This window comes from Glycine soja, chromosome 11 (assembly GCF_004193775.1).
Source record: "Glycine soja cultivar W05 chromosome 11, ASM419377v2, whole genome shotgun sequence".
Classification (NCBI taxonomy): domain Eukaryota; kingdom Viridiplantae; phylum Streptophyta; class Magnoliopsida; order Fabales; family Fabaceae; genus Glycine; species Glycine soja.
Window position 1 is genome coordinate 989812 of NC_041012.1, and position 107949 is coordinate 1097760.

General features: G+C 33.1%; 17 protein-coding genes and 2 pseudogenes across 26 annotated transcripts; 11 read left to right on the forward strand and 8 right to left on the reverse strand.

The window, feature by feature from the left end:
* The first annotated feature begins 2992 nt into the window (after nt 1-2992).
* On the forward strand, nt 2993-4600 carry LOC114375982 (ethylene-responsive transcription factor ERF021-like). Its single transcript, XM_028333870.1, has 2 exons — nt 2993-3772; nt 3967-4600. Exon 1 carries the CDS (start codon nt 3180-3182, stop codon nt 3735-3737), a length of 558 nt encoding a protein of 185 aa, XP_028189671.1. The 5' UTR covers nt 2993-3179; the 3' UTR covers nt 3738-3772; nt 3967-4600.
* A 153-nt stretch (nt 4601-4753) lies between these two features.
* LOC114375981 lies at nt 4754-7352 on the forward strand. 2 transcript variants are annotated; one of them, XM_028333868.1, is made up of 5 exons: nt 4754-5211; nt 6056-6116; nt 6218-6299; nt 6405-6456; nt 7014-7352. In XM_028333868.1, exons 1-5 carry the CDS (start codon nt 4840-4842, stop codon nt 7074-7076), a joined length of 630 nt encoding a protein of 209 aa, XP_028189669.1. In that variant the 5' UTR covers nt 4754-4839; the 3' UTR covers nt 7077-7352. The 2 variants fall into 2 exon arrangements, with proteins under 2 accessions (XP_028189669.1, XP_028189668.1); XM_028333867.1 differs by having other exon boundaries at nt 4757-5211; nt 6002-6116.
* Nucleotides 7353-8007: 655 nt separating this feature from the next.
* On the forward strand, nt 8008-12354 carry LOC114375977 (peptidyl-prolyl cis-trans isomerase FKBP53-like). The gene is made up of 11 exons (XM_028333863.1): nt 8008-8161; nt 8361-8434; nt 8841-9076; nt 9220-9359; nt 9796-10147; nt 10314-10505; nt 10963-11206; nt 11325-11412; nt 11494-11535; nt 11621-11669; nt 11985-12354. The coding sequence occupies exons 1-11, from the start codon at nt 8149-8151 to the stop codon at nt 12064-12066; spliced, it is 1512 nt and encodes a 503-aa protein (XP_028189664.1). The 5' UTR covers nt 8008-8148; the 3' UTR covers nt 12067-12354.
* Nucleotides 12355-14214: 1860 nt separating this feature from the next.
* On the forward strand, nt 14215-20281 carry LOC114375978 (protein ABHD11-like). The gene is made up of 13 exons (XM_028333864.1): nt 14215-14490; nt 14608-14733; nt 15044-15070; nt 15143-15233; nt 15540-15583; nt 15915-16013; nt 16533-16590; nt 16674-16726; nt 17077-17178; nt 18096-18161; nt 18944-19065; nt 19328-19499; nt 19964-20281. The coding sequence occupies exons 1-13, from the start codon at nt 14356-14358 to the stop codon at nt 20036-20038; spliced, it is 1170 nt and encodes a 389-aa protein (XP_028189665.1). The 5' UTR covers nt 14215-14355; the 3' UTR covers nt 20039-20281.
* Nucleotides 20282-21871: 1590 nt separating this feature from the next.
* Nucleotides 21872-29163, forward strand: LOC114375976 (light-mediated development protein DET1-like). 5 transcript variants are annotated; one of them, XM_028333858.1, is made up of 12 exons: nt 21872-22100; nt 22976-23079; nt 23548-23975; nt 24105-24333; nt 25017-25190; nt 26147-26215; nt 26374-26430; nt 27099-27185; nt 27275-27439; nt 27575-27670; nt 28428-28527; nt 28769-29163. In XM_028333858.1, exons 2-12 carry the CDS (start codon nt 23008-23010, stop codon nt 28906-28908), a joined length of 1617 nt encoding a protein of 538 aa, XP_028189659.1. In that variant the 5' UTR covers nt 21872-22100; nt 22976-23007; the 3' UTR covers nt 28909-29163. The 5 variants fall into 5 exon arrangements, with proteins under 5 accessions (XP_028189659.1, XP_028189662.1, XP_028189663.1 ...); XM_028333861.1 differs by having other exon boundaries at nt 27105-27185; XM_028333862.1 differs by having other exon boundaries at nt 25047-25190.
* A 664-nt stretch (nt 29164-29827) lies between these two features.
* LOC114375980 lies at nt 29828-32286 on the reverse strand. 2 transcript variants are annotated; one of them, XM_028333865.1, is made up of 3 exons: nt 31873-32286; nt 30596-30818; nt 29828-30476 (listed from the first exon to the last, which is right to left on the reverse strand). In XM_028333865.1, exons 1-3 carry the CDS (start codon nt 32074-32076, stop codon nt 30076-30078), a joined length of 828 nt encoding a protein of 275 aa, XP_028189666.1. In that variant the 5' UTR covers nt 32077-32286; the 3' UTR covers nt 29828-30075. The 2 variants fall into 2 exon arrangements, with proteins under 2 accessions (XP_028189666.1, XP_028189667.1); XM_028333866.1 differs by having other exon boundaries at nt 30596-30726; nt 31873-32285.
* Nucleotides 32287-38204: 5918 nt separating this feature from the next.
* LOC114375983 (ethylene-responsive transcription factor ERF020-like) lies at nt 38205-39217 on the forward strand. The gene has a single exon (XM_028333871.1). The coding sequence runs from the start codon at nt 38437-38439 to the stop codon at nt 38974-38976; it is 540 nt and encodes a 179-aa protein (XP_028189672.1). The 5' UTR covers nt 38205-38436; the 3' UTR covers nt 38977-39217.
* A 1538-nt stretch (nt 39218-40755) lies between these two features.
* Nucleotides 40756-43106, reverse strand: LOC114375975 (probable acyl-activating enzyme 1, peroxisomal). 2 transcript variants are annotated; one of them, XM_028333856.1, is made up of 2 exons: nt 42551-43106; nt 40756-42406 (listed from the first exon to the last, which is right to left on the reverse strand). In XM_028333856.1, the coding sequence occupies exons 1-2, from the start codon at nt 42752-42754 to the stop codon at nt 40949-40951; spliced, it is 1662 nt and encodes a 553-aa protein (XP_028189657.1). In that variant the 5' UTR covers nt 42755-43106; the 3' UTR covers nt 40756-40948. The 2 variants fall into 2 exon arrangements, with proteins under 2 accessions (XP_028189657.1, XP_028189658.1); XM_028333857.1 differs by having other exon boundaries at nt 42508-42636.
* A 2496-nt stretch (nt 43107-45602) lies between these two features.
* Nucleotides 45603-47280, reverse strand: LOC114375938 (annotated as a pseudogene).
* Nucleotides 47281-48112: 832 nt separating this feature from the next.
* On the reverse strand, nt 48113-50595 carry LOC114375281 (11-beta-hydroxysteroid dehydrogenase-like 5). Its single transcript, XM_028333060.1, has 6 exons — nt 50331-50595; nt 49985-50177; nt 49682-49767; nt 49410-49541; nt 48903-49067; nt 48113-48612 (listed from the first exon to the last, which is right to left on the reverse strand). Exons 1-6 carry the CDS (start codon nt 50511-50513, stop codon nt 48280-48282), a joined length of 1092 nt encoding a protein of 363 aa, XP_028188861.1. The 5' UTR covers nt 50514-50595; the 3' UTR covers nt 48113-48279.
* Nucleotides 50596-54003: 3408 nt separating this feature from the next.
* On the forward strand, nt 54004-59210 carry LOC114375543 (probable serine/threonine-protein kinase At1g54610). The gene is made up of 8 exons (XM_028333335.1): nt 54004-55332; nt 55431-55715; nt 55984-56301; nt 56771-56998; nt 57573-57673; nt 58004-58118; nt 58208-58450; nt 58584-59210. Exons 1-8 carry the CDS (start codon nt 54880-54882, stop codon nt 58710-58712), a joined length of 1872 nt encoding a protein of 623 aa, XP_028189136.1. The 5' UTR covers nt 54004-54879; the 3' UTR covers nt 58713-59210.
* Nucleotides 59211-59808: 598 nt separating this feature from the next.
* LOC114377289 (exosome complex component RRP45A-like) lies at nt 59809-63025 on the forward strand. Its single transcript, XM_028335735.1, has 5 exons — nt 59809-60540; nt 60631-60819; nt 60907-61136; nt 61920-61978; nt 62486-63025. The coding sequence occupies exons 1-5, from the start codon at nt 59902-59904 to the stop codon at nt 62683-62685; spliced, it is 1317 nt and encodes a 438-aa protein (XP_028191536.1). The 5' UTR covers nt 59809-59901; the 3' UTR covers nt 62686-63025.
* Nucleotides 63026-66049: 3024 nt separating this feature from the next.
* Nucleotides 66050-67116, reverse strand: LOC114375963. The gene is made up of 3 exons (XM_028333841.1): nt 66727-67116; nt 66556-66621; nt 66050-66187 (listed from the first exon to the last, which is right to left on the reverse strand). The coding sequence occupies exons 1-3, from the start codon at nt 67087-67089 to the stop codon at nt 66071-66073; spliced, it is 546 nt and encodes a 181-aa protein (XP_028189642.1). The 5' UTR covers nt 67090-67116; the 3' UTR covers nt 66050-66070.
* Nucleotides 66579-69430, reverse strand: LOC114376380. The gene is made up of 4 exons (XM_028334476.1): nt 69407-69430; nt 68796-68988; nt 67580-68418; nt 66579-67338 (listed from the first exon to the last, which is right to left on the reverse strand). The coding sequence occupies exons 1-4, from the start codon at nt 69428-69430 to the stop codon at nt 67315-67317; spliced, it is 1080 nt and encodes a 359-aa protein (XP_028190277.1). The 3' UTR covers nt 66579-67314.
* A 4723-nt stretch (nt 69431-74153) lies between these two features.
* Nucleotides 74154-77246, reverse strand: LOC114376385 (annotated as a pseudogene).
* Nucleotides 77147-80004, forward strand: LOC114377433 (RNA-binding protein Y14-like). Its single transcript, XM_028335931.1, has 4 exons — nt 77147-77634; nt 77728-77864; nt 78930-79081; nt 79548-80004. The coding sequence occupies exons 1-4, from the start codon at nt 77355-77357 to the stop codon at nt 79591-79593; spliced, it is 615 nt and encodes a 204-aa protein (XP_028191732.1). The 5' UTR covers nt 77147-77354; the 3' UTR covers nt 79594-80004.
* Nucleotides 80005-82326: 2322 nt separating this feature from the next.
* LOC114376863 (zinc finger CCCH domain-containing protein 55-like) lies at nt 82327-87876 on the forward strand. Its single transcript, XM_028335171.1, has 9 exons — nt 82327-83456; nt 83581-83760; nt 85251-85430; nt 85505-85605; nt 86407-86661; nt 86744-86897; nt 87056-87251; nt 87351-87407; nt 87539-87876. Exons 1-7 carry the CDS (start codon nt 82531-82533, stop codon nt 87231-87233), a joined length of 1974 nt encoding a protein of 657 aa, XP_028190972.1. The 5' UTR covers nt 82327-82530; the 3' UTR covers nt 87234-87251; nt 87351-87407; nt 87539-87876.
* A 4053-nt stretch (nt 87877-91929) lies between these two features.
* On the forward strand, nt 91930-94644 carry LOC114375622. 3 transcript variants are annotated; one of them, XM_028333453.1, is made up of 6 exons: nt 91930-92515; nt 93493-93599; nt 93703-93855; nt 93985-94229; nt 94351-94500; nt 94584-94644. In XM_028333453.1, exons 1-5 carry the CDS (start codon nt 92443-92445, stop codon nt 94397-94399), a joined length of 627 nt encoding a protein of 208 aa, XP_028189254.1. In that variant the 5' UTR covers nt 91930-92442; the 3' UTR covers nt 94400-94500; nt 94584-94644. The 3 variants fall into 3 exon arrangements, 2 of the variants coding, with proteins under 2 accessions (XP_028189254.1, XP_028189253.1); XM_028333452.1 differs by having other exon boundaries at nt 94371-94500; XR_003658793.1 differs by having other exon boundaries at nt 93470-93599; nt 93703-94500.
* A 1935-nt stretch (nt 94645-96579) lies between these two features.
* Nucleotides 96580-104058, reverse strand: LOC114375542 (beta-adaptin-like protein C). The gene is made up of 15 exons (XM_028333334.1): nt 103821-104058; nt 102510-102707; nt 102133-102246; nt 101739-101989; nt 101422-101557; nt 101014-101193; nt 100798-100890; nt 100167-100378; nt 99989-100052; nt 99724-99903; nt 98818-98910; nt 98090-98484; nt 97621-97810; nt 97338-97541; nt 96580-97134 (listed from the first exon to the last, which is right to left on the reverse strand). The coding sequence occupies exons 1-15, from the start codon at nt 103905-103907 to the stop codon at nt 96835-96837; spliced, it is 2697 nt and encodes an 898-aa protein (XP_028189135.1). The 5' UTR covers nt 103908-104058; the 3' UTR covers nt 96580-96834.
* Nucleotides 104059-107949: the final 3891 nt, after the last annotated feature.

The window sequence follows — 107949 nt, forward strand, 5'->3', positions numbered from 1 at the left end:
GTGCAGATTAATAACTCAACGAGTTGATCAATTTTTCAGCCAAAGCAGCCGGTTCGACTCAATTCCTTAACTTATGGTATGTGAACATCGTTTTGGTTTGAATAAGGGTGATGATGGAGTTTTGGTCGTGTAAAGAGTTGGCTCAATCCGGTTTGTAATTGGGTAACAATTTGATATTTATTTAAATATAGTTATAACTTTTTTAGCTTAAGTTAATATGTTATGTAACGTTTAATATTTTATATCTTGTGTTTTTGTTTTAAAGTATAATTATAAACAGAGAGACGGATCCAGAAATCCATGAGAGGGGCTATTTTTTTTCATTATTTAAATATTTAATTTCTGACAAATAATAATTTCTACAAAAATATCTACTAGTTTATGTAACTTTTGTTTTAAATAATAAAAATAAGAAACGTAATAAAAATTTCCCACCACAAAAAAAAAAAACTATTTCAAAAGATAAAAATTTCTATAATACATGCGATATCGATTATTTTAAAAAACTAAGCAAATGGAGTAATTATTTCTTAAAATTATTGTTGAATAATGAAATAATCATCTAATATAGATCGATTAGATTGTTAAGTGGTTTGTGTGGATTTTCTATCTACTTGTCAATTCCATTTTTTATTTTCCCAATCTATTGAGAGAGTAAATCAAATGAAAGAGGTGAACAATATTTCTATAGCTTCAATTAACAAAAGTACACCTGGTATTACCATGCACTAAAATATATTAATTACCTTCCTTTTGCCACTAAAATGGAAAGAAAAAAATTTGTCTCATAAAGATCATTGTTAAGGACTTCACATATTACCGTTCATATTATATATATTTTTTTATTATTTTAAGTTTTGGTAAACTCTCTGGTCTCACATATACAATAATAATCGAATAAGACTTATGACAACATTCACACAATTTAAAAGATGAACAAGGTTATTAGATATATTAATATTTTAAAGCTATCAAATTATATAACAATAATATAATAGATATGTGTCTATAATATAATACAGTGTTTATATAATAATTTTGACACAAACCTTAATACAAACTTTAGTATTATTATAATATATATCTTATATTTTAATTGATTGGAACAATATATATAACAACACTCACCTAAAAATTATTCTCCTTACTAGTTAATGATTGGCGAAGTCCTTAAAAATATTATTATCAAAGCTCCCGAGCTTGTATCAGCTATTTGCCTATTTCATACTATTCGATTATTACCATATACATTTAATTTACATTATAGTTTTTTGGGCTTTTATACACAGTATGTGAAGTTCAGAAGGAGGGGGAACTAGGATCCCTGTCTGCCCCCTTGGGCCCATCTCTGATTATAAAATATCTTGTACTATTAGATTGTTGTTTTTAAAATTATATAATTTAACTATGCATAATATCTAAAATTATACCTTTTTTTTTCTTCTAAATAATGAGTCGGTTCGTCCTGAACTAATCTTTAGCAAACCATGACCTGGTGAAGTTTAGAGATAAAAATCTCGTTTAATAAAAATTAAATCAGCTTCATATATGTCTCATTATAGTTGGTCAAGTTATTTATCGAGTGGTTTGCAATACGAGGATCCATGTTACGGTCTAGCTGCCAAGCATAAAAGCACAACGGAGAAGTAGAAAATAAAAAAGGTTCAAAATAGTAACTTCCACCTTTTCATCCACACTCCAATGGTTAATGGTTACTTTTAATATATATATGTTGACTATCTTAAAAAAAAATACATCTATGTTGACATAATTTATCAACATACATTTACGTACACAGCGTCGCAGCTATAACTTTTAATTTACTTGAAACGAAAAGCAGAACTCTATGCTTTTCTTAAGGGGTGGCAAATTTTAGATTTACCCCCTCTTTCAAAAGAGCTTTTTTTTTTTTTTTTTTTTTACGCATGGGACCAAAAAAGTATAAACCAGAGAAATAATCCCACTAATATAAATAGAGTTTAATGATAATATATAATTATGTAAAATAATTTTATAATATTATCAAATTAAAAGTCATATTATATATATATATGACTTTTAAGATAATTTTATAAAACTTAATAAATAAATTGTGATTGAATGATTATATAAATATATAATCTTTTTTTTTCATGAAAATAATAAAACTTACATTATCCATATAATAATATTATATTTTACTATCTCTCTTCATCATATTAACCATTTTATGTGACATTGCTCTATATTATACAATTCTCGTAACAATACTTGGTTCTGTCTATGTCATAAATCATAAAAGCTTGTTATTTTAATTTTTTGCAATGATCTCAAAATTAATTTTACTGCGTTACGTCACCTGTAAAGTTTTTATCTGCGAGAATTAGACCACCATGGACATATGAGACACTGCCGGAATAAACTAAACGCAGCTGATCCCATTGTGTGCATAACTTAAACTATAAATAATATATACACACACAAAAGTATAAATATATATGTCCATGGCCATGCTGATCTCAGATTTCCAAAACCTTGTATTAGGTTCTACGAATTTGGATTTGTGGTTGGAAAAGAAAAACCCTTGCCACCTAAGTTCCCAAAACGCGTTCTAAACAGTTACTCTTTGTCACTTAATCCATTTCTTTATTTCGTCTCCATCAATTCTGCGCCAATCCAATCCCCAAATTTTCGAGTTCAAAAGTTGACACAGAAACACATGGCACCCCCTCGTTAATTCCCATCTCTCCAATTTCACTTTTGAAACTTCACACAAACAAAAAAAGGTAAAATATGTATATAAACAAAAAAATCTTCCCCACTCCAGTACAGAAATTTTCCCATTTCCTTAATTTAAGTAGCACATCACAAACAGAGATTCATTATTCATAAAGTAAAAAGTTGCAGCAGCGTACATCCATCCAATCAAAATAAAAATAAAATAAAATGTAGACATAGATTTTGTTGGAAAACAAAGGGCATAGTGAAGCAGCTACGAGGAAGGTCACCAACATGATGAATGTAATGAATTGAAATCGAGCCACGTTTCAATTGACATCCATCCACATCTATAAATACCAACGACAATGTTCCGCACATTATAACTTACCAGCTAGCTATTACAATTTACAACATTGACAAAAACATTTTAATTAAACTATAGTAGACTATAACATTCAAATTTCAAAGTTTTGAATTGCATGGACATGCCTTCTTCAAGTTCAAGCCATGTTGTTGGCGCTGCTTCTTCTGCATACCGTGGCGTCCGTAAGAGGAAATGGGGGAAGTGGGTGTCCGAAATCCGCGAGCCAGGAACCAAGACAAGAATCTGGCTCGGGAGTTTCGAGACTCCCGAGATGGCCGCCGCAGCGTACGACGTCGCCGCCTTGCATTTCAGGGGCCGCGACGCCAGGCTCAACTTCCCTGAGCTTGCCAGCACCCTGCCGCGCCCCGTCAGCAACAATGCCGACCACATACGCATGGCGGCCCACGAGGCCGCTCTCAGGCTCCGGACAAACCCCGCCGCGCCCAACACCGTTGGCTCCGCCGGCTCCGTCTCCGCCGCGCCGCTAACCGTGAGGCTCTCCCCCACTCAGATTCAGGCCATCAATGACTCGCCCATGGACTCACCACAGACTTGGATGCAAATGCCAGACACTTTCATGATGCATGATCAGTCCATGATGTTCGCAAACGGGTATTCCTTTGAGGACAACGAGTGGGAGGATATGCACAATGATTCTCTCTGGGATCCTTAGATACATAAATACACATACATACATACGTACCTACGGTATTATACCATACTAGTATTATTTAATATTAGTATTTGAATTAATTAATTGTGGTTACGCTACATCACATTACATTAATTACGTATATCATGTGATTAATCAATTATTTAAAGTAAGATGACAAAAAAAATTGATGTTTGAGTAGATGGGTGGGATGGTGACGCTAACTCTCTCTCCATTTGACTTGTCCTAGATTTTGAAAGAAAGAAAGAAAAAAAAAACAAGAGCTGGTAACGAAACAGGTCACTGTTTCCTTTTTCTTTTATTTCTTTCTTCCAGGAATGAAAGAGGTAAATTGTGGAAACAGTGGGATTTTGATTATTTCTGGAGATGGATTATGAAAGCAATGGCGGATTGAGAAGGGCGACTACTAACTGTTTCATGGAATAGCAATAGCAATGAAATTCGATTTGTACGAGGAGATGCCATTTGTTTTCTCAGATAAGGGAGTAGTATACTATGGAGGGTCCCATTAGTGATTAGTGTGACTATCAAATAAGTATATGGTTTATTCATATTCATATAGCGAGTGGGTGGGATTTGTTTTGTGTACCAGATGGGCCACGAACTCTGTTTTATTGGCTGTGTTTTATAGGCTGTGGAAGAGTGTGGTGTGGTTTTATTCTTATTAAATAAACTAAGATGATGTATTGGAAGTCCATTTGTCAAGCAGATGAAGGAGTTTAACCATGTTTTCTTTTTTCTGATATGATGATTTCTTGTAAGATTATTAATGGAACTTGGTGATCTTCATTGCTTTTAATATTGTATTGTACACTAGTAGTACCCTCCAAAAGATATTGCAATCAATGCTATCGCTTGAGACTTGAGAGGTTTTGCCCTTTCGCCTTTTTTTTTTCTTGCTTCCACGGGCTTTTATTATTATTGGGCTTGTAATGGGTTGACCCAAATCAAAAAAGAAAAGAGAGAAAAGGTTTGTGTTGTGGTACTTGGATAATGTATCTATAAATTAAAATCCGTGGTTCTGGTGTCGTGGTAAGGAGGTAGTTGGTGTTGTTAGTTAATAGATGATAGCAGGAGATTTGAAGCAAAAATTGAGCATAAAATGTTTATAATTGTTTCCACAACTTCCACTTGCTTGCTTTTGAATAACTCAGCTTCTTCACCTTTGCTTCTGTCTTGTTGTATCGATTCAGTTAAATATGGCTCGTTTGCTCTTCCCAAGTTTGAAAGAAGAAGAAGAAGCAAATGGAGAGTCGTTGATGGGAGTGGCGAGAAGCAATCAGCTGTTACCGTAGCAGCAACTACCACAAGTACTTTTGATGATGATAACGACGTTGTTGACTCAGCTTCAGCTGTGTTGAAGAATTTCTATGGAGGAATCAATGCGCATGACGTGGATTCTGTAGAGTACCTTATCGCTGAGAATTGTGTGTATGAAGATCTTGTCTTTCCCCGACCCTTTGTTGGTCGTAAGGTAATTTACACTCTCTCCCTCTTCCAAACCCCCCCCACAAATCTGTTAATGCATGGTGCAGTCAAGACTAATTAATTTTCCTGTCGAATAATTATCTTTCTATTAATCATTCTAATAAATTATTAAGTATTAAATAAAAAATAAATGTGTATTTTATGTTTAAAAAATACATTTAAATTATTTAATTAGTAAATAAGAGGATAGATGTAGAATGATAAAGATTTCAGACTTTTAGTTTGTTTTCCCTTGCTGCTGAGATTGGGAAGTCAGTGATCATAGGAATAGGATTCATGATAGATTAATTATAATTTTTTTAAAGACTCAGAAAATGTAAAATGTAAATGGAGAAATGATTGTTCTCTCTGTTACGTGGAATTGTGGATCAACTTTCTACTCATTTGTAAATCTATTTTTAAATTTTAATCATCTGTCATATAATGAATTAATGGTCTACAACTATAAGTATAATGCTTATTATCTACACTCAATTCTATCTATGATTTCATAAGGTTACTTGTTATGCTAAGCGTTTCCATGAGGTGATCTCGTCCTATTTCAAGGAATTATTTTTGAGAAATTCTTTTACATTTTTGTACAATTTTGTTTACAGCCCAGAGAAAAATTTAATGAAATAATAATTACGATACCGTGCATTGCATAGGTCCAAATCTAGTTTTGTTTACAACCAAGAGAAAAATAAGAAAAAATAGAGAGAGAAAAATGTATTGTAAAAAGTATATGCTTATAAGAATAATATAACTCATTAGTTTTAGCTTTAATTATTGTTCAGGAAATTCTAGAGTTCTTCAAAAAATTCACTAATTCTACCAGCAAAGATCTGCAGTTTGTTATTGATGATTTGTCTACTGAGGACTCCTCATCTGTTGGGGTGATATGGCATTTAGGTGCATTACAAATTCTGTTGTTCTTTATTTCTTCATTACTTTTTAAAGTGCTTTCAGATTAAAAAAGCGTATTATTAATTAACATTTGGAAATGGATGCAGAATGGAAGGGAAAACCTTTTCCCTTTAGCAAAGGGTGCAGTTTTTATCGTCTAGAGGTGATCAATGGCAAAAGGCAAATAACGTGAGTAATAGTGTGTTGGATGCTTGTTTAGCTAATGCTTATCTCATTACTTTTCTCTTTTTACAGTAGAAACTTACAGATAAATCTTAAATTTTGTGAGAACAGATATGGGCGCGACTGTGTTGAACCTGCAATCAAGCCTGGGGATGCGACTTTGGTATGTGAATTGTTCATTTCATACAATGTTTCTACTTTCTATCATGGGGATTAGGGATAAAGAAAAGAAAGTGTGTATAAAGATAATAGGGAAAAACCGAAAAGTAAAAAACAAGATGAAAGACTAGTGCTGCTACAGATTAAGAAGTACATGACTTTTTTCTCTCTTTCTTCACACTAGAATCAAATTGATTTATTCTTGTCACATGTGGTGCAGGGATAAGAGACGAAGGAAAAGCCAAACTCTAAAAAAAATCATTTAACTACCAAAAGTTAATAATCTAGCAGGAGCCAGATTAATTGCTCAATATCAATCCAAATCTTGTCTCAAAACCTTTGCTTGCTCTTAATTATAAACCAAAATTATGTACTGTAGTCTGTAGGCATTTAGTCTTAAATTTCCCATTTAGTCTTGGTGTGTAGTTATTGGATAAGAGCAAGGAAATACTGATGGTGAATAAAAACATATATGTTGTCAAGGCATGTGCGTAGGTGTGGATGAGTGTGTTTTTGGCCATTGACTGAGTTGAATTTTCTTGGAAAACTATTTATATGCAGGCAGCGATCAGGAGTGTAACATGGCTACTGCAGCAATTTCCTCAGTTGGCAAACTGGTTATAGTGAAAGATTCTACATTATTTTGGAAGCGCATAATGTGCCTCCTTTTGCCCTTACAAAATTAGTCTTTAAAATTTGATCGTAGTTGGATTGTATAACATAAAACTATTGCACGGCAGGTGAAAGTGTTGTGTGTGTATATACAAGATATGGGACATATGTGTCAGGATGAATTGACATTATAGCTGTCAAATTTTTACACTTATATAATAGCTTTTTGTTTGAAGAAGAAGTTCTTACAATTATAAATAAGAGGAATTATTTTCTTTCCTCCTCATATATTGTGAAATTGATTTTTCTACGTGAGAAGTCATAGCATGTTTGTAACAAAAGAAATAAGTAATTAAAGAGTATGCATTTAGGGTTTACAGTAGGATCTTAACTTGATTTTTCCCCACATAAAACAGAGAATATGTGCTCAATAATCACATTTATGGTCATTGCAATATGTGTTTACAATAATTCTCCAACAACGAAATCCTAGCAATTTTAAAGATAATTTTGAAAAGAAAAGTTACCCTTATATAAGTTTTAAAAAAATGTAGTTTACCTTTGTCAAATATAAAATGTAGTTTATGACGTAATTTTTTTTTATTTTTATAAATTTTCAGAAATATATTTAATCATATAAATCTTTTACATGATATAATTTTTATACAGCGAATTTACATAATTTAATTAAATCTATTTAAAAGTAAAGTAAATCAAACCTAAAATAGATAGAGACTAAAAGAAACAAGTTTAAATTTGAAAAATCAAAATAAGTGTTACCTAATTTAAGAGACAAAAGCATATTTAAGAAAGAAAAAAACTGCAAAAAATGCGTTAAAATGGACAAAGTGCAGTTCATTTTTATAATAAATTCAGGTACGAGGAAGCAAAAACAAGTCTGGGCGGTGAGCGTTTGGGTTCAAAGCCCATTTAAAGGATACGATAATGCAATTGGACCACTACAGCTGTCTCGTGCTAGCTAGGGTTAGTCTGTAAACGGCAGGTCATTACCCAAAACGGCATTCACGTTTAGGGTTTATAGAAACGTTGAAACCCTGACGAGTGACGTGGATTTCATTTCGCAATGGGATTCTGGGGTTAGTCTTCTTCATCCTCCATTTCTCTGCATTCTCCTTCCAGTTAGTTTTAAATGCGTTCTGTTCTATATAGCTTTAGAAGCATTGAAGTGATTAAGTTGTTTCTTTAATACCTGCTACTATATCATTCTGAAATTCGCGTTGCGTTTTAGCTATACTGAATCTACTTATTTGTGTTTCTTCATCTTGTTTCGCTCAGGGATTGAAGTGAAACCTGGCAGGCCATGTCCTTATCACGCTGACAATGTGCGAGGGAAGCTTCATGTTACTCAGGTTCTTCATTCATATACTCAACTCCTCTTCCTTTTTTTTATTCATAGAACCCGAGGTTCTTGGATTTCTGTTGTGCAAGAAACACTTTCTTTCTGGTCTTGTAAATTTCTCAGTGTTGGAGTTCCCAACAATTGTTGCTGCTGCTTTTCTTTGATAATTTGTATGAAGGTTTGAAATGTAATTTCCACGTGTGTTTTAATTTGGACTCTTGATAAATTTGCTTGACGTTATTATACTAGTATTTAAAAGGCTTAATTAGTCTAGATTTATCTGTCAATATAACATTTGTATTCGTGTGTAATTAATAATTATATGCGTTTGTATGCAATGGCACTCAAGGGTTCTGAAGTCTGTTGATATTTTTTGGTAAGTTTCTGTTTTGTTTCTTCTTTCCCTAAAAATTCAGGCTACTCTAGGCATTGGCTCATCATCGGAGAAAAGCATTCTTCAGTGCTCTTCTGGACACAAAAGTCCAGTTTTCTTGTGTTCATTGCTACCAGATAAGGTTGAGTCATGCCCTTTGAATCTTGAGTTTGACGCAGATGACTTAGTGGCATTCTCAGTTATTGGTTCACGAAGCATCCACCTTTCTGGTTATTTTGCGGCCGACGATGGGGATGATCTTAGGGATGACTATGAATAGTATCCTTCTGAATAATTTCCATTTGTTGACTTATTTGCATTTCAATTTAAGTTTTGTTCATATAGTTGTGATTAAGACACAGTGCATGGTGTAACATTTGATTTTACAATTAGCTTCTTTATTTCCTACTACATTGTGAAAGTGATTCATGGGGGGAGGATATTGAAGGAACTGAGTCAGAGGAGTCATCTGAATATGATAGTGAAGATGGATATGCTGATGACTTTATTGTTGATAGTGATACCGACATGTACCCATCTTCGCCAGTCCCAAATAGTGGAGGTATTTTCACTCTATTATCAACTTTTCTCGAGGCCATGAAATGATTATATGTATTTTCTGCCCTTTTCTTATGTTTCTTTTTATTATTTTAAAGTGGATTTCTAACTGATGTTCTCATGTTTTTTATATATTTAAAGATACTTGAATATTTATTAAAATAAAATACAAAATATTATCAAATACTCAAATTCTTTGGCTATGTTTTTCCTGTACAAATTCAAGAACGATCCAAGAAAAATTGCATCTGATAGTAGACATGCAGATACATTATTATTTAATGATAGATAATAGATATGCTATAGCATCCTATCATACAATTCTCACTTTCATTATAATAAGTTTTATCATTACATTTTCTTCATACAGAGTAATAGCAATCATTTTCTTCATACAAAGTAACATGAATGACATGGTATTTTTTTCTTTTTTCTTTCAGTTGTAATTGAGGAGATAGTGGATGATGATAAACCTGAAAATGGATATGATCCAACTAAGAAATTAAAGAAAAAGAAACAGGTAGCTCAATTGAAAGAGAAAGACAACAAAAGTTCTGAGCTTCCAATTGTCGCTAAGGGTGATACTGACCTTGTGGAAAGTGAAGACGAAGACGGCTTTCCAATTCCCACTGCAGAGAAAGGGGTGTCTGTCTCTCAGAAGGCAGAAGCAGAAATGAAAGGAGAACAAGCATGTAAGAAAACAGAGAAAGCCAAGAAGGAAAAAGATGTTGATCATTCTGCTAGCGTAAAACGAAAAGTTGATACTGCTGATGAAGATGAGTCACAGGATGGGTGAGAAAGATTTACCAGTTTAATTACTCCCGAGAATAGATGTCTATCTGACATTTGCCCTGGCCACTGGCCCACCTATTCTTTTTAAGAAAAAAAAATATTTTTAATCTCTATTTGTGCTGGCTGTTTTATACTGAATGCTTCTGATAATGGTAAATGGTTTCAGGAAAAAAAAGAAGAAAAGAAACAAGTTGAAAGAGCATATTAAAGGGGAAAGTGATCATGCAACTGGCAATAGCAATGAGACAAAAATTACTGAACCAGATGAAAAGCATCCTGAGGAGATTAAAACTACAATCAACCTGAGTGATGTTTCTCATGCAAAGGATGAAGATGATGGAAAGCTATCCAATAACGAGTAAGAAATTTCATCGAACAAGAATATTAGTTACATTTCACCGGGCTTTTGGTGTTACTTGTGTGGACAGTTGGTTTAAATATTACTTCTATATTTAAATCCCTATTCTTGATATTGATATGCAAAGCCAAATTTCTTGTGTTGACTAAATCCTCGGAACACCTGGTCAACTGAACGATAAATTCTATTAGAAACAGCACATTGGAAATTGAGTTTGCCTTCTCATTTGGCATCTTTACCTTCAGTAAATTGGAGTTCAGCTCTATATGTCAAATTGTGAGGTCTTGCTTGGTTTTGTGGTGAATTTTGTACCTGTGGAGTCATTTCCAATTACCTTTCTTTTCTTTGCATGAGATATTGAAGCTTGGAAATTTGGGAGGCTGGGTTTCCTTCCCTCTCTGTTGCACTCTTGTTATTTACTGTTGTGCTAACTATTTGTTTGTGGTATTTGTTGCAGGGTCCTTGCCGAGAAGAAAAACAAGAAGAAAAAGAAGAAAAAGACCAAAGAGTCTGAAGGGGAAGTTGCTGCAAATCAAATTACTACAACTCCTGAAAAGCAGAATTTGTCCACCTCAGAGAAAAAGGGGCAGAAACAAACTGAAACCAAGCCATCCCAAGTGAGAACTTTTCCAAATGGATTGATTATAGAGGAGGTATTTATGGGTAAACCCGATGGCAAAAAAGCTGCTCCTGGAAAGAAGGTTACACATCATCTACGGATTTATGATAGAATTGACATAGTTCACTTGAAGAATAATTCTGTTTAACCTATGTTTTTAATGTAATTTCTTTTAATTGAAATTTATTGTTTGATTTCAGGTCAGTGTTAAATATATTGGCAAACTGCAAAAAGATGGGAAAATATTTGACTCAAATGTGGGAAGGGCACCCTTTAAATTTCGCCTGGGTATGTGCTGCATTGATGTGTTGAATTTGCTGGGACTTTCCTTTCTATATATGCTTCACCTATTTCATTTTGTATTTGCAGGTGTAGGACAAGTCATCAAAGGGTGGGAGGTTGGGATCAATGGTAAATATATATAGTTACAAGATTTTATGCTGTCTTAATATTATATTCTTTATACTTATTGTAGTTTTCTTTTGTTTCTTGTCAGGGATGAGAATTGGGGACAAACGAAGGATCACAATTCCACCGTCTATGGGGTATGAAATTATTCCCAATTTCATCTTTTATTTGTTGGATTTTATTTCTCTAAACTTTTCATGTTTACTTCGATGATTTGAAATTAAAGTAATTCGTAAACTTAACTAACTTAGAGCATCAGTATGAACCTTTTGCTTTCTTACTCTATAAGTATAAAGTACCAAAATGTCTTGGTGTAATTAAATTACATTTACTATCTGAATTTTCTCGTATTGGATGTCATGTTCTTCGATGTGTGGAGGACTCTCATTGGTTTAATTGCTGAAAAATGCCTCTTTTGTTTATGCCAAAGCTTTTTTTTTTTTGTCACGCAGATACGCAGACAAACGCGTTGGGAGTATACCACCAAATTCGTGGCTTGTATTTGATGTCGAGTTGGTTGATGTTGATCGCTGATTTCTATCCCTCATTGTTTCGGTTTCGAAATGGTCTGGTCCCTTCGGGCTGAGAGAACGTTAAACTCACATATACCATTTTTGGTCCCAAGTGTGGATCTTGAGACCAAATTAGAGCTCAAGTTTTGTAGGAAATTTTGGATTGAATTAGGGAATTCACAGTATTACGAGCTTAAATATGCAACAAATATAGTGTTTGCTTTCCTTATCAATAGTGTTGATCATTAAATGTGGGTTTCATTTGGATTGTACAATAAATTATCATGTCTCATTTCTCATTTTTATTTTTTATCCTTCTATTTTAGATTGTGTTATTTTGGTATTTTAAATTTTTTAGCTAATTTTTATTTTAAAATTTTTCATTTATCTAAAATTTTAAATTCATAATTTTCATTCAAAAAAATTATTTGTTGAATTTAGTTTCTTTTAGAAACTCAACAATTAGTGCATCGAATTTTATTTAAAAATAAAATAATACAAAGTTTCTTCTTTTCAAATTCCTAAGTTTTCATTAAATTTCCTGTTTTTGAAATTTAAATTATTTTATATTTCAATTTCATAAATTTCTAAATATTTGGATGAAGAAATAATAACGAAAATTTTAGACAAAAATAACAGGGATTAAATTTGTTTGATTTAAAATGTAAGGAACTTGATAATTTTTTTTAAAATGGAGATGTTAAAATTGTATAATATTCAAATTAAATGAACTAAAAAGTGTAAATAAATGTAAGGAACTTGATAATTTTATTTTATTTTTAAAATGGAGATGTTAAAATTGTATATTATTCAAATTCAAATTAAAGGAACTATAAAGTGTAAATAATTTTATTTTCAGAGAAAAGTAGGAAGTGTGTATTTTACACTTGATTTCTTGGGAGTTAAAATATTATTGCACATATGTCGTACAGGGACAATTATTAATTAGTGTCTTTTGTATGGAGACAATTATTAATTAGATTTAATTTTGATAATTAAAAATTAACTAAACAAGTAATTATTATAGAAGTCAATAGTAATTTATATTTATTCAATTTTAATTTTTGATAAAAATAATTCTATATCAGATTTTATTTAGTTTTCGGTTGAATTTCGGATTAGTGAAAATATTTTTTTTTATGGATGAGAGGATTAAGAAAAAAAATATCTATATTTAGTTACATAGCAATGAATCAATTTTGTTAACAACGAGAACCTGATTGCCATAAAATGTTGACTCGTCATTTTATCTCAAACAATGCAAAAGGGTAGCTGGTAAATGAAATGGCTGACACAAGGGAATAGAACAGTGAAATCCCTTGTGCTAAAGAAGTAAAATGGCCATTCAAAAACAACTCATGATAATTTTAGTGTGCAGAGTTCAATTTTTCTGCTTGATCTGGCAACTGTAGCAAGTTTATGCTTTTTAGGCCACAAACAAGGGATTGTAATAACAAACTACAATAGACACTTATAAATTAAAAGAAATATTTTAACTTGTATCAGTATACATTCCCTACGATATACATTTCCTCAAAATATTCCTCCAATGAAACTAACTCCTTACTACGTACATAACCAACATCTTTCATTAGCTCATCTGATCCATCCATCAAGGGGTAAATCTCAGAGGCATGAGGATTCACTGCCAACATCAACCCAAGCACAACCAAGAGCCTGCCAGTTTGCTCCAACAACCAGCAGCTGCATACATATTGGCAATCAACACATAATAGCCAAAATGATCAGCCTTCATTTCCAGCAATTTCCTTGCTTCCCATTCCACCATCACTGTATTTCCATGGATTAATTCTACACGCTCGTATAAGACTAGCCCCACGCCACGCCGCGCGTTCTTTGTCACCTCCAACCTTGCCCCAGAGATCCATGGCCTTACAGATTCCGAATCCGTAATGACCTTACGAATTGACAATTCACATACGTTATATATATAAGGGTGTTTTTGGTTTTTCATACTAAATGTTGGGTGTACAAGAAAAAAAAAGCCACCCATTTGTTGATACTACCCGATCCATTTGGTGGCGTCGCAATGGACGGCGCTGGTGGTCTTTTTCATTTTAAATTAAAAAAAAATTCACACATCAGCTACCCTAAGTATTTTTCTTTCTCCTCAATTAAAAAATAAATATATTTTAAGAAAGAGCGCGTGTATGTACTCCTTTGTTTAGTAACCGACCGCGAGAGAGAGAGAGACAGAGAGGAGTCTATATTCGCGCCTCGCTCTCTTTATTTCTCCGCCAACGACACCACCGCATCTTTCTCTCCGTTCTGCATTTTCCATTCTCTTCCGATGCCGCTACTCTCCAATTCCTCGCCCTGCTGCACCGCCGCCGCAGTGGTTAACTCCTCGGACCGGAAGCCCAGATTCGTCTCTCCTTCATGGAGGAACTGCAAGGTCACATCTCCAATTCTTCGCCTCTCTCAGGTGCATTTCTTAGCTTCATAGTTACTTCGATAATTTCTATGCATTGCAAATTTAGCACACATAATTGTCGCATTTAAGCTTGTCCTCGGATATTTATTTATTTATTTATTGATGTAGAATGACAAATTCAATGTGTCTCGGTTAGCTCTTAGCCACTCTAGGCGGACCATATCAATGGCATTGGTGGGAGAAACTGTTGGAGTTGGACAGAAGGGGCAGGTGGCCAGCTCCTCTGGCATCTTGGTAATTTTACTGCTCATTGCTCGCATTCTTATGCTTAATTAATTAATTTGCTTATATTGCGTCGCGTGTTTACACTTGGCGCTGAAAACAGATAAACACCAGTTTGTTGTAACTTTTTAGTTGCTTAGTAAGCCAACCATCAATTTTGTTTTATGTGTTTTAGTCGGCAGATAATAAAAATGACAAGTTCTAAATTACTAATGACAACATATATACTTCTTTCCACCGCAAAAAATTAGTATCTTATTTATCCTTGTTTATTATAACTGATTTTTTTTTGTTTGTTTGTTTTTTTTTTGTGTGTCTGCAGGCATATGATTTGATTCAGGGGGCACTTGTAAGTATTATTAATATGCTTTTTATGTAATGCTACAAAAGACTAATGCACAGAAATAATTTCCTTATACAGGTAAGGTGGAGTTCTGTTATGGACAGATCTTTACCTGAGCCACCAACGGCTGTTTTTCTGCATGGGATCCTAGGTTGCAGGAAAAACTGGGGTTCGTGCTACTGTGTACATGTTCTTTTTCACAAGCCTTTTGTGATATGAAACTTATGCGTGACATGAATTGTTTCTGTATAATGTGCATGATTATCATGTGGCTACAATGTATTCCACCCAATCAAACTACTTTTCTGCTTACTCTCAAAACTCATCAAGAATTTTAGAGTAGCTTTGGTCTTGGTCAGAGATCTGGATATTTGGGTTAGATGTTTTTGTATTTGCAAGAAAGTATGTGTAGTTCTCAGGAAAATATAAATGAGAAAGTATGCATTGTTAGTTCATAATTAGAATGTTATTGCAGGAACTTTTGCTAGGAGATTGGCTCAAGAGTTTCCTACATGGCAGGTATTTTACTTTACATTTTTGTGCTAAGCTTTGTTAGGTACTACTAGCCATCTAAATATGTATTAGTTATACTAGGCATCATACTTATGGGTTTAATTTTGATCCTCTAATAGTATAGAAATATTTTCACTATCAACAAACCATTTATTGCCATGAATTTAAAACATTGTTTATTGATTGTGTACTGAGTTAGGATCAAATTATTAGACTCTGATAAGATAATGCTCTGTTTACTGGGTATCTTAAATTTTGATTGTAGGGGTCCAATGCAAGAACATTTTGGATTTACATAAATCTGAATCCTGTTTGTTTATTTTGTTTGCATTGACAGTTTCTTTTAGTAGACCTGCGATGTCATGGCGATTCAGCATCAATCAAGAAGAGAGATCCCCATACTGTTGCATCTGCTGCTATGGATGTTTTGAAACTGGTGTGCTTTCTTTAACATGTTTCCCAAATCATTATCTTATGTGGTGGGTGTGCTAAAGAATGAGGCGGGGTTCTATATCAATTCCACTCCACCCACTCCTAATGGGATTTAATCCTTGGTTCTGCAACATGGAGTACCGAGTGTTCAACCACTTGGGTTTCCTCTTAGGGACTCTCTAGTTTGGGTGAATTCCTCAAATAGTTATTGGCTTTACCACTGTAGTTTCCTTAATTTCAACTTCAATTTATTTTCCTTCTTTAACGTTAAAATGCTAAATGATACCAATTGTGGGAATTAAAATCCCTTGTGATTTTTTTTTTAAATCGAAATAATTTTTCTGTTCATGGAATATTTTACTATTGATAGAAAACCTTGAAATGTTTAAAATTTAAGCCAAATTTGCTTGTTATATTGAAAATGTTTTTTTTTAAGAGAACTGATTAGATAGATACTGTTTCTGTATACATGTAATTTGTATTCCCTTACTTGTAATGATGTCCTCTTTGTTCTTCTGGATAGGTTCGAGAGCTAAGAATAACACCTCGTGTGTTAGTTGGTCATAGTTTTGGGGGGAAAGGTTAGTTATTGAATGTTATAAGTTTATTTTTATGTACCTATTTTCATGTAGCTATTTTTGGTTACTTTGTTCCATTTTTTCAGTTGTTTTGAGCATGGTGGACCAAGCTGCAAAGCCACTTGCTCGGCCAGTGAGAGTAAGTTCAAATTCAGTTTCTGTTTGCTTGAGATAGACGAAGGTGCCAGAAGTCACCCTCATTACAGTGTATCATGTATAGAAATTAAGATGTTCTCAGAAAATAACATTGGCTCATAAGTGGTATCTATTTTCAGATTGGATCCTTGAAAGTCCTAGAATTCTAGAAAATGAATACGCATACACACACACACTACATACTACATAACAAATTATGACTGTTAAAAACTCAGCAGGGAGGAAAAGTTGAAGTTGACAAGGATTGTAAATATAGTTTCTGTCTTCTTGTTTCACTGTATTATATGTGAGTGCTTCTTAATTGTTTCATACTTGCTTCTACGCTATTTGAAGGCTTGGGTTCTGGATGCAACCCCTGGAAAAGTTCGAGCAGGTGGAGATGGAGAAGATCATCCAGCAGAACTCATATCCTTTCTAAGTACACTGCCAAATGAGGTAGATCTTTAATTGAATCTTCTTGTCTTTTTGAGAAAATGAATGCATAGTGATGTTAATTTGATGCAATGTGTTGCTTTTGTTTTGGTTCCTTAACTTAAAGGTTTGGTTGTTGGGTTTGATCTAAATCCCTGTTTTGATAATTATCGAGTTTTCTACTTGTTTGTTAAATTCAAAGTTAAAATTGTAATTAATATCAAAATATGTGAGTTATATGGAATATTTGCTTCTAACAGGGAACTAGGTAAGTCATAAGGAGTGGATAAAGGTGGCTTCTTGTCAATCAAATTCTAGTGGTATATATATATATCATATTTGTATTAGGGTTTAGGGATTATTAGAGATATGAGAATGAGGATGAGTGTGAGAAACATTGTCTTGTGAGGTCACCGGCCCCTCCCAGGGTTTAGTTGATTTGTAGCGAAAGTGGTGAGCTAGTTATGGGATGGAGGACATTGTGTGGTCCCCCGTGACCTTGTTTTGGTATTAGATTCAGTCTCTTCTTATCGTGGTAAACTGTGTGTGATTTTGTTTGTGATGCTTTTATTTAATGCCCACTATTCATTGAAAGTTGAATCCATTTAAAGAAGGGGATGTGGTGTGCTCAACATTGGTTGCTTTGACATATCAATATCAAATGAAAGAGAACTCGGGATAGGTAACAAATGAAACTCTAGAAGTATAAAGACGGGAAAAGAATAAAAAATAGAGGGAACTATGGGAATAAAACAGGCCACTATTATGTGCATGCCTACCAATTAACATTTGATGCTCTTTTGATTGTCATCTCAGTAACATAATAACTGTCTTTCTATACTCTTTAGCTTCTTTTATATGTATAAATTGACAGAATGGTTTTACTTTTGGTTCTATATTGAGCAATTTTTTATTTTTCTATGATCATTTCCTCAAGGAAGGTTCCTTCAAAATGGGATGTTCTCAGAGCTCTTATTCAACAAGGATTTTCCAATGATGTGGCACAGGTACATAACTGTGGCATACTTTTATATTGACCGCTGTTCAATTTCTGCGTGTATTCTTGCTTGCTTTAAAGTGTTAGAACTTAGAAATTTCATGTTTATTGATAGTTTGGGTACTGTATACTTTCCCTTGGTTCAATGATTATATAAATAAAGCCACGACTAGTAAAGCTGATGTCATGGAAAATATTTGTTTATTATCCCATTTACTCCTCGACCCTTCACTGACATTTTATGTTAGAATGCTATCACCATATAGAATGCATGATTCATGGTAAATTATAGCAACCCTTAAGGCATTCATTAAATTCTAATATGAAAAGTTAAAAAAAAGTATCACACTTTTGCAGCCAGATCCAGGACGAACTAGTAGAGCAAGAAGTCAAAATTGGCATCAAGTAATGGAAGATGCTTATAAAATTGCAACAAAATTAAGAGTTTACAGATAGCCTGTACATGTAAATTGGGTTTGAAAAATCTGTCCAACTCTAGGACTAATCAGTAAATGATGAACATATCTATGTTAAATATTCATAGATGAACATCTGGGTTACTCCTTTGGGAAAATTCAGTTTTTTTGTCTATCTGAATTGTCACACATCTATGATTTTTCATCAGATGATTGATTAAACAAATTTTAAAGTGCTTTGTTGGTTTGATGAATAAGTTGGATGTTACAAAAAAAACAACAAAATTCACGTTAAAATTAATGAAGATAAAAGAAATAGATATTTTGGCAATTTTTATCCCTCTATTATTGATTTTTTTTTCTATTATCCATGTAGTGGGTTGTGACTAACCTGCGACCTTCCAGCTCTCCTGGTTCACAATCATCAAGCTTCTCATGGGTGTTTGACCTAAGGGGGATTGCAGAAATGTATCAATCCTATGAAGAAACAAATTTGTGGTACTTACTGTGATATCTATGATAACAAAGCTAGCTGTAATATATTGATTATTATTGGCCTTAATTCTTTGGTTGAGATGGGTTCCTTCCTGCATGATTGTTAATTTTATATTTAGTTTGTATTGTTGAAGAAATTACATTGTTAGTGTATTTACTGATGCCAGGTTCAATGATATGTGCTATCACATTTAATTTTGAAATGAATCTTTCCATACAGAAGATTGTGCTTGAAACCAATAATGGTTTATGCTTCTGTTCATAGGAAAATTGTTGAAGATGTACCTCGTGGGGTGCATGTGAACTTTTTGAAAGCAGAAAGAAGCTTACATAGATGGGCTCTTGAAGATCTTCAGCGGATCCATGCAGCTGAAGAGCTTGCTGTTGAGGAAGGAGGTGGAGTTGAAATGCATGTCCTTGAAGATGCTGGCCACTGGGTATGTACTATAATGTCATACAGTTATTATTTTAGAGCATGATCTCCTCCAATACGTGTGTTTCAGCTTAGGACGTCTATGCTCATGATATCTAAAATACTTTCAAGTTTCAAATAATGCAAGTAGCCATAGTGTCCTAGATTTTAGGGAATAGTTTTGGCTAGTGATAGCTTAATTACACTTTTGTCCCAAAGTTTCACAATGTTGTGAATTTTGTCCTCAAAAAGTTTTTTTCACGAATTTTGCCCTCTAATTTACAGAACATCGCAAATTTTGCCCCCAAGTAAAAAAAAAAACGCCAGTTAGTGAAAAAACTTCCACAAAATTGTCTTTGACATAAGCCTTACTAAGTTTTGGAATTATTTCACGTGGTTACATATTAACGATGAAATGAGGATGAATTGTGTCTTTTGGAGTTTGATTGTCACATAATTTAAAAGAGGATTTACTTTGTCGATCAACAGGTGCATACTGATAACCCGGATGGACTCTTCAGGATACTGTCATCATCTTTCCAATTCCAGGGAGGCAAGATCTGAGTTTACAAATGTGCTCTCTTGTAATTTCGATTTATACGGGGATGGGATTGGCTTCACAGTTTGATGCCATTCCTTCTTCCCATTTTTTGTCTAGTTATCCCTTTCGTATATGCTATTATTTTTTTTAATCTTCTTGTACAACACCCTTTTATATATATATAAATGTGATTCTTACTCTAAGACCTAACAATAATATTTAATGTCCATAATTCATGGAAGTATGGGACTTGCATTCAAGAAAAAGTTTTCCCCGATTCATTATAGCCTGATTCATTTATAAGCTCCAATGCCATGATTGTCGGGTCGTCTTGTATTATGACCGGTTATGGTATTCATCCCTGTTAATACCGTACGTGAACTTGACCACATTTTTATGTGCGATCAATATTAGAAATAATGGGTGGATAAATATGTGTTTTGTAAAATTATGAGATAAACTAAAAGAATTAAAAAAGTATTAGAAAGATGAAAAATTAGTTGAAAGTTAGAGGTAAAGTAGTTGAAATTTGATAAATTAACTATTGAGTTAAAAGTATTTGTCAAAACTAGCTATTGAATTAACTAATAAGTATGGAATGTTATAAAATGACATTGAAATTTGGTAACTCAAACAATTATTACTTTTAATGTTTTAATTTAATGAAATTAATATCCAAAAAATTAAGACAATATTTTTAATTTTAAAAAAAATATTAAATGAAATGAGATAGTATAAATTATTTTTATATTATAATTTTGATGGTGCTATATTATAAAGAATTGATAGTTGATTAAAAACATGTTAGCATTTATTTTATAGAATAAGGATATTAGATTTCCAATAAGACTGATGATAAAACTAGGAAAAAACTTAAGAGCTTGTAAACTCAAATGCTACATGAATAATTTTTTTAAGTAATTAATAATGTATTTAATATTTTCATATCATGTGTGGATGAGCATGTAAAGACAACTCTTGAAGATTTCCTACTTTCTCATGGTTTTTAAATTTTCTTTTATGTATTTTAAAATTTCACATATGTTTGATATATGGTTTATTATTGAACAACATAAAGAAAAATAAATGTATAACTAGAGAACAAGATAAGCATGCGGCAGGGCAAGTTTTCCCAGTTCAACCAATAAGGAAGGAGCAAATTTACGAATGACACCTGAGAAGTAGGAAAAATAAGATTCATCTTAATACGTCCTGCTTGTCATCTTTTTTATTTTTTTGAGGAATTCATCCATTGTTGTAATATATGAAAATGTTTTTTTTATTATTTTTAAAAATGAGTAAAAAATTAAATATACATTAATTTATATTTTTTTAAATGACTAATTTTAGCTTTTGAATAAGATACTAACAATTGTTTTAAGTATCTTTTATATAAAAAATCAAATTATTATAAAAAATTAAACATAATTATTTTATTATTAATATTTTTAATGCAAACAAACAGTGACAAAGTTATTTAGTTATCAAAAGAAAAAGTGACAAAGTTATTTATGACCATGGTACTATATTGAAGATTTTTCTTTTCTTTTAGAACACGATTCTATTTTTTAATTTCCATTATTATTAATTTAAATATCGTTAAAAAAATTTAAAACACTTCTTGAACTGCAATTTTTTTCTCTCCATAAAATCCTTTAAATATTTGTAATTACATTTGACTTATTACTATGATATCTATTTTAATGCCAAACACAAATAAAAGGAAAAAGGTTGATCTATCCATATTTGATAAAAATCATATATAATTTGTCACGGGAAATCTTATGGATAGTAATATAAATAGATTCTTGGTAGTATTATTAATATTATTAAGTGATATGAATTTGTGGTGTCACCTTATCCTAAAAAAAGAGAAAAAAGAAAAGAAAGGATTGTTGTGGTGCTTAATGCATTTTTTTGCAAGTTGCGAAAGGGAAATAGAGTTGAACGCATGCAGGTGACGTGGCATCTCCAAACTCACTTCGATTTACTTACCCAAACACAGACACAACACAACACAAATTCCTTACTCTCGATTCGACGCTTCTCTCCTTCCTTCAACGGCGCTTTCCACTGTGGCCACCGGTAAAGCTCTCTCCTCTCCGCTTTAGGTTTGATTTTCTTCAACGGTGATTTATCTCTCTTTCTCTGCTCAACTTCACTCTTCAATGTGTGAAAATGAAATTGTATTGTGATATTACCGAATTGTGAACTAGGATGCGTTAACTGCTGAATCTGAATTCTGAACTGCAGTCTGCAGCTAGGTTTCATCTTGTTAAGATCCATGTGATGTTGTAAATAGTGTATAATAATGTTACGATTTAGTTGAATATAGTGTTAGCGGAAGAATGACAGTATTAGTGGTGATGTACACACTCTAGGGTTTGGTTTGAGGTTTCTCGACCTGAAAGAGAAACTATCCTGTAAAAATTATTAGCACTCTTAAACATTGGCCTTGTCTAATCCTGTTGTTTTGAGTTCCCATTTCTATGGATTATTTCAGATAAGCTTCTCAACAAACACTTGTAGTTGTAGGAGAAGGAAATAAGGAGGGAGAACAAATCAGACTTTTCTCATAAGTTGAAATCAACTTATTCAGAAACTCTCATCTATTTTCCAAAAGTTGAAGTGAATAACTTGATTATAACTTATTGGAGAAGTTTGATTTTACCTCCCTATTTCTTCTTTTACAAGTGTTTGTTGAGAAGTTTATCCTAACTGAGCCTATGTTTGTGGGGAATACCACTATTTTTGCACACCGAGTTTTAATATTTTATATGGTCTATTCTGTTGTGTAGATCAATGTGCCATGCTCAGGTTATTGATGGGATGTATCAATTTATGGATAGGTCATTTTGTTACATAGCTGTCAATTTTTGTTCACACCAAAAAAATCCTGAGTCTTATTTTTTTTACTTAGTTCAGTCCTCATTTTCTAATTCCTTATTCATTGTTTTCAGGGTGAACCTTTCAAGTTTGTGGACACGCTTTCATGTACAGAAGCAGCAATATTGTGGCTAGGATTTTTGACCGTCAAATTTGCACTCCTGCTCCTGGCACTAGTGTAATTTCGTACTACCAATTATATTTGAGATTTTTTTTATGGGGATTCTTACAAGTGTGATGTTCTTTAACCTCTTTTTAGTTTATTATCTTATTTGGTGCAATAATTTATTTTTAAATGCCGAGGTGTAGAAACATGAATTGTTCTTTCTAGTTTAATTTTGGTGGAGGGGGATGGGGTGCGGGGGTGGTAACCTCTAACAAGAAATTGCACAATGATTGGGTTGTAATTTTAGAAAATGTGAATATCCTTGGTGAAGTATCAAGAACATGAGTGAGGGAAGATAAATAAGGTTTTGCTTTGTCAAGTATAACCTGATGTTTTTAATGTGGAAACTTGAAATGCAGAAGGTATATATGATGTGACAAACTAACTTAAGTGGGAAATTTGTAAATTTGTTGTCTTGTTCCTCTGTTGAAGGAACCTGAATTGAATTTAATTTTTGCAGGTGTAATTTAATTCTTGCAGGTTCATCATGCTCGGCGATTCTATGAAAATTTGGTACCAAGTTACACAGTATATGAGGTTGAGTGCCCAGACCATTCATTTCGTAAATTCACTGATGATGGCCAATACCTTATAAGTTTCAGCAGAAATCATCAGGAGTTGATTGTTTATAGGCCTAGATGGCTTTCTTTTTCATGCAAAGATGAAGATTGTGATAAACATGATTTGCCATCAAGAGCAAAGAGATTTGACAGTTTTTTCACCCAATTATATTGTGTACCACTTGCTTCTTGCAATGAACTTATATGTAAAGATTTCTTTCTTTACATGGAGAGTAATCAATTTGGACTGTTTGCTACTTCAACGGCTCAAATTCATGATGCTCCTGCTGTTGGAGGAGCTGTCCATGGTGTTCCTTCAATTGAGAAGATAACTTTCCACCTCTTGAGGTGCTTATTCATCTTTCTTTATATTTGATTTTTTTTTTTAAATCTTCAAAGTAACCAGACAAATCATATTCTGATCACTCTGGATTTATGTATTTTCCCCATTTCTCACATATTAAATTACTAAATTAGACTGGAAGATGGAGAGATCTTGGACAAGAAGGTCTTCAGTAATGACTTCGTTAATTTAGCCCATAATATGGGTGTCTTCTTGTATGATGACCTATTGGCAATTGTATCACTTCGCTATCAAACTATACACATTCTTCAAATTAGAGACTCTGGGAACCTTGTTGATGTACGTGCTATTGGGGAATTCTGCCGCGAAGATGATGAGCTTTTTCTCAATTCAAATGCTCAGGTCAGTAAGCCTTTGGTATTGACTTTATTGTAATGTGTTTTGTGGAGCATACCATTACATATATTGTGGTTTTTTTTGAGAAAAAGATGTAACATTTTTTTTCTAATTAAATATTCTTCCAAGATCTCGTGTCAGCTTAGTTGGTGGAACTGGGACATGCAACAATGGTGCATGGGTTCAAACTTCATAATTCACTCCACCCCGTTTCCCATTCTCTTACTCTCTCCCTCCCCTTGGGGCTTCCCCTGGGGTTTGCCTCAATAGTGGGTCCTCCCTTTAACTAAAAAAAATCTCTTAATGATGTTTTTACAATTCGCAGGCAAGCCTTGGTGCGACATTAGGTTGCTGCCTTGTGACTTAGAGCTCATTGGGTCAAATCCTAGAGTGTACATTTACCGTCCCTAGAACCCAGTAGGAGAGAGCCCTTGTGGACTGGGTCATCCTATAATGCTTTTACAATTCATTTTTGAAATCACTGCGATGCACCTTAGGAATGCTTTTCAATTCTGTTTCAGTGTTTCATGCTAATAATTTTGTGCTCATCTTTGATTGTCACTACTTCCCAATTATCCTCTATCAATTATGAAGCCATCCAAGCTCAATATTGATAATTCTGATGGTTTTGTGGCATACTTAAAGCACTAAACTCACAAATAAAGGCCAGTCACCAATCATTCTGACAGGGCATGGCATTGTCTGACAAAAATAAACAGCTTCAATTGCCTGGGAACCACATTGAAAATCACCTGCATCAAGGCCAGCCTAATCTGGGGAATTCTTTTCTAAGTGGTATAAAACAGCGATTGCTTTCATTCATATTCCAGGGACTATGGAATGAAGAAAGAGATGATACCTTGGTTGGTCTTCTAAATTAACTTCTTATTGTTGCACAATATTTTCTTTCCATATTTTATATGGCTCTTCTATGCTGAACGTGTACAGTTCTTATGTTATCTTGGAAGGTTATAGCCTTATAGGGACATAGCGTATTTCATGATCCTGGTTCCTTTTTCCTTTTTTTCTCTTTTATGCTGAAAACTTTAGTTTCTTTCCTTCTGTTATTCACAGCAAATTATTTTAAGATTTTGTGTCTTATATGCTGTCACTACCCATGGACATTATTTCTTGCTGTACATCTATATTTCTGTGTCTTCACAGGCTGTACATGTGTGGGAAATGGAAATGCACTGGGTTTGTTGTCCAAAACAGTCATTGTCACACACACACACTTTTGCAATAAATTAAAAGAAATTACAGTGAAGGAATTATTGGTAAAAATATCTCCAATTTAAGAATGATTAACCACACAACCAGTTAATCATGTTCAAAGAGTGGTTACTGAATAATAACCTATTGACTTAATTGACCACTTGTATGCGTAATGATTCCTGAACTAGAAACATTTTTGCTATTCCTTCTCTGTAATTTTCCTTTGTTTGCATTTCCACATATCCCATCATTATTAGGAAATTGCCAAGCATGAGTATGTATATGGAAAATGAAATATTCTAAAATCTGAAATGGCAGGCCTATAGTTTGCAGCTATGCAGTTTGTTATGACAAAAGAAATGGTTCTTTGTGTATGAGCGTGCAGACAAGCATATATGTACCTTGTTAAATGCTTAACCCTACCCTGCCATTTTTCCTAATTACTGTTTTGTAATTTTTGCTGTCTTGATTTTCTGTGATTCTAAGTTGTGGGTGTACAAGTTTTTGGCTGTTATGTATATGGCTTAAGCTCTGTATCTTTCCAATTCAAAATTTTTTAATATGTAAAAATTAATTGTTTTGATGATTTTGCTTCATCTGTCAGAGGATCCAAAGGCTCAGGAAGAAATTTTACTTCCACTTTCAAGATTATGTTGATTTGATTATCTGGAAGGTAGGGTCTGACACTTTTTTATGCATCTTAAATGACTTTGTCACAGCTTTATCATCTCAAGAACATTTCACTAATGGTTTAAACCTTCTTTATGTTTTTCCCCTTTGTATACAATAATAAGGAATATAACAAGTTACATCTATTCAACTCATGGACAGGTGCAATTCTTGGACCGACAACATTTGCTAATCAAGTTTGGTAGTGTAGATGGAGGGGTGAGTTCTCTGTGTGTGTCTTTTTCCTTTTAACTCTTTATTCTCATTGTACCATTCACATCCCCTAAGTGAAAAATTAAAATTACTTACAAGAACCTGAGTAGGCTAAAGCCCAAATATAAAATAAAAAATGCTATAGCATTGTTGTTTCCTTTAGCTTAAGCATGTGGCAGCCCTCCTTGAAGTAGAGTCCTAGCTTCTCTGTAGGAGACTCCTCACTATACAGAGAGCCTTGGTTGAAACCAGGGTTGTCCTGTCTTGTTGAAACATCTAGTGTCTAGGATTAACGCTTAAACCTTGAAGTTTATAACTAGAATGGTAATTTTCTTATAATTCCCCCCTCAGTGCTTAAACCTATTGCTGAAATTTATTTTAGTTATCAGACTGGGACAATAAGGATTGAATTCTTGATCACTAGGTCATGGAAATCTCATGCAGTCATACCATGTTAAGTACTAACTTTTAAAGTCTTACAATTTTTAAGTAGGCCCATGAGTATTTTTGATATCTTGCAATTTTGTCCAACTAGTTAAAATGGGTCATGGCTCATGTTTTGGTCTATATCTAATTAAACATTCCAGAAAATTTCAACCTGGAGACTTGAGTGGAATCATTATGTTTTGTATTGAAGTAATATGACAAATGTGTTAATATTTCATGCTTTCAAGCCTCAGGTGTCCCGAAATGCTGATCACCACCCAGCTTTTGTTGCTGTATATAACATGGATACAACTGAAATTGTATCATTTTATCAGGTAAATGTTTTTCATCATGTTTTATTTTCTTGGGTTTTCTGTGTTAGTAGTGTCTTGGTGTTTTCTGACTCATTTTTACATCTTATCAGAATTCACCAGACGAGCTTTATCTGTTGTTTGAGCAGTTCTGTGACCACTTCCATGCAACATCAAGGAATTCAATGTATATGAATTTCATATCTTCTCATTCAAATAATATCCATGCACTGGAACAGCTCCGGAGCATTAAAGATAAGGCAAGCAGCTCTGCACAGGTAGTGTTGTTGGTTGTATCCTTCTAATCACTTGCCTCCTCTGTCCCTCCCTTCCTAGATAAAAGAAAAAACAAAAGACAATGTACGTGATGTGCTAATGTGTTCTGTGTATAAATTTTGTTTGTTGTTTTGCAGTTTGTGAAGAAGATGCTTGCCTCTTTGCCCTTCAGCTGTCAGTCACAGAGTCCTTCTCCTTACTTCGACCAATCTCTTTTCCGGTTTGATGATAAGGTTTACTATTGATGTTTGTTTGCTTGTCTAGTTTCCATGCAGTGACCTGAGTTTTTTAATTAAATTATATATATTTGGGACAAAGTTGGGGATATTCTGGTGAAAGTGGAATTCCAGCTGTTAGATGAGCATTAATAAATAAGTTAGCTGGAATCTGGAATCAAATTGGGGTCCTCCCTTTGGAGACAGGTCATAATATCAGTTTGACTTATTACTTAAGGCCTGTCTTTTTATCCTGTTGGGAGGGTATCATGTCGATCTGAATGTCCATTTTGTGACTTTTATATATCTGGAAAGAAATTTGAAGCTGAGTTTCTTTGCTGGTGGTGGCAATCTTTCCAACACTAATATTGACAACTGGTGTATTAGAAAGGATATAGTAATTGGAATATAGATTCTAGAGGCTGATTACTGTTTGAGATTCCAATTTTATTGAAAAAAGAGGGGTGATTGGAGGCATAGAATTTTACGTTGAATTACTTTGGGAAGAAAGATTTTCTATGGTTATTCATGTGAAAAAAAGGGATTGGAGGGGGTGGAGGGGGAAAAAATTGGCATGCAAGTTGATGTGCCATGTAAAAAGCGTTTGTCTTGTATACATACATTAAACATACACGCACATGCACAAATATCTGCAAGATTTACTAAACAATGAATGAAAGTTCTCAGTCGTTTAATTTACTTTTGTCTCCTTTATAATCCACAAAAATTGTGATTCTTCACTTTAGTACTTTTTAATTCTTCCCCGTCGTTGCAGCTGATTTCTGCAACTGATCGACATAGGCAATCAACTGACCATCCAATCAAGTTTATTTTAAGGAGGCATCCGTATTCTCTCAAATTTAAGATCAAACCAGGTGCGCTTTTTCTCTTGTTCAAGCCTATTGTTTTCTAAATAAACATCAAAATGCCAAGGTTCCTTCCTTCACTTTCGAGGGTCAAATGATGGATGGGATCTGGGTTTTTTATAATAAGGAGGATGCGTGATGGAGTGAAATGCATGCGGTAACTTTTTAAGAGAAAAAATCAACAACTTGAACTGCATTTTGAACATGAACTTAACAGAATTTATTTTATGCTTCAAAATTAATTATTTAGGTCCTGAAGCTGGTAGTATGGATGGTCGTGCAAAAAAGATCTCGTCGTTTCTTTTTCATCCAATTTTGCCCCTTGCTCTCTCTGTTCAACAGACTTTGTTCTTGCAGCCTTCAGTTGTAAATATTCACTTTCGAAGATGAGCGTAGATTTATAGATTACAAATGAGAGTAGATTTACATTTACTTGTCTTCCACTGTTACCGTCTTTACTGAATCAAGAGGATGTATATTCAGTCGGTACTTGCAAGCCAAAATGTATGTCAATCAGATTCTAACGATTGCTGTGACAATCGACGCTCTTCTAAATTTTGGTCATTTTATTTTATTTTAAAATTTTAAACTAATCACCGAAATTTTTATCATTTAAAAAATATTGGAAAAGTATTATTTGCAACAGCATTCTAATTAATATTTCTTTTATCACATGTTTTTAGCATTTGCTTTTACAATCAAATTCGTTGGAATTCCCTTGGGTAATCGTCCGCTAGTTTAATTTTTCGTGTAACACATGATTTAACGATTACATTGCCTTAATAAGAAATTTTAAAGTGAAATGTCTGATAGTCATAGTCATTTAAATTATATCACAAATATTAAATGTACAGTTCTGATTTTGTTATTTGTATTTTGGTGTATGTAGTATAATTATTAAAGTATAAATTTTATATGAATGTTCACATATAAAAAAATGGGTGGCACAAATGTCCACTCGAATTAAAATCAAATTCTCATTTACTTGTAGTATAAGATATTACCGAGTATAATTACTTATAAGATTAATTGATGATTTATCATTGAACATTTTTTTACTGTTTAAGTCACACGATTTATGTAACTTTAGATTAAAGTAGGTGACTGATTACAATTTTAGAAACTTTTTTTGAGTTTCATTAATTTTAGGAACTAAAGCGACACAAATCATAATCAATGGTTTATAGAATAAATTTAACGTGAATGTTTTGCATAATTAACATTTGACCTTCAATAAATTCATGATTCAATAAATCACTACAGTCTGTCTACCGGTGGAGGTTGAGATATATCATGCATGAGATTATAATAAGCTCGAATCTCAGTACGTTCCTTTATATATATATATATATATATATATTCAACAAGGACATTTACAATTTAAAAATTACTGCAAACAATATATGATATACTCTAATGCTGGGCAAATATATTACATCATAACCTTGGACCTAAAGTAAAGGACACTGAATTTCGAATTCTGATATATTGCTCATCAACTCCTACTACTAAATAGGCCTAAGTTCAAAATTTAGTGTTGAAATTTTCTGGTCATTTTCAGGTGACTACCAAAGGTGTAGGAGCTCCTGAAATTCTGAAGTAAGATTCACTTGCTTGTGCATGGGGATATGTTGCAACTGAACCCAAGGATTTATTAGAATTGCATATTTGATTGAATCCTGACCATTTCATTTGCATGAAGCTGCTCTTCCTCCACGGACCCACGTGCATTTTCTTTTCCTTCATTGATTTCTTTGCAGCATTGCACATTACTCGAACAATGGCAGTTAAGTACTCCAGTTTTCCAATATAAAATTCGGGCAAACAGGACACTAGTTTCCGGTAATTTTCACTTGCTTTTGCAATCTGAAACTGCTCCCTCAACTCCAATTCCACCAGAAAATGAATCTTCTTCCTAGTTGATGTGTTTGCAATCACCTCAATGTATTCGTGACAGCCTAAAACATATATAATATATGAAATTAGCTAGGCTTTGTTTCAAAACAACATTATTAAGTTTTGGTACATTTATATAATGTTAGGCTTGTTGGTGAATATAAATGTGTGTGCATCGCACCTCCAGGAAATTTTTTAGTTGTTCTCCATTTTGAAATGCAAAGGTTGGTACTGAATCCTCTTTCGCAGAGCCCGTCAACCACTCGTCTTCTCAAACAGGTGATGCAATCCGAAGAGTTAGCCTTCAAGCAGCTGCAAAAATCAGAAGCTTTGACCTCTTTAATGATTCGACCAACCTCAAGTCTCAATTTTGACCCACTTAAATGGTACCGCTCCAAAATTTCCTTTACACAAATAGAATAAAAATTATTTTTGGTTACCAAAAATCCTTTTACTTTTCATGATATTGGAATTATAACATCATCCTAATTCCAATACTTAAGAGATGAATCAAGTCTGGATCATGATTGCATGTGAAAACATGTTTGGTAAAGAAAAATTCATTTCAATATAATTGTTATTGGACAAATATATTGCGAATCTTTTTATGTGGTTCAATTCCCCTTGGCCCCCTTTTTTGTTTTGTAGTTTGAATTTTTAAATAATGTATACAAAAGCACGTTGATCACATATGTTGATTTGATCTAGTAAACAATCTTTTCAAAAAGCCAAAGGTAGAATAAAAATATCTATAACTCATGTGGTATACATTATTTTTAGGGAAGTAATCCCTTAGCTTTTAGAAATATCTTTCATAAAATTGGTAAAAATGTTCTCGACACGTAATATGATTTTATGGGGAGGTTCCGTGAATCACCACACTTAAGATGTGGTGCAACTTTTGTAAGTTGTCACCGATCACCACCAGAAAATAATATATATATTCTACCAATTAGTTTTTGGTAAATATATTATTCTGGCTACCAATTAATTAACACTTCAATTCAAATACAAGGATATATAGAAATCAAGACCAAACTTCTTGATTAGATATATGATTCGGAACTACTCTACTAAACAGATAGATAATTTCTCTTACTTTTAAGAATTGTATGTAGCAAACATTTTAAAACTATTCAGCTGAAATCAGACCAATTAATCAAAGAAATTAATGAAATCTATATGTAGATTGAAAACAAATTCATACGAGATATATATCATATCTGGATTGAAATATGTTGTATCCTTAAATCAATCTTGTGTTGATAAGAAGAAATTAAGCATTGTGAAATAATAATTGACAAGTTTGTGAATTAATGAAATAATCAAATCAATCAGATACATTTTTGTCCAATATATATAAGAATTGGCCAGAGTCGATCGTATTTGGTTCTATTTCATCAAATTAACAAGTTTGTGAAATAATGAATAATGAAATGATTTCGAGTACGTATATACCTGAAGCAGTGAGATCTGAGATTCCCAATACAAAATTCGCTCGGCTGAGTCATCGGAGTCGGTGTTGTTTTCCCACCATAGGTTTAGATTCTCCACAGACACAGAGCGATGATGATGCATATGCAGCTGATCTGATACATTGGAATTGGAATAATAATATTGTTCATTCATCAACATAAACACTCTTTCTTCCAGGCTCTCCATATTTATATATATACTTACTAGAGATTAATTAATTAATTGCCCCTCCAGTACCCTTTCTATCTCATTCGATCCTCTGGAAGGACAAATTAATTAAGCAATTTTTTACTAATTAACCAAAGAAAACTCCGAAAGTTTGGTGGAAGAAGAGATGACAATATATATATATATATATATGCTCTTCTTACAACAAAAATGAACATCTCATTGACGTATATATAGGGATAGGCTAGGGTTTGCCATGCTAGTGTGGTGTGGATCATCAAATAATATTGGGCATGTATATATGACGTTAACTATGTGGCTTACTGTATTTCTTATTAATGCTTTACTTCCTATCATGATTTTTTAGACTGATTCCAGCGATTGAAGAGTTAGATTATCCACATGTTAGCAAATCCCTCTCTTTAAATAAATCTTTTTTCAAAAGCACAATTAATATTTTTGTCAATATATATTTAAAATATTAAATGATTTGTCAATTATTGTACACCGGACTTTAATTTGTTGGTGTTAAGTTTGTATTTAATTTAGAGGAAAAAATACATGACAATTGAAATAAAAGTTTGTTAAATTTTAATATAAGCAACTCGATCTTAGCCAAAAATATGCATGTATAATTTCCCCACCTAAAATAATAAGTTGAACTAGTTCAGTGATTCTCAGTTGTTTCTTCCGCTATATAAATTAAACTATTCTATTTTCTTGCTTTGCTTCCCTCTAAAATCGCTAAAAGAATTTGATTAGCGAAGAAAATATCTTCTACATTTGCGTGTTTTCTTAAAATAATATCCATTTATATAATTATCAAATGGTGGCTTTTATTGAGGGCGATATGTATCAATATCAAACTACCACAATTTAACGTGTGGTGTAGCTATAGGAAGTCATAATCAACCACCCATAATAAACGAAAATATCTGCTCTACACTTCAAGGAGAAGGGAATAAAAATAAAAGACCACTCTTCTGTTTCGGAACTCCAAAATCAGGTTAACATAATAATTTTTTTGGTATTTTCGTTGTCATTTCAAGTTTTTGAGCCCCTATTTCTATTTTATCCCTTGATTGAAAATAGAAAACAAAATTCTCAGCCACCGAATATAACTACCACTTGTCTTGATCACTGCAGTGGTAAACTTTGTAGGATAGTGTTATTAGCCACGAAGGACACCTGAGCAACTAAAATGCTACGCAAAATGGAATCTAGAGTCGGCCAAAGGTAAAATAACTCAAATTTAAATTTTATGTTCATTAATAAAAAAAATTATTATTAGTATTTGTAAAACAAAAAGATCATATATATTTATAAAAAAAAGTCACACATATTAAAAAAATATGTAAATACCTTAATTATCAAAGTATATGTAATGCGACAATTTTTTGTTTATTTTTTTTAGTGAGGATATTAGTCTAGTCTTATGTATTGATAGTGATGTGTCTATTATTTATTGATCTATCATCTACGTAAGGAAAATAAATAAAAAAAGTTACGTTACTTATATTTTGACAATTAAAAAATTATGTTAAACATTTTAGTAACAGATGGATAAAAAGAAAAAAGTTGGTGGTGGGAATGGGATGGTTTAATTTAGAAATTAGAATGGAGATGTGGCTAAACTGAGTTCATTATCCTGTTATGTTGTTGTGTTTGTGTGGTATTGGGTTAAATGGTTAATGATTTAGTTAGCATATTTGAAAATCCCATTCTGAGACTTCTCACTCCCGCTTTGAGGAAACTCTTTAATTTGTCTATCCTCAAGAGGGAGAGCCCCTCACTAATGCTTTCAATTAATTAGCTATCACAATATTCCTCTGATCCTCTTAGTAATCACATTTCCTTTTTCTCTTCTCTATCTAATATTGTATATCTTGCCAAATGCACAACTTTTTGTATTTTAAAGTTCACATTTTACCGTGACATTCCAAAATTTGCTCTTCTCTCTTCTTTTTTTACTGGCTTTTCACTTAGGACTCTCAACCACATACATTTCTTCTCACGGGATAGCTCATCATCTGGTGTTTGTTTGGTTTGTGATATAAAGTCATGGTTAAATTACTTTTTTTTTTTTTGTCGTTTGCCTATGTGTAATAAAATCAACTGTAATAATATTAATTAATTGAAAACAATAGTTAATGAGTATATTTAAAATAGTTAATAAAGTCAACCTTCAATACAATTTCAAAATGAATAAAAAAGGTTAATTGAAAATTTTATAACTTTAAAATTAATTTTGTACAATTAATTTATTTTTTTAAAAAATGTTCATCCAAACACACTTTTCTTTTATGAATCCCAAACACACTTTAGTGCCTGTTTAATAACACGGTGAGTTGAACTTATTGTGATCTTCTAAAGCAATTTTCTTTTATAATTTTTTTTAAAAATATAAGAAAAACTTAATTACTTTTATTTTATTTAATGAGATTATATTTAAAATATTCTTCGTTTAATTTAGGATTTGTGCTTATTATCAAATTCCAATAAAAAATAATTTATAAAATATTTATTTTTTAATTAGAAATGATAGAATTTAATGAAGGAAACTAACTTTTAATATGAAATCATTTTTTTTTCTTATAAAAGAGAATGGAGGGAGTAAATAGTTACTTTTGTGTTGACTTCACTATCGTTTTATTTTCAATGTGGATGTATACTGCTAATCCAAGTGCTTCAAGTGCATTCAATTCTACCACAAAAAACCATTTTTTTTTAAAAGTGCATTCAATTCTACTCAACAAAATGGTAGCCAAAAAATGCATTTAATTGAAGTGTGGGTAATGAAAAAAAGTGTTTTCAAAGAATAAGTACTTCATGCTTTCCTTAGCAATTCCACACCCCTTACACCTCATTTCATTACTACCAATAATATTTCAGAAAGCCTGATTATGGACAGTGGGTATCCTATCTAGAGCTACTTTCTACACACCAAAAATAAACTTTTGGAGGCACACATTTCATCCACTTTTTTTTTTATATATAGAAAAAAACCCTCCCCTGCCACCCTTTTATGCTTTGCCTTGATTACTTTGTAGGTGGATTTGGTCGAATGTTGGCCATTTTGCTCAGTCTTCTAAACCCATCTATCTTGTTCATTAGCTATATGGTAATGCTCCTCATGAATGCCTCCATCTCTTTCAGTAGTTTTTTCTTCTACTGAGATAAGTTCCTTCTCAATGTCCAGCAGCCCGTCCAAATCAGTTTATTTGAAGTTAATAAGTAGTTTATGACCTCCCTATAGATTCTTACTTTTATAATAAATTTTACTATTATTTTTTTATCAAAATAATATCTTTGAACTCATTTTGATAAATTTCTTGTGAATAAACTCTTATTTTGTAAGAATTTATTAAAAAATATTTAATTAGATTATTTATCTAAATAAAATAATAAATCTTGATTGAATATTTAGTCTTGTCTTTTCAGATTATGCTTGGTGAATATTGTGGGAGAGAGAGCCCTTGTTACTTGAATAAAAAAGCGCAAACGCGTAATCAACTCTGCTTAATTGTTTCCAATTCCTGGGTTGTTGTTGTTGCTGGGTAGGCCTGAAATGAAAGATCATTAATATTGGCATGTGAAAGCAAACAGAAAAAGAACAAATTTGCACTTTATGCGTCCTCTAAGTTCCCATTGCCACTGGAACGTATAATGTACGTGCTTTAGATATTTGTTGTTAGATGTGGTTTTCTCATCAAGGATTGAACTCGTCAACCATTCTTTTAACACATGCATGCAAGTTGCTCTAGTGGGAGGAAGGGAACATCACTCTCTTAACTTCTTCTGAAAAGTTAAGGAGATGGTAGCTAGTGGATGTGGGAGTGATCCACCATCATAATCATTCACTTAATTACTTTTAGTTTCTATGATTTTGAATGAAAGCCAACGCGATACTATTACCATCCTTATTGTTTTCGAAAACAAAAAAGAGAGAGGATCGATAATATTGGTAAACATAGATGAAACAAATCAAAGAGGTCATTTGTTTTGTTGAATCTTTAGATGAGAATGGATCGCTCTGTGTCAAAACTTCTATTAATCCTTAAAATAGTGTCTGAATTATGATGCTAGACCAACACATAGGAGTATACTGTACGCCAAAGTACATATATATCATATATGGACTTGTAAACGTGCCTTTGGTAAGGCAAATTACGTTTTCCAAATCACAATTGAATCTGAATTATCTAAAGTCATGCATTTATGCTAATTTCCAATAGACTTTTCAATTAGAATAAATAAATATTTACAAAAATATTTTTTATGGATAAAGATAATTTTCAAGTAATAACCAATTAGAATCACTTGACTCACTTTATAAATTATTTTTAACACTTGTAAAATTAAATATTAACATGCTTATTAAATTTAAATTAACTTACTAATTCTTACGAATTTATGAGTCCACTTATATTTTGTAAGTTAATTTATGTATAGACAGATTATAGGTAAACTCGATCAACTCCTCTAAGGTAGATTCTCTAGTTTTTATCACTGAATTAACGAATCATCAAATAAAAAGAATAGACCAAAGTATAAGTTATTTTAGATTATTTTTTATTTATTTAGTATTCAACATACTTTCATTTAGTGTGTTATTTCTGAATAATTTTTTTTTCTTTAATAACATTAAACCCTTATTCTCTAATAACATCTCCAAATCTTCAATGTGAATAATATATAACTATTATAACATCGACAAATTATTATATATTATTGATATATTATTAGACTTTATTATTTATGTATCGTAAAATTTATGATGTATTATTTTATTTAATTATATTGTTAAAATATTTAATTAGTATGTTATTTATAAATATTTTACTATTATTTTTTTATAAAATAAATTCTTTACTAATATAAGATTTGTACACAAACTCTCATAAGTCGGTCTAGACACTCTTGATAAACTTGAATATTAGTATTATGAACTGTGAACACGTGCTTATTCTATATCCAGTCACAGTACCACGAAAGAACAAGAAGAGGTCTGGTGAAGGGTTGAACACTTCAAAATGTGAATATTCAGCACTAGAGCAACAGCCAAGATCTCCATCACATTTAAAAAAAAAAAACATTTTTTAATCTCTCTCTAACGACATTCCGAGGGAACCAGTGAACAGATCAACAATAAGGGTGAAGAACAGAGAAGGAAGAACAACAACAGGTAGGCACGGTGGCTCTCGCCGGCGATGGCTCAATCGGAGAGGGAAGAGTAGGAGGGTGGGGCCAACAGAGGAGGAAGAAGAAGCAGAGTGATTTGGGTTGGAAGAAGGAGAGTGTGATTTGGGAGAAAAATGAGAGAAAATTAAAGGTATGTGGTGAGTGGTGAGTGGTGAGTGGTGCGTGAATTTCATCCCCTGGAAGGGCGTGTGGCTTTACAAAAACCTGAAAGCAAGGTGTGTAAATTGAAATTCCTCCTCTCATCATGTTTTCAGCTAGTGGAAGACTCCTTTCCAATAAAATAAATAAATAAATAAATGATAACGAGCTTTATTAAAATATTATCAGGGTCATCCCTCAAAAAAGATTAACAGGGTGGTCAAAATAAATAAGTTTTTATTTTATTAAAGTAAGCTAATTATGATCAAAATACATTAATAATTACGGCCTCCAGACTTAAAATAAAAAAATAACTAACTTTATGTTGATTGAGAAAGTTAATTAATATTATTTAATTTTACTAATCACATTGGAAAAACATTTTTTCCTAAAGTGTTTTTTATTAAAATTTAATATAAAAATAAAATGAATCATTGAAATTAATTGAAAGGTATACGAATATTCTTAAAGTGATATCATTAAATATGATCAAATAATTAAAATTTAATTATATTTGACTTCAAAATGTTTTTTTTATTTTTTATATTTAGGTCCAAAAAGTAGTACTTTTTATACAAATTTGTTAAATTTTCCATATTAATTAAGAAGAAAAAAACTTAAAACAACTGTGTTTAATAAAAAAAGAATTTATTAAATCAACAACTAAAAAACTACTATATGCAATAGTATTATAATAAAAAAAATCTGAACTAAAGGATGCATTTAGAATCTAGTTGGTGGCCTTGGTATTGGTTGTCCCTCCAACTTGGTAAGACTTAAATGCAAGGACAGACTTTTTTATATTATTGATTCGTGCGGTGCATACTAAAGCTCTTCCTTAAATTTTACTTTGATCTTTGAGAAATTTGACTTTACTTTCTTCCCAGTTCCCACCTACCCGTTCGGTTTTGCTTTTTTCAATCTTCGAAAACCCTTTCCTTTGGCTCTAAAAATCTTCAAACCTATATAAGCACATCCTCTTCATCTTCTTCTCTCAGAATACACAACACAAAGTCAATATAATTATAGTATATCCCTATGAGTAGGAGTTCGGCGATGCATGGAATTACAAGCACAAACAACAAGTTGAAGGGAGTTCGGCGTCGAAAATGGGGCAAATGGGTGTCGGAGATTCGTGTTCCGGGCACGCAAGAGCGTTTGTGGTTGGGAACCTACGCCACGCCGGAGGCTGCCGCGGTGGCTCACGACGTTGCCGTCTACTGTCTAAGTAGGCCTTCTTCGTTGGACAAACTTAACTTCCCCGAAACCTTGTCTTCGTACAGTGTTCAGCTCAGGGACATGTCTCCGAGGTCTGTGCAGAAGGTGGCTTCCGATGTTGGCATGGATGTTGATGCAAGAAACATTGTTGCGGGCAAAACTTCAACGGTGGGGGCAGAAACTAATTGCGAGAGTGATGAGAGGACTAGTACTGCGTCTGTGTGTAATGTTGTTGGAGAAGGTGGTGCTGATCATTCGGATGTGTTTTGGTGGGATGATGATGGTGGGTCTTGGCATGGAAGTGGTGGAGATTCTACGGAAAGGGATGCCTTGAGCATTTCCATTGAAGATTATCTTTAGCTGTTCTAGGTTTCAACTTTAGTTATCTTTTTTTTTTTTTTTTTATGATCGATGCGCATAGTTAGTAGTTACAGATAATTACTGCTAGTGTTGGTGTTTAAACGGTCAGAGATGATGATATATAATTTGATGTGCGCTAGCTGCCTTTTGAAGAAACTAAAAAAAGGTAAAACAAGAAAGATTGTACCCCCAAAATGAACTTGGTCAATTTCACACTTTCACGCCATTTGCATTTTGTGCACGTTGTTAGTTTTCAAATTGTTAATTCCCTTGCTAAACCCACTCAAACTTGAGTGCGTTCACCTTTTATTACCACGTAGTAACTGAGAGTTAACGAAAATATTTCTTTATAAAAATTATTTACCATTTAGTGTCTTTCGTTTACTTGTAATTATTCAACTTGTCAATAAGATGAAAGTTCTAATTTTAGATATAATAAAATTCAGCTAGTATTTGTGAATTACTCACTTAGAAACCACTTACATATAAAAGTTAAACTAAACCAGTACTAGCTAATTATGAGAAACGAAACTGATTGCCTATTTAAGGGATGTAAAGTTGTTTTCATTGCTTGGAATTTTTGTCGAATAGCAGGAGGGCACACAAGAGACTAGCAACTATAACTAGGGAGTACGGAGAAAGAATCATACGTGTCATGTATGCACAACAAAATCAAATAAAAAAAAGTCAAAGTAAGCTCATAATTTTTTTAATCAGACCACCGTGATCAGCGGAATAGCTCAACTCTTCGTTAATCAATCAGTTATGAACATATAAAAAGTCAAATTAGCATTGGATTTAAGATACCTATATCGATAAAATCCTTTGCAAGTGAGCAGGCCAACCATTAAAGGGTACATCAATAATGAATTATGATATTTGGAAAAGCAACCAAGTGACACCCTTTATTTTTTTTCTATTTCTCTTTTTCTTTATCACATATCAGTCACTTATTTTTCTTCCCTTCCTATCTCTTTTTAGATGTCTATACCCCAAAAGTGCCCAACAATCTTTTTCCCAATGAAACAGAGTAAACAGACTTGATATGGAATTTTCTTCCACAAGCCTACGTCACTCTTAGCCACAATTTACAAGAAGCCAGCCAGGAGAAGGAATACATGATGGCTCCTATTCCTGTTCCTGCTGATCTCATCACTACTTCAGTCCGGCTCACTTTTCTTGTGCCTGTTAATTACTAATTGCTAGTTCTAGTTATCTTACTTTCATAGTTCATCCACAAAGACAAAACATGTTCCCCTGCCTTTGGAGTCCATTCCCATCAAAAGTTTGTGTCCTTGCTTGGCCCTCTCTGTCGACCACATTTTGCATTTGTCTCAAAGACTTTACCTTTTTGTTATAGAAATAACTGGGGCCCTTTTGATGATACGGGGCTTGCTTTCACTGTTTCTTGCATTTTGCATTTCTTTGCCGCAGCGATCAAGAAAGATGCATACATGCCAATTTACCAATTACCAGTAACAGAGACCTATCATTGTCATAAAAGATTGCATTCTTTTACAGGCTTCTTGATGATAGGCTCTTGAATGCAATCACAATCGCAGCCGACATGGAGTCCAGAGGTTCTTTCAAAGATTACAGTGTTCACACTTCACATCTTAAACCTCTGAACATTTTTGTAACACAAGAAAATGAATTTTAGTGTTTTTTTTTTCTTATCTATTGTTGAGAAACTAATTTAATGACAAAAACTGAAGGATCAATTTTGGAGTTTACACTAATTCTTTTTAGTTTTCTTATAAATCTATGCAAACTTCTAGATGAGAAAAAAAGATACAATGGTTGAATTGACTTTGCACAAGTGTCTCTTTTTTTTTTTTTTTCTTGTTACAACTATGCATAATTGTCTATTCATACAAATGGACAGATTTTATTTTATAAATAAACGAAAATAAAAACCTTAAAGCACATAACATCAACAAACATTCCATTAAAATTTCAGAATAAATGTGCCTTATAACCGGCTAGCGTTCTTCTTAGTCAAGCTTCCCATGGCCTTTGCTTTCTCCCTAAGAACAAATTTCTGAGTCTTACCAGTTGATGTCTTTGGCAGATCAGTAAACACCACAGTTCGAGGGGCCATAAAACGAGGCAAACGATTCTGACAAAATTGGATTATCTCATCTGATGTGGCACTGCATCCCTCCTTGAGCTTCACAAATGCACAAGGTGTCTCTCCCCAATAATCATCAGGTCTCCCAACAACAGCTGCCTCAAAAACTGCTGGATGACTAAAAATGACTCCTTCCAACTCAATTGTGCTAATATTTTCTCCACCAGAGATGATGATGTCCTTCGAGCGATCCTTAAGCTCTATGTATCCATCAGGATGCTTTACTCCCAAATCACCAGTCCAAAACCATCCACCTTTAAATGCCTCTTGTGTTGCTTTCAAGTCCTTCAGATATCCATTCATCACAGTGTTGCCCCTGAACATCACCTCACCCATGGTTTTTGCATCAGCCGGTACACTCTTCATTGTGTGAGGATCTTTCACATCTAGGTCTTCCATCCCAACATGGGCCACTCCTTGACGTGCCTTGAGTTTTGCTTGTGCATCTCGAGACAGATTGTCCCATTCTGGTTTCCATGTGCAAATTGATCCTGGACCATAGGTTTCTGTCAAACCATATGAATGAGTCACATTGAATCCCAGTTCTTCCATCCTGATAATCACATCCGGAGGCGGTGGTGCACCACCTGTCATCACTTCGACCTTTCCCGGAAGCGGCTTCCGGACTTTGGGTGGTGAATTGATTATCATGTTTAAAACTGTCGGTGCACCCCCCATGTGAGTAACCTTGTGCCTAAAAATATTGTGAAATATCCCTTCAGCGGTGACACTTCTTTGGCAGACGTTAGTGCCACCCTGAGCAGCAATGGCCCAAGGGAGGCACCAACCATTGCAGTGAAACATGGGAACACACCATAAATATACCGGCATAGACCTCATCTCGTTAAGAAGAACCGTAGCCAGAGAATTAAGATAGGCACCTCTGTGGCTATAGATCACACCCTTGGGGTTTGATGTAGTTCCAGAAGTGTAATTAAGGGAGATTGGATCCCACTCATCCTTTGGCCTCCTCACCTCAAATTGAAGGCTCCCTTTAGCTATAAGATCCTCGTATGTCAAGGTTCCTTTAGCATGGGGAGGTGATGGATGTCCAGACTCCAAAATTAAGACCAAATGGGGAAGCTTGGTGGTGATTTTTGACAGGATTTGAAGTGCTCCTTTAGCAATATCAAGTAATTGATAATCAACAAAAACAAGTTTGGCCTCAGAATGTTTTAGCAACAAGGAAACCATTGCAGAATCATGACGTGTATTTAGCGTGCAGAGAACAGCCCCTGACATGGGAACAGCAAAATGCAGCTCATACATAGCTGGAACATTAGGGGCCAATACAGCAACCTGATTAAATTCATCAGAAACCATAAGTATGAATAGATAAGATAAAAAAAAAAAAAAAAAAGTGTTAGACTTTCGATTCAATCCAAAGCAAAGATCAGTACATCATTAATTGGGTTGCAGAATGATGAAGAGAGAGAAACAAACCACATCGAGGGGAGAAAGACCGACACCAAGTTGAGAAATGGAAGAAGCAAGTTTGATGCAGCGTTGGTGTGTCTGGGTCCACGTGTAGGTAACGTCACCGGAGACAAGAGAAAGTCTGTCGCGGTAAACGACGGCGGCGCGGTCCAAGAAGCTGATTGGAGTGAGAGAAACGTAGTTGGCAGAGCACCGGATACTTCCCTCCATCTCTCAACCTGGCTTGTGCTCAAACTCAAACTATATATTCATATTAATGCATGTGACTGTTATTACATAATATGATAATCATAAGTACTTTACTAAATTTTGGTAATGGATTCGATTTCCATCTACTACTATTAACGAATCTGGACCCTTGGATTAAATCTGATTTATTGAAACATGTCGATTTTCATCTACCGTCGTTATCTCCGCCAGACAAATACTTGTCGATTTTCATCTCATCCATCCATAAGTTTTAAATAATTAGTAATATCTCAAGCAGAGAAAACGTCACTGCAACTGCAACTGAATCCGGTATGAGTACCACTCACACTACCTTCTTTTTCTTTGCCAGTTTCCAATGGAATACTTTGTAAACATTTCTTTACCCAGATGTCAATGAAATTTCTTAAGTTATGGATAATTAATAATTGAAATTTTTCAAAAAAATAAATAACGACAGACATGATTTAAAAAGTTAAAATTAAAATATATCTATATCATTGTTTTATAATATTATTTACTTGTGAAATAATCTTTTTAAGAAAAATGTTCTTTTTATGCTTATGCAATATCATAATTAATCATTTTACTACATAATTGTTTTTACTATTTCTAATATTTAAGTTTTTGTACTTATATAATATAATAATTCAGGTAAAAGGGATTTAAAAAGTAAAAACACTGTTCCGCATCGTGTCATTCATGATTCATGTGATAGAAAAATGATTATTAAAGAGGATAGCCTTCGCTACCTTATCACCATTACGATAATAAAATAGTAGATTATCACAAAGCAGTCGTGGATGGATGTGCCACGTCCAATGGCTTGTCCTTATTTATTTTGGAGGGATGTAAGTGGGTCACTTTAAGTTAGGTTTAGGTTGATTTGGATTAGTTTTTTAAGAAGAAAAAAAAAAGAAATATAACTTATTGGTAAAGGGTTTAGGTTGGATTGGATTAATAGGATAAAATATTTAATTGTGTCTATTATTTTTTTTTAGGTAATATTTTTTATAAGTTATAATTTTTATTAAATGAATTAGATATAATTTTTTGTATAGATTTTTTTATTAAAAAGAAATTTTAATGATGATATCACATCTCATTTTAATTCACCAACTCCTGTTTATTTATCTATTCACGAAGGATGAAAAATTAAATATATTATATAAGGATGAATTTTAAATATTTTTTTCTACCAAAATCAATGAGTCATTATGAGATTTACTCTTTGTAAATAAATCCAAAAAAATTTTAAAAGCCCATTTGAAGTGACTTGAATCAACAAAATCCTTATCGCTTTCATTAAGGATGTGTTGATGTTTATTCCATTCAAGTCAACAAGTCTCTAATCAATAGTCAATAATATTTGATTTTTTAAAATTTTAAAAATATATATTATATATTACATATATTAATAATAATAATAATAACAATAATAATAATAATAATTTAATACAAATTAGCAGATCAACGAGTCAAATCAATGATTCAGATATTAAAATTTATGACCCAATTCAAAATTCAATAGATTTAATTAATTGAATTTAAATTTGATAAAAAAATAAAAATTATCTAACTCAAACCGTTTGAGTACATTTGGATTAATTCAAATTTATCGGTGACCCGCACCTACTTATCTTCCTACTTTTTTTATTTTCCCATCGTTATGGCCTCCTTATCTTTGTCTTCGGATCCATTTTCTGTGGGAAAAAAAAAAAAAAACCAGACAGGGCACTTATGAAATGTTTAATTTAAAAAAAAAAGAAACGAAAGAAACAACAAATAGAAAAGGAGATAGTTTTATGTAACAAAAAAAATGAAATAATTTAGTAGGTTATTCAGTAATTTTTGTTTCTTTTCCTCGTTTTATTGTATAAAAACTTGAAGGAAATAAATTTAGGTATGTATATTATTGGTAAGTATATTTAATTAGTTTAAAGTTTTTAAAGCTGAATTTCTTTACCTCATTAATTACATTAAATAAATAAACTTATTTTAATAATCTGTAGTGTTTTCTTAATACTAACTTTTAATTTCTTATATTTTATTTCTTTAGTATTTTAAAAATATTTATTAAATTTATCTATTATCTTTCTTTACATAGGATTTCATTATTCTTTTTGTTTGGTTCTTCCACTTGTTACCAGTAAGATTTTGTTTTATTTTTTAATATTTTTTGTTAAGAATATTTTAAGATACAATAGAAGATTAAACGTACATATAGTACATTATATTAAAAAACATATAATAATCGAAACTAAACATTGTAATTAAAATAATTGATCTATAAATTAAAAATGATCAGAGTTTAAAATTATTTTAAATATTGTAAAAAGAATTATTTTGAAATCAACTTCTTGTACATATATATAATCTCTTAAAAAGTGTTAAAAATTATACTTATTTTTTCTCTTGATATATATTTTTATAATAGAATCGATGCCTTCACACAGTGAAATAGGCCTTATGCCAACAACAACAAAAAATCATGTAGATAAGTGACAGCCGATATAAACCTTATCATAGGTTTGACAAACTCATTTATATCCCTTCAAATGTTTCCCAACCATCTCCTTCCAATATTTTTCAAAATCAGGACGGGGTTAAGGCCCAAGCAATCAAATAAGGGCTTTAGGCCCTCCAAAAAAAGCCCTAACTTTTTTTAGTATTAATATATCTCAAAAAAAATTATTATAAAATTATATTTAAAAATAAATTTTAATTAAAATATTATAAGTAACTGTTAATTTTAAGTGTTAAATAAAATTAATTATGTTAATTTAATCGATAATTTTATAAGTAAATAAAAGATTTCTTCTTAAATTTAGATCTTAAGCCGCTCGGTTCAAAATTTGAAGTAAAACTACTATGCGTTGCTTTTTCAAAACTCACTAAAAAATTTAGAATTCTTCATGTTATGACTAGACAACTCCATTTTCCCACATTTCGAGTACACATTAATAAGGCTACTGGCAACATAGACATCATCATAAAATCCAAGTTTTTGAGATGCTGCATGAACCTCCTATCCAGCCTCAAGAAGTCCCGATTCAGCACATGAACTGAGAATAATGGCCAAAGTAGTCCGATGAGGATGTTGGCATTGAAATTGCATTTTTCTAAACAGTTAAACTTCCTCTCTATGATCCGCTTTCTGATTATAGCCTGAGAGTAAAGCATTCCACAAAGTCAAACTAGGGCATGGCATGCAGTCAAATATTTGACGCCCGGTTCTAACATCCCCGGACTTGACACACGCAGTCAGCATGTTAACATAAGTAACATCATCTGGTTCATATCCATCACACTGCATTCTCTGAAGATACTCTGCAGCTTTCTCACTGTTACATCTGTTCCCATACCCAGCTATCATTATATTCCAAGAAACTACACTGTGAAGATTCAAATTAACAAAAACCTTCTCAGCACTATCCATGTCCCATATTTTCGCATACATATCAAGCAACGAGTTGCATAAATGGAGGTCTCTCTCAAATCCCAGTTTAACTGATAGTGTGTGCATTAGTTGAGATCCCGTGACAGAGACCAACATCCCTTTCCCCTTTAGCACAGACACCCAATATGCTGGACAAGGGCACAGAATCGACACGAATCCCTTTTCTCAACATGAGTCTAAACAATTCTGGAGCTTCCTTGACTTGATTTGTCTGTGCCAATCCACCCATCATGGTAGTAAAAGTAACCTCATTAGGCTCAGGAATGTCCCTAAAAACACGAAGCGCATCCGCATTAAGCATGCACTTAGCATACATGTACAAAAGAGCATTAACGACATATATATTACTTTGAAGACCAACCTTGACCACAACCCCATGATTTCTCCTGCCACAGTCTGCATCACACAAAGAACCACAAGCACTAAAAACGGTAGCGAATGTTATATGAGAGGGTTTAACTCCATCCAGCATCACTGAATCGTAGGTATCCAATGCCTGGCGTCCATAACCACATCGCACCATGGTGCTGATCAAGGTGTTGAGTGAGTTGGTGTTCCTTTGAGGCATTTGCAGGAAAAGACAGCACGCGTGTTGGAAACTGCGGGCTTTGCAATAAGCGGCCAAAATGGCGTTCCAGGAAAAGATGTTTTTGTGAGGAATGTTGTCGAACACGTGGCGAGCAGAGGCAATGTGGTCGCATTGGGAATAGAGTTCGATGAAATGGTTGGAGAGAAAGGTGTCGGAGAAAAGGGCGAGACGGAAGAGTCGAGTGTGAACAACCTTGCCGGATAAATGAGCTTTGTCGGTGATGCAGAGTTGAACTAGATTTGCCAAATTCAGACTCTTGATTTTTTCCATCAAAAACGCCACGTCGGAAGTGGCGGCTGTGTTTCTGTTCGGTTACAAATACAAAATTACGCAGCCTCAAATCAAAGGAAGAGCATCCCTGTCTGTGGATAGGAACAACCTTGCTGGTTAAGTAGTGCAGTGAGTGAGTATGGCTCTACTGTCCTCGTCGTTAAGTTCCAAAAAAATTATTTTTTATTAATGGAAATTAAAGATATTATTGAAAGTTTACAATAATTCATTATCTTACTCAAACAATTCAGCCACTTAAACTTTCTTACTCAAAAATTATTTGGAGTAAGTAATTTTTCAATTTTCCCTTTTTTATATAAGGTTTCTTTTTTTTTTAATCCAATTTTAATGTTCTATTTTTAAAAGCTTTTCAAAATAAGTTTTTTCATAAATAAATTGTTACTATTTAACATATAAAACATTTTTTAAATAGTCCTTACACCCATCGTCATAACTTATAATATCATAAATGAAAAGGATTATCAACACCCATTTACATATTTAGAAAAGGATTTAGTAAAAACAATCACTTTTCCATTCATTGGAGACATATTTAAATTACACTTAGACATTTCCTTATGTTTTGTTGAATTACACAAAATATTTTTTTTTTACTCTTACAATGACTTCTCTTATAGATGGATACATGTGTAATATTTTTTAAACCTTAAAGAGAGAGAGTGTATAACGCAAAAAGAAAAGTCAATATACTGTTTTTAAAACAATTATACGAAATTTGTGTAAGGGTAAAAAAGACAAGAGTGTTGTAATTTGTATATAATTTGACAAAATACAAGGAGTGTCGGTATAATTTGCTATTTGCTCGGTTTATAAATGTTGGATGAATATTGAATGATTGAGATTTTGAAAGTGTGTTTTAAATGATTAACCGAAATAAAATAAGTCACCTAATCTTCGTTTGGTGATTCTAAGTTGTTGAATGCATTGGAAAGTGAATGCAACTCATTTTTCTTTTTACAAAGTGTCAAGGTATATATGGCCAAATGAAGAATTTTGATCACATGCAACGCAAGAGACAGGATTTGGCAATCAAGACAAGTTTATTTTCATTTTTGACAACAAAGTCCAACAACATGACATAGTTTCACGAAGCATGGTGATAGCAAGAATGCAATAAATGATAAAGGCATATATGTATATAGAAAAAGTAGATGGCTTCATAATTTTCTGGAGGATATGATGTTGGAATTAATCGAGCTTGTGCTGGCTGATCAGCTGGCCAGAGAAGGTAAGAGGACCAATGGCATTGTGTGTAGGTGAGGTTCCCTCCAGCATAGCCATAGGTCTCACCATACCCACAGCTTCGATGTGTTTGCCAGTCCCTACATAAGAAGAAGCTCTTCTTGTCCCTTGTGGCGAAATAAGAAGCCTGAATGCCCAGTTAAGAACTCTTGGAGCAAACACCCTGTATAGTAGGAATACATCATACCAGCTAGGAAACTTCACATATGCATCTCCTCTACATGCCCCTGATACTATCAACCTTGCGAACTCCTCTACTGGTCCTCCCGTCACGTGCACCTAATTCATCAATAATCAAAATCTATATTCAGTATTAACAATTCAAGACCATGGATAACTTGCTTCATAATTGTATTACATTGTAGTAGTACATTTCAAATACATCAAACCAACTTTGTTTATGCACATAGCAAAGATGGTAAGTTGTTACTGCCATTTGGAAGTATCAACATGGGTAATTAAAAAGACCATGCATTTTTCTAATAGTAATACTATCCAAGTCCTCTTGATTATAAATAACTACCATGGGCAAATGAAACAGAAAGCACCATCTAGTATGGACTACTTACTTCTCTTTCTTCCTTCCATTGCATCTCCGCACCCTCCTCCAGCATGAACTTGCCCCTCGTCATTTCGCTTCCAATCCAACCATGTGTGGCTATTGTTATTCCAACCTCATCTTTCAACTCAAATCTCAGTGTCTCATAAAAGTTCACTAATGCTGCCTTTGCAGCCTTGCATACAGAGAATAGAGAATTAGATTCAAAGACTAAATGCAAGTTGTCAAGAGCATATAAGGTTGACCAAGTAAGCCAACCTTCTTGACGTTTTCAAAATGCCATACAATAGACAAAAATTTGGTTTATTGAGCATAAGTTTCATTAAACTTGTCAATGGTATCATTAGCGTCAAATGCTTTCTTCTTAGAATCCACTAAACAAACTAAACATATTCTTTTGTTATAAAGAAGACAGAATGTTAATGCTAATTATGCTGCAAAAAGAGCCCGATATCTCAAACTTCTGAACTATATTATTGTCATCATGAACACAGAATGTTAATGCATATATACTTACAGCATATAAACTCATCCTTGGCATAGGCAACCAACTTTCAACTGATGCATTGATAATAATACGACCATTGCTTTGATGAAGGTAAGGAAGAGCCACAAATGTTGGATAAACATTCCCCCAAAAATTAATATCCTGAGAATGAAAAGTTTTAAAGACCATACTATCACGGAATACCAACCTCCTTAAATTTTTTTAAAAAAGAATTATGAATAATTGGCAAATTAGAGTTCTATGCCAATTGAAATTCGGATCTGGCATATTGGAATCCTTACCAGGAGAACAGGGAAAACTGATGTGTCTGTAGCTTCTTCAAAGCAGAATGTATGTCCCAAACTCACTGTATTTACAAGATGATCTACTGCACTCACAAAAGACAAATGCAAGAGCACGGAAAAATAAATGAGTAATAAGAATGTAAAGGTGCAAATGTCCTTTCTTTCACAACAAAATTGTCTTTGTTGGAAAAGTTACCATGATAGACAATCAAATATATACAACATGAAAAATAGACAATGATGCATGTGAAAGGTGGCGTGGTAGATCTTAGTGAAATTAAAGTGCACAACAAAGCATACCACGGCCAAAGACATTTATGGTTTCGTTAACAAATCTCCTACAATCATCTTCCTTCACAACATCTGCTGCCATAATCATCACATGTCTTGCACCCAATCTCTTTGCATTCTCAGCGATCCCTCTTAGCCTGTGCTCTCTGCGGGCCACCAACGTTAAATTTGCTCTCCTCAAAGCATACTCATATGCAATTTGCTGCAATTCCAAACTAAACCACATGAGTTTTTGCCAGTATGTTACTATTATTTTTTCAAACATAGAGGCACAATCTATTTGGGCTTTATTTAAGGTTGAAGAAACATGAATAGGTGAAAAATGAGAAACATGCATAATACAAAGAGAACTTGCCTCTCCAATGCCTGAAGATGCCCCGGTGATTATGACCACTTTATTATCCATATCCTCACCATATATACTATTATAAAGCCACTCACAAAAATTGAGGAAGCAAAGTGCAGGCCATGAGAAAGCCAAGGTGATCATACTGCCTGGAGGGACCAACAAGTTAAGCAAGAAGTTTAGAAAGTCCATAGCTTCTTCAATGAAGAGCTGGGAAGGAATTGAAAGAGAGAAGAGAGGGTGTGTGAGTTGGACATGTAAATGTAATGGTTTGAAGAGTGTTATTATAACATGCAAATAGAAAAAGAGCTGAGAGCACACGTGGATGTGGAGAGACATCATGTTGTGACGGATGGAACTTTGCTGCAGACCGAATGAGTGAATTTATCTTTGCTGCCTATGGAATCTTCAGGTACGAGACACCTGCACTGCCCCATGGCCTAGGACACCCTTTTATTAATTAACCTCTTGTGCTAATAATTTTAGAAATGAAACACGCAATTCGTCTCTTCTAGGATACCTATTTAATGACACTCCAAAACAAACATTTTCATGTGAATTATACTAGCTATCTACTTATTCTCGTGGTTTTAAGCAACACATAATCCATCTCTAGTCTTTTTTAACTACCAACCTCTATGATAAAAGACTTCAATCAAATGGAAGGAAAAAAATGTTACATAGTTGTTAAGAAAATTAAATGTCGGTCTAAATCTAAATTGCGTGAGACAGGTACGAATGTTGCACGTTAATTTCTCTCTATTGCGGGTTCTTATTAATTTGTACAAATTCGGTGATTCCTAAAAATCAAATCTATCTTCCTCAAAAAAAAAAAAAAACTATCCAATTAAACCGATTCAGTGTAGTCTTTTCAGGAAGATATTTTTTATTTATTTTTTTTTACCGCAAAACATGCTCACGAAGATACCTATAGTACTTTTTTTTTTTTCAAAATAGGTTAGATTTTTTCTTTTTTCAAATTAGGTTAGATTTTTTCTTTTGTTGGTAGAGCTTGCTGAAACTTTAAAAATGATACATCAGACCTTAAAAGAACCTGGGTCAAACTAAAGTAATTAAATTCAAGAATAAGTTAATTTTCAGGTCTATTTCTATTATGCATAATATTTTAAAGATTAAAAATGAATAAAAAAATTATTTTTTTAAAAAAGTTATATTTTTATTAAGATAAAAATATATTTAAGTCTTATTAAAAATTAATTACTGATTTTAATAATTATGATGTTACAGTAAAAAAAAAGTGATGATATAGTTTGTTTACTGACAACAAGAATTATTATTTATTATTTAATATAAATTATGTAAAAAAATTCATAATAATAATTATCTTAAAACTAGTGTAATAACCTGTTACCTACATAAATCTTAATTTTACAATTTGCAAATTCTTATATTATTATAGCTTTTAATATATTTTATAGAAACAAATAATACAAGAACAAGATTGAATCGTGTTTTTTTAAAAAATTTAAAAGCCTTTCTTAAGACTATATAACACTTTTTATTGTAGGATGAATATAAAAGATCAAATGATGAGAAAATTGGATTTCTTTAAAATATCTAAAAACAAATTCAAAGTCCTATGTCAATTAAATAAGAAAGTACACTGATTCATCTCAACCACAGGATTATCTTCAATTTTTGGCAACTATCAAGTTTTTACTAACTTATCAAAATTATAAGTATTGTTCATTGTCACGAGTGATTCTTATGCTTGCAAGTTCTACTCCAAACTTGACTTAAGACTAGTAATATTCTTTATTTTACCAAGTTACTATTGACTCTAAACAAATCAACAAGATTTTGCACACTGACTAAAATCAGTAATCGTCTTACAGACGGATATAATACTTAGCACTTTTAGTTTTTTCTCTCAAGGTATACTAGGTGCTTTGAGAGCCTAGTAATTTTATAAGAATTTACGTAAAGCTTTACAAGAAAGAATGAAAGAATGATTCGCATGGATTGTTCGTGTCTTATTTCTTCAAAGCTTCTTCTATATATAGATTTTATTTCCAAATATTCGTTGTCTCTCTATAATTGGATTCTTCATTCTGTTCTTCGTTTGAGTTCTTAAATTTGTTGGAGCATTTAATACTTGCATTAAATGCATATTCATTCTTCATGCAAAGTTCATGCTGATAGGATAAGATGTCTTGTACTCTAGTAGGAAAGTCACTTCTATAACAACAGAGCGCATATTTTGATAAGGATCAACGTCTTTTTAGACTATGGACTTCATTTATTTTTCATAGATTTTTGACATATCCTAGAAGAATATTTTCTGCATAAGATAACGATAATTAAATGAATGTCTTAAATGCATTACCTAAATGTTATATCAGATCATTTTATAAGTGTGTTGTCTTCAGACAAAAAACAAATCATGATTTCATAGCATATCATACATAACTTTTATTATTTGTATTTATTTGCATATAATCAAAATAATTAGGAGTTTTGATTTGTCTTTAAAACATAAATATTTTTTGACTTACATATTTGTAATGTATTTTTATTTTAAATATATATATGTCTCTATGTGTGTATAGGTGTGTGTATGCTTGCAAGTATAATGATAAGTATCCGTTAAAAAATTAAAACAAAAAATACATTAAATTAAAAACAAACAAATTTAAAGCATATTATTATACTAAAATAAATACTTAAAAATTAAATAATTTGAATTTTTATATTTATACTAAAATTATTTTATAGCAACTTAACTTATACATAATTAAATTTATTTAAGTAATTTCAAATTACATAAGCTTGAGTTATTATCTAGCCTTGTCTATTAATAAGCAATTAAAATAAAAAAATGATTTATTTTATCCTCATATTATTTATAATGTATATTGAACGTTTTAAAAAAGGGACAATTGAATCTTTAAATCATGATATTAATTACCAATTTGAATATATTAATTACCTTAATTATTCTTTTAATATATCAACTGCTTATATCAATCAGCATATCGGGTAGGTTTAAGCAAATAAATGATACAATTTTTTTTAGGTAGATAAATTTTCCCTTAATATTATTTTTAATAAGATATTAAATAAGAAGATCTTTATGGGTTAGTCATAATATTCCTAGTAACGTTATTCCTGGAAATATAACATGATATCTTAAAACAAACATTTTACATAAAATAAAATTTTTCTATTTTTCATGTTTTGCTTAAATTTTATTTTGTTTGTTTTGACGGAAAAGATAAATTAATTATGCGAAACTTAATTTTTTTTCATTATTTGTTATGTGTGGAGAAAAACACAATTAACAATCTTATTTTATATAATATATAGATAATATATATATAGATTATATAAAATATTAATAATCAGTTTTTAGTGGATGGTGTAAAATCTTTTATACTAAACTATGCATACCTAATAAATTTTAATTTTCTAATTAAATCAAATTGGTTCATTTAATCTTAAATTATCACAAATGGAAGATTTGTACTTTTATAGTATTTATTTAAAAGTTATATTTAAAATAATATTTGATTGGTCAAACACTGTAATAAATATTAAAATGTTAAAATTGATTTTATTGATGTTAATTTTGTGAAATTAAGAAAAGTAAAGATTTTGTTGCTTGATGTGTAAGAATAGAGTATTTCGAGCGAAGAAGGAAGATGATGATAAGGATGAATCTGGAACCCTCGGTATCTCCCAATTCTCGCACACACCCCACAAATCTCCCATCCCTCTTTCCCTCCCTCCAACCATTTTTCCAAATCAAACCCATAATCAAATAAATTCTTTTGTTTTTTTCATTTTTCCCTTAATGTCCCTCGACCCCTTCATCCTCCTGCCTTTGCTTTGTACACAACATAACAACAATCAAAAACACTTTGTTTTTCGTTTTTTTTTATTTTGATTTCAACAAATAAACGAGAAAAAAATCTCCTACATTGTTGTTGTTGTTGTTGTGGCGGCCTAGCCTTCTGTGTTCATTGCAGGAAATTTGAGTATTTTTTCTCCCCGTTCTTTAACCTTAAAGGTCAAGAAATTTGTGCATTTTTTCTTCATTCTTTGTCGTCTACCTTTTCCTTGAATTGAATTATCAACCACCCTTTGATTTGGGAATCCCTTCCTTGTTTGTTTTTCTGTGATTATACATTTCTTGTTCACATATTCATTCAGAGAGCTTGATTTTCAAAATTTTGTGTGTCATTTTCTGTTTGAGTCCCTATTAAGATTCCGCAATCTGGAGGTGTAAAGCATTGAATTTTGAAAGCCACTTCCCAAATCTGTAATATCCGTTATTTTTTTTTATGAATTCTTATTACGTGGGAAATAAGTCAATAGACACATAGCACCATTGATTTTGTTGGTGGAATTTTCCACTGGCATGATCGTCTTTGTTCTTAATAAAGGGTACCCAGTACAAGTTTTCACGGTAAATGGCTACTTGATCAAAGGAATAAGAAGGGTGGGAGCTTCTGGGTTCCCAAGAAAATACAAGTGTACCCAGTTGCTTAAGTATACAAAAAGGTAGTGACTTATTGATCTATTCTTTTGCAAGAATATGGGGTGCATATGCTCAAAAAGCTCTTCAGACGACAAAGAGAAAGTTGATGAATATGAGAAAGAAAAAGAAAAAGAGTCGTCGAACAAGTCTTCTTCTGTGCAAGTGGTTGCTCCTGCTGTCTCAACTGCACAGTTAGATGGTAGCACGAATGGTTCGGGGCCCCGAATGGCTAAGTCATCATCACAAGTGATTAGAGAGTTTGTCAAAGATAATAAAAGCAACAAGAACCACTTAGATGCTGCCACAAGAAGCCAGCACCAGAGGTGCAACACGATGAGCGGTGGTGTAGGTGAAAGAAAGCCACTAATGAGTAGAATCCTTAGCGTGCAACATTTTGCAGGAGAACAACATGTTGATTCTGGATGGCCATTGTGGTTATCTTCAGTGGCAGCAGAAGCCATCAAAGGGTGGATGCCTCGACGGGCAGACTCTTTTGAAAAATTAGACCAAGTTAGTTTCAAAAATATCACTTCTAATTCATGCCCCCCTTTTATTTCAAAATGGTTCAACTAATTTACATGCAAGTGAATGTTGTGTTGAATGTGCAGATTGGACAAGGGGCTTATAGCAGTGTGCATAAAGCTCGTGACCTTGAGACTGGTAAAATTGTGGCCTTGAAGAAGGTTCGCTTTTCAAGTACAGAAGCAGAAAGTGTCAAATTCATGGCAAGGGAAATCTATATATTGCGTCAACTCGACCATCCTAATGTCATCAAGCTTGAGGGTATTGTCACGTCTAGAACGTCCACCAGTTTGTACCTTGTTTTTGAATACATGGAGCATGACCTTGCTGGGCTAGCAACTATACATGGCTTCAAGTTAACTGAACCACAGGTACGTACGTGTTGTGCATGTTAAATGTGCTTTTTATAGTTATTCTTTTTTTAAGATGCCTTCTAGTTAAACAATAAATTTCAGTCACATGGTGTGGTTAAGGAAAATAAGTGGATGTGCTAGTTTATAGCGAATTAGCAATTGATAGAATGAGTGAATCTTTTATAAGTCGAAAAGGAAGAAAATTGTAACTTGTTTAGCAAAAAGAGTGGTAGAATGTTTTAGTTGTATGATATTGCGTTATTTTACTCGCTGGCTGGCTTTGCAGATAAAATGTTATATGCAGCAACTGCTTCGTGGGCTTGAACACTGCCATAGTCGGGGTGTGTTGCACCGTGACATCAAGGGTTCAAATCTTCTGATTGACAACAACGGAAATCTCAAGATTGGAGATTTTGGTCTTTCAATAGTTTGTGATCCTGATAAAAAGCAGCCATTGACTAGCCGTGTTGTGACTCTGTGGTATAGGGCACCTGAGCTTTTGCTAGGTGCTACAGATTATGGGGCTGCAATTGACATGTGGAGTGTTGGTTGCATTCTTGCCGAATTGCTGGTGGGGAAGCCAATCATGCCTGGAAGAACAGAGGTATTTTTCATGAACCAACATGATTAATGCACTTAATTTTTTTTATAAGGAAATGTTAGCTGGAGAAATTGAACCCACGACCTTTCTCTCTCCCTTCTCCTTTTACCATCAAACTAACCTTATAACTCCGATTAATGCACTTCATAATTAGATTTTGTATTGAAGTGCTTCCCTTTATCTAAATTACTAAATTATGTTTACTTCTGTCATTTGAGTTAACGTTTTCTGACTAGATGGTGGTAGTGTGTGGTATTCTTGTTAATTATTCATTTGGAGCCTGTTTTTAGTTTATATGTTTGATAAAATCAGAGTGCAAAAACTGTAAAAATTACATTCTAGATATAAGTCCCATTGAGGTAGAAGGTTCCCCAACCAAGTAAACAAAAGAGCATTTTACTTGCAGATGGAATTTCCATTACTACTAAGCACAGGAAAAAGAATTGCAATTTAATATCAAGAATGTATGCAGGTGGAACAAATGCACAAAATTTTTAAGCTTTGTGGTTCGCCATCTGAAGACTATTGGCAGAGAACAAAATTACCCCATGCAACAAGTTTTAAGCCTCAACACCCTTACAACCGCCAAGTTTCCGAAACATTTAAAAACTTTTCTCCCACGGCATCGGCTCTTGTTGATATGCTCCTTACAATAGAACCAGAAGATCGAGGATCAGCAACTTCTGCACTCGAGAGTCAGGTAATTCTGAGCAGTCTTTCATCCTTTTTCCAAGCATACTTTCAGGGAAATTAATTCTATTATCATGCTTAAAATCTAGAAAAGGGTAAAGGTGTTGTTCTATGAAGTGCTTCTAATGGTGTTATTAAATGAAATTACATGTGTAACAGTTATTAAAAACAACAGATGTAACAGTTCATTCATCAATGAAAATACAACTTGTGTAATGACTAACAACACATTTTGTTTTCAATGAAGAACAACATCAAAATCACATAAAATAGTACTCAAGTCTTGTCCTTCATAAAAGTTAACTCCCCTGAAATTGCAGCTTGACAGTTGTCGTCACCATAAAAAAGAAAAACAAAAGTGCATTTTAAAATTGGAACTCCTAATCACTTTTCTTTGCCTCTTAAAAGAACTATATATTTAAAAGTTTTGAATTTGTCTAAGATCCCCAACTGCCTTTTTTTCCTTATATTCTTTTAGGCTTTTTTTCACTATAGTTTTTCAAACTGATGATGATGTTCTATTTACAAGAACTGCTTTGGGTATTCTACTTACCTTATTACTGTTCATGTTGGGTTTTTGTCAGTTCTTCACGACAAACCCCTTACCTTGTAATCCCTCAAGTTTACCCAAGTTTTCACCAACCAAGGAGTTTGATTCTAAGCGTCGCGAAAAGGAAGCTACAAGGTATTATAAGTTTCATTTCCCTATATATTAAAGATACTGATTGATTTATTAACAGTTTCATTGGCATTTTTTTTTAATGTTATATCTAACAGAAATACATAATATAGTATACACCCTTCTCATGTTAAGCACATTCGATTGTCCAAACCATTAGTACCATTTTCCTTGGTGGAAACATGGTAGGACTAAAGATCTCCCAGAGAAAGTAACATCACTCTACGTGATAACAAGGACCAAAACTATATGATGAAGATACATAGTTTGGTGGGAGCTCAGACAATGTTAAAACATATGCATCCTATTAAAGATTACCGTTTTTTTTTTAATCAGGAAAAATGCGGAATCTATTAAAGGACGTGGACCAGCTTCTGTTTATAGGGGAGCAGCAGATACCAAAGTAATGGGTTCACCAAAGTATATTGCTCGGGGAGATATTTCTATGCGGGTATGTTTTATGTTTATAGGCATATCCATGCCATGGTGATTATAATTTTGTTCAATTCTCATGCATGGCTAGTTGAACAACATTGGCAGGGCAAGTCAAATACTAGAATGTCCCATGTTAAACATCAATCGGAAGAGGATGGTGAGTCTAACGACAATGGTGAAGCAACCATGATAAGTCTACACAATGCCTACACACAGATGCAGAGCAGTATGGCAGGACCATCCTCATTGAGGAAGAATTCAGAATTACCGACACATCATGCAGCGGCAGAATTTTCTACCTCTTCCGTTAAAAAGGAACCGGGCATGTCTGTTCGTGAACCTGGGGTGGTAATTAAAGAACAACATTTTCTTCATTATGTCATGTCACTTTTAGTTTGCTACACACACGCATTAACAACTTTTTATATTCTTTTTTCCCCCTCTAATTGACGAACCCCTTTGTTTACCTTTGTGATTTCAGGGTTATATGCCGAAGAAAAATAGGATCCACTGCTCTGGACCATTGGGTAGCAACATTGATGACATGCTTAAAGAGCATGAGCGATTAATGCAAGATGTTTTCCGTAGCGTAAAAAAAAACAATCCGTGAAAGTGATTTTATTTTGGGGACGTGAAATTCTATCCTGGCATGCCTGATTCTACTAAAAAGGGAGAGCAATGTAAAGTAATAGAGAAAAATATACTCAGTTTCTAATGGCAAGATGTGTGGAAAAAAAAAGTTTCTAATGGCTAGAATCCAACATTGGGTGTACTTTCTGCAAAGGTTGAGCATCAATTGCCTTTGTCAAGTGGACATTGGGTTTTCTTTCTTCAAAGATCGATTCTTAAGAATACAATCAATACACTAACACAATACCATTAAGCTCAGCAACGATAACTTGAGGCTAAACCAACTTAAATATAGTTGTGAAACATTTCATTAGAATCCGTTAAACAAGAACTACAAAAATCACATAATTCACCGTTAAGGCATTTCTCATGCCCCATAATGTAAAAAGACTACCATAACCTGCATGAGAATAATATAAATAGGTCATAGAGATCTCACGAATATCTTTAATTTTTACGCTCTTATTATTCACTTAAAAGTTATTTTGAAACGAACCACATTGAAAATTGACTTGAGAAACTAGAGAAAATTTTATTTGATTGTTCTTCTCTTTAAAGACTGGTGATGCTGAACATCTGAATTGATGTTTATAAACTGTATTTCCCCTCTATCTTTAATTCAATACAAGACTTGGGGTGAAATTTAACAATTAATACATAGGGGGGAAAGTACATTTTAATCATTGTAGTACTTAATATGTTTGTCCCTTTTATAGGGTTCCTCGGTAGAATTTTTTTAATTTTGATTCATATGTGAAAAAAGGTTAAAATAGCATTATAACTTTAATAAATAATAAAAACCAATTTTTAAATACTATTTCTTTTATGTAAATAGTATACGTCAGGTCTTTATTGGGTTAATCCTAAAAATGATTTGACAGGCCAAAGAACCAGGATCCTAGTGGCTATCGATTTTATCTTTTATCTATAATTCTAATGGTTAGAAAGAGTTTGAAGTGCATTAGGAGGAGTAGAAAATATGAATTAAAACATGGGAGGGCAAGGGTATAAGTATGTAATACACTTGATGTTCTAGAGGCCATTCCGGGAATATAAAAAGTAAATGAAAATATAGTACTAAACAGCAATAATAACAGTGTTGACTTATGATTTTGAGTTGAGTGGTGTTTTGCCCTAACCTAAACCTCAAGCATTGGCAGGCAGTGGAAATGGAGCAGCGGTTAGCAAACACATGGAGAATGCCTCTTAACGACAAGAAATTCATAGAAACTGCTCTCCTTTCCGACCTCCGACTCGACGGCCGTCGCCCCTCCGACTACCGCAAGCTCACCGTCAAGCTGGCCAAGCAAGACGGCTCCGCGGAGGTTCATTTGGGCCAAACCCACGTTATGACCTTCGTCACCGCCCAACTCGTCCGCCCCTACCGAGACCGCCCCAACGAGGGCTCCCTCTCCATCTTCACCGAGTTCTCTCCCATGGCCGACCCCTCCTTCGACCCCGGCCGCCCCTCCGACGCCGCCGTCGAGCTCGGCCGTGTCGTGGACCGTGGCCTCCGCGAAAGCCGTGCCATCGACACTGAATCGCTCTGCGTCCTCTCCGGCAAACTCGTCTGGGCCATTCGCGTCGATATCCACATACTCGACAATGCCGGAAATCTCGTCGACGCTGCAAATATCGCCGCGTTGGCTTCTCTGTTGACTTTCCGGCGGCCGGAATGCTCGTTGGCCGGAGAAGACGGGCAGGATGTGGTGGTGCATCCTCCCGAGGAGCGCGACCCGATTCCGTTGATTATTCATCATCTTCCCATTGCTGTTACCTTTGGATTTTTCAGCAATGAAAATCTCCTCGTACGAATTCCTTTTTGATTGATGCTCTTTCTCTCTGGTTTTGTTTTTAGAGTTTTTTCTTTATTTAGGGTTTAGGGTTTATGTGTGTAGGTGATAGATCCGACGCACCATGAAGAGTGTGTGATGACAGGCCGCATGACTGCCACGCTTAATTCAAACGGCGACGTTTGTGCAATTCAAAAGCCTGGGGGAGAGAGTGTCTCTCATAGCGTTATCATGCACTGCTTGAAACTTGCTCATGTTAAAGCTACTGATATTACAACTAAGATTAGGGATGCCGTGAGTTCTCTTTTCTTGCCTGCTATTGCTGCACCTGTTTATTTGTCATGTCAAATTTGTAGCTGATATTCTTTGTGAATTGATTAGGTTGAAATACACAACAATGAAAGGGCTTTACGGAAGATTAAACGCCATTCTTCGTCTGTTGCTGTGGATGTATGTGGGGAAAAACAAAATCAATTGGATGCTAGTCATTTGGACAAATTGAAGCTGGAAGAAGAAGAAGAAAGTCCTATGGAATGTGAAGCCTCACCATCAGGACAAGAGCAAAGTAAGGATGGAGTCTCAAAGAATTTCACCGGTGGTCCCTCGAGTTGGTACGATACTAGCTAGTCCAAGAACTAATAGTTTTCTTTGTATTTGTTTTTGTTTTAAAATTTATTGATAGTCTAGTTGTTTCTAGTCCAGTCCATTTATTACTGCTAGAGACCTGCAAATGCAGAGAAATTATCATTGTCTTACAAAAAGAAAAAAGAAAATAGTACTCTACTCACATGTATGATATATCAGTGGCATAACAAATTGCTCCAGATCATGTATATAAATCTAAAACAAACTTTTATGAGACTGAAGACTATTTACAGCCAGTGGATAGATAAGTTGGAAACTTACTGCAATAAAGCAACAGAGAGATAGAAAGTAAACTGAAATTAGTAATTGCCATTGCCAGGTCATTTTGAGGTCCTTCCATTCTGACTTTTGTCTATGTTAAGAAGAAATTCTTTGGTTAAACTATTTGTTACCTTATAGTTCCTATTTTAAGTTTTAGTCCCTACACAAGAAAATTGCAAGTTCTAGTCTCTGTATGAGAAAACTTTAAGTTCTAGTCCCTACACATGCATAAAAGTAAAGTTTTGGTCCCTGACATTACTGCTAGAGAAAAATTTCTGGCGGTATAAAACCACTACAAAAACTCTATGATAGTGATAAATGCTACAAAAATTTAGCTAAGGACTAAAACTTACAATTTTCTGGTATAGGGACTAAAACTTATAATGGGCACAAATATTGGGACCAAATGAATATTTTAACCAAATCCTTTTGAAATTTTATTAGAATACATTTTATATCTTGTCACCATTGCTCCTTCACTTCCTCAGGGATCCCTACTCAGAGTGTGTCAATTCAGATCTTCTAAAAGCTTCTCTAGCTTCACGCGGTAATAGCTTCTCTTTAATCTTCAATTATGATATTAGCTGTTATGTGGCTTTTGATTGAACCAGTAGTTTATTGTCTGACTTTGATTGAATAAATTATAAACTTCTCCGTAAACACTTATTGGAGAAGAAATTAAGACTAAAGAATGCATTGAGCTTCTTCATAAGCTAATAAAATCAACTTGTGCGTTTTAGTTTTTGGAGAAGTTCAATGATAGAGCTTCTATTAGAGTCAAGTGCATAAGTTGATTTTAGTTTATGGGAGAAACTCAAATTATTTTATCTTATTTTCTTCTCTTATAAGTGCTTATGAAGAAGTTTATCTAAACTGGACCTATGTATGCATCGTTTTCTCTTGTTGCTTTTATTTAGACTTTTTCCTTTGGGATTTCATTTTCAATTTGAAATGGTCAACTGGTGTCTGGATCACTTTATACACGTGTATGTGGTCTAATGAGAAGATGGAACTGCGTACACTCGACTCATTAGAATTGTTGTATAATATGCAGGACCGTCAGTTCCTAGTAAACAAAAGGATTCAAGACGTGAAACTAAGCCCAAGGAACCACCACTGGAAATTAAGACAGATTCTACACCAATTAACAAGGCTCTAACTGCTGGGCAGAATAACAAAGGTAAGACTCTCAAGGATGCCGTCAAGCCCAAACACAAGAAGAAGAAAATAGTATCTTCCAATAATGAAAATTAAATGATTAAATTAGTTCTTTGTTGACTTATTACCTCTCACCTTCTAAGCTTGTGTTCGTATACCTGTTGCAACGGGGAAGTGAATTGCAAATGTTCCCATTTTTGAGAAGCAACGATTTCTTGTGTTTGTATACTCGTTTAGGGCATTCCAAATAGAGAAACAAACATGCACACTAAGTTGTCTGAACTGTTAGGCTGTATTTCTGTTTCCTCTTGGATGTGATAGATAGGATGTTGGAAACATTAGATGGACAATGGAGTCTCAATTATTTTTCCGTGATAGAAACTCCTGAGATAATATTCTATATAAGACTTTTTTTGGTACTTGAAAAGTTCCTTCACCCCCCAGCAGACTGTTGTTGCCTTTTAGTTTTTTTTTATCATATGACAACATTAGATTGTTTAATATAGAATACTACTGCTCGATCTATCTGTCCAAAATTGCAATATCTGTAACGGTGGAAAATGCAACTGGATGTTTTGCATCTCTTAGGAACAACTCACAGTAATCACTGATTTCTACAGTTTAGTATTACCTTATTTGTAATTATGTATGATTGTCGATGCGGGTTGATACTTGATATTAAAAAGATCAAGAATAATAACAGAAATATACACACATGCTATAGTTATCCAGCTGATTAGAGTCTAGAAACAGCACAATCAGATGAAAAAGTAAAAGTAAACCAATTATTGGTTACAAGTCTCACAAAATTGACGTTAAATATCTAGAGAAGAATAACCAAGGCCCTCTCTACAACAACAAAATAGTGTGATGACTGCCAATTGCCCATATGTTAAAATTAGGCAGACCACAGTTTATGCTTTCTGTTGCGAATCTTGTAAACGTATAGCACATTTACTGGATAAAAGATCAAAAGAACTCTTGGAAAACAAATTAGTGAGAAACACATGCTCACCAAGAACCACTTATACAGCACAGCAGGTTGTTCAATGGAATCAACAAGCTTCTGCAACAATGGAAGACAAGTGAATGTGTAAATCTATACACAAAATAAAAGAGAAAAGGTTTAATCAAACGATTTCATTCCATTTCCATGTAGAAACTCAGACTTGAAATTTGAATTATTCCATTATAGGAGTCTTTCCACTACAAAATGGAATTATGTTTACATGACTTTGAGATAATCTGAGATGTGGCATTTGCAAAATATTTGGCCCAGCCGCCAAATCAAACAGGCTAGATGCTTTAGCCAATCAATTTGTCCATAAGATTTTCTATCTTCAGTTTCAGTCTTCTTTGTTTTTTCTTCACAAAAAAATAAAAAGATCTATGCTTTTTTTTCCAGAAATATTATTTTTAAATTAGTTGAAGATTAAATGTGGTCTTTTTATCAGAAAGATTACATATGATTTAATTCTTTAGTTATAAGGAATTTCTTTTAATAAATTTTGCCAAATAATAATAAGATATTTTAAAATGCCTTAAGTATTCATTTCGTTCCTGAAGTTGATCATGGGATATAATTAGAGTTTGAAATTAAAATTAGTCATGTTGATTATAGTTTGTACTTAAAATTTATTTTCAAAATTAGTATTGAGATTCCACTTTCTCATGAATTTATCTTGAAACAATTTCATGAAATTAAAATTAACTAACTTAAGATGTTCCTAATTCTTCTTTTTTTTTCTTCATTCAGGGAAGTCAATTCTCAAGAAAATTTAAGGAGATGCGTCAAATGTTAAAATCTTTGGTTATTTTTTTAAGAAAAAATATAATAATACATTTGCAAGACATTTTTTTTTATGTTTTATATTGTTAAATAAATTAAGTGTAATTCGTTAAATATAATGTAAGACTTACATGAATATCATATGAATTATACCTAATAATCAAATGTTCGATAATATGTTGTTATATTTTCTCTAAAGAAAATATATCGTTATATTTGTTTTTAGCCGTGAATTTCTTTTTTTTTCATTCCTTTAATTTGTTTATGATTTATAAATATATTTGAAACTCATAAAAGGTCACCAACAAAGTCTAAATTATATATAAAATATTGTACGTACAAAGTCTAAATTATTCGCTTTTAATCAATTTAATTGTTATAAATTTTGTACGTACAAAGTCTAAATTACATATAAAATATTTGGAATGCTCTTCTAATGTTCAGCAACGGGTTTAAACCCTGGCCAAGAGGGATATAAATGAACACTACCACAACTAGAAGAAAGAAAGCAGACTCGCCTGTAAAGAAACCCTTGGGATTGATTCCTATGGGTTCTTAACCCATTTTCTTAGTTAAGGTGAAACAATTTTTTTTTTGTTTTGTTTATATTTGAATCTAAAGGGAGTATTTGAGTATCTTTTATGTTTTTGTTTGTTAAACATGCGTCTAACTCAAGTCTGCCACAACCCAACATGGGGCGATTTATGCATTTGGGGAAAATGATTGAGGCGTGCTTCAAATAAGAAAATGTACTTGTTTTTAGCTTGAGTAACTCTTATATAACCATTGGTTTTTAGCTCAGAATTTTACAGCTTTCTTTAATTTGTATTTGAGATATTTTTTTAAAATAAGTTAATTCACTTTAAACTTATTTTTTTACTAAAATTAAGAGTAGCCAAAATAGTTTACACTTTACAGGCACCTAATTAAATGATGCAGCCAAAATAATTTTGGGAGCCATGTCTTTAGGTGCCGGAAGGAGAAGCCTGGCTGGGTATTATGATCAGCGTTGAAGTTTGCCACTGATATTTGCTTAACTGAACTTTGTGTAAAAGTGAAGTTGTTTCACAATATACAGTCTATACTGCAGGGTTAAGTTGACAAAAACATAAGATAGATAGATTCCTTCTTTCCTCCTTACCTCAGTGACTTGTGAGACTATTGATTTATTTATCCCAATCCCCCTAAAAGGTTATTGCAGCAATGGAAAGAGAGAGACATTGACATTGATGTGTGCATATGTTTTAATTATGAGTGATAGGACGAAAAAGGGTGAAGCATACTCCCCAGTATCCACACATACTTGCTACCCTTAGGCAGCTACCTATACGTATATCAATAACAAGTTAACAAGTTTACATAATTGTCACTTCTTCATGTTTTGTACGACTAAATGAATTGCTCATTTTTCCAATGCTTTTTACCTCAAACAAACACCACATGCTCTAGCTTACAGAGGATACTATTCTTTCTTCTATTGGCTAAATGCCTTACATTGTCTGTAGAAGAAGTGTTTCAGGCTCTTCCATTGTTGCTTCAAGGTAAAATAATTTGTATTTCTTAACGATGTATTATCACCTTATTCAATAGTTTGACGACTCATGTAAATAATTTTTTTATTAAATAATAGAATAATACATTATTGAATGACAGTATAGATCTTTTTTATACCAATAATGCATCGAATTAAATTCACGAAAGGTTGTATGCTACAGTAGTCCAATAATTTTCTAAGCATAAACTAGCTGGAGTGCCAATGATCCGGGACCACACCCATTCTCTCTTCTCTACCAATTGAATTTCTGCCAACTGTCCTAAGAGGTAGTGTCAAAATTCAAAAGCATAATGGCTGTACCACAATAACTTTCGCTTTTGAATTTTGATCAATTTGAAAAAGTGGTTAAACATAACTAATATTTTAATCAATTGAAGATTAATAGATGCTAACAGTTGACAGAAACTGGATTGAACCAACAATATTTATATTTAAGTTATGCTTAGTTATAACTTGTAAACTAGGGATTAAGAGATTAACATGTTATATTTGGATCCACATCCATCATAGTTTTTCTCGTAAATATTGATTGGTTATTACCTTTTTATATAATGGACTGTATAATATATTTAACTATGATTTGTCATCAGATAATTAAAAATCATTGAATTTAAGTTCCAACCCTGCCATCTCTGAGCTCAAATATGACAGAACCTTCAGAAAATGGAATTGGTCTTGTAGAAGCCACCTGTGTCGTATCAGATTCAATCAATTACATCCCACGTTTTTTTATCTAACATGCAATTCAATGTCAGTTACTCTACCAATTACTATTTCGGACTATAATATTTACCTTTGAGTCACATTTAATGTTCGGGTCACAAAAGTTTCCTTGGTCCTTCTTCAAGTATGATGCAGAATCTTCATCAATACAATCTACTTTCTCTTTCTGGAATCCTCCGTGTTTATGTGCTTCAACCAGCTTATTTCCTACATAGGGAAAACCACAATCCTTCCACATCCATGCCATTTTGTCCATGTATCTAAGGTATACTTTTCCATCTGAGCCTATCAATAATAATTGATTGCCCTCAGAGCTTGTACCAGGTGAACCAACAAGTGTTACGCCTCTATTGGGTGTTCCATGTTCCACCCAGTTCCATCCATACGATGAGCTCCATTGAAACTCAACAACGCCACCTTCTCTTGAAACCATGAAGAGGGAACCTGAGAGTGTTTTTAATGATGGTCTTATAACTGTTCCAGTAAACTGTGATAGAACCAAATGCTGAGAATGGTAATGCTCATGCCACAAATCAGTCACTTTGTTATACTGATATAGGCGACCATTTCTTCCAATGACAAATATTATATTTTTCCTCAACAATTCCTGGTCTACTATACATGCAACCTTAGCATCTGGAGGATTTCTGCAATCTTTTCATTTCAACTTCTTCAAAGTAACCTGAGGAAAAATTTGTATACTATTTACTTCTCCAATTATGGCATAGCTAGTTTTTGTTGCTGTATTTCATTTTGATGTCTGAAGAATTTATTCCCAAATAATTTAATCCATGCATAAGGTTGGCAAAAGAAAAATCAATTAAATGCAAACTTAATTAATCTTTTAAATTTATGCTCTTAAGTAATACTGCACCAGGATCAATATTCTCATTTTGTTATTCTATTCTTTAGAGTTTACTTACCATTAACTTCATTAGTCTTCCAGTTTTGCTGACAAAGAAGAGAGTATCTTCAGTTGTAACCTTCCTTTCTTGGCCTGGTAATCCATCCCAAGGTTGACCTCCAATAACATTTCTTCCTTTCCTCACAGCAGTGCAATTCCTCCATGCCAACTCCTTGCCACTTCTTTCTCTAAGGAGCAGACTCCCTTGTGTATCAACCATGAATAAGCTTCCATTGTAGTTACTCGATACACCTTTCATAGCTGTAGAACTCTCATGCCTCAGCCATATCCATGCACTCTCAATACTAATGTATTCAAAAATCAAACCATCATCTGTTATTAAAAAAAACGACTTCCCTACATCCATCAATCGCAGGAGAAAGTTACTACTAATCCAGTTATCTGGTGTATTGTATTCTTCTGAAGATTGTATCAGTCTACCACCACCTGAAGTGCCTACAGATAAATAATGATTCTGTATTTGGCTTTGCTTTCTCCTACCTGTTACTAAACTTACTAATGATTCCTCTGACTCATCTTTTATGCCTGTGAGACAATTTCTGAGGCCACGTTCTTCTGTGCAATATTCTGCATTCCATCCTTCACTCTCTGGCACATCTAATACGGACCAAATGTATTTTGTTGATGCTTTCCTTCGGATGTTTTGTGGTGGAGATGGCCCTGAACTTTCACCGTCGCGTCCTAGTGGATGTAATTCTGCAATTCTGCCATCATCTAGAGGAAACAGTATCCTGCCAATGTACAATTGCAAGCCAGCTATACCTTTTGCTGCTTTTGCATGGAGAGGATGCTGATAACTTTTCCATGCTCCTGGAAATTGATTATTTGGAACAAGGCCTGTTTTCACGTGACTATGTGAGAAATCAATGTCTTGAACTTAGGATTTAGATTCAATTGTATAGGCTTTAGAGATAATATTCAGTATCTTATTGCTCTTTTTAAATATAAATTTTAATTCTCTACAAATATGGCTTTTAACAGTATTTGTTAAGGAAACAAATAAAATATACACATTATATTAAAAATACAATAATATGTAAAAATATTCAATAGAATGTATTAAATAATCTTTAACTAATGTTGCCACTTGTTAGCAAGATACTGTTGATAAAATTTGTTATTCCTATCACCTAAAATTATCAAGAAATAATGTTAACTGACTTTAATATGAAAGAATCTTATCATAAGCAATGAATCGTGTTGAGATGACTGACCTAATTGTTTTGGAATTCGATATTCAAAGACAGATCCCAATGATGTAGTGAAGAATAAAGAAGTGGACGATGTTTCACTTGATTCATCTTGTAGCGCTGGTGTAATACATGTTAAATTTTGATCTTGGTGTCGTCCATGAACTACCCATTTCCACTTTCTTTGATGCAATCTTCTCTCTACCAAAGTGCCTTCCTGTATGATTACCAAGAATTTTTTTTTTAAAATGGTATCCTCCTAGACAGATATGAATAAAATCTTAAAGGACTTCATCTAAAAGTAAATCTAAACCATGTCCGAGCCAAGCTAAGCATGTCCAACAGATACGCAAAAGCGATTCAATTTTTATAAAGTTTCACATTTGATATAATGATTAAGTTTTACATATAATTGACCATGTTATGGCTTTGGCAAGTGCACCAAATCGTGACAAGTAGTAAAGCTCGGAAGTCCGAGTGTCGTGTCTGCAGGGATTTTATTGCACTTATTCAATACCTCTCAATTTGTAAGTGGGAGTAAAATAGTAAAATAGAAATGAAAGTAGGAATAAAGTGCTATTACTAAAACGAATAAGAAAAAGGGGAAACAATTAGTAGAAATGCCAAGACCAGACAAACTCAATTGGCCTACGATGCATGTAAATAGGATATTCATTATCAATGAAATGGTATTAGTTCTACCCACATCCGTTGACTACTTGCCCCTGATGTCTCACGTTGGCAAGCCTATTTTAACTACCTATCTCCCAAATGCCTTTGTGAAGATTCAATAATTAAAATGCATTAAGATTAAGTTCTAGATGTTGCTTAAATGCATGGGCAGTGAGTTATCATTCTATGCCTAGCAATGCTAACCCACTGATTCTTTTCTTTAGATGTTCTATTAGGTGTTACCCTTTCCCAAGCGTATAACCCCTAAAATTGATGCATGCATTGAATCTTAAATATTATTGAGAATTACCCTCTCCCGACCGATTAAAACCCAAAAAGAGATCTAAGAATAAATGCAAGAATAAAAGAAAAGAAATAGAACAGGAAAACCTGGAATAAATTCCTTTGCATTGATAGGGTTTAGCCACTCATGGCCATTTGAGGGCTTACAACTGGGGATGAAAGAAAGAATAGGCTAACAAAACAAAGAATGTAGAGAGGGAAGAAAACTAAGGCTTGAAGTACTGAGAGTGATGCTCTGAGATGGGATGATACTTCCTTGAGACTGCCTCTCTATTTATAGTTGCTGAAGTGGGCTTATGGGCCTTCGTAGTCGCGCTCAGCGCCACACCTCGCGCTTAGTGCATTCAGATCGTGCGCTGGGCGCGCCATGCACGCTGGGCCTGTGCTTCTGTTGGATCAGGCGCTGGGCGCCTAGCTGGGCTTAGCGCGCGTAACGGTTTCCACCTTCGTGCTTAACGCCACGATCAGCGCCTGCATTTAGTTGCTCGCTTAGCGCCTGATGCGCGCTTAGCGCCCCTATTGGATTGGGCCTGCTTCAGAATTTCTTCTTTTTTCTTCCTTTCTGTACCACTTTTGCTAAATGCAACCTTATTTTTCGTATCTGCAACCAGAAATTCAATTAAATTAATTTTCTCACTTTTAATTACAAATAACTGCTAAATAATTAATTTTAAGCCAAAATTTGACTATTTAACTCCTATAAATTCACAATTATTTAGCAGTTATCAGACCACAATCTAGTTTCCCTTCGATCACTTTTTCCTTCTAAAAAAATTCTATTAGAGTATCTATTTAAAGAGGGATGTTTTTCACCACTTCATTAGTTCTATTTTACTAAATTTGAGTATTTTCTGATATTTTTGAAAGAAGTCTTGAACACTTTTTTCTGGAAATGATTGGAATGTTCGTAAAATACTTGTACACTACAGACCTTTGTTAAAAGGATCAGACATTCAGAATGATCATCACTCAATCCAGGTAAACTACACCCTTTAGATGGTATCAAAGGAGCAGCTTGCTTTCTTGCCATAAGTGCCTCTTCCATGATGGTTTTGATTTTCTGTCATTTTCATAAAGATTTCCAGCAGAACTACAGCACCACAGCATTTGTTAAGTTTGTCACACTCATATGATAGAAGATGAAGAGTGCTTTGTGAAAATCACTGAAAAACAACATAGCAGTTTATTACATTAGAAGAGTGTAATAAACTTTAATTTTTTTTATCCGTGTGAATCTAAGACAATGTCTGGGGTTTGATTTATAAAAACTCACGCACTATGCTCAACCAATTGAGTTAGATCCCCTTAACTAATAAATTTAATTTTGCTTTCTAGTCTTGTATTTTTTTTATTGTTTTTATCAAATATGAAATTGCAACAAAACGTGCCTCAAGCACACACAAACCACCCACCTTATGGTATATACTACTTCTCTTGTTGAAGCAGCATCAGCTATTGCTGCTACATTTGCTCCTGCTGGTTGGCCATGATGTATGCATCTGTTCTACATTTTAATTAATACTTATCCAAGTGTTGAATCTTAACATAATAGTGCAAATGTGTCAGTGTCTAAATTACATGACCGGCTATGCTTAAAGTTGTTTGATTAAAGTGTATTGTACATGATTTAACTTTTATGTTTGATCAGTGGTTGCGTTTCCATTAATTAGATCGTCTCGTCAGATCACAGATGCCCTATAATTGGTCTCATATTCTTCTTTCTACCTTTGGACTCCATCAATAAAAGTTTATCAAAATATCATATGATTCATATCAAACGACTGAAAAATCGCACCTGAGCTCAGCTGCCTCCAATTTTCTTTTGCAGCAACTCGAGGAAGAAAATGACATGGAAAACAATAGCATTCACTCAAAAGTCACAAGTGAATGATTTATATTTCTTTTGGTGAAATAAAGGGGAAAAAAATCAAGAAACAAGACTAAAAACTACTAGCTAGAAAATATGATGAAAATTACATCAGCCAAAATCACATTAATAAAAAAGTTTTTTTTTAATTTTTAAATTTAGCCACAAATTCATTTCACAATTTATTATATTGAATGACAATGAAGTATGAGATTAATAACGGTAACGATAACTAATTATGCTTAAACAACTTCTTGTTCATTCATATATAATTTTATTAAATCATTGTATTTAATCATTTTTAATTTGAATTTTCAACTGTTAAATTAAAAAGTTTCTTTAAATAAATCAAATTTATAAATTTTATAAAATTAAAAAATATTTAATATTATATATTTTAAATTAAATAAATATAGGTTGTATAATTAATTATATATTTATAAATATTTAATTTTTATAAATTTTAATATATATATATATATATATATATATATATGATGTTAAAATAATATTACATAATTCATTGATTAAATTTATTAAAATTATATTATGAAAAGTAAAAGAAAAAAAAAAGTAAATTTCTTCTCTTGCATGTATCTAGAAAGGAAAGTTAAATGAAACAAAATTTTTAAGTCTTTGAATGTTTTAATTTTGAAAAAATATCAAACAAATAATATAGTATGATTTGTTCAATTTATTATAAGAAGGCTAATTTTAGTTTCCTATTTTTCTAAAAATTTGTGATTTTAGTGTTCCTATTTTTTAATTGAGATATTTTATTTATCTTTCATTTTTTAAAAATATGTAATTTTAGTCTTATTTTTTTAATTGAGACATTTTATCTTTTACTTTTAAAAAAATATGTAATTTTAGTTCTTATTTCCAATTTAAGACTTGACTATGTAATTTTTTTTAAAAAAATAATAAATTAACCTTGTTTGCAATTAAATAATTTTAATAAAAATAATATTTAAAAAAATCTACACAAATGAGTCATTAATTTGCTTTAATTTTAAGATGTTATATGAAAAAAATTGTCTTTTAATATATGAATAAATTTAGAGTAAAATATGCTTAAGATCCATCAAGATTTGGTCAAAATTAATTCTAGTTTCTGTATTTTAAAAATAATGATTTGGTAGTTTTGTTTCTTGATTTTTTTTTCTTCTAAATGTGGATGATTTCATCCATGGTCGAGTCAGTATAAAATATAAAATTAGGGATAAATCCACCACAATACTTGAAAACCATTAAACTATCCATTTTAATCCGCAGCTAATTTTACGCTTGGATACCATGGATATAAATTATTGTCATCCCTTGTTGCAAACAAGAAAAAGAAAAAGAAAAAGAAAAAAAATATCAGTTTCCTCCAAACTCACCTGTCACCAACAACCCCCAGCTACTAACAAAAGGTGGAGGAGTTTCACCTGCACCTCTACAAAATTGGTAGCAACAATCAATGAGTCATCAATCAAATAGCCAATCAGCTTTTTCCAGCAACAGCTTCTCTGAATTGAACACCCGCAAAAATTATTCATAATGAATTCTGTAATTGCATGTTTAACGTTTAATTTAAGAAACAAATAATTGCTTGCTTGCTTAATGTGTAAGGTTGTGAATAGTTGCTTACAAAATTTGATAAGGATAGGCGTGGGTACAAGAATCTTTAACAACCACCTTTCCATATGATTGTGTTTGGTAAAAATTGGTAAAAGTGTTTTTTCTTAAAATAGAATTTGGATACTAATATAGTTTGCCTTTGCGTTGAAATTTTCTTGTTCATTCAACATTTTTACATTTTTATCCTTTTTCATCTCTAACAACTTTTTAATAAAACTTACAATATCTATTGTACTTGTTCGTTTAATACTAATTTTACTTAAAACTATCTAAAGTCTAAATAGCATTACTACTTTCCAAAAATCAATTCACTTTTTAAACTTACTTATATCTAAATTTTACAAATTCAAATTTACAAGCATGGACTCAAACACTTACTTAAAGCGAGTGAAATTCTTTCGATACAAATTAATTATTAATAAAGTCCGTATCACTAACAATGATAATAAAAAAAAAAGAAAAAAACACTCATTAAAATCTGTGAATTATAGACGAGATCAAACCCTTACGAAATGTCCAAGTCTGATTGCACTTAAGAAATGTCTTTCCGAAGAGTAACTTAACCCTTGATTCCACAACCTTTAGTATTAGCCTACAACAATGGTTCAATATCAACATTAGTAACTTAACCCTTGATTCCACTGCGGACTTACTATATTTTGATTCTACCACCTATGCACGTGTGAAACATGAGAGAGTAAACATAATGTGCGCTTAGTATTTTTTCTCAACATCCAAAAATGTTCTGCATGCTTCCCTCTTGTCTTCAATCAAAACAAAAGCATGCATCCACATTAACTCACGACAAAGTAGGTTGTAACTCAAGTCAAGGTCAAAACTAGGAATTTTCCTTAGGGGATGTGCTCTCAAAATATATTTCACCCTGTATTAACCATTTCAAAAGGGGCTTGCAAATATTAACCGTGCAACGACAAGGCAATATAAATATTAAGAGAATTTGATAAACACCCAGGTGTATTTAGCATGAACTCTCAAAAGTCCACTATCGTGGTAATTATTCAAACTACCTAAAAAATTGGCATTCTAATATCCTCAAAATACAACAACTTGACCCTAATGAGCGGTCCACTTTCCCAAACTCAATTGAACATTTAATCTACTCTAAAGTTACAAAAGGTCAAAGAATGAATTAACTCAGGAAGCAATAGCCGAAAGCTGACCATGAAACCGGTGTGCACCCGATCGCACTTTAATCTGGTGCTAACTACTGAACACCCATTTCAATCATATCTTCAACTGCATATGGACCAACCCTGGATGTCTCTAGCACTGCACTGAGGGAAATGCATGAAAGCTTAGAGAAAAGTTACTTTTGAAAGATTAGAAACTAGACAAAGTCAAATAACATTAATCTATAATAAGATGTTCATACCCCGGGTTCCATCAGGGGAAGCAACTAATCCTCTAAACAAACAATTGCCATCCTCGTTTCTGCAAGCATACCCTGCAATAGGAGTGCGGCAAGACCCATCCAAAGTCTGAAGAAAGGCCCTCTCACAGACAACTGCTAGTCTTGTTTCTTCATGATTAAGTGAAGCAATGTATTCTGCCTACAGAAACCACTCAACCAAAAAGTTGAAAAATATCAAGAATCTAAAATGATAAAAAATGTAAATTGTAATATTATCCAATTAATTTGAATTGTTTCAGATTTCTAATACTAGTATAAACCAATCTTCTTTCTGGTTTGAGTAGGAATTTGTTGCAATTAGGTATTTAACGATGTACACTCACATTTGATCTTGCAAGGCATGATTATCCTCCCCTGCACCTAAAAATAACATCATGTCTGTCTAGATTGCGCACAATATTTAATCAATTACCATTTTATCGTCATCACTTCTACATGCTATTCCAATAGCACCTTGGGCAACAGCTGGAAGCATATCATCAATGGATAGGATTGAAGTCACATTTTCTGTCATACTTAAGCGTTTGAGTCCAGCTAATGCTAATAGTGTAGCTTGGACAACCCCCTCATTGAGTTTTCTTAACCTTGTTTGGACATTGCCACGGAAATTTTCCTGCACCTGAGAAATATAATTCCCGAACAATTTATCAGTGGTCCAGAATATAAAATTTCACAAATGAAGTAGCACAAGAATAATCAAACAACATGGACAGAAAAAAAAAATGCTTCAAGAAAGACAACAACATTGGTAGGAAAAAAAATAAAAAAAAATGTCCATTTTAAGCTGCAAGGGATAAAGACTTTAACTTTCTAAGAAAGCTAAATCTTAAAGAATACACAGACAATGCCCATACCCTAGAGTACGGATCACAACGAGAACAAATTGTCTATTACTTCATAGTCACCACCACAATTGTTAGTCCATGTCAACAAGGTGTTAACATGTTACATGGGCATACTAATGATTATCTAATGAACTCAACCATCCGCAAATGATTACAATATTACATTAAGCTATTCGATCACAATTCATACCTGACATCAGCTATAAAATACATATTATGATATAAGGCGATACGAGTCCCTCTTACACGCTTTGCTTTCAGAAGCATTTTAAAAAGCTGTTATATGTATTAGGTTTCACCACACGCAATGCTAACGTGACCATTTGTCAATATGCTTTTTCTATTTTATCATGAGAATAGAGATTGAAACTTCAAATGAACTTTCTTTAAGCATAATCTTGTACGGGGGATGTCCGTTAAAGTCATTTGCTAGAGCTAAATTAGTAAGACAAAAAGTGTAGGAAACAATAATTTGTGATTTCAGGCTGATGAGTAAAAAAAAAAGATGACTTACATTTAGAGATGGATATCTGTGGAGGATCTGTGACTTTCGTCTTAACGAAGCAGTATCAATAACACTTGCAGGGGGAAGATCAGCTAATGAAGCTGCAGTCAGGGATATAAATGCATCTCTGACATCCTCTCGCGGAAGGTTACATGGCAGAATTGTTTTATCAGGCAAGTAAGTAGGAACATCTGTGGTTGTGTGAGGATTTTGTCTCCTGTTGTCTTTATAATCACAATCTCAATAGCACCCTCTTCGGCTAAGTCAGGGTGTGATGCCCTGAGTTTGTCTCTGGTCTCGTGTGCTTGTGCTAGAGCTAGTGGACTGCTCTACACATGAAATTTTGATGATGGTAGGAATCTGAGAATGTTTGTTTGTTTTGTTAAACCAAATAGATAAGAAGGAAAAATGGGGGAAAATAATACCTTCCTCTGGTACCAATTCTGATGAGAGCGACCTTAGTCTGTTGCTCAACGGCAACAGAAGCTTTGGAGAGAGATGCAGTTTTCGTTTTCGGAGCTGAGCAGGGATGGGGAAGCCACCCGCTATCAAGATACAGTTCCTACGGATTAATCATTTTCTTTTCTTTTCTCAAATTACACGCATTCGCCTATGGTATTGGTGTGTATGGTGGCTATATAAATACTCCATGTGCCAAACTACCTCTAACACCGGTTAAATAAAAAAAAAAAAAAAAAGTACTGTAACAAGTACGTTTAGGGTGGTTGTTAGTTTATTGGTTTTTTTTATTTTGAAATATATTTTTCAAAACAAAGTGTATTTGACAAAAAGGGAGTCGAAAGGTTTTTTTTAATCATTTTCAAAATCAAGAATAACATATTTATAATTTAGATTTTTAGTTTAAAAATGATACATCACGACAACATTGCACCATTATTATTTTATGGATATTTATACCTAAATCTAAAGTTATTTTAGTGAATAATTCCCCCTATCAATAAGGTTTTTTTTTTTAATGAATGTGCTAGGTTGTCGACGTAAAATGTTATGCCTTTTGTTAGGACATCTAATGATTATAATTTTTTTTTGAAGATTATATTCTTTTTTATTCTTTCTCTTTTATTTCTTTATAAATAAAGTAAAAACGCACCTTAAAATTTTCAAGGTAAAATTAGAAGACACATATATAGGAAATATTTTTTTATAAAAAAAAAGATAATATTCTACCCTAGATAAACCCCAAACGACTTACAATTGTGTAAGCCATAAATGAAATGACAAGATAAAAGGGTTCTCTTTCACACACTAATATCGAAATTCAATTATACCCTGACTCTGTGTTAGTGTTGTGTTTGTTGTGTGTTGAGAAGCAGAGATGCAAGGAAGCGCGGCCGACGGAGAAGCCTTGGATTTCGAGCCTGAGGACGATGACTTGATGGACGAGGACGGCGCCCCCGACGCCGACGCCGACGCTTCTCCACCTCAACCTAAGCTCAAATCCGCCATCACCCCCGCCGCCACTTCCTCTCTCTCCGCCCCGAAGAAGACCAAGGGCCGCGGATTCCGCCAGGACACTGACGCCAACCGCAACACTCGCCTCTCCGGCACCGACTTCGACTCTCTCACCGCCGAGGGCGGCCCTGGCCCTCAGAGATGTTAGTAATCCCTTTTCCCTCCTTCCTCTTAGGGTTAGGGTTTTGCCTCTTTTTTATTATTTAATTTAATAACTATTTCGATTTTATTTCCAGCCATTGAGGGATGGATCATTCTGGTCACCGGCGTGCACGAGGAAGCGCAAGAGGACGATTTGCAAAATGCCTTTGGTGAATATGGAGAGATTAAGAACCTGCATTTGAATCTCGATCGCCGCACTGGTTTTGTCAAAGTATCTCTTAATTCCTCTTTTTTTTCCGATTTATTGAGCTACATAGTCATTAGGATAATTCATTGGATTTTCATTTTTCATTATGAAGGAATTTAATCGTAATTTGACTTAAATATGCGACTCTTTCTTTCAACTAACACCGTTTTTTTTATAATTTTATTTTGACATCATGACAAATATATGTATGGTTATAAATAACCTAAGTGGTAAACTCTTTTATACATGATAAATGTTTGAACTACATGGCGGCCATTGTTTATTTGTTTTGTATCTGGCGTTGTATTGTCAGTGACCTGTATTTCTGGTCCATTTTGATAATTTGGCCTTTGATGTGATTTTTCTTCAACTCGGGCATTTAATTTGATGACTCCTACCATGAATTTCGTTTCACTTGGTGTTTAATTGTTGGCCAAAAACTGATATTATGTGGGGAAAAAATGGTTGTTGATATGTTTTTCATTGATAGAAAGAGGATTTGGATTTGGCTGCCCTCTATTACATTCTTTCAAACGCAAGTCAACAACACAGTATTAATTTTACACTTGTGTTTCATACAGTGGTTAATTATTAGCCCCAAACTGATACTTTGTGGGAACAAAGGGTTGTTGATGTATTTACAAAAGGATTTGGAATTGGCTGTCTTCCATTACATTTATTTTTTCCTTTTCAAATTGATGGTGCTGCAAGTATAAAATTAATGCTGTCTTGGGTTTGAAAGAATGTCAAGGAAGAAAGATACAATTTTTTGTAACCATGTTCAGGTTATTGTCATTTCTTCACTGTTTCTATTATATTGTACTCTTGTTTGCCTCTGGCCCTTTGTTCAACTAGTTCATTTTATTAAAAAAGATAAGTCTCTTTTTATAGACTATTTGTATATCATAAGCTGGTTTTATGCCTGTTTAGCCATATTTTCTGCCATTTGTGCTTTTATGTACGTAAACATTGATTAATTTAGCAGATTTGCTATCCTTCTTCCTCTAACCTTGTTTACCACATTTTTCTATTAGCAACTCGATCACATGAAAATTTTGGTTTCTGGACTAATGAATATTTTTATTTTAGGGTTATGCACTGATTGAATATGAGCGTGCTGAAGAAGCTCGAAATGCAATAGAGAATTTAAATGGATCTGAGCTTCTTACCCAAACCATTTATGTTGATTGGGCCTTCAGCAGTGGACCTATTAATGAGTCAGTCAGAAGAAAGAATGCTAGGTATGTTTATACATGTTTTAATGATTAAAATATTTTGACAGAGTTTTGTTGTTTTTCAACATTGACGTTCCATGCGGATGCAATGTTGGTCTGAGTGTTACTTGGTTGGACATTTCCCATTGTGGAATTTATTTTAGCCGATATGAACTCCCTTCTTAAAAGTTTGTAAAGTATAATGATATATTACTTCTTTGTTACTTGGGTTTAAAAGAAATTAAAATGGATATATATAATTTCTCCTTGTCTAATGGATTGAAAAAATGAAAAAAAAAAAAAAAACTAGTGCTGAGTTTCTTCTCTTTGTGTGAACACCTTTCTGGCTGTTGTAAACTTTAAAATATTTTTAAAACTACGGATCAGAACTTTGACTAGCTATAAGTTAGTCACGCAGTTATGGTTTTCTAGATTTGTATTCTAAATTTTCATTGTTTAGCATATGAATGTTTATAACTTTATCATTTTGCAGACCACCTCGTGAACGGCGTTCCAGGAGCCCCCGGAGGAGATACTGACATGTGTATTGAGTAAATGTTTGTGTTGATGTGTGTGGACCCTTAAACGTGCGGCTTGATTTTTCCGTGGAGGATTTTTCTGATACTTGTGCTTCCGTCAGGCAAAATGCATATTTGATGCTGACGATTCTCATCTAATACATCCTTTGTTGAATGGTATAAACTTTTAGCTAGTTTATTATGGTGTATGGTATTTAACATACTATTGTTTCATTGTAGTAATGTGTTTTGGACGTGCTTTTTCTTACATGTAATGGTGTTATGTTGAGGAACGTAGGATCGCCTTTCGTTTGAAGCTTGTTTCTGTTACATGTTAAAGTGTGCCTTAGTGTCGCATTCTCTTTTTCTTTTGTTGCAATACATCTTCCTTTCTTTTTATTTTGGTCAAATATAAATTTTCCTTTCGTTCAATGTATGCATCTTTTTCTCATATCTTTTTATTTAACTGTCCGTGCATTTTCATGGGTATTGTAATTTGTTATGCGTAAAGGCTTAATAAAGTTAAATGCGATATGCAACACCTATATTTCTGTTTGGTGGCATTGGTGGAACTTTGTCGTTTAGTTTATAACCTAGCGTGTGATACATACCTCTTAATTGAGCCAACTTGTCAATGACTTGCTTGGTAACTCCTTAAAGGTTTGTATTCATTATTTGGGAATAGGGGTGTGCAAAAAAAATTGGTTTGGTTTGATTGAATTGAATTGATTTTTTTTTTGAATTAATTTAAGAAAAAAATAGTGTATTATTTTAGAAAATTAACTTGATTAACCAAATTATTTTTATAAAATTAGTTCGATTAAAACTAATTTAAACTAGTTTTTTCACTTGAATATTTTTTTATTTAAAAACAATAGTTTGAAAATTAGTTTGAGATTGATTAATATTTAAAATTGGGTAAAAATCAATTTTGTCTAGAATCATTTTTTTAAAATCAGTTTGATACATAATTTTTTCTCGAACTAATTTTTTTGCACTCCTAACTGTTTCTTGTATTAATTATTTTTATACTAGAAATATTTCTCATTAAAACAAAAAAATATATTAACAAATTATTAAGAGAAAAAAAATATTAATGATAATGATAATTTTAGGAAAATAAATTAAAATAAATTTATTATTATCAGTTAAATTAATTATTTTTTAAAATTTTAATAAATTAGATAATTAATATATAAGAATGGAGGAAGTATTATGCATCCCTGGTGGGTTAGTTTTCCTTTGGTAAACACAGAAAAGCCTATTTTTTCTAAGATGATTTTTCTTGATTTGAGTGAATTTGATTGAGGGGAAGAGTAAATAACACAATAATAATAATAACAATGGTGATAGCATTATATATCACTCAACGTGTAGAACAATTGACTGATACGAAATTGTTATTTATCATGTTTCGTGTTATATAATGCAGTATCATGTAGACAGAGTTTGTTCTATTCTTAGTTAAAAAAATTGTCTTTTGAAAAAGACATGCGATCTATTTTATTTTTTTTATCCAAACCCTTTAATTTTAATGTATATTGTCTAAATAAAAATGTTTTCATTAACTTATAATTTTATGATTTATTTGTGTAATGAAATTAAAGTTTGTCTTAAATATAAGCAATTACCCAACAATCATTGATTTTTTTTACGGAATAATCATTGATAATATTAAAGAGAAGAAAAAATGTAGTAGCTAAAATGTGGGCCATTACTCCAGCCTAACAAATAGAAAACAAATTATGTACCTAGAAAACAAAAGAAAAAGGGGAGTTATACTTATAATGAGTTAGCATTTTATTTTAGTACGGACGGTGGCATCTTTAGCTATTACAGGTTGATAGGCTGTAGCTTAAAACAACTTTTTTTAATTCTGATAATTCAACTTCTCCATTTCAATCATGGGTATGTAGCATAACTCTGATATTAAATAAATGGACATGCACTTATTTGAAAAGGAAAAAGTGTTTTTTTTAGGAGGAAAAGGAAAAGGTTGCAAAGTTATTTGTGGACTAGCGACGCATAATCATAACGTTTTATTTTTGAAAATTTTAGCCTTCCATTTAAAATGCGTCGTTAAAAAAGTTATAAAAATTGAATCTGATAAAATTTACAAACTATTTTTTGTCAGGTTAAATTTAGAATCAATATATTGCAATGATTTGTTTTACTGTTAATTTATTTTATATATCAATCAGTTATTTTCTTAGGTGACATGATTGAGTCGTCTCAAAAATAAGATTTAGTTATTATTTGATTATATTTAAGTTCTAATTTCTAACAGGTTCAAAAGAAATCATAATATATATATATATATATATTAGTTAGTGTTTGGTAACAATTTTTTAAGAAAATTATTTTTTTCTAAAATATTTTCTTAAAAACGGATAAAGTTATAATTACTTTATAAATTAAACTAAATCAAATCCGCATTCTGGTTAACCAAATTATTGTTAAACGATACATTTTTTTGAGGGAAAACGATAAATTTCTTTTATTTTCCTTCTTTCCTTTTTATTTAGAAAAAGTATAGTACATATTTAAATTAATTTAATATTAATATATACGTGAAACTATTTAAAGATTTTAATATACATTATCATATTTTGCAGAACATGCCATAAATACATTTATTAGAAGCAAAATTTTGAATAAAAAAATGAAAAAGTTTTGTTTTTTCTTTGCTTTTTTTATTTTTTTTTTTAAGAAAACCTGGAGGCACATTGTAACTTATGTTGTTGACGATTATCCATCCTTCGAAGATAGGAGAGAGAGATTACAGAGAGAGAAAGAGAGTGAGTGAGTGAGTCTGTTGCTTTGTTTGTTCAACCAACGTAAGCTTAGACTCCAAAACCTACGGCTATTGCTAAGGTATGTTTTAACAGACAAACATCTTCTTCACTGTCACCGGTACTCACCATTTCTCTGTCTTTTCAAGATTTCTTTTCATTCCTGATGGGTTCATGCGAAGCCACAAATGTGGTTCTATCAAAGATTAAAAATTTTGATCCTGAAAATGCCTCAAAAATCATGGGTTATCTTCTCATGAACCTTGAAGAGTCTGAACTTATTCGTTTGGCTTGTAGTCCCGACCCTGTGCTTCACACTCTCGTTCTGAGGGTTAAGAACCACTTGAGTGGTCTCACTCTCTCCCCCACGACCCCTTCGTCTCCTTCGCTTCCTCCTTCTCCCCTTAACCCCACAGCGAGACTCACTGCTATTTCCTCAAACCCATTTTCAAGAGGAGGAGGACCCACCAATGGTTTTGACTTCACTAGAAACCACCCGTCTTCGCCTTCCTCTCACTCTCATGCTTGGAACTTCCCAAACAACAACCCCATTAGTCCAAAGTCCACTCCTTTATTCTCTTACGATAACATCCGAGCCCTCTCACCCCGTGTAGTCAACGATGATTGTGGTGATTTTGTTGACGAGCAGCAAGTGAATGAGTACTTTCCCTTCCTCAATGACTCCTCTAAGAACGAAGATTTGGTCGATCCGCGACTCGAATTTGGCGTTGGGGCTCAAAATTGGCACTCTGGGGACTCACATTTGCAACACAGAAGGAGCTACTCCGCCAGTGACGTTGGTTTTGGGTGTGATGAAGCAGCAGCAGCAGCCCCTGGACTTGGATACAAGCCATGCCTTTACTTTGCCAGAGGGTTTTGTAAAAATGGCACCAATTGTAAGTTTCTTCATGGTGCTTTTACTGATTCACTGGATGCCATTGTTGGCTCCCCTAGTAAGCAGCTTGAGGGGATGGAACAGCGTGAGGAGTTTGTTAGGTTCAACAAGGCACCACAGCTTCAAAGAATAGCCTCTGGACCTTCTGCGGCCGCCCGTGAGAAGTACTTTGAGTTTTTGATTCAGGAGTCCCAAAGGTTGTAGTACAACATGGAAGGAAACCTCACATCTCTCTGTTTTGATTATTTTGTTTTGTTTACCTTTCTAGCTGTAAGGTGGTGATGTTTTACTGTTGTATATTCTTGTGTTGTTGCTTTTCAGGGCTGCAGCAGCATTCATGATGGGGGAAGAATTCTACAACTTTGGCTGGGATAAGCCAGAAAGGAATGACTTCCTAGCCGCAATTTCCAGCGAAAAATCCAACTCTGCTTCACAACAGATTTATCTGACATTTCCTGCCGAAAGTACATTCAAAGATGAAGATGTTTCCGAGTACTTCAGGTAGAATATGCTATAAACAAATGTGTGAATGCGGTGTCATTGAAAAATGTGAAGTTATAAAACATGATCGAGGCTAGCTTATTAGCGCAGACGTGTAACGTGTCATGTCTCAATTGTTGCACATACTTTAAAATATTTTTGCTTGTGCGACTTTGTTGTGTGATTTTTGTTGGAAGCCCCCAAAGGAGATAAATTTTGATTGCCTCTGATATTGTTTTTGACTCCTAACTCGGGTAAAATTTGTGATACTTGGTTGATTTGAGTGTGCTAGGGGATTAACAGTCTTTTGCTGGCCTGGCCCTCCAGCAATCTAGAGTGCCCAATTTAAACTCAGTAATCATTGGTCATGATGTTACTGAATTTAGAATTTCACTTCTAAGTCATGTTTTATGTGTAACATTTAGAGTTTGTCTTTTATAGGCGATAAACTTTGCAGAGCATGATGTATGTCTCCCATGAGGAGATTGGGTTAATCCCATATTGTCAGGTATCAATTCAATATGTGTTTTCCCTTAAAAATGAAATGACTTAGTTTTTCTAGTTAAGAAGCATGGCAAATAATTAAGTTCATAGCTTATAGTGATCACTTCATGAGTCATGATCAGTACCACTATAATGTGTGTGCATGCCTCAATCAACATAGATGTGCAGTTTTTCAGTTTATCAATGATTATTAGTTTGTCAAAGGAAAAATTTAAATCAATGGCCAATCCCTAAATGAAATGATTTCAAACATGCTGATTACTAATTAGTATGTGTTCTTGAAACTATAAATCTACATCTTTGGTTCGTGTAGTCCATGTGTTATGATGCTATACATAAAGTAATTCTTGAAACTATAAAGTAATTCCTGCTTTAATGATTAAATTAAAATTTTAGTTTCAATGTTTGAGATATATCTCTCATAATTGGTAAGATTGTAATGTATCATTCTGGCTGGGTTTGAAAGAAAGCTTGAGAAGTGCTTTTCATAAACATGACATTGATATAAAGGTTTGTTGTTATGATCTACAGTTATACAGTTGCTTTATATGATTTTGTGAATAATGAAAAATATAAACCTGATGGTGCACACCATCCCAAGGTCTAAATGATGACTTTTATTGAAGCAAACTTAGGATTTAATCTAGATTTTTTTTGTGTGAAAGATATAGTTGTTCATAAATGAATGATAGAGTAGGAAGGATGGAGTGACTTGTAGGATTTGAAACTTGCCAGAGAAGGCTGCAGTTTAAAAATAGTGATATATTGTTCTATTAACTAAGATTAAGTGTCTTTGTAATGGTGTGGACTAACTTTTTAGTAACGATAGGCTTTATGATCTCTAATTGACCTTACCTTGCGCTATAAGTTAATATTTACAGTTACCTATAACACAGTAGTGGCTGTACATGTGCAAGTTCTTATAGTGTCTTTAAATATTGATGTACACATTCATTGGAACTCAAATTGAGGGAGTTTGCTGAATAGCTACTTTTGTTCCTTTGAAGCAAATTTGGACCTGTACAAGATGTGAGAATTCCTTATCAGCAAAAGCGAATGTTTGGGTTTGTTACCTTTGTCTACCCAGAGACAGTGAGACTCATATTATCCAAAGGGAATCCTCATTTTATCTGTGATTCACGTGTACTTGTCAAGCCCTACAAGGAGAAGGGAAAAGTCCCTGACAAGTAAGTATGCATCATGTTTTTAATTGGTTTATATCTTACTATTCCTAAACTAATGTGACTAATTTATTATGCAGGAGACAACAACATCAACAACAGCAATTAGAGAGGGGAGATCTTTCACCATGTTTAAGTCCCTCTGGCTTTGGCTCTAAAGAACCTTATGATTTCCATCTTGGTAATCAAATTTCTCATATTGACATTGTTGAGATCCTACATCAACTCTGATAGGGGCCATATGTCCAGTGCAATTCTTATAAGGCTTGGGCAATCTTTACCTTTTCAGTTGGTTTTGTGGGGTGGAGTTAGGCTCTATAGCCCAAATTCTAAGATGGTATTGGAGTCTACCATAGATCTATTATTGGATCACTCTATTTGTCTACGCTCTAGATGTCTTGTATTTAGATGTGAGGATGCGTGCTGAAATCCCACATTGACTAGAGATATGACCAATTTAGTCTTTATAAGGCTTAGGTAGTCCTCACCTTTCAAGCCAATTTTGTGGGCTTGAGTTATGCTCCAAGTCAAAATTCTAAGAATGTATTGGGACTTCTTCTTGATCAGTTATGGGGTTTCTTGTATTTGTTTATTCTCTAGATATCTATTCCTAGGAGTGATGGGGTGTCGATATTGGGCCACTCTAATTTGTCCATGCTTCAGATGTTCAGTCCTAGGTGTGATGAGAGGGGTTGTTGAAATCCTGCATCAACTAGAGATATGACCAATGCAGTTCTTATAAGGCTTGGGCAACCCTCACCTTACAAGCTGATTTTGTAAGTTAGGTCCTTAGTCCAAGTTCTAAGAGACGTTTTTATTTTACTTGGTTTTTAGAGAGGGATGTACTTTAAAAGAGTTGCTATGCATGTGCCGTTTCCTGAATCCACCCAACTTTCTAGAACAGTGTATGTATATGCTGATACTTGCAAAGGAGTCTCTCATGTTCATTTCATTTTATTCTCACCAACTTTATTTTATGCAGGGGCAAGGATGTTGTATAATCCACATGATGTCTTATTGAGAAGAAAAATTGAGGAGCAGGCTGAATTGCAGCAAGTCCGTGAACTTCAAGAAAGAAGACTGAAGAATCTACAGCTTCCAGACTTCAAGAATAATCCCATTCACCATCACCAACGCAGTCTTTCTGTTGGTATTCCTTTGGCCTTGCCCCATCAACTTCATAGTCATATTAACGATGCAGGTCTTTCTCCTGATAGCATTAAAGGAGATATTACAGGTTAGTGAATTGATGGTATCCTATGGTATAATTCTAGCGAACAGGGTTAGACAGTTTAAATTACTGTTGCTTTTCATGGCAGGCTACAGTGGCAGCTTCACGTCTACCAATTCTTTAGGTATTGCATCTGACCAGCAGCTGCCACTGAAAGAAGTTGATCCAGCTTGCATTGATGACTCTGAGAACGGGAATTTAAAGGAGAGTGGAAATACCGAAGGTGTAGATCTCAGTAATAGGTATGGGCATTGATTTTGTTTCAGATCTTATTTCTATTGTACTGCAGCATTTTGGGGGCGGTCCTCATTTTAATCTGCCCTCGCCGAGGATATGTGCACTTCATTTCAAATTTTCTGATATTGTGTTCTTTCATGATGCTCTCTTGGCCCTGGAGAAGTGTCGAGCAGGCCCTTCCTGATAGTCTCTTCGCTTCACCAACAAAAGCAACTGGAGATTATCATGCTGACTTCTCTACATTGGCAGAGGTAAATGAGAGTGCTGTATTCTCAGCTAGCTCATCTTCTGAGGACAAGCTAGAACCGACAACCTCTTCTAGTGACGTGGCTTCCCATTAGTTTTGTTTACAATTCAAGGTACTGCTAATTGCTCTCTGAATTTCCCTGCATAATAAATGTGGATAGACTTTTAACAAGTTGATAAACTTCTTCTTTGGCTCCATTTTGTGCCTCAAGATTTGAACTGTAGGTAATAAGAATAGACGTGGCCAGCTGGGGATAATTTTTATTAGGGTAAGTCTTTGTTTTCCCTCTCTTAACTTGGAAAAATGGTTTGTTCTGTACTAGTAAAAATCTCTCCTCAGGATTTGCTTATGGTCTGGTAAATGATTTTTCTTTTGTTGATCTGGTGTGTCTGTTTGCAGATTTATAGAAGCTTATAGAAGAATCTTCTAGATGTATAGCCAAATACACCTAGATCAGAAGATTAGATCCTCTAGAGAAGAATCAAATGAGACCACCACCATCATCAATACAATACTACTAACAGCAGGTGATACATGTTGCATACTTGGACAGACAAGACATTAGTTTATAAGACTAGTTTTTCTTTTCTTCCTTTCCTTTTCTGTTGTACTCCCATTCCCCTCAACATAAATATCTATAGATATGTATGTTTCACCAGACAGAGGCAGAACAAGTTACTGTTGTTTTATTTTAGCTTAATGTATAAAACTTGGTCTACCGTTTAGTTGCTATTTTCTACAGCTTCTATGTTCTTTTTATTTTCCCCGGTTTGAGAGGAGTGGTACCTGTGCCCTTGACCGCAATTTTCATTATTGGTTATTACATACCAGTAAATTGTAGCTAGCTAATCTGCCTAAAACCATGTACAAGATTTAACAACTGTTAGTCGCTTTCATTTCTTTAAATAATTGACCAGAAGGGGCCATTGTCTGGTTTGATTCAATTGTACTACTATGCAATATTTAAAGCATGTTTCTTTGTTGATAATATTACTCATTTACCCCATAGAAATTATTTATTTGAAGTCATTTCATTTTAGACTAACCATAATTAGAACAATAACAGAAGACATATTTATTCCATTAAAACCAACCAGTTCTTCTAGCAATGAAGATAGTGAGTTAGCATAGAGTCCCAGTTCATTGTAGATGAGTAATATTAAGTAAAGAAAGAGAGAAGTTGCAAATGGAAACAAAAATGAGGTTTGTCTGGTATTGTGGAGTGGAAGGCCCACATGTGAGGTGGGGATAGCTGTGCTGTCACATGGTGCTGACTGACATTGAACAGAGGGCATTACATTTACACTCCTTTCGCCATCAAACTCATTGAAATGTTTGTTCCTGTTTCTGTTTCTGAGTCATTCAGTTTTATGGATGGCAGAGCCTCTTTGTCCTCTCCTCCCTTAAATTATGCTACTTTCTACGCACTGCTCATTTTTCATTGCAGCTTTTCTAAAAGTTTCTGCAACCGTTTCATGGCTTCAATTTTATTTTACTGCTTAGCTTATTGGCCAATCATCATCATTTTGATTATTTACTTCTTTCGGGTGCGGTAGTAGAGAAAAGAAAAGGGAAATAACCCACATGAAAATTTCGCTCTCAGTGATGATTTTGTTCTTGATTCCTTTGGAAGTCATATCGTACTATTGATAAAATCACATTTGAAAAGTTTCTACGCATACGTTCTTTTACGATCTACTGGCTCGATACACTTTTTTATAGACTTTTTTTCCTCAAATTTTCAATTTTCTTAAGTTATATTAGATTTTGACTGATCCCACTCAAGTCAAATATCATTTAGACTTTGTTATTTTTTTTATTCATAAGAATTGAACACAACACAGTACTATCAGGATTTATAATATTTATATATCTTATTCAACTAATTGAGTTAAATTTCTTTAATAAATTTTATTATTTTCAACTATACCCTATCACGACTTATGTTACCATCTTTTTTTTCATCAAGATATGTTGTCTTATCAATTCACAACTTAAAATTTTTAGGTCTTTCATTTGGGCGGATAGACCTATTTAAGGACTCGAAATCCTCTCCATACTTTTTTTTCCTATTTACAAGATTTGAACTAAAAAAAAAAAGTATTTGTTTGTGGACAGTGCTATTTGGGTATTTTTCTAATAAAACGTTGTAAACATAGATGGCCAATAAATTATTATAACAAATAATACGTGTAATAAAGTTCATGATTTAGCTTAAAGAAAAAAAGTAAAGTTCATCATTTAACCAATAACTTTATTTTTCACAATTAATTATGTAATGCTTTGAAAAAAAAAATCTTAGATTGCTTTTTAAGATTTTAAATATTTTGTAGTGGTTATGTATAATTATTTAGTATTGAACTTTCAGCCTCTCTATGTTTGAGCGAGGCTTTTATCATATGTAGGGCCCAAATAAATGTGAAAGTGTTTGATATCATGGCCCAAAAATCTTTCCACCATTTTTGGACAGATTGGTTTTGTTATATGGTCGCATAAAATTTTCTAAATAAAATAACGTGAACTAGATGAAATTAGAACACAACAAAATTAATTTGAAAGCATGGTCAAATGACAACTTTCATTAAATTGGCCTATCTGTAGTTCTTTCGAAATGAAAATAAAAAAAAAAACATTGTGGATTAATTATTTCAGAGATTCATGACTTTTATTCACATATAAATGAATAGATAGTGAAATTGCATATGGGATATCTATGTCTACCTAACCTAATAATATTTAAATATTTTTTTGTCAAGCTTAAAAGTTAAAACAGTCATTTAAGGGCCACACTCACATCATCAATGTTGCGGTGATGGATAAAGGTTATTAAAAGAATTATAATTTAATATGTTTGTGTTTAAATATCTTAGGATGAAACATTACATAAACAAAAACGATGAAACGTTGCTCTTCATCGTTTGACCGCATCAAATGGAAGCAGGGGAATTAATGTAATAACTGCAAAGTAAAACCAAGTATATAATCCCAATTCAAACTTTCACAACGAGGAAAGTTATATCCATTTTTTTTTACAGAAAGTTATATCCAGATTAATGATACAAAACGTTTTGGGAAAAAATAGCAGAATTGATATTCTTTATATGCAAGGGGAAAAACAATTTGCATGAAAAAAGAGAGGCATGCCAAACATGCAGCAACTTAGGTTATGCAACTCTGTCATGCCAAAATCCAAGTTTTGATGCAAATAATCATGCAAACGAAATATGTGAAAAACAGCTTAATTTTGTGTTTCAAATTCGAAGTTTAAACTTTCTTATCTTACAAACATTTAAATTACTTATATGAAAAAAATTAAAAATACTGAAATTACAGTTAAATATAAAAAATATCGGATCAAGTTTATTTTAATAATTATTTTGAGCCAAATTTTGAGGTTATGTTTGCTATTTTCCAATTCCAACAGGTAAGACACCGAATTTGATCCGTATTATTACTAGTACTATATGATAATGGGTCCATAATGTCAATGGTTTTTCTAAGTCTGCTATTGGGCTTTATGTATCGAGGTTTGAATATTTAATGTGTTCAACCAATAACCTGAAAAATTAAAACACATTTATTAGAAAAGCTAAATAGAACGCGAAAAGAAAAAGTATATATACCTAAAAACTAAAAAGGCGACAAACACGTGATAATATGATGAAGGTGGCAAAAAAAAAAAGATGGAAGTACCCTTTTGTTCCAGGAACCTTTATTTGCTTCGGGACAGCTCTTAAAAGTTTAAAGTGAATTATATACATTATAAAAGGTAGTATTGTTGATTTTTTTTTAATTCGAAATAATAATTTGTCTCGAATAACATAAATACATGGACAACAACACTTTTTTAAGCAAAATTATTCCTTTATTATTATTATTATTATTATTATTATTAACCTTCCCTAAACTATAAACAATTTAGTTTTCTTCCAAACTAGACGTTTATTTGACTTACTTATTCAATTATCATTAAAAAGAGTGTTAGTAACGTATTTTAATATATTTGTTGTAATAAGTTTTAATTATTAGTTAAATTTTACAAAATGAGTGAAGTTCTAGAAATAAGAAATGAGACTTATAATTTTGTTGTGATTTTTAATAAATTTTAATTAATTATAAAAAATATATGTTTAAAAGAGTGTAGGTGTGACCAACATTTATCTTATCATTACATTTTGTTTAAGACTTAATGCATATATTTTATTTTTAAATTTCATTTTTTAAAATAATTTCTTTGATATTTTTTATAAAATATATTTCATTATTATTCAAAATTTTAAAATAATATTTTTAACAATTTTTATAATTAATTAATTATTAAAAACAAAAATATTATTACCTGATGAGAATTTTTTCACAAATTAACATTTTAAAAAAATATGGCCAAATTGTTTTATTCTTTTTTTATTTTCACATTTTAAAAATATTAAAACATTTCTTATATTATCTTAAAAAATTACTAATAAATCAATCAGTAAAAGAAACTCATTAAAAATCACATTTATAATATTTAATGATTTTTTTAGATTAACTTCCGATCCATTACAGGATTAATTAATTAGAAATTTAATCTTAGGTTTTCAAGATAATTATCGTAAGAACTACTCCCTCTCATCCTTTTTATATATGACTAAACATAGAAGTTTTGATTGGATCTTTTTTATAAGAAGTGATCAAGAGTATCTCTTACATTAATTGCTTTTCCCATAAAATACCCTTAATTATGATTCATTTTTCTAAATTCAATAAATAATATCTATCTTAGGTTCTTTTCGGTCCTTTCATTTTGGTCGTTACGGTGCTTAGCAAAATCCTAATAACATGTTTCGCTTATTCTTGTGAATGATTAAGGCCAACGATCACCATTCCGATTTGACACGTCGCCGGAGCTCCGATGAGTGTCCCGATTCGCTCGCCATGATGGAACCATGATAATTAGATTCGCTTTCAAATTTGGAAGGAAATGAAACTGTACTATTATTTCTGATCCAAAATTTTTTGAAATGGAAAAAACCTCAACCAAGATCAAAGAGATGATGGATTTGTGTTCACATCCAAACAAGACAATAATAAACTCTTTGGTGATGCTCATGCCTTTGATAAATTCAAATTCAGTGCAAGGAAAGAACAACAAAGTGGCAACACTAGTAGGATCAATAAAAGTAGAGCAAAATTCATCAAGTTTTCCACCCCTCCCCCTCCCCAAGGACATCATCATGATTTTACATTAGAGATGTCGCAGGGCCTTGATGCTGTGTACAGAAACCATGCTGCCACACGCAGGTCTCTTGGTAGGATGAGAGATGCAGCGGAAGATTGTATGCTGGCTGCTTAAATTGATCCAAATTTCCTCAGGGCTCGACTTAGAGCTGCAAAGTAAGGTCCTATTTTGTTTGTAATCTTTATGAATTGTGACTCAAGAAGTTGTATGAATTTAATTTTGATCTTGGGCAAAGGAATACTTAGGATAAGGAGATAGTAGCATATTAAAATCAGTGTTCTCTTGCATGAATCTTGGGTAGAAAACAGGTGGATTGAAGGTTTAATGAGAATAGTTGATGGTAAGGGTGATTTACTGGCAATGTGATTGGTGGCTGTTTGCATGCTGTGAAAAGTGCCTCCGGGATTAATGATTTATGTTGTATACATTATTAAGGTAAATTGAAGAAAGTATCAATGTTTAATGATGTCTGCCAAAGGAAATGAATTAGATTTGTGAAAGCATAGCGAAGATCAAGAAAACAGAAAAACAACCTGAGAAGAAGAGGAGAACAAACCTAATCTGTTTAAATTGAAAGGCATTAACAAGAAGGTTTTCAATTATATTCTTCCTTCAGGTTGTCTTTCATTGGTAAGTTTATCAATGAGTTAACTATAAGCTGTAACTGAGGCTTGTGTAAGGCCCTTACCTTGTAATAGGCAAATTACGTAGTTGATGATATATTCTTGGAAATAGAAAAACCAGAAAGGTAAAATTACTCATATTTCAAACCAAGTAACATGCATAATGCTGTTGATACTTAATCCTTGCATCCCAACCATTCCATTGTACATCATATATGCTTTAATTTTTATAACCTTATTGTTGGAGATGATCTGGCTCTAGTAGAAAATTTCATAAAATTTCGTGACGACTTGGGTTAAATAAATGTTCTATTTAGCCTATAATGGATCACTGATATCGTAAGTGTTCTGTCTTATGCTGATTTGTTCGAGGCTAAAGCATGTTGGTGTGTTTCAACACATTGTATTTGTCAACTAAAAGCTCAATATTTTAGTAATCAAAATAGATGATGTATCCCTAAGTTATTTTCTTTTCGTTATTTTAAGTTGTTTCCTTGCTTTTGGGGAAGTTGAGGATGCGTCGAAGTATTCCAAGAAGTGCTTGCAATCAGGAACCGATGTTTGTATAGATCAAAAAATTGTTGTGGAAGCCTCCGATCTCTTGCAAAAGACACAGGTTTGACTATTTTTAGTTATTTTAACTCTGGGGCCATTGATCATTAGCTTTTCTTTTTCATCTCTCTCTTCCTGAACTGATAAGTGTCTTTAATGGATGGCAGAAAGTATCAGAATTAATCAATCATTCTGATGAACTTTTGCAAAGAAGAATAGCTGCTGATGCAGAGAGAGTATTGAAACATATAAATGAGGCATTGATGATGAGTTCATACTCTGAAAAATTACTTGAAATGAAAGCGGAGGCTCTTTTTATGGTCTGCATTTCTGTCTTATAATATGCTGGCACTTTACTAAAACTTGTCAAAGTCAGCAGCATTTGGCTGTTCGAACAGTCTTTTATTCTAGTTAAGCCTGTGTTGGATAACTTTTGCTTTAAATATCAGCTATGTAGATATGAGGAAGTGATCCAGATGTGTGATGAAACCATTGGTTCTGCCGAGAAGAATTCTTATCCATTGGATGCTGATTGCAAAGTGAGAGATCTGAATAGTTCACAGCTTTCAAAAGGCTTATATTTCAGGCTTTGGCAGTGCTCAATGATGCTTAAATCCTACTTTCACCTACGAAAGCTTGAAGAGGGTCTTTCTTTACTGGAGGAACAAGAGGAAAAGGTATCAGCCATAAACAAGTAAGTATTATTAATATCTGATCCATTCACCCTCCTATGGCCTCTCCCCAAAAGAGCATTGAAAAAGAATGAAAAGATGGACATGTTTGATGGTGATCCCTTCTTTTAATATGGATATCAGCTTTGATAATGTCCCTGCAGGAGTGGAAGCAAGGTTTTGGAATCACTAATACCACTAGCTGTAACTGTACGTGATCCCTTCTTTTAATATGCCGATAGGCTTTTCAAAATAATTGGAGAGGCATATGCAATCCTGTCACACCCTGCCAAGGTATTTTGTGTGTTTTCATCCTACTGTAACAAACTTCATGAGAGTATTTATTTCTCCATTTTTTTTTTCTTTCTTTCTTGCAGCGATCACAGTATGATTCTGAAGAAGAAATGAGAAATTCCCAAAAGAAACGCCATGCAAATAGCATGAACAGAAATAATGTCATTGATCAAACTGACAATAGGAGGCACTGGAAAGAGGTTTGGAGATCAAGTGGTAACTCATCTTTTAAAGATTCTGAAGCTGGCAGGCAGATCAAGTAGGCAATAAGAAAATTTGTGTTGAACTTTAGTCCATGGCAACAATCTGGAACATTGAATGTGGTCAAGTTAGTGATGTGTTGTATCTAATGCATTTGAGACCAACATGCACGCAGATTTGAGACCAATGGCATTGCAGTTGGAGAAGCTCGGTTCATCGGTTCTTGGGATTTCTTTGGGATATTGGAAGAATTTTTCTTTTGACATGCGAAAGAGATCATTGGTTGCATTCCATTATTATTTTGTTTTTTGGTTTTTTTTACTACTGACCATTAATCTGTTTGGATGACATGACAGCAACCAAATGAAAAGGAAGTTTGAAATTTTGCATTCTGTTTGGTTTTTCAGGTGTGTAAAGATTTTTCTTTTCTGAATGTGTGTAAAGATTTATACTATCAGACAGTTGATATGTAGACAAACAGACTACATTAAATTGTGTAATACTTCACGAAAATTTTTAATGAGCTGAACATGTGCTGCTGGTTGGATCTATGCAAAGATAGAGTACATTTACATTTTCTCCGGAACTACATAATTAAGTCAAATTCAAACCTTTGTTTTACTTGCAATTGAATTGATGTTTCGAATGTCTAGATTAGAGACCAATAAGGGTTTTTTTTTCTTTCTTTTAAGATATATTTGAATATACTCTATTTATAATTTATTTGATTTGATATTAATCTTGTTTTTATTATTGAGCTATCACATACTACTATTGAATGTCATTTATGTAAAAATAAATAAAAGATTAACATGTTCTTCCAAATGTTTATAAAAATAATAATATAAATTGTGAGTGTGAAGAGAACACAAGAAATAGGTGCTTTGTATTTGTGCATGTATGTGAAGGGAACACAAGAAGTAGGTGTTGTCCTATAGAGGTTTGGGAAAGCTTATTATCCCATTTAGAGATTTGGGAAGGCGCGTGCACGTGTGTAGGAAAGCTTATGTGTATATAAAGGGGTGGTTAATTTATCTGTGTTTACATTCAGAAATCATTGTTAACCAACAAAAATAAATGCATTACTAATTTATATGAATTTCGCGAATTGAATGTTTTGAAGACAAAAAAGTTACGAGTCTTTTAAAATTTACGCATTTTAAATTTATCTACCCTGGAGTTTATCGTAATGCATTGATTTGTTTCTAGGCAATAATTCATAGTCATATGCCTTGCAAGAAGAAAGTGGATTTCGTAATTGATCATAATCAAACATTGGCTAGAAATTTATTAATCAACCTGTCCCGGAATCAAATTTAAATATCTCATGCTATAATTTTCATTTTCTCCAAGCGTCAAACTAACTAACCCTTATATTATAATTTTGAATTCTTATTCTTTCTTGGAAAAAAAAAGATTATATAATATAAAAAATTTTACACAATTATTCAATCACAATCCGTGATAATAAATTTATTAATTTTTATAATAATTACTTTAAAAGTCATATTGTTAATACATAAATATTAAACTCTTCTTTATTTAATTTTTTTTATAATATCTTTTTTTTACATGGTTTCATTCCTGTTTAACACTTAATTTAAGTATTTTTAAAATTTTAAATTTATTGTTCTTAAATTATTATTTTATTCTGGTTTATTATATTAAAAACTCTATGCGAGATTTCTAAATTTCAATTTTCAATTTTAATTACTCTTAATTTTTTTCTTTCCATATTAAAATTTCCATTCTCAATCCAACTCTTAACTATTTACTTTATTCTCGAAAATTATTACTAATCATTTTCTTGAAAATTACTCTTTTCTCCTTAAATTTATTATATATATAATTTTATAGAAAAATCTAAAAGCATCACAATTTAACCACCCACAAAGAACGCAATACTACAAGCGGAACCTCAATAAAAGCTGTCCACAAGAGCACAACTACATCCATGCTGCCAATAACAACAAAAATGGCAGAGTGAAATACAGCCAGGGACAACAAAGAGTCAACAGATTTTTTTTCTTTTCCAAATAAGATATTACACACCTGTCCAGGATATTAATCACATATTCTAACAAAAACAATATATAAACAAAAATTAAAAGAAAAAACTAAATTTAAAACCCATTAACCCATGAGAAGAGTCTCAATGGCTTCGAAGAAAAGTGCTGACATTTCAGGGCTTGGAGTCTTGATTGCACATTTGACGCCAGGGTTTCCAATCAATGTGGTAAGTTCAATTAAGAATGGTATCCCTCTAGGGAGTTTGGCTGAGAAGTAAAACACGTCCTGGTTTGCATTCTTGCGCTTTGCAATAAAGAACATGTTTGACGCAGCCAGTCGTTCCAGTGTTGCGTCCGCATTGCCAATCACAATGGCTGGGAAGTCCTTGGAAACCTCGTTTGAATCTGGAAGGGACCTCCATGTCTGCAGCACAGTTAATAATCAGATTCTCCATTTCTATGTTCAAGTATTAATAAGAGAACTGAGAAACTTATTTGTGTAGGGTTTTATAATATACAAGGCCTTCTTTGTAGCATAAATAACTAAACTGACCAAGCCCATGAAACTATAAAAGAAAACTTGTTGCAGTTATGTCAAAAGACCAAGCAAATGGGAGAAAGATATACCTCTAGAAAACTGGAACGTTCCATTCTACCATCCTCGGTGAAGAATACAAGTAATGAGATTTTATCACTGAAATACCACACAGGTTGTTGATTGTTTTTCACAGCGACCTGTAAAGCTGAGCTAGGAGGACCTTGCGACATATTCTGGAACATAACCATAGGGAGGAGTGTCCTAGCTGACATTCTGGGTTGCAACTGTGAAACCTGAACAAAAGGAAAAATCTATTAGAACATAGGTTGACAGAAATGTTGAAATAAAAGACATATATATGCAATAACCAACCTGAAGGGGTCCAGCAGCTGCAAGACCAAATGTGTTCTTGTTAAATTGAATCATGAAGCCATCAAGTGGAACCTGAGAGTTGTTCTCAAACAACAAACTATAAAATATTTGACCATCTTGTCTAGTCAGTTGTGCACTAATTTGTAAACCCAGACCAGTTGCAGCAGGTAGTAAAATAGGTAATGGAGGCCTGTAACCAAGGCACAAGATCTAATTAGGTATGATTTATCAAGAAGAGTAAGTAATTAAGGTTTCATAAACTTCTCAGGATGTTGATGTCTTGTTCAACTTGTGTTATACTATTTTACTGTTTAATATATCGGAAAAACAAGGTTTATCACTAATCACAATTTCTATACAACATTAACATTCTGTTAATCATACAACTACTACATGCAATGCTTGTAAAATACACAACAGATCACACTAGATTACACAGAAATATGCTAATGATCCCAGATGCACTCACCCAGTAGGAGTAGCTGGCTGATCAATAGGAACAATAGAATTATCCATGCCCATCAAATCTCCAAGTAAATCTGGCACAGGTGCAACAGGTGGAGGTGTGGCTGGTGCACCTATTGCAGATGTAGGTGCTGATTGCCTGGCAGTAGGTGGGGATGCAGGACCATTAGCAGGATTTGCAGGTGACTCAGAAAACCCTGTCTCACTTCCCTCAGCATAGTCTTCGTCTTCTGTTCTCTGAGCTGAATGCACACGAGTTACAAAAGCATCTGGAGGCTTGTGATAAACAGAAGATAGTGTAGCAATGTTGGCAAGAAGCTCATCAAGTAGAGAAGGTTCAAGTTGGTTTGAATCATCAGTTATCACAGGCTTCTCAGCTAACACAACATCCTTAGCAGCCTTAGGAAAACAGATTAGATAGATACATCAGATGTACAGCTCCATACTGGTCCATAGAAAATAAAAAAACAGGGGGGTAGAGGGGGTGGGGTTAAAAACCTACTATTTCCACGTGATTAGATACAAACCACCAATTCATAGTCAAAAGACACACCCTAGCTGTATACTAGTATTTTGCACAGAATGATAGCACAAACTAAGCAGTCCTCTCTATAAATAGTTAATGATTTTGGTCATTATCCAACCTTCAGTTGAACATGCAGCTAAACTATTGACCTTAATTATACACCATTGCAAACAAAATAGATTGGATTCAAGTTCAAGAAATAAAACCTCTGGATCAGTTGAAAGGAGACGCCAATATATGTATGCACGATCTCGCAAATCAGGATTATCTGTCTCCACAGTAGCATTGTTCAAAACAACCTGCAAAGGTGCGTAATTAAGTAAAACTTAGCATACAGATCTGAAGATCACACCTGACTAAAAACTTCATGCTGGAAAAAATGAAACAATATAAAAGGGAGGTTTTTGAGTAGATTGATAGATCTGTCTTCTAAATTCAATAATTTCAGGAAATTTTCTAGACGTATTCTCCAATTAACACAAGGATTTCTCTTTTCAAGGATATTCGAATTGAGAATAGACTGAGTCTAAACTCAAAAGGCTAGCTCAAGGGGAGGATTGTTCCAAGTCTATTATAAGGGATACTTTGCCAGTATACTCCGTCAATATGATCTTAACACACCCCTCATCCCTAGGCTCTAACACCATACTAGAATTAAGAATGAATTGGGTCTATCTCAAACCCAAAAGCTAACTCAAGTAGGAAGGCCAGCACAAGTCATTATAAACAGGGTTAATTTGCCAATTTACTGAGCTAATGTGGGATCTGAACAAGAGATTAAAAAATAATGTAGAAATTGAAGGCAAGTTATCCATCTCTAAACATTTGCAAAATAAAACTAAAACACAGTCATACCACAGATACGTGTTGCGAACACCGTAGTAGAAAAATAATAAAGTTGCTAAAGGCAAGGAATACATACAATTATTTATTATATCTGACAATTGGTACAAAAATTATAAATTGCGTACGTATGCCACTCAATAAAAGAGGGAAGAAGAATACATTTGCATACTTAGTACAAAAATAGTCCAACTTGAAATATCAAAACATTTCACAAGTGGCATTTTAACCACATCTATATGAATAAAACAAGCATTTTGAGTAATGACCTGAATCATCTGTTGTGGGCCTTCGGTTGGCTTCTTAAGGAAAAGTTTGACAGTAGCAGTCAGCAACTGTAGTTGGACTTGTGCAGGTTCTTCCGGGAAATTTTCCAAGAAACTTTCAAGAAGTTCATCAGCATTGTCAATTCTTTCCGCATATTCACCAATTATCCAGATCATTGATGCCTATCCACACAGGAAAGGGATGAATGTATAAGCTTGCATATTAGTGCGTAATGACAATTATAAAGGAACTCAGAGAAACATGCACCTTGGCTTCTGGCTCATCCAAGGTATCTAAGCTCTCGCAAAGTGTTGCAATTATGGACTCATATCTGCAAAGTAGAACAAAGATTCAATCAAAGTTTTAAAGTGTGATAGTAATCTCTGATTATGTTATCTTCTCCCAAAAAAATAAATGCAGATAATAAAATATATCATAATATTACGTGTTGGGGTATCTTCTAAATATATCTTTGATAACAATGATTGCCTCTTGAACCACGTAATTTACTTTTATCTTTATCAACTCAAGCAAAACACTAATGCATCGTTCAGCTGCTCTCTCCAATTTGATGGCACAACGACCAATTGCTCGAACAGCCTTTCTTACGAAATCCACATCAACTTCAGTAGCATACTCCTTAAATTCCAATAGAACCTGCAGATATTACAATAAAAAAAAAATTAAACAAACAAACTGAATTGAATTTTACAAGATATTCGGCTAAACTAGCTCAACTAAATGGTAATGCAGAAATGCACCAAATGCACAAAAGATATGTGAATCTCATACATGACACAGGTCACGGGACAATTTTCTTTTCATAAAAGAAGATATTTTGTTGGTGAGAATAAAGAAACTGCAATGTTAAGGTATCATCCAAAACATGAAGTATAAAATTGTTTGTTGGCTCATATTGTGACTCTCGTCTATGTGACAGCGTAACTTGTTACTAAATTTTTGGTAAGAAACACATGAAGTGCTCACTACAACAACAGAAATCAATTCTGAGCATCTAAAAAAATTGGGGATGGGGAGGAAAATATGAATTGATAATAGTGTTATGCAAACAATACCTGGTCTATATTTCGGTCTGAAGCTAGTTTTATCATAATTTCTAACTTTTCCATTTTTACATAGATGGGATCGTTGTACTTGCAGAAGAACACCTGCAGATAGAATATACACTCCATAAGCATCCCATCCTCCCAAATGTAATAGAAAAGTTCTTCACTAATGTCCAAGGGTGTTGTGACACTAAAAAGTTCACAAAATAATATTCAAATCACTACCTTAATTTCATGAGCAAGTATTGTTGGTCTTCTTTGAACTATAAGATTGATATTCCGCAATGCTACATATTGTATCTCAGGTTCTGCAGAGAGTAATGTCACAAGAGGAGGGGCCATCTTTTTGCAAAGATTCCGAACCACATCAGTACTGGTGATAAGCTCCATTTGCAGAAGGATCATCTAAAAGTCATTATAAATAGTAGTTAGTGAACCAAGAAAATGTTATCTCCAAAGTATCAACAGAGACATGAGGTGACACAGGATACAACAACAACAACAATGCCTTATCCCACTAGGTGGGGTCGGCTACATGGATCAACTTCCGCCATAATGTTCTATCAAGTACCATACTTCTATCCAAATCATTAAGTTTCATGAGGTGACACAGGATAAAAAAAAAAAAACCACCTTAACAGCTGATAGAACAACTGCACAATTGGCATGCTGTAAGCGAGGAGTAACTCTTTCTACTATGTTTTCAGCCTCACGAGCATCAGCTGCCTTGTATCTAGAAAGAGCGTCCAATATAAAAACTTGACCCCATCTAGCATGTAAAGCAAAGTTAAGTGCTGTTAGGTTAATGAGCCAATATGTGATCATGGATGAATGAAGAAAAGCCAAGATGTCAAATAAAATTATAACCAATAAGAGAGAGGAGCTGCATTAAAACTGAATCAAAATTGTTTCCAATTTTAATTATGTTAGCAAATATACAGCAAACTTACTCTGTACATTCATTTAAAGCAGTAAGGAGCTTCGACAGTGTGTGACTGGAGATCTCAAAGATGGGTCTACTACTGTTTTCCTGAACTTCGGCAAGTGCTGCCACAGCATTAGCAACCACCATTGGATTATTATCAGATATCAAATCCTTCAGGGATTCCAAAAAGCCCCTGTCCTCTACTAACTCTGCATTTATGTCATAAAGTTTGGCAACACAAATAGCTGCTGTCTTACGAACATATGGATCATCATCCTGTCAAAAAATAGCATATATGAATAAGAGTTACAAACAGGGCAAGAAAAGAAAAACAAACTTTGGCATTGTGGTCAACCAGAGGAATTTCAAATTTAATTAATAATAGATATATGTAAGTTGTAACAGTGCCATGTAAGTACCTTTAGGCATCTTTGAAGGGGATCACACAGATATTCAGTAATTTTATCAACACGAATGCAGCCCATTGTCCGTACAGCTAAGGCACGGATCAAAGGATTTGGATCTTGTGAATCCTGTCAGCATTTTATAAATGAAAGAAGAAAATAATGCATCATTCAAATAAGCATCTCCCTTCAGATTAACTTCCACCAGGGAAAGAAAGGGAAGAATATTCAATTCAAGAGTACAAATATAATAATATAAAAATAAGCTATATTTTCAGATAAGCATCTCCCTTGGTAAATTGACACCCAAGAAATAAACGATAGCGAGGGATTAGAAAAGATATAATGAATAACACTACATGAGGAAAGAGGACAGTCATTCCAGTTGTTACCTTCACAAATGTATTCACTGCAAGTATTGCTAGGTCAGGTTGGCTCTTTGCATAATTTATCAGATATAAGTAGACTAGCTTTTTTAGCTCCAAATTTTCTGTTTGCATGCAATTCACCACGTCAGTGAACAATGATGAGACATCCTTCCCAACAGTCATGGCAGCAATAACCTTTTTGACAGCATCTTTTCTTTTGTCCTGAAAGACATGAAAGAAAAAGACAAGGTCCACACTTCACATACTTTGTTGCACAAAATTTTCAAGTACATGAATAGCAGAGGGGCTAGCAAAAAGACAAGACAAAGAGGTCCATGAAAACATGCATGACAATTTAATATGGTCAAATGGTGATCACCATACAATCAGTGCTTCAATAGAAGAAAATAAAGGATTACAAAGATACAGTTGTAACATTATATCCAATTTGCCTCAGCCACAAGTGGCGATAGTTGGTCAAATGTTGAACAAGAGGGGAAATAAAATATGAAAAGAGAATGCAGCAAATATAAGAACGTTGCATTAAACAAGTGGGTATAATAAGTGTGTACATGGTAACTTACTAGGGACGTATTTTTTTAGTCAACGGTGAAGCTATTCTATGTATCTTCCACATCTTCTAATTTAACATGAAAAATGTGCATATAAGCACATTACTAACACACACTAAACAAGATAGGATTAGAAATTAATGCTTTTGAGAAAAAGTTGGGGCAACACCTATTGCAAACAATTGGCACAACTTTGCCTTAGGTGGTTTGAGCATGTGTGGAGAATACCTATAGAAGTCCTAGTAAGAAGAGTAGATCAAATGAAGACTAGTCCTATTGCTAGGGGTCAAATGAAAAGTTATAGGCAAAACCATGAAGAAGGATTAAAAGGTCAACAATTTTACTATAAACATGATTCATGATAAAACATTACAACATCCTTTAATCCATGTAGCCAACCTCCTAATCCCACCTAGTAAAAATAAGGCTTGGTTATTGTTGCCGTCTGTCACATATGCTAACTAGCAAATTCCAAAATAGAAAAAAAAATGAAAAATTCATCTTTTCTTTTTTCAGATATCTCAATATTCGAAATCCCTATATTAGATATTCAAGTCCTAAAATTCAACTCCCAATGGATGGATGCTTACTATTCATAGATCAGCGATAGAATATTCAAAACATAATTCAAGTGAGTGATTATTTGCGCCATACAAAATGAAGCAAAATCGAATCGTGAAGGATGGAATAATATATGAATCAGATCCAGAAACGATAGGAATTTAGAATAAAATATAGGTAATGGAAAAGGGAAGGAACCAACCTTGTACTGAGAATTGAGCTCTTCTTTGAGCTCAGGGATTTCACCCTTCTTGGTGGTGGAGAAGTACTTGGAATCGTTCCTACTCATCGATTTTACCCTTCTCTGAAGACTATTCTTCTGCTTCCAATTTCCGATTTCAGATTCCGAACAAAACAACACCGCTGACCGGGGAAGGGGAAGGATAATACACAGAACGGCGTCGTAGCACCCTCTTTTCCTTTTACCTTTTAAAGGGACAGCAATACTCCTTTTAATTCTAATAATCGTAAACTAACATCTGTTTTTCCTACATTACCACTATTTTTCACCAAAAAATTGACAAAAAAAACCATTTATTTTATTTTAAGTATATTATAGTATACCATTCGAGTAATTTTTATTTTTTTTGCCAGAACCAACCCAGAAATTTATATCTTAAGAAAATGATAGAAAATATTCACTCAAAGAATTTGATTCCTCTTCCAAATCTCTGGTTCATGAACAATGCATTGATTTTTTAGATTTTATGATTTTTAATTTGATGTAATTTTAAATATTTTTAATTAATTTTTTTAAAAAATAAAAAATAAAAGATAATTACTTAATAAAGTCTTATTGAATTAAATCCAAAATATTATTATAAAGAATTTCAAATTCATAATATATTTTGACAAATTAGTTACATTGTATTAATACAGCAAACATTCTTTACAATAAATTTATAAAATGGTATATTATGAGATAAAAGAGTAAATAATTAAATATATAAATACTACTTTTAAAAGTTCATTTCATTTTTTACTGTGTTAAATTTTCTGTATTTTAAAAATAAAGTGAAGTAAGAATAATAAAGTGAAACAAAAAAGACTCCAACGTAACATAGGATATTATCAGTTTCATGCAATGGAATTAAAATTTACATATTATATAGAAAGTGATAAGCGTATGACTTATTCTTATCAATTGATTATTGAATTGTGTGACATCAGGTGATAAAAAATGTTATACAATTTTAATAATTTATTTTTTCTACTATTTGGATCAATCATAAAATTTGTATTAAAAAATAATTTTATATAATAAAAAAATATTTATATATGTATCAAGATCTATATGGAATTACATGTTAATTGCACAAACCTACTAAAGCCCAAAAATAATGTCTAAAATCAATTTTTAAACAAATTTTTATTCTTACCTTTTTTATTGTCTTCTCACTAATATAAATTATTGAAAACTTTCTTATCTGGATATATTTAAATTTTCTATTATATGTTGATATTATGTATGTATATCTATTAATACATAATATATATATCATATATAAAATCAAAATTTTGGGTTAATTTTACGCATAACTCTATTAGAATTGCAGACACGTGAATTTTTTCTTCGCTATATTGATTTATATAATCCAATGTCAAAATTTAACTAAAGTTGGCCTATTTATTTTCGGTCAACTATATGTTGCAGTTTCAAAAGTCAAGAATAAATATGATTTAAACCAGTTAATTTTGTGATGAAGAAAATAATAGAATTTCTTTTGCTAAAAATAGTGTATAGGGAAAGGTGTGTCAAAAAATTAATGAATCAAATTTAATCATATTTATTTTGTATATGTAGGAATTGAATTGAGATAAAAAAAAAATTATGCATATGGTTTAATTCATTAATTTACTAAATTAAATCCTTGATTATTTATTATGTATGATTAAACTTAATTTTTGAAGACTATTCAAGAATGTGTTTTATGAATTTTTTTATTCTGTAGTTATTATAGTAATTATAATAATAATTGTTGCCATCATCGAGATATTGGTTGCTCACAGAGTTAATATTCACGGATGCTTAAACCCTTCAGGTATAATCAATCTTAGGGTTAACTATTCCTGATTCAATTATGGATGTTGTTTGTCTCAAAAAGATGAAAGAGCAAATTTCCATCTTTGTTTGTCCTGTACATTGGTCAACTTCTGAAACTAGTGACTTGGGTATTTCTTTTAGAAGCCCAGAGAATGATTATAATTCCTTATTATCTGAAAAAAAATATGAAATAGTATATTTGTGCGTCCCCATCTTCCTTGAGGAGGCTTTTATGTTATTTTTTTTATTTATCCTCTGTTTTCTTTTCCAATGGTCAACTTCTGAAACTATCATATCAGGCTTGTTCTTCTCTTCTTTGTGTATTAACCCCTTATAGTGCTTAGATGGCTTTTGTAAGTAGGAAGCACTGATTTTTTGTTGATTTGTTATAGGAGAAGGGATTCATGATTGATAGTATGAAACCCATGTTTTTAAAATCTTCAATAGCTAAATATAATTTAAGCATAATTCCGTAAACATGCATAGGCTCACACCATCGAATCTCATATGTCAGAGAAAATCTGGTAAGATACACTGAAAAGTTCATTCTGTATACATTCCTGAATAGGTTAGACTGTGAAGGTTCAATTTTTAGTAAGCTTTTCTTCCCCTGCAAATTGATTGGTCAGATTTTCGTTCACATATTCTTTACATGCTTCTTTGCTAAAGTTTTAGATCCAATTGACACCTTCTAAACTGTGAGGGGGGTGCAGACATCCTGTTACGTGCAACGGCTTGGTTACTGACTTCGAGGGTCAGCTCCTCCAGAATAATAAGGAAGAAGAAAAAGATAAGTTGGCTTCGAGGCGCTAGAACCTCCAAAGGAAGAAGAAGAGAAAGGAAGCTTTGCTATTTCATTCATTCATATCCCCAACAAGTGTCATTACATGGATATATATAGCTATGAAGGAGACAAGGGTCCGACAAGCACTAACAGAAAAGATAAAGCAAATCACAATATCCTAACAGCAAATATTCTGTTATTACACTACACATCTTCTAGAAGATACGATGCTAGCCTAAGGTTTGTTGGTAGGGGTGAGAATAAGTCAGGCCAGACCAGACTTTGAAAGGCCTGAGCCTAGCCTACGATGAATCTTTGAGGCCTGAGCCTGACCTATATCCTATCAAAGGCTTTTATTTTGGCTTGGTCTGACCTTTTTAAAAGTATGGTCTAACCTGATAGCCTTTTTAAAAGCCTTCTTCACAATAAATATTTAATATTTTATGGAGTAGAAACGTAATAGAAAAGTTAAAGGAAAAGGAAAGTCAATAAAAACAATGAGGAATATAAAAGGCCACATGACTCACATCTAAATTGTAATTAAAGTCTTACTTGATTATAGGAATAGAAGTTATGAAACAGTAATGTGTAATCAAAGTCTGATAGTTTAAAAAAAATTAATTGTATCCAAAAAATAATATTGTATATTGGTACTCAAAAAATAATATATATATATCAGGCTTATAAGATTTTTTAATAAGTCTAAGTCTGGTCCATTTAATTTAATAGACTTTTAAAAAAACCTGAGTCTAACCTTTTAATTAAATAGGTCAGTTCAGGTCAGACTTTATGTAGGTCAAGTCATAGGCTCCTATAGGCCGACCTGGCCTATTCCCACCCTTATTTGCTGGTTTGCGCTTTCCATGTACTGATGCATGAATGCATGGGTCACAACTAATCATATTGGGCTGAGGTTGTTGCCTTATATCTGGGCCTTATACTTCTTGTAGACCCTTTACTTCCTGCAATACTATCTCTATCACACCCTCTTCTCCTTTTAACTTATGAGGGAACGACAATACTCCTTTTAATTTTAATAATGGTAAACTAACATTTTGTTTTTCCTACATTATGACTATTTTTTAATTTATTTAAATATAAATAATTTAATTTTAAGAAAAAATATAATACAATAATAATTTTTTTATAAATAAGATAAAAGATTAAAGTAACGGAAATTCAGTTTTAAGATTTTAATATAAGTGGGGATTTTAATATATATAAAAAAATTAATGTAAAAATTTTAAATGCGAGTAATTGTAAAATTATCTGTATGTAAATGATAAAGAGAGCATAATAAATTATATATTTTTATATTTATAAATGAGAATTTATATTTGTAAAATAAGAATTGAATGAAAAAAATAAGAAGAAACTTGGCTCTTACATACAAAAAGGAACATACCACCCCACTGAGGTTGATCTAGTTGCTATCATTGTAAATCTAGAAGACTCTAATTTTAAACATTTGGTTATTGCATATTTATAATAGTTTAGATTGTT

Excerpts from the sequence above, each read along its gene's own strand:
- LOC114375981 (XM_028333867.1), top strand. The coding sequence starts at position 4,840 with ATGTTTATAATTGTTTCCACAACTTCCACTTGCTTGCTTTTGAATAAC. Across the intron at positions 6,300-6,404 it reads AATGGCAAAAGGCAAATAAC|ATATGGGCGCGACTGTGTTG; the intron begins GTGAGTAATAGT and ends TTGTGAGAACAG. Across the intron at positions 6,457-7,013 it reads AGCCTGGGGATGCGACTTTG|GCAGCGATCAGGAGTGTAAC; the intron begins GTATGTGAATTG and ends ATTTATATGCAG.
- LOC114375977 (XM_028333863.1), top strand. Across the intron at positions 11,207-11,324 it reads AAGCTGCTCCTGGAAAGAAG|GTCAGTGTTAAATATATTGG; the intron begins GTTACACATCAT and ends GTTTGATTTCAG. Across the intron at positions 11,536-11,620 it reads GTGGGAGGTTGGGATCAATG|GGATGAGAATTGGGGACAAA; the intron begins GTAAATATATAT and ends GTTTCTTGTCAG.
- LOC114375543 (XM_028333335.1), top strand. The coding sequence starts at position 54,880 with ATGGGGTGCATATGCTCAAAAAGCTCTTCAGACGACAAAGAGAAAGTT. Across the intron at positions 55,716-55,983 it reads TCAAGTTAACTGAACCACAG|ATAAAATGTTATATGCAGCA; the intron begins GTACGTACGTGT and ends CTGGCTTTGCAG. Across the intron at positions 56,302-56,770 it reads TCATGCCTGGAAGAACAGAG|GTGGAACAAATGCACAAAAT; the intron begins GTATTTTTCATG and ends GAATGTATGCAG.
- LOC114375975 (XM_028333856.1), bottom strand. The coding sequence starts at position 42,754 with ATGGAGGGAAGTATCCGGTGCTCTGCCAACTACGTTTCTCTCACTCCA. Across the intron at positions 42,407-42,550 it reads GTCTTTCTCCCCTCGATGTG|GTTGCTGTATTGGCCCCTAA; the intron begins GTTTGTTTCTCT and ends GAATTTAATCAG.
- LOC114376380 (XM_028334476.1), bottom strand. The coding sequence starts at position 69,430 with ATGCATCGTAGGCCAATTGAGTTT. Across the intron at positions 68,989-69,406 it reads ATCGTAGGCCAATTGAGTTT|GAAGGCACTTTGGTAGAGAG; the intron begins GTCTGGTCTTGG and ends GTAATCATACAG. Across the intron at positions 67,339-67,579 it reads GAAGACTAATGAAGTTAATG|GTTACTTTGAAGAAGTTGAA; the intron begins GTAAGTAAACTC and ends ATTTTTCCTCAG.
- LOC114375978 (XM_028333864.1), top strand. The coding sequence starts at position 14,356 with ATGCCGCTACTCTCCAATTCCTCGCCCTGCTGCACCGCCGCCGCAGTG. Across the intron at positions 15,234-15,539 it reads AGGTTGCAGGAAAAACTGGG|GAACTTTTGCTAGGAGATTG; the intron begins GTTCGTGCTACT and ends ATGTTATTGCAG. Across the intron at positions 17,179-18,095 it reads TAAGTACACTGCCAAATGAG|GTTCCTTCAAAATGGGATGT; the intron begins GTAGATCTTTAA and ends TCCTCAAGGAAG.
- LOC114375983 (XM_028333871.1), top strand. The coding sequence starts at position 38,437 with ATGAGTAGGAGTTCGGCGATGCATGGAATTACAAGCACAAACAACAAG.
- LOC114375980 (XM_028333865.1), bottom strand. The coding sequence starts at position 32,076 with ATGGAGAGCCTGGAAGAAAGAGTGTTTATGTTGATGAATGAACAATAT. Across the intron at positions 30,819-31,872 it reads CTCAGATCTCACTGCTTCAG|GAAATTTTGGAGCGGTACCA; the intron begins GTATATACGTAC and ends ATTTGTGTAAAG. Across the intron at positions 30,477-30,595 it reads AACTAAAAAATTTCCTGGAG|GCTGTCACGAATACATTGAG; the intron begins GTGCGATGCACA and ends TATATGTTTTAG.
- LOC114377433 (XM_028335931.1), top strand. The coding sequence starts at position 77,355 with ATGCAAGGAAGCGCGGCCGACGGAGAAGCCTTGGATTTCGAGCCTGAG. Across the intron at positions 77,635-77,727 it reads CGGCCCTGGCCCTCAGAGAT|CCATTGAGGGATGGATCATT; the intron begins GTTAGTAATCCC and ends TTTTATTTCCAG. Across the intron at positions 77,865-78,929 it reads GCCGCACTGGTTTTGTCAAA|GGTTATGCACTGATTGAATA; the intron begins GTATCTCTTAAT and ends TTTTTATTTTAG.
- LOC114376863 (XM_028335171.1), top strand. The coding sequence starts at position 82,531 with ATGGGTTCATGCGAAGCCACAAATGTGGTTCTATCAAAGATTAAAAAT. Across the intron at positions 85,431-85,504 it reads AAGGGAAAAGTCCCTGACAA|GAGACAACAACATCAACAAC; the intron begins GTAAGTATGCAT and ends TTTATTATGCAG. Across the intron at positions 86,898-87,055 it reads GGTGTAGATCTCAGTAATAG|TGTCGAGCAGGCCCTTCCTG; the intron begins GTATGGGCATTG and ends GCCCTGGAGAAG.
- LOC114377289 (XM_028335735.1), top strand. The coding sequence starts at position 59,902 with ATGGAGCAGCGGTTAGCAAACACATGGAGAATGCCTCTTAACGACAAG. Across the intron at positions 60,820-60,906 it reads CAACTAAGATTAGGGATGCC|GTTGAAATACACAACAATGA; the intron begins GTGAGTTCTCTT and ends TGAATTGATTAG. Across the intron at positions 61,137-61,919 it reads ACCGGTGGTCCCTCGAGTTG|GGATCCCTACTCAGAGTGTG; the intron begins GTACGATACTAG and ends TCACTTCCTCAG.
- LOC114375976 (XM_028333858.1), top strand. The coding sequence starts at position 23,008 with ATGTACAGAAGCAGCAATATTGTGGCTAGGATTTTTGACCGTCAAATT. Across the intron at positions 23,976-24,104 it reads ATAACTTTCCACCTCTTGAG|ACTGGAAGATGGAGAGATCT; the intron begins GTGCTTATTCAT and ends TTACTAAATTAG. Across the intron at positions 26,216-26,373 it reads TTGATTTGATTATCTGGAAG|GTGCAATTCTTGGACCGACA; the intron begins GTAGGGTCTGAC and ends ACTCATGGACAG.
- LOC114375281 (XM_028333060.1), bottom strand. The coding sequence starts at position 50,513 with ATGGACTTTCTAAACTTCTTGCTTAACTTGTTGGTCCCTCCAGGCAGT. Across the intron at positions 49,768-49,984 it reads CATAAATGTCTTTGGCCGTG|TAGATCATCTTGTAAATACA; the intron begins GTATGCTTTGTT and ends TTGTGAGTGCAG. Across the intron at positions 49,542-49,681 it reads CAGTTTTCCCTGTTCTCCTG|GATATTAATTTTTGGGGGAA; the intron begins GTAAGGATTCCA and ends TTTCATTCTCAG.
- LOC114375542 (XM_028333334.1), bottom strand. The coding sequence starts at position 103,907 with ATGAGTAGGAACGATTCCAAGTACTTCTCCACCACCAAGAAGGGTGAA. Across the intron at positions 102,708-103,820 it reads AGCTCAATTCTCAGTACAAG|GACAAAAGAAAAGATGCTGT; the intron begins GTTGGTTCCTTC and ends CATGTCTTTCAG. Across the intron at positions 98,485-98,817 it reads TCCTTTCAACTGATCCAGAG|GCTGCTAAGGATGTTGTGTT; the intron begins GTTTTATTTCTT and ends TGTTTTCCTAAG.
- LOC114375982 (XM_028333870.1), top strand. The coding sequence starts at position 3,180 with ATGGACATGCCTTCTTCAAGTTCAAGCCATGTTGTTGGCGCTGCTTCT.
- LOC114375622 (XM_028333452.1), top strand. The coding sequence starts at position 92,443 with ATGCAGCGGAAGATTGTATGCTGGCTGCTTAAATTGATCCAAATTTCC. Across the intron at positions 93,600-93,702 it reads ATCTCTTGCAAAAGACACAG|AAAGTATCAGAATTAATCAA; the intron begins GTTTGACTATTT and ends AATGGATGGCAG. Across the intron at positions 93,856-93,984 it reads AAGCGGAGGCTCTTTTTATG|CTATGTAGATATGAGGAAGT; the intron begins GTCTGCATTTCT and ends TTTAAATATCAG.
- LOC114375963 (XM_028333841.1), bottom strand. The coding sequence starts at position 67,089 with ATGGTTTCAAGAGAAGGTGGCGTTGTTGAGTTTCAATGGAGCTCATCG. Across the intron at positions 66,622-66,726 it reads ACATTAAATGTGACTCAAAG|GTGGCTTCTACAAGACCAAT; the intron begins GTAAATATTATA and ends GATACGACACAG. Across the intron at positions 66,188-66,555 it reads TTGAGCTCAGAGATGGCAGG|TTGGCAGAAATTCAATTGGT; the intron begins GTTGGAACTTAA and ends CTCTTAGGACAG.